General features: G+C 38.5%; 1 protein-coding gene across 1 annotated transcript; it reads right to left on the bottom strand.

Moving 5' to 3' along the window:
* Nucleotides 1-27,504: 27,504 nt before the first annotated feature.
* LOC149267234 (formin-like protein 15) lies at nucleotides 27,505-96,988 on the bottom strand. Its single transcript, XM_089431978.1, has 5 exons — nucleotides 95,906-96,988; nucleotides 95,032-95,827; nucleotides 94,672-94,871; nucleotides 28,881-29,116; nucleotides 27,505-28,742 (listed from the first exon to the last, which is right to left on the bottom strand). The coding sequence occupies exons 1-5, from the start codon at nucleotides 96,546-96,548 to the stop codon at nucleotides 27,903-27,905; spliced, it is 2,715 nt and encodes a 904-aa protein (XP_089288104.1). The 5' UTR covers nucleotides 96,549-96,988; the 3' UTR covers nucleotides 27,505-27,902.
* Nucleotides 96,989-144,179: the final 47,191 nt, after the last annotated feature.

Raw genomic sequence — 144,179 nt, 5'->3', positions numbered from 1 at the left:
ATGCAAAGAGCACAAGTTTTTTCAAATAGATGCCACTGACTCCAGCCAAACCGAGGAAGATCCACCACTTGAGGAACCAGAGGAGACCGACGAAGATAACCAACAGGAGATGGTATCTGATGAACCAATGATTTCGCTACATGCGCTGGCAGGAATTTCTTCACCTCAAACTCTCAAAATCAGGGGTTATCTTAAACATCGGCCACTAATAGTTTTGATTGATAGTGGAAGCACCCATAATTTCATCCACCAAAAGATCGCTGAAGCAGCACATTGTTATGTCCGAGCAGTTTCTAACTTTCAAGTCCAGATTGCAGATGGAGGCACAATGAAATGTGCAGGTCGCTGTGACAATGTCAAAATTCAAATGGGGGATTATCACTTGAAAACCCACCTGTTTGCAATACACATGGGGGGTTGCGACATTGTCCTAGGTGCGGAATGGCTCCGCACTCTTGGGCCAATCACAATGGATTTCAAGGAGTTATATATGAGTTTTAAGCAGAACGACTACACACATACTCTCCGTGGGCTACAAGCGGGAGACCCTTCGATCATAAGCTCACATCGTATGGAAAAATTGTTAAAAAAGGGCCATCATGGAGTAGTAGCTCAATTTAATGCCATCCAGGTGGTAGATACCATGTCTTCACCAATTCATCCGGAGATGCAACAGATTTTGAATAAACATCGGACGGTCTTCGACAAACCTCATGAACTTCCACCCTCGCGAGGGGAACATGACCATAGCATCACATTGGTCCCAGGGGCCCAACCCCCAAATGTGCGGCCATACAGACATCCGTTCACCCAAAAGAATGAAATAGAAAAAATCATCAAGGAATTGCTGGAAGCAGGTGTCATTCGTCCTAGTATTAGTCCTTACTCATCTCCAGTCGTCATGGTCCTCAAGAAAGATGGGGAGTGGCGGATGTGTCCCGACTTCAGGACCCTCAATAAGTTAATAGTCAAAGATAAATTCCCCATTCCAGTGGTTGACGATTTGCTGGACGAACTCAATGGGGCCCAGTTCTTCACCAAATTAGATCTTCGCTCAGGCTACCACCAAATTCGCATGAAGGAAGTTGACATCCCCAAGACAGCTTTCAGAACTCATGAAGGCCATTATGAGTTCTTGGTCATGCCATTTGGTCTCTGTAATGCCCCCTCTACTTTTCATAGCCTTATGAATCACCTCCTCAAACCATATCTCAGAAAATTTGTCCTGGTCTTCTTCGATGACATCCTCATCTATAGTGGCAATTGGGCGGCACATCTTAAGCATGTAGATATCCTCTTGCAACTACTCAGCCAGCATAAACTATTTGTCAAAATGTCTAAGTGTGCGTTTGGCATGGAAGAAGTGGAGTATTTAGGCCACATTGTGGGCCGTGAAGGTGTCAAGGTTGATCCCAAAAAAATCCAGGCAATGCAAGAATGGCCTCAACCTAAGACCTTGAAAAGCTTGAGAGGATTTTTGGGCCTCACAGGCTACTATCGTAAATTTGTCCGCAACTATGGCCGCATAGCGAAGCCCCTGACACAACTTCTCAAGAAAAATTCCTTCTTCTGGAACGAAGAAGCACAACAGGCATTTACCGCTCTCAAAACCGCCATGTGTTCCACTCCGGTCTTAGCACTACCGGACTTCACAAAAACATTTGTCATTGAATCTGATGCTTCGGGAACAGGTATTGGAGCAGTCTTAATGCAGGAAGGGCGACCATTGGCCTTCACCAGCCAACAACTAAGTGGGAAGAACTTGGGCCTATCTACCTATGAGAAGGAAATGATGGCCATCTTACATGCAGTTGAGACCTGGCGACCTTACTTGTTGGGGCGATGCTTCCAAATCTGCACAGATCATCACAGTCTTAAATATTTTTTGGAGCAACGCCTCTCTTTCCCCCAACAAAATAGATGGTTAGCCAAAATGCTGGGTTATGATTATGAGATCATTTACAAGAAAGGGAAAGACAACAGGGTAGCAGATGCCTTGTCACGCCAATTTGAGGAGGAAAGTACTCTGCTTGCAATATCCCTCCCCATTCCAGACTGGATTGAAGAGGCTCGCAGGGAATGGTTTTCACATCCTGAGCTCTCTCAACTCATCTCTCAATTACAGGCAGATCCTAATTCCAGCAAGGGCTATTCATGGCAGAATGATATTCTTCACTACAAGGACAGAGTGGTCATCTCACCAACATCCACCCTAAAAACTCGCATTTTGGCAGAATTGCACTCCTCTCCCATTGCAGGACATTCGGGCTTTCAGAAGACATACGCCCGCACCAGAAGATCATTTTTTTGGACTGGCATGAAACAGGACATCCTTACTTTTGTAGCAGAATGTGACGTCTGTCAACGCCACAAGGGGGAAACAGTCAACACACCAGGTACATTACAACCATTGCCCATTCCGGCGTCAATTTGGATGGAGGTCTCCATGGATTTCATTACAGGTCTTCCAAAATCTGGGAACAAATCCGTCATCATGGTGGTTGTGGACCGACTATCAAAGTATGCTCATTTCTGCGCTCTACCCCAACCATTCACACCTACCTTGGTTGCTCAAACTTTCATGGATCAAATCTTCAAATTGCATGGCATGCCCACTTCGATTGTGTCCAACCGCGACCCAATCTTCACCAGTAATTTTTGGCAGGAGCTCTTCAGAATACAAGGCACTCAACTCAAACTCAGTACTTCATATCATCCGCAAACAGATGGTCAAACCGAAGCCGTCAACAAATGCCTAGAAACTTACCTTAGGTGTTTCACTTCAGAAAAACAACACCTTTGGGCACAGTGGTTACCTCTAGCGGAATGGTGGTATAACACCAACTATCATGCCACCACCAAAATGACTCCCTATGAAGCAGTCTATGGACAACTTCCGTCGTCCCCTACTTCTTATCTCATGGGGTGCTCCAAAGTACAAGCAGTGGATCAACTCTTACAACACCATGCAACCATGCTGGCCCACTTGCGCGAGAATCTTCATCAAGCCCAGAACCGTATGAAGCAACAGGCTGACCAACATCGCTCAGAGCGCCAATTTCAAGAAGGGGATCAGGTCTTTTTGAAGCTGCAACCATATAAGCAAACATCACTCAAAGACAAGGGTTGTCAAAAGCTCTCTCCAAAATTCTACGGACCATATCAAGTACTTCAGCGCATTGGAGAAGTGGCTTACAAGCTGGCTTTACCACCTACAGCAAAAATCCACCCAATTTTCCATGTATCGTGCCTCAAGAAAGTGATTGGGAACAATTGCCGAGTTCAAACCAGTCTACCTGAATTGGATGAAGAAGGATCAATCTGGCTTCAACCTGAACAAGTTCTAGACACACGCGACAAGCACCTGCGTGGCCGCGTGATTAAGGAGGTCCTAGTCAAATGGAAAGACACCTCGCCAGAAGATGCAACTTGGGAACCAGCCGCTATTCTTCAGCAGTTTCCGCAGCTTCAGCCTTGAGGACAAGGCTAGTCTTAAGGGGGAGGGCATGTTAGGGTCCCACCCTAACCCCCTTATTTATGCCATGGGATCACGTCATAGTCAAGAGTCAATAAAGCCCATATTAATAATTGTAAGTGGTTAACCCGCAATTAGTGACGGGACCACAGTTAGTTGCAAATGGGCGGAAGTATTAGTTAGATGGTAAATAGGCGGTAGTATTAGATAGGTGGTATTAATAAAATCCACGATATTGGCTCGTGGTATTGCATGTATGAGTCATATATAAAGGATAGAGACTCCCTGCGAGGAGTATTGTGTCTTGTTTTGTAATAGAGCTCTGCTCTATTGGAGGTTGCCCCCTCGAAGAGGCCTGTGAACATTTCTCTCTGGATAATAAAATCTTTGCTATTCTGTGCTCTGGGTATATTTTCTTCGCATATTTTGTGTCTGGGTATCTTTTCTTCGTTATTTCTATGTCTGGGTCTCGCTTTGCAGGATAAGAAGCATAACAGAGACTTTGTGGCATAGTGCCTGAATTGATGACAGTGAAAGCACTTGATTTTGAACAAGTTTTTTTTCTTTCCCCCTTGACTAAATTCTACTTTAGATTGGGATTTCTTCCCTTTCCCTTTCTAGCCAAGGCACAATTCTCCTCATCCTCACCCTTTGATGAAGTCCCATCTCTGGTATTCTGCCTTATTTCCTCTTGTACCAGGCCATACCATAAGCGCTCCTAACCATTTATTGAATCTTGATAGCTATGTCAGCTCTTGGGAAGGCCCAAAAGGGATAGAGATATAAATTATTCTTCAGGGACATTAACACAGACCCCGCCAAGTTCATTATGACACTGTGTAAACTTGCTCAGATATTGCGAAATTGTGTCATTCTTCTGCATCTTGATACTTTGAAGCTTGTCCTTGATTGTCAACTTCTTGTGGTCAATCCTATTCTTGAACAATTCTGTCAGTGCTTTCCACATTGCGAACAAAGTCTCTTTTCCATGGAGATTCAAGACAATATGATCCTGTAATCCCTCCAATATGATTCTCCTCACCTTGGTCATATCTTTCTTCCACTGAGAAAGATTTTGGGTATCAGATGTGTTGTAGCTCCTAGAGACAACCCTTGGGTTGAGGAGAGGTCAGTGCCTAGGACATCTTTGTCTCTCTTGAAGATGATTCATTATTGCTCAAGAGATAAATGAAAAATGATTTTAAATCAGGTTCACTAACTACCTTTAGCAGAGGTAGATTCAAACATACACATAAATAATACAGATCATCCCAATAATAAATGTCCAGGTATGGTGGCCTACACATAGTAAATTCAACTCAATTTCTCGTTGCAATAAATATGGGAAGAGGCAAAGTAAGGAAGGAATTCAACACAAAGGGTTGGATAGACCCATAATCCTAAGTAATAAATCCCAACAGAGATATGAAAGGATAAGGAAATGAAATGCAGAAATTATGGAGCGCATTTTAAGGTTTCCAATTCATACTTCATAGGTACTTTCTGCTTCAGTATAGCATAACTAAATCCATGATCTGTGAATGAATCCAACAACTACAACTTGCAAAATTTATGAGGAAGAGAAACACATATGAAATGATATACAAAGAAAGAACACATACTACACATTAATCTGCTTGGAATCACGAGATCTTCTTCTTTAATCTTCAAAAATGGAGTCCATATCACAGGTTCAACACAATTAAATTTTGTATAACAATTACCACTTCATGAAAAAGAAATTAAACCAAAAATTGGAACCTCTTTCTTTGCAAACAGAACCCGGAACCTCTAAATAGACATAATTCAGATCCCTGAAAACAGAATTTCGGACCTTTCTAATGAGTTTCTTCCCTCTTTTTATAGGGAAAACCAAAGAAAAAACAACTTACAAATTATCTTCAAATGTTACAATTGTCTGATCGATACATTTGTCTTAGCATGCGAATGTCCTAATGATTATAAAACAAATCAAATTCTCTTCTTGAAAATGCAAGAAATTACAAAATAACAAAACGTGAGAAACGTGAGGTGTCGTGATGGACACAAAAAATTATCTCCACACTGATTCCTCTTATTTCCTTAGGCAGACTCAACCTCCAATGCCTAGATCAGTGGTGGGTTGATGATCTGGCCATACTTCTATTACGATATTCCCCCACAATTTCTAGTCAGTTCGCTTGTCACTTTCTCCCTTCAACAACTTGAAACCTCCCCTCTTGGAGTTGGTCGTGATGAAGTGTGGTAGTGTTGAAGGTGACCCATGACATAACTACCGAGCCATCCATCCATTTATTTCCTCTATGGTACACTATCAAAACCCAATACATCTCTTAACACTTCCATGGTGCAATTTCAGAGTTGAGGTGCATCGTAACTTTAATTAAAATATCGTTACAAAAATCCAATGTTCTAATGCCTCGATCCCTCCTGTGCTTAGCTCCTTATTGTTCATATGCCATATAACCACTGCCTACGACCATCAATATAGTGCTTGGGGGGGCTGCAGTATCCGAACCTTCCTTCATCATAACTTTCTTTTAGAAAATTCTTACAAATTCGAAAAGTTCTGATGACTTCACCCCCTTTTGAGTTTGACCCCATTGTCATTTCTCCCATATAGGACCAGGTGTTGTGACCGTAGGCTCAACACTTGGGTAATAAATTCTTCGGGAGCCCATCTCCCTTTGGTATTCGTGCTTCACCCTTGGTTCTTTGAATTCTTGTGACTAAGTGCCTCTCCCCTTCGGGGCTCCTCTCATCAAAAATTCTTCGAATTGGAAATTAAAACAAAGTTACGATGTCTCCCTCTTCTGATGGGATCCATAACACTTGGGTGGTTGACATTGGTCCATGCCCTTGGTTCTTTGGGCCCTCGAAACCAAACGCCAAAAACACATTAGAAACCCCTCTCATCAAGATCTTTAAAAAAATTCAATTTCAAAAGGGTTCTGAGAATTTTTACCTCTGATATTCAACATAGCACCTGGGTGCTCCACCTTTTCTATGCCCTTTGTCCTCTGAGTCCTCATGACCAATTGATAACAACATCGGGGGGTTATGAAATCTCTTTCCTTCGAACTTCCGACCTCCGAGATGTCGTCACGTTGAGGCCATCATTTACATGTGGCACCTTCTGAGTGGTGACATGTGTCATCTATATTTGCCCCATTAGGCCCCCAAAAATGTCAAAACCGATTGCCACGTGTCCATTGTACGACCACATCATACTGATGTCATCAACCCTATCTACTTCTTAGGCCTAACCCCCAGTTGCCATGTGTCTTCTTCAGAGGAGAGAGAAAAGGCCCTCGAGTGTTCGGATTTTCAACAATCTCCTTTGTATTTCCTTTTCTTGGCAACCTCGGGCTTGTTTGAAGAATTTCAATTTCTAAGGAGTTATGAAACTCCAAGATCTTGATACCATTCTACTTAGAAGTCTTCCCCTTCCTATATCGGGTGTCGATATGAGTCTACTCCGAGTTCCAACCTCCCAATATTTGACTACTCCAATATTCCTCTTTTGATATCGGGTCTCGATAATCGGCTCCCAAATTTCAACTCTCCTTTGGATTTCATACTTAGGCCCTTCCTTTTTGGATTTCCAAGACTGCACTCATATTTTTTTGTAGCAAGGATTAAAATAGGACCGTTTGACATAATCATAAGAGGTTATGACAGGTGACAACATCGGATCTAATTGGGGACAATGTATAACAAGAAATGCATTGATAGCCTACAAAATAGTGTCTTCTATCCATTGGGCATGGAGTCATCTTATTGAAATATATACTAAACAAAAACATAAACAATAAGAACTTAAAGCATTACTGGTATGTACAATGGCTCATCGGTATATACATTGGGTGAAAATGGACCTCTTTAATGCTAGAAATAAATCTTGAGAAATCGTCCATTCACATGCAGTGCAAGCACCTCACCACCGAAATTTTCCAATAGGAAAGTGTTGTTTCCCTTTGCTTCAGATATCTTGAAGGGTCCAAACCACATGGGATCAAACTTCCCATGATTTCCTTTATCTTCTCTCCTAACATCCCACCTAAGTACCAAATCTGCTGGTTGTAAAGATATGTCCCTTACTTTTCTGTCAAAAAGAGATTTCACCATTTCCTGATAATTAATTAAATTCTGATTTACCTACTCTCTATCTTCTTTAAGTTCTACCAACTAATTTATTCTTCTGGTCAGGGGATTCGGTTCCTCCTCCACAACTTGTATGATTTTAGCTACTCACACTGCTAATTGTATAGAGAAAATTGCATCCTTCCCATACACTAATTCAAAAGGAGACTTCCCAATGGACCTCTTAGTAGTAACTCTATTGGCCCATAGAGAGAACTTTAGCTATGAGTCCCAGTTCTTCATATTTTCAGATATTATCTTCTTTAGAATTCTTACTAAGGTTTTTTTAGAGGATTCAATCCATTCCCTTGTGGGTAATAGGTGGTGGAGTGGCCTACTTTAATGTTGTAATTTTGGAAAAAAATAATAAACTTGGTTGACTTAAATACCTGGTCATTACCAGTGACAATTTTCCTTGGGAAACCAAACCTGGCAAGGATGTTCTCCTCCATAAACTTGATAACCACAACATCATTTTCATTTCTACTTGGGATGGTCTCCACCCACTTGGTGAAATAATCAGTGGCTGTGAGTATCCATTTATGTTGACCACTGGATGGTGGGTGTATTTCTCCAATGAAGTCCAACCTCCATTTGTTGGAAGGTTTATTCTATAAACACAAGGATTAAGGGAAGGAGTACCAACGCCTATTTTTCTGAAAACATTTGACATTTCTCATAGGCCCGAACATAGGTATGCACCTCACCAAACAACTTAGGACAATTAAATCATGCTTTAAGAATTTTTTGGGTTGTAGCTCTCCAGCTATAATTTCCTCCATAGACACAATTGTGAAACTCATAAATAAACTTATAGATCTGTTCTTCAACCTGACATAATAGAAAAATCCCCACTGGGCCCTTCCAATACAGCTGGCCATTTGAGATGAAAAATTTCTCGGCTTGTAGCCTCAAAGCCTTGTATTTAACTTTGTCAAAATTTACTAGACACCTTAGAAAGAGTAAATAATGGACAATATGTTTATACTAGTGGGACAAAAGTTATTTCATTTGTATTTTTTGTGTTGAGGCCTTAATTTTTTGTTGTTCCTCTACTTTTCCACTTTCTTCATCCTTCCCCACCATCAAGTTTATACCCAAGGCTTGGAAATTTTCTTCAGACAAAATTTTAGCTAGCCCCTGCCCCTTAATCAACTTGTTGGGCTTAATATCCATGTCATATTCCTGTATCTTTGTAATCCATTTGCCTATTTTACCTTCACTATCACCTTGCACAAGGATATATTTCATAGCATCCATAGGAACATAAGTTGTTATATTTTATTGCAGGACATAAATTCTGAAATCTTTCAAGGCTTTGTGATCTAGGTCCGGGTAGGATGAAGGACCCTTCCAAGACCTTTTACTTTTGTGATGTGTTAGATTTCATTTTTAAAAGAAAATTAATGAATACATCTGCATGCTGTAAAGAAGAGGAACATGTCAATCATCAGCAACATAAAAACAAAAACATTGATAACGGAGTTCGTCCAAGAGGGACTATGCCTCCAGGCCCCAGTGTCAAGATAGTGTAGGCCACTGCATTAAGTGTTGACAATAGTGATGATGTACATAGAGGTGATGTCAATATCATACAAGGAAAAATCCCTCACACAGGAGTGGCTCTAAGATATGTTCCGCTACAGGAACTCTCAATCAAAAGACTCCTATCAGTATGACATAAAACTCATGCATGATGAGCATCCCGCCAACATGGCATAAAAGGGACCTCAATGCAAAACATGCATGATGACAACATGAGTATCCCATCAACATACAACAAGGGATCTCAACACATAACATGACAAATCATGCCAGCAAGTACATCACATAGAAGATTCCACATCACATCAAGCAAGGAATCATGAAAACATGTAATAAACAAGATCTTGCATCAACATCAATCAAGGATCTATGCAGCACATTGCATAAAGAAGAAGTACATGAACACATCATATACCTCACAACCAAGGGCCATATGAAGAAGTGGATGTCAAATTGCTGAAGCTGCTCAGACCATCGATCTCACGGCATCAATCGTATGACTGCTCGCACATGGATGTTGACACCTGCATTCCACTTAGAAAAGTGGTTGAAGAATAGAATGAGAGAATGAGAAATCTAAATGCACCATTAGATTTTTGGCGTCGAATGGTGCAAAATTGACTGTCCAAAATTTGAATTCTGAGAAGTTGAGAATCTGGGGCTCAAGGAATCTTTTAGATTCCGCCAGGATTCCTCAAAGATTCTTCTCCATGGGTGGACTGGAAATCTGCAACTCAGATGACGAATCTAATCTCGCCATTGTGATCTCTGCGGAAAATCGTGAAAAACAAGTATAAACTTGACTCTATTCCGACATGGAAAAACTTTACCTCCTTGGGGAAATTTCAAGGCTCATGGTTCGCCCCCTGTTTTTGCAATGATCATGGTTCCATACTCACACTGAAAATGGTCGAAAAATGAAGAACTCCGATGGAGAAATGGATAGCGCCATTGCATTCGTGGCAACGAGAGGTGTTGAATCCATATAAAATTTGTCAAATTCTGACAAAGTGAAAATTCAGCGCTCCTGCAAAATTCATGGTTCTTGCGTTAAAAATTAATTAATTTGCCTCGATTTGCGTGCCCTCTCCTGGTTCCTCCATCTCCCTCAAACTCCGTGTAAATGAGGGTTAAATAAGTTTTACTAGGCAGATTAATCAAGGAAAATTGTTAGGCGCAATGGTAAATCCGGCGAATTGGTTGAGGAGGGGTCGGGTGGTCAAACCCCGCCCCTCCTATTTTTTTCCACATGATAAAATTTAAAAACCAACGTATATGAGAATGGGGGGGTCGGGTCCACATTGGGTGGCCCACCCCCATAATACCCCCGCGTATGTTTAATGGTCATATGATATTTAGGTTGGTGCATAATGTTTGTGGGGCCGCCCGCTTAGGGGCCAACCATGTGGGTCGGGCTGGTTCGACCCCCGCCGGTCTCGTATCCCATGTGATGGCATCATATTAAGATGGTGGTTGGGGAGTGGGCCGGGTCCACCGGCAGTGGCCCGTGCCCACCCCCGTAATACATGGTTTAAAAATATGTGTGGTTTATGGTATGGCGGGGTGATGGTCGCTGAGCCAAAAATTAAAATGTTTCTTTATCTTGGATAAGGTTGCGGGGCTGGTAGGGGTGATGGCCCATCGACCCAAAAAAATTATAAATTTATTTATTTATTTATTTATTTTTAAATGTGAAAAATTTTGGGGGTAACGGCATATATATATATATATATATATATTGATTTTCTATAAAGAGGGGTTGTTTTTAAACTTTTAGAAAATAAGGGTCATTGGGAAAATTAATGAGGCCACAATTTCGACTGATTTCGGGAGCTAGGTTTATGCCTCGGGGTTGGCCAAATTGTAGGACACTTAAACCTGGCCCACAACCCAACTTTGACCAAAACTTTGACTGACTCGTTCTCCCTCATACAAGCTCGGATTGACGAACTGTTCGCACCTCCGCGATCAGGATGACAAGATCTACACTCTGGTCCTGGGTCGAAATCATTCTAATCACTTTGATTTTCAAGCGTTCATAAGCCCTCTTTGTCTTGTGTGTCTCTGGAGCCACCTGGATCACTTTGACTAAGGCGTAGGCCTATTTCTCCAAAATATTATAGTTTAGCTCAACATCTCATAACACATGGCAGAAATGTAATTGGTTTCTCGTGTCCATTATTTTTCTGCAACAAGACAACAACCACTTCGTAAGGAGAAGCAAAAGAAAAAATTAGAAATGACTTTTGATAATCTAGGCTAACTAGTACTGGGGCCTCTGCAAAAGCCTTTTTTATTATGGAGAATGATTCTTGAGCTTCTACAATATACTTACTTCCTTGTCCTTCTTCAACATCTATGTGATCTCTTTGACAATTTCAGCGTAATTGGGTATAAAACTTCTCAAAAGTTGATTCTCCCCAACAAGACCTGAATTACTTTCATGTTTCTTGGCAATGAAATGTTGTTAATGGATTCTACCCTTTTTGGATCAATATTTTCTCCTTTGCCACAATGTGGCCTAGTAGCTTTCCTTCACTTAGAGCAAACTGAGATTTCTTGGGGTTTAAGGATAGACCATAATGTCTGCACTTCTCAAAAGTGAGTTGCAAATGATTAATGTGCTCTTCATATGTTTTTGAGAATACAATGATGTCATCCAGGTAAATTATTAAAAAATTATCCAGTTCTCCAACAAAAACTATGTCCATAGCTCTTTGAGAAGTGGCTCCATCATTTATGAGTCCAAAAAGCATTATGGCATACATAAATGTTCCCCAGGGTATAGTGAAAGCAATTTTCTTCTGATCTTGGGGATATACAACAACTTGGTTATATCCAGAGAAACCATCCATCATGGACATCTGAGAATTCCCTACCACCTTCTACATAATGTAGTCCATTTTAGGTAGAGGGTAATTATCTTTTAGTGAGGCCTTGTTCAAATTTATGAAATAACCTTATTTCTCCATTCTTCTTCTTCATAGGAACCAAATTTTCTACCCAATTATAGTACCTTAAAGGCACACTTATCTTAGCCTGTAACAATTTCTTCACCTCCTTTTCAATTGATGGGAGCAATAGAGAAATTTGCCTGAGCTTCTGCTTATTTGTCTTCACCCCAATTTTCAAAGGAATTTTGTGTTGAACAATAGTAGTATCAATCATTTTCAAGTCATCATATGAAAAAGAAAACACATCCATATATTGCTTAAAAATGTCTAGATAGTTTTGCTTGTGTTATTTAGGGACTCCTTTAGTTAGCTTAATTATTTCGCGGCCTTGTTCTGTGCTAATATTACAGACCTCCGCCTACTCTTCAAGCTCTTGTTTAGTTGGCTTGGCAGCCACATCATTTGGGTTAAAAAGTATTTCCAATGGGACCAGTCCCATGGGGATGATACTACCCTTTAGTTGTCAAATATTGTGCCCAACAATAGTTTCTTCCCAATTGACTTAGTGTTCATCCACTATCTTCTCATCCTCTTGGTCGGTCACTGGGTTTGAAAACTCTCCAATAACCTCCATGAAGCATTTTATTTGTTCCTCATATTCAAACACCTACTAATATTTCACATTGTCTAGTACTGAAGGTCTGTACCTGACCTCAACTTCATATCTGAGCAAAGGGTTTTGAGGAGGCTTAAAATTTCTAGCAGCAACTTCTAAGGAGTCGGTCATCCAATTTCTTTCTCTGTACAAAAATTGGATATTGAAGGCTAAGAAAAATTTCTCAATCAAATCCCATACTTCATTTCAATAAGCCTTCAATATTGGATGCTTGGTTTGGCACTGATTTTTGATTTATTTTACCACCAGTTTTAAATCCCCAAATACTGCCAAGCATCCAATGTTGAGATTTTTGGCAGCTTGCAGTCCTAACAAAAATGCTTCATATTCAATAATATTATTAGTGGCTTCAAACTCTAGTTTGAAAGAGAGAGGAATCAAGCTACCTTCTAGAGATATCAACAACACACCTGCTCCATTTCCTTCCTTGGAATAAGCACCATCAAAATATAATTTCCATATTTTGTTAGACTCCAATGGTTGTTTGTTCAGCTGGACAGAACATTCCATCCAAGTTTCATCCATGATTAGATCATTTTCTTCTAACAACAAGCAAGAAAAATATGTGTCTGTACCATACACAAGAGCATTATTTGAACAATTAACCCTTGTAATTGTCTTCACAAATCTAGATTCTCTATACAATCGACGTTCTTCTCCACCAAACACAGATGGTAGCATATGTCAAATCCAGTATGATGGACCCTCCGATTTTCGATCCCCGTGACCTGGAAAAAAGCATACCAAACCTTGTAGGGATGTCAACAACTACGATATCCATCACCACACTTTCTACTGGGATTTGAGCTAAATTAACCACTAGGTATTTAATAATCCCTAGGCATTTTACCCTCTTGGAATCAAAGGAGTACAAATCTTTGTATGATTTTTTTATTTGCAGCCCCAACTATTCCATGACAGATCGTGGCACCAGGTTATGAGATGCTCCTGAGTCAAGCATACAATTATGCAATAAGAGATCATGAATTACCAAGGTAAAATATAAAGGGGCAATGGAAGAGTCTTGATCCTCAACATGATGTCCAAATACAACCAAGGGTATTTCCTCTTGAAGATTCAGGCTATCTTAGTGTGTGTGTGTGTGGGTGGGGGGGTGTCGGGGGGGCGCACCACAGTGGGTGAACACATGAATTGGGATACTTGAGATTTATAATTAGGATGCTTCAACAACTCAGTCAAAGGAACAAATATTTTGACCTTTTCCAACTCCTTTTGAAGGTTGAAAGTAGAAGGGTTCCTATCAGTTTTGGAAACATCAACAGGTTCCTTATCCTCATTATAGTCTGGCTTGACTTGTGGTGACAACTACTCTGTTTTGGGGACCTCGGGCTTATGAGGAATAGGATCCGAGGACTCTTTTTTGTTTGGTTGGATTTGGTCAAAAGGTTTATTTCCTTTCTCTATTGAATTAGGAGGATTTGAGTGAGGGGGTTCCTCATTTTGATTGTTCATTCTAGACCTTTTCCTGGAGGACCTGAGATCATATTTTCTGCGCAACTGGGTCTACATGAAGTCAACAAACTTTCTACAATAATTATCAATCTCACCATAATCCAATGAAGCATCCAAGTCATCACCTTCTTCCTTATGTTCTTCTATTTCATGTTCCTCATCAGAGAGAGAAGAGAACTGGTTTTCTTGGACCTTTATAATATCTTCAACATTTTCTTCTGGACAATCTTCTAGATAAAAAGGAGGTTGAATATGGTCTTGTTGATATTTTCTCTCCCTTTGCAAGAGCTGCAAGGGTGGTCGCCTATGTTGAGGGTTAAACATTAGGGGAATTTTGAGGTATAAAATCGACCTCCTAAGGAAATTATAAAATGATAGTGGAAATAATAAAATAATATTAGAATGTATCATCAAATTTTAGAGGGAAAAAAGAAAAAACTATTTTTTCAACTTATTTCCCTATGGGTTTACTCAAATTTCGAGCAGAAACACTCGTCGGATGCAGAATTTGATTCCTCATCCAAGAAGTACCCATGTTACATACCTTCGATGAACCTTGTTACATGAGAAATGAAAAATACATGAAAAACATGATTGCAATCACGTGTTTTCATGTATTTCTCATTTCTCATGTAGCGGGGTCCATCAAAAGTATGAAACATGGGTACTCTTTGGATGAGGAATAAAATTTTGCATCCAATGAGTACTCCCACTCAAAATTTGAATAAAACCTTGGGGAGATAAGTTGAAAATACGAGTTGAAAAAGTAGTTTTATTATTTTATTAATTTTTCAACTTTTTATTTTTTTTACTCCAAAAATGGTGAATCATCCCCCATGGTTGACATCATCATATTTAATCCTATTGGTCCTTATAAAGTTTATTTTGGTTGTACATTTTTCTTAGGAGGGCCATTTTAGACCTCAAAATTCCCCTAATGATTTCGATAGAATTGGTTGACTTTGTCGAGGTGGGTTTTTGTTTTCCAACTCCAGTTTCACCAGCTTGTTAGACAAATTTCTTATCAGTTTGTTCATCTCCTCTATTTTTTCTCTTGGGTTTCCTTTCCATGACCTAGAGAGCTAGTTTCTTCCTTTCCCATTCTCCTATCACCATACTCAATTTTTCCTTTCCACTTCCTAGTGGAGGTGAAGTTTGCTTCAACTTCTAGAGCATCTATCTGAATCTAGTCCAGGATACAAAACTTCCTTTCTCTAAGGGTGAACCCAAATTCTGGTTCAAAGGCTCCAACAAAAACTACTTTGGTAACAGCTTGTGGAGGTTTAAATTCAGCAGGAAGGCTGTTGTATAATTTGTTAAACCTTTTTATAAATTTTGAAACATCTTCATTATGTTTTTTCTTCATTGCATTAAATTCTGTGAGGATGTACCCATGGTCCCTTTTCTCTCCCCACTTCTGCATAAAAGAGTTTTCCATCTCCTCCCAGGTAGTGATTGAAGAATTTGGTAAAGCTTTAAACCATTTCTCGGCCTCCCCATCCAGAGATTGAATAAATAGTCTTAATACTACATCCAAATGTTCTACATTCGTGTTTTCAACAAATGCACAAAATATTTCTATATGCCTATGAGCTGAGATATCATCCTTCCCAGAAAATCTTGGTAGGAGTTTAAGATAATCTTGTGGCATCCCATTCAAGGGTTGTGGAAAGTCAAGTGGAGCATACTTATTTAGGAGAAAACCAGGGACAACCATGTTTTGTAAGGGAGGTGGTAGAAGGTTTATTACAGGGCCTTACTGAGGAACTATATGAATTTGGGCTAGCTGGGGCTGAGGTGGACAACTAGTGATGCTCTGAGTTGGGTTGCTTATGAGGATATCTTTGAATTCTTCAATTTTCGAAAAGGTATGGAATGTGAAGAGAGGAGTACTGACAGAAGCCTCCTTAGCTTTAAACTTTGAGGAAAATGAGATAAATAGTTGGTAGCGTTCTTATGAATACTCCAAGGTTGTGGTAGAGGACCCAGTGCAATTTATTTCAACCTTCTGGTAGCTAGAGGTCGATACTTCAAGAAAGGATATCACAAGGCCTATATTGATAGGATTTCTTTCTGTCCAAACCCTCCTAGATATGATTTTTGCAGGGTCAAAAACTGGGGGAGTTTTCTGTTATGAAGTGTCAAATCAAGTATGGGGTCTCTTGAAATCCAGGGTGCTCGAATAGATATTTAGACAGTGGAATTGCCAAGGTGAGAAATATTCAACCCACACCCTTTCTTACTCACCTAACTGAAGGGTGTACAAATGTCATACCCAGGGATAATATTCTGATTCATCCTCGACAACGGTGCCAAAAGATGTTGTAGCTCCTAGAGACAATCCCTGGGTTGAGGAGAGGTCAGTGCCTAGGACATCTAAGTCTCTCTTGAAGATGATTCATTGTTTCTCAAAAGATAAATGAAAATTGATGTTAAATCTGGTTCAATTTCCTTTCATAGAGGTAGATTCAAGCATACAAATAAACAATATAGATCATCCCAAGAATAAATGTCCAAGTCTGGTGGCCTACACACAATGAATGCAACTCAACTTGTCATTTCAATAAACATGGGAAGAGGGAAAGTAAGGAAGGAACTTAGCACAGAGGGATCGACAAACCTAGAATCCTAAGTAATAAATCCAAGCAAAGATATGAAAGGATAAGGAAATGAAATGCATAAATCATGGAGCACATTTTAAGGTTTCCAATCCATAATTCATAGGTACTTCCTGCTACAGTATAACATAAGTAAATCCATGATCTACGAATGAATCCAACAACTACTACTTACATAATTTCTAAGGAAGGAAACACATATAAAATGATATACAGAGGAAGAACATATACTACACATTATTATGCTTGAAATCAGCAAATCTTCTTCATTAATCTTCAAAAATGGAGTCCATATCAAAGGTTCAACACAGTTGAAATTTGTATAACAATTACCACCTCATGAACAAGCAATTGAACCAAAACTTGGAACCTCTTTCTTTGCAAACAGGACTCAGAACCTTTGAACAAACATAATTTGAACCTCTGAAAACATAATTTCGGAACCTTTCTAATGAGTTTCTTCCCTATTTTTATAGGGAGAACAAAAAAAAACAACTTAAAAAATATCTTCAAATGTTACAATTGTCTGATTGATACAACTGTCTGAGCATGTGAATGTCCTAATTATTACCAAACAGATTTGATTTTCTTCTTGAAAATGCAAAAATTACAAAATAACAAAACATGATAAATGTGAGGTATCATGATGGACACATCAAAATATCTCCATGTCGATTCCTCTGATTTCTTTAGGAAAACTCAGGCTCCAATGTCTAGATCAGTGGTGTGCTGGTGATCTAGCTATACTTATGTTACGATATTCCCCCATGATTTCTGGCCAGTTCACTTGTCACTTTATCCCTTTAACAGCGTGAAACCTCCCCTCTTGGAGCTTGTCATGATTAGGTGTGGTGGCATTGAAGGTACCCCATGACATAGCTGTTGACCCATCCATCCATTTATTTCCTCTGTGGTACACTATCAGAGCCCAATACATTTCTTAACACTTCCATGGTGCAATTTTGGAGTTGAGCCACATCGTAACTTTAATTAAAATTTCGTTATGAAAATCCAAAGTTCTGATGCCTCAAACCCTCATATTCTTATCTTATTATTGTTCATATGCCATAAAACCACCACCTGTGACCATCGGTATAATGCTTAGGGGGGTTGTAGTATCAGAGCCTTCCTTTATCGTAACTTTCTTTTAGAAAAGTCTTACGAATTCGCAGAGTTCCAATGGCTTCACCCCCTTTTGAGTTTGGCCCCCTTACCGTTTATCCCCTATAGGACGAGTGCTATGACCTTAGACTCAATTCTTGGCTGCTAAAGTTTTCGGGCTACTGTCGGGAGCCCATCTCCCTTTGGTATTTGTGCTTTGCCCTTGCTTCTTTGAATTCTTGCGACCAAGTACCTCTCCTCGTTGGGACTCCTCTCAGCGAAACTTCTTCGAATTGGAAATTAAAACAAAGTTATATGTCTCCCTCTTTTGATGGGCTCCATAGCACTTGGGTGCTCGACCTTGGCCTGCGCCCTTGGTTCATTGGGCCCTCGAAACCAAACACCAACAACACATCAGAAACCCCTCTCATCGGGATCTTTTTAAAAATGCAATTTCAAAAGGGTTCCGAGAATTATGACCTTCGATATTCAATATAGCACTTGGATGTTCTACCTTTTGTACGCCCTTGGTCCTCTGAGTCCTCATGACCAAGTTCTAACAACATCAGAGCCCCTCCATTGGATTAGAATTTTTATAAAATAATTTAAACAAGGGTTTACTAAATCTCTTTTCTTCGAACTATCGACCTCCAAGATTTCATCACGCTGAGGGCATCATATCCACATGGCGCCTCATGAGTGGTGACATGTGTCATCCATATTTTCCCCATTAGGCCCCAAAAAATGTCAAAATCAACTGCCATGTGTCCATTGTATGACCACGTCATACTGACGTCGTCAACCCTATCTACTTCTCGAGGCCAACCACTAGCTTTCACATCTCTTCTTCGGAGGAGAGAGAAAAGGCCCTCAAGTCTTTGGATTTTCAACAATCTCCTTTGTATTTCCTTTTCTCGACAACCTTGGGGTTGTTTGAAGAATTTCATTTTTTAAGGAGTTACGAAACTCTGAGATCCTGATACCATTCTGCTCTGAAATCTTCCCCTTCTTATATCGGGTTCCAATATGATCCTACTCTGAGATCCAACCTCCCGACAATTGACTACTCCAATATTCCTCTTTCAATATTGGGTCCCGATAATCGTCTCCCGATAATCAGCGCCCAAATTTCGGCTCTCCTTTGGATTTCGTACTTAGGCCCTTCCTTTTTGGATTTCCAAGACTACACTCATATTTTTCTGTAGCACGGATAAAAATAGGATTTTTTGAAATAGTCACAAGAGGGTATGATAGGTGACAAAAATATGCTTGGGGTTTTGCAACATCTGTCTTGATGTATTCTAGCAACCAATTGTCATCCAATATTGCTTCCATGTAGTCTTTCCATGTAACAAAGTTTGAGGTTCCTTCCAAGCCATCTTCTCAATCCCGACAAAAACCTGCAACATTGATCTTCATATTCAAACCTCCTAGTACAATGACAACTTCAAAATCTCTGCTCTATAGTGATTCTATCTCCAATACTGATCTAGAGTTGAATGTTAGTTTTGTTGTGCTAATTTCAACTTCAGAATTAAAAACACTTGCTTATCTTTTGCTTCATGTGCATATGTTTCCTTATGGTGTATGTGAATGATAATAGGTAAAATTTTCAAGTTCTATGTTAAAATCATGAGTAAAATAACAAGTAAGCCCATCTGAGTGAAATACAGCAATGAGTTTCAATATCAATGATAACAAAAAAAGAAATTACCATTCTTTTACCTCCATGATTCCAAATTCCACATCTGGAAGAATGCATTCGCCATCTCTTTATCTTCTTAGCGTCAACATATCAAATCGCATTGTAGACCATTGGATATTTTACAAGGTTGCAAATTATTTTGGCATTTTTGTCCACTGTTGCTTCTTGATTCCATCATCCTCCAGTATTAACATGTTGCTCATGTTATGATTTGAGAATAAAGGCTAATCATGAACCTCTTTCTCAAGCGCGGACCTTCCAAATTCCTGCGACATCTTGTCACAAGAAACACCATTAACCTTGAAAAACACTCATGCAAGTATATAATTTGACGACCTCTTCCATTTGCTTCTTCAAAGCAACAAATGTCACATCATGTGAACATCGCCACATACTCTTACATCTTTTTATATAAACGATAGACTAAACACAAGTTGACAAAACATGCTTCTTCAAACAACTGACTTTCAAGTCAATCAAAAGCATGTACAACAACTTGACGATTTACAACAAGAATTCCACATTCTCATGACACAATTCGTCACATCTCCCTTTCATCTTTGGAGAGAAAATCAACTCTTCCAAGTCGATATAACATACATGTAACAATCAATCAACCACAAAAGTTGGCACTCATGCATGTGCAAATGATCAACATTCTCAAGTTGAAAACATATATGTTAACAAAGCAATCAACCAACACAAGTCAATCACTCATGCATGGTCAAGCACAATGAAACTATAAAAAAATCCACTGTTCACACACAAACTCTCATGCATGTATAACAATTCTCAACTCTCTCACAAGTACAATCACAAGTACAAGAATGCCATTGGTATGTACGAGTACTTAAAGAGATGAAATGACCAAATTTGCTACAATAAAATAAGTCAACATACTCCACTTTCGAACACCTATGCACATGAAGCAAAAGATAAGCAAGTGTTTTTAATTCTGAAATTGAAATTAGCACAATAAAACTAACATTCAATTACAAGTCAAATTAGTATCAGAACAAAGGTTATTTGCTTGATTGCTTGAGTTTTGTGCCAGTAAGGTTTTAATGGTTACAAAAATTAAATATAAATAGAAAAAATATTAATCATTCTTTCTAATCACTTAAAATAGACACAATTCAGAAAATATATATAGAAAAAAATTCAAATAAGTATTTTCTATTTCTCATTAAGACAGATTATTTCCATACTTAATATAAAGTTAAGAATCAACTTTTTTCCATACGGTTAACAACCAACATTTAAAATTCTATAAATTAATATAAACCACTAAAAATACAAAACAAATTTTTAATACAAAATTTAAATAAATTTACACTAATAAATATATTAGCATATAAATATGAAATCATAATCACTTTGGCGAAAACTTAAAATATAAATATGGAATCATTATCAATTTGGTTAAAACATAGTGTTAATTTTATTGGGCCACTACGCCAATTTCTATGTAGGCTTCACCCCTCGCAATCTGCACTTTCCAAAAGCAGCCCTCGGATTTCCTCTGATTTTCGCAGATGGGAAAGTTCCGCATTTGTAACGCAGTTAAATGATATACATATATTATACTTTATTAGTTAGATATCAAAATTTAAAATTCAATTAGTTCAAATTGGACAAGTAAATGGAGTGGATGTCATTGTCTCTTTTTAATAATGTGCTGTACAATGTGTTTTTTTTTAAGTGTAACACACTATGAATATCACTAATCCCTATGAATATCACTAATCCCTTTGTTACATGTGAGACTAAATCAAATTAGAATTATATATATAATATTTTGATTTCTTTATATTTGTCAAATGAGTTACTATTTTTTGAGCATATGGTGTTGATAATCATAGTATTAACCCGTAGATTGTAACAAAACTTATTTATAGGCTAGAAGTTATCTCTGATAAATGGGGGGAATGTGAGCGAGAAGTGAATTTTGGTAGGCAATGAAAAGTAGGCAATATATGGTAGGCAATGAAAAGTTTCATTTATGACAGGTGGCCTTGAAAGGCAAACAAATCTATTAGAATCAATACACTCCAATGTGTTTTCACCAGTGAATGTTAAGTTTTTAGGAGGAGCCTCATATTTTGTCACATTCATAGATGTTACTTCCAAGAAGGTTTGGGTCTATCCCATGAAAAGCAAAGGTGAGGCGTTTGAGATATTTCAAAATTTCTTATTGTTAAAAAAGAGACTAACAAATTGCTCAAGTATTTGAGGATAAATAGTAGTAGAGTATTGCTCCAATGCATTCAAAGATTGTTGTAATAGGTTTGGCATAAAACATGAGAACACTTCCCTGGTATTCCTCAACATAATGCTACTATATAAAGCATGAACCGCACTATCATGGAGAAGATGAGGAGTATGCTATCAAACTCTGGATTTAGAAAGTACTTTTGCGCAAAAGCAATAAGGACACCTTGTTACCTCATTAATTGATCCCCTACTACAACCTTGGATGGTGGCATTCTTGAAAAAGTTTGGATTGGTAAGAAGGTAAACTATTCACCTAAAAAGTTTTGGATGTGAAGCATCTTTACATATTACTAAAGAACAAAGAACAAAGTTAGATGATAAATCAATGAATGTGTTTTTCTAGGATATGTTAATGGTGAGTTTGGTTACCATCTATGAGATTTAGTGAAACACAAAATTGTTAGTAGGGATGTCATATTTAATGAGTCAGATGTATAAAAGGTCTATAGATGATATGGAGGTCACAAAAATTGTTGATAGGTTTGCAGAACAAGAAGAAAACATCCCACCATTGTAAGAATTGCCCAGTGAATACAAGAACATGATGAACAACAAGTGGAAAATGATGGAACAATAGGAAGAAGAAACCTTGCAACAATTGTTACAAGAGATCCAACCGGAAAACACACCACCACAGTTGGTTTGCAGGTCTACTAGGCCTCATAAGCCATCACACAAGTATCCACCCTCAAATTATATTTTGCTAACTAATGAAGGTGAACCTTATTGTTTTCAAGAGGCTTGTAATGTGATGACTAGCAAAGAATTGTAGAAAGTAACAGAGGAAGAAATGGAATCCTATTGGAAAACAAACTTGGGAGTTACTAAAGTTTCCAAAAGGAAGAAATTCCCTACACAACAAATGGGTCTATATGATTAAACATGAGGGTGAAGGAAAGAAGTAAAGACATAAAGCAATGTTGTTGGTGAAGAAATTTGTCCAAAAAGAAGTTATTGACTTTACTGAATTTTTTCTCCTATTGTTAAGATGTCATCTATTAGAGTTGTTCTTTGTATTGTTGCTTCTTTAAATTTTGAATGTGAACATTTAAATGTAGAGACAACCTTCCTTCATGGAGAATTGAAGGAGGATATTTATATGGAATCACTGAAAGAATTCAAAGTAAAAGGTAAAGAGAACCTAGTTTGCAAGTTGAAGAAGAGCCTCTATAAGCTAAGCACTTTGCCAATTATACAAGAAATTTGATTCATTTATGTTGGAGCATGGTTTTAAAAGCATAGAAGTTCATCATTGTGTTTGCATCAAGGGTATGACCAAGAAAAATATACTATACTACCGTTATATGTGGATGACATACTAATTGTTGGACATGATAAAAACATGATTAGTCGATTGAAGAAGGATTTGGCCATTCAATTTGCAATGAGGAATTTGGGTCTAACACAACAAATTTTGGGCACGAGAATCATGTGTGAGAGACATAACAAAAGGTTGTCGTTATCACAAGAAAAATATATTGAGAAGGTATTGAATAGGGTCAACATGAAGGATGTCAAACCAATTGGCACACCCTAACATTCCACTTCAAACACATTGTTGATTTGTGCTCTTGTGATGACAAGAAGAAAGAGGAAATGAATAAAAAATTCCTTATGTTTGAACAGTTTCCAACTTGATGTATGCCATGGTATATACTCGACCAAATATTGCACATGTACTAGGAGTAGTAAGTAGATTCCTTGCAAATCCAGACAAACAACACTAGGAAGTGGTAAAGTGGATTTTATTATATCTTCAAGGTGCTAGCCATTATTGTTTATGTTTTGGTAGTAATAATAATAACACTATACTTGAAAGTTATATAGATGCAAATGTGATTGGGGATGTGGACACCAAAAAATCCATCACTGATTATTGATATCCTTTTGCAGGTTCAACAATGTCTTTGGCATGTAGACAGTAGAAAGTACTTGCCCTCTTCGCAATAGAGCCAAAATACATAGCTAACATGGAAGTCTACAAAGAGATGTTGTCAATGTACTAACAATTCTTAGGAGACCTAGGACTAAAACAAGAGAAATGTGTATTGCAGTGTGACAATTAGAGTGTCATTCATTTAGTGAAAAACCCAACATATCATTCTAAGACAACACGCATTGATGTGATATATCATTGGATTCGTCAAGTTCTAAACGATTGGCTTCTACAATTGGAGAAAATACACACTAAAAATAATCCAACTGAAATGTTTAACAAATATTTCTCAAAGAGATGAGCAAGAGTTTTACAAAACCTTGGATGAGATGATGCAATTGTGATGAAAGACATCTTAGGAAAGAAATGGTAGCAAGGAACAAAATATTCGGTCTCAAGTGGAAGATTGTCAAATGTGAAACCAAATCAAATTAAATAAAATATATAATATTTTGACTTCGTCGTGCTTCTCTAATGTTACAGACGTTAAATGAGTTACAATTGTTTGGGCATGATATTATAACAAAGCCTATTTATAGGCTATAAATCATCTAAAATAAATGGGTCAAATGTAAACAAGAAGTGAGATGCATATATTTTTATTTGTTGATTAAATAAAGCTCTAATACTTTCCTTGTGGTTTTTCCCATTGTTGAGTTTTCCACGTAAATCTGGTGTATTGTGGTAAATTTTATCTTTGCCACTTCTTTATTTTTTAAATTTATTTTTTGTCCTCTGTTGTTTTATTATTAACACCCTCCTCTCCTGGTTGAAACTAACCTAATACCCAAACTTTGTTTCTTCATCCACTCTCCTCCACTTTCTAGGTCCCCCCCATAGAAAAATTGGAAGCTCTGATTATTTTATTCATTTTGTGTTGTTGCAGAGCTCAGTTCTCATTTAAAGGGTTTATACCCTCTTCTTTGGTAAGATGTTCCTCATGATGGATGTCATCTCTAGTCCCTTTGACCTAATTTGATCCATGGTTGACCTATTACTACCCTTTATCAGCTTTCTCTTATGAGGGGCATAGTAATAACCATACTTACCATATTTAGTTGTATCCGGTTGCATAGTCAACGAATCATTGATCAGTGGTATCAAGTTGTATTTCAAATGTATACTCTTGTATCTCAGCGATATTTGGTTATATTTTAGATGTATACTCCATACATGTTGCAACATTACTGAGTATAAAATTGATCCAACTAAATGTTTTAGGTGAAAGGACCCTATGTCTTATGGTCAAAATCATGTTTTTTTGAAAGCATTATAACTCTCTCCCTCGCTAGAAATGTTCGTCAAATTCTTATTCTTATGATCTCGTGATTGGCCTTCTAAATGCCAATGAAAGGGAGATATGTTAACTTACATTGGTTACATATTTTGTTTTGTAAATGAAGATTATGGTTTTAAAGTTATCCAAAGTCATCGAAAACTTTGAAAGAACATTTATCAAAACCAAAACCACGTTGTACTCTAGCATTATTTATATTTTACTAGAGCATACAACCCTTGTGTTGTATATGCCAGTGTTCCACGAAGACGTGTCCCCTAGGGTTGGGTGCACGCACCCCATGCACTCGTGACGGGGCAACATCTGGGAGTGTGTTTCCCCACGCACCCTTTTTAGGGAGTCATGGGGAGACGCATGGGGTGCGTTTCCTCAGTGTTGGGGGTGAAACTCCTCAAAAGGGGTGCTTCTGGGCATCCTCTTTTGAGGGGGGACGCATCCCCCCTTGAATTTGTCTAGTAGCCCCCTAAAAAAAAAAAAAAATTGAAAATCACGAATTAAAAAACTTGAAAAAAAAAAGATCGAATGAAAACACCTTTGTACATGGTAGCGTATGCACTCAACCCAAAATGGTATATGGCAAGGATTGGTAGAATTCTTCCCATTGAAGATCCAAAGGTCTATAAGGGATTTCGAGTTAACATTACAAAGATGTATAATTCAAAAGAAGGGAGAATAATTAGGAGACAATGGATGTAATTTGCAAGTCTCAATGGTCCCTTCAACAAGCTTGATGCAAGGGAAGATTGCAATGACTTAGGCCAGGATCACCCCATTGTTTGGTGAACCATGCATGGGTGTGATGCTCCTGAGATCCAACAACTTTCTTTTTGCTTATTGTCTCAGATTGATAGTTCCTCTACAACAGAGAAGAATTGGTTCACATATAACTTCATCTACTCTAGCAAGAGGAATAGATTTCCCTCTGGGAGAACAAAGAAGCTAGTTAGAGTGCACAGTTCTTTATGTCTTGCACATAGGGAGACACCGAAGTATCAGAGGGGACCAACAACACAATGGGATGTGGATCCAAAGGATAGTGCACAAATGCATAATGAAGATGGACTAGATGAGTTGTAACATGGTTTGGTTGGAGTTTTGTTGGTTACTCAAGAAGGTGACTTTGACAAAGATAATGCCATTATATTGGTCCCGATGACTTCATGCAACAAATGGTTGTAGAGGACCAATAATTGAGATTGAGTCCTTGATGTTGATTTTATTTTCAATGTTCATTATCCATTTTTACTTTTCAGTTTTAACTTTTGAGTTGTGACACTAGATATTGATGAACTCAAACTGATTCTTGACTCCTCACTCCTAACTATTTTTGAGTTTGAAACTTTGAATTATATAAATTTTGAATTTAGTAATTTACTATTTTTGTGTTCAAACTTTAGTATCTAGTATATAGTATATAGTATACTACTAGTATGTTTTGCTTTCAATTTAGATTCTAGAATGATAAATGATGAATTTAATTGTTAAATCAATCTAGATTGTAGAATGATGAATGATATGGATCAATGTATTTGAATATTTCATTATTGAATCTCATGGTATGGATGAATGATGAGTATGTCCTATAAATGATGTATGTATCAAAATAAATGATGAGGATGGATCAACGTATGTCATTATTTAATTCAATTATAAATTTAAATTTTATGTGTGGATCAAATTTCAATGTATTACTATTAGTCTATTCATGCTTTCATTATTGAATATGAACTTGAATTATATATATATATATATATATATATATATATATATATATCCCGACATCCCCCCAAACCCCCAAAATTTCCCTAAAATTTAAGGGTACTCCCACACATCCCCCTGTGCGTCTCCCCTCCCCTGTGTCTTGGTGGAACATTGGTATATGCCACCTACATGTTCAACATTCAGCTATATATCTATCTCAAGAACAAGTAAATCTATGAGTAGATGAAATGATCATAGCCATTCTCTATCTCTATCTCTGGATTTAAATTGAAAGCTTGATATATGCTTCTAATGATGAAATCATCATAATCATTCTCCATCTCTGGATTCAGATTGAAAGCTTGATATGCAGTGTCCAAAGAATGCAAAGGAAATAAGAAAATATGTATCCCAATATGCTCATCTGGTTCCAATGATATTAATTGCACAAGATTTGGGAAGAGTTCTATTATTTTGCCTTCCAATTAGAAACAATGTAGTAATTGAAAAGTAACAGTTCATAGCCTGTGGAGATCTCCAAAAACATGCATACTTGGATTTCTCTGGAACCTGAATGTCACCCTGGTAATATAATCTTGCTATAATTTCTATAAGCTACTTACATATTTTGAAACTCCATTTTGTCATCTCTGGAACAATCAAATGAAAAAATTGTAAAAGAATCCCTGCATCAGTCTTCAGTCTTTATGAACAACTAAGTCAGATGCATGATTTGATATTATTTTACATGTATGCAGCAAGATGCTACAAAGTTAATACTCAAGGTCAACACTAAAACTACATAAGGCATCGCTCTATTTGACAGGCACTTTCTTTTGGACTTCGCATTGTCCAGTTATTTGGCATCCAGAATAATCAATCTTCCAACCAAAAGGGATAAAGAATACAAGGAACAAGTTCGCATCTATTAACATCGATGCAGTCTTTGGCTTTGTTAAAAGACAATGAACAAAGCCACAGACTGATTGGCCGTGATGCTATAGTGCAGCAGCTGCTTCATGTTACTATCTACTTGAGACAAGCATTCTACATGCATAATAATGTTATGCAGATATGCTTTTATCACTAGAGCTATCAGGCTTTCTTTCCATAGTCTTGGGGAAAATAGAATATGGTGAATAACGGGCTGAAATTGGGTCAAATCCTTTGTTTGAAGAACTTGAAGAATTCTGCTTCCATCTGCCAATTTCTTTGCATACATGGTCTAGGATGCCTAAGAAGTCCCTGACAATTACAAATATGCGAACTGGGTGTGCTTCCTCCTTTGTGGAATCCCCGTGAAAGTACTCGGTGATTTCCTTAACAAGCAAAAAGACTCTCTCTTCTTCTTTCTGTAGTTGACCAATCTTCTCCTCTGCCTGGTGCAGAAATGATGTCATGGACTTGCTAAAGTTTCCTTTCATCTCATCAGTTGTTGATCTTTGGGATTCTATCTGTCGAAACTGACCTAATTTAACAAGTTCCCTAGAAAGTTTTGACAGAGAGCTAATCAATACATCTGAATCAATTCCTGCAGCCTTTTTAACGTTGCACAGTTCAGTGCTCAGCCCTGAAACAAGCTGCAACCCCAGTTTCTTGTACTCATCTTCTTTATCTCCAAGACTTCTAATTCCACTGCCAGCCGGACCAGCTTTATGATTTGTGTTCTTAAATGTCTCTGCTGATTGCATGCCTTCTGACTTGATGATTTCCTGAACGACAAAATGCAGTAATGTTGTCTTCCCATCGATTCCCTTGATATCTGCCAATTTCAGTAAAGCATCAAGCTTAAAAGCTTGAGCCTCACCACGAAAGGTGCCAACATTCATGCGGTTACCAGTCTTGAGTACAGCTTCGAGCAACTTCAGAAATAGTCGACTGCATCTCAGTTCTTTGCATGCCAACTGTACATTAGAGAATGATAGAAATCAACAATCAACAACATTAGAGTCTCATCTGTAAATGACTGATTAATTTCCTGATCTATTGAACTATGCCTTCCCATATATAAAGAAGCATATAAAGAAAAATTGAAATTCTACCTCTAATGTCTCCAGGGACTTTTTCATATCTACAACTTCCTCTTCAAAAGTAGCCCTGAACCGCATCGCATCAATTCGCTTGAATGCAAAAGGTATATCTAGTAATGCCTTAATAAACTGCTCAGCTGGACCAAGTTTGGAAATATCACCCTTATAATCTTTGAGCCTTGCTTCTTCCTCTCTAGTAGGTTCCATCTTCATCAGTGTCTCCAAGAACTCGGTATTTAAACCCTCACCTGTTCCAAACATATCAGAACAATTGAATGAAATGCTCGAGTGTGTATTTTTCATAAGATGGTATTTTGGTTTTTGTTTCTAATTTCCTTAAAAACAAGCTAGAGTCTAAACACTTTCTGCATGTTAGAAAATCTAGAAAAAAAAAAAGCATGGTTATGAAATGAAAAGGAGATTAAAAGGCAATCAAATTTATTCATGCGAAGAATTAACTAGAGCTTCAATATGGAATGTTCAGCAACAAATATGATTATCTCAATCGGTGGCTGTACAAAATGGAATGAGAAACTTGCATTTCCATGATAACATGTTAAAAAAGTACTAGAGCCGAAACGAAGACCATTACTTAAACGCATATTAGAAAAAATATCAAGACGTGAGTCAGAAAAAAGAAAGAGTGGCACTGAAGTTATAAGAAAGAAATTGAGATAGATTCTCTGAATTTTCAGCACTAAGAAACCTCAAATTACTTTCCTTAAATGGTCAGGAATGAGTGCAACAAATATGAATGTAGCTCAACAGATGCCAAAGATGGTAGTCAAAGATAGACAGAACAGTTAGTATGAAACTGTAATTTTAAGTTTTAACGGGACATCGATATGGAGTCTGCATCCATGTGCTTTTGAACAGGTTAACACCTAATATGCCAAGAAGAAAGTGATCCTTGCATGCAGATGAAGCAACTGACAATCAAAACTTACCAACCACGCTTTCCGGCAACGTAAGTCATCTGTCAAAGCAAGTCTATTCATACTGCTAAAGCAATTCAACACCATATTTCTGTACCCCAGCTTAGAGGCTCCAGGAAAATTCCATATGGCCTTTATAAACTAGTACATGGGCAATTTACAAGGTAGATATCTTAAATAAAGTGCTTTTAGTAAGATATTTTATAGGTTCGCTGTTACATCTCTGGTATTTAATTGCTGTTATGGTTGTTGAACTGTGAAAAATCTGTTAGGATGGTTCTCTGAAAGTCAGTTTTACACAAGTGAGCAACCCCTGGATGCACTGCAAAACATTTCCTGGTGCCCCCCACTATGTGAAATGCTGCAAAATGTTTCACCAAGAATGACGGACGTTTCAAATGTGGGGGAATGGCCAGGCATCCCCACAAAAAATGGGATGTCTGGTCAACCCCATGATTTCCTCTAATTTTTTGGAAAAGTAACATTACAAATAAAAATGAGAATAAAACAATAATAATAATACTATAATAACCTAACTCTATTTTCCCAAGTCAATTCTCATTTGAATTTACAATTGGTGTATCAATATTGATGAGCTCCAATGGGCAATTACTCTTTAGATGTATTATTTATCATTTTGTCTTCGTACGTTTCAATTTTTTATTTTTTTGTTATAATAGTTTTAGATATAGGGTTCTGGGACCAACCGTCCCCTCCAACCCTCCTTCCCATGACACTTCCTAATATTTTGGGGTGTCTGCACACATCCCACAAGCGTGTTTCCTTGATCCTGCGTCCCCACATCCTGGAAGCTTGGTGGAACAATGATACAAGTTTGTTATCAAACAATATTGATTATTGGTTAGTTGCAGTTAGTGTTGATTAACTGCTGATACCATCGTTAAAATACTACTGTTTGTGCCCAATTAGTTTCAGATTTATATGACGAGTTTCCTTCCGTTAGAATAGCAGATTGCTGGTTAGGCTCATAACAGTGGTATCAGAGCCACTTGCTTGTCAAAAGCGGAAAATACCGAGCGATAAATGATATTTTTAAAGCTGCGGCAAGTATGTTTGCTCTCATTGATGAATATTTGGGCTTATGGGAATATCTTAAATAATCTCCTAAAGAAAGTTTCTTGGAATATGTTCAATTCATATGAAGAAAAGATCAAAATACACGGGTCTTGGAATCAAGGAACCTGAAGAGAAGACTACTGCTGCTGCTATTATAGTGATGCCCATCAGTTTTGAGAACAATAAGATTATGCAGTGCAATGATGATCGTTATATTGATGGTTCATTATGTGAATCTAATCTAGATATCTGATAAAGTAGTTATTGAGGTAGAAAATTATGGTCTTGATTCTCCATCCAGTCTCAAATTAATAACGTAGAAAATAGCTCAACCACAAGATGCCTTGGCTTCCAAGAGGCGCATAGGAGTTGCTTGAGATATCAAGTGAGACTTCTTACAACCTGAAGACAAAACAACAAAGCATGGGGATCTACTTATATTCAAAGGGCAGATATAATCCTGAATGCAAGTAAGTATTTCTATTACAAGGTCATGTACGTTGCAGAAAGCTTAGCTCTTTGAATGACAAGTATTTTGAATTGCACACGTGAATAGGCAATTGTTAGACTGTTATTCCTTCAAGCAAGCAAGATTCTCACTACCAAATTCTAGAGAACAGCCACTTATTCATGGCAAAATGCCTTCAATCATGCCTCACACATTCCCGTCCGATTATTTGTTGGGTTATCTAAGGTGTTCTAGAATAGCAGGTGTGAGGTAAGCTGTGAATTATATAAGAAGAAAACTATACTTTTCTGCAAATACTGGAATCTCATAGATAGGAATGTTGTTGAAGCATAGCCATTACAGCAATCCAGGCGACTTGGATAATCATTAAAGTGAAGCGACCATTGTAGCTATCAGACATTTGTGGCTAGACAAACCTGAATATGTATTGTCGAGGCATGCTGTTATTTATCAGCGGGTAGAGATTCTCTTGGTATCAGAATAAGCAGTGAGCTCTCTATATAAAGTTGGAGTCCACACCAAATGAAAAGCTGCTGGATCTATTAGATTTGGCCTTGTCAACTGACATAACCTATAGGCTATACAATAAAAAGGGTGAGAAAATTGATAGGTTCTGGCATTGAACCCATGGCCCTGATGTCACAATGGGCAACTCTGATTATGAAGATTCTAGCTAGCAGTTGTAGGGCAAGTGATAACAACCAAAAGGGAAGATTCTTCCATGGACATGCTTTAACAGAGGATGCTTGGAGAGACCTGTTAAAATCTGATGTTCTATGTTGTAACAATCACTTATTACAAAACTTCTTTATGCTGCAATATTAGTTAAGCAATTGTAGATAGAACATAAACCAAATGCACAATGGAAGACAATCAAGAACAGAATAAGACACAGAGAATTTAAGTCCAATGATCAGGGAAAAATCCACAAGGGGAAAACCAACCAGATTCTTCTTCTATTAGATATCAATTGTTCAACAAAGATACAAAGTACGATGAGAGATCAAGAGAATGAGTAAATTCACCCAAATTTGAACAAGTTGTAGTATGAAGATCATTGATAGCAGCTGCTAATGCAAACACTGAATCAACCTTCAAGTTTTGCTCTTACTCTCCAAGTCTCTCTTCCTCACAATCTTCTTCAAGTCTCTCCAACTCTCTCTCAATTTCGAATCCTTCTTTCACAATGCACAAGTAGTGAGGGGAGAAGATATGAGGCACATATATATAGGAGGAGCAACGAATTCATGCCATAAAGGAGGAGCATGCCTTAGAGTAACTCGTATGCCAAATAGGGAAGAGTAACTTAAGCCATTATGGAGAGAGGCAACACATGCCTTCAATGGAGGAATCTCGCATGCCTTGAGGAGTGTAACTCATGCCCTTTTAGGAAGTGTAACTCATGCCATTAAGGAGAGAGGGTAATGAATGCCATTTAAGGAGAGGTACGCATGCCTTTGTAACTTATGCATTTAAGAGAGAGTGTAACATATGCTTTAAAGAGTGCGTAAGAGGAATCTTTTATGACATGCCTTCAATGAGTGTGTAAGAGGAATATGCCAAGTCTTTAATGAGAGTGTAACGTAGAGTCATGTGAGACATTAAGGAGAGAGGGGTGCAAAGTATGAAGGTAAGGTGACTTGAATTTCTTTTTGATAATAATATCATAGTATCATAAGGATAATGATAATAGTAATGATAATATTGATAATTAAGTCAAAATTGAACTATTAGGATTGATTAATGATAAGTTGAGTGATTTTCCATCAACTATACTTGATTACCAATTGATACAAGGTGATTTACTATTTTTGGAAAGACATACTTGAGATGCTAGACATGACTTTCTGTTTTTAGAGAGTCGCTGCAAAATCATCAGAAATGAAATTTTATTTAAGGAACTTCATCCCTGAGCTGCCAATTTTCAACAAGACCAGGAACAGCATTGAGGATACTTTCCAAAGTGAAGAAACAACTAAGAGCTTTGAATGACCAGACAGCATGGATGACAGCAGGTCTTTGAAATTTGGACTATAACCAGTGTTCCACGGGGACGCGTCCCCCAGGGTCGGGTGCACGCACCCCTCGCACCCCACGCACCCGGGACGGGGAGTCTCTTGGGGGTGCGTTTCCCCACGCACCCTTTTTGGGGAGTCTTGGGGAGACGCAAGGGGGTGCGTTTCCCCAGTGTGGGAGTCTAGACTCCCCAAAAAGGGTGCTTCTGGGCGTCCCCCTTCAGTATGGGAGTCTAGACTCCCCAAAAAGGGTGTGCCTGGGCGTCCCCCTTTAAATTTGTCTAATAAGACTTAAAAATTCAAAATTCAAAATCAAAAATTCAAAACTCAAAACCATTAAATTTTATTTTTTTTAAACTAAATAACTAAAACTTAAAAGTCTAAAAGAAAAAATTAAAATTAAAACTAAATAACTAAAACTTAAAAGCCTAAACCTTAAATTTAAAAGCTCATTTCATTTCAACCCAAAGTCATTTCTATTTCACTCTTAACTATTTTTGAGTTTGAACTTTGAAACTTTGAGTTATATAGATTTAGTGTTCAAACTTTGAAAATATATTAGTATGTTTTGCTTTCAATTTAGATTCTAGAATGATGGATGATGAATTTAGTTTTTAAATCAATGTAGATTGTAGAATGATGAACCATTGAATGATGAATGATATCGATCAATGTATTTGAATATTTTATTATTGATTTTTATTTTTGTTTTTTTGAATCTCATGGTATGTATGAATAATAATTAATTCAATAATGAGACTTGTCGCTTGAGTATGTCATATGAATGATGTATGTATCAAAATGAATGATGAGGATGGATCAATGATTCAAATTTCAATTGTCTATTTAATATTTTTATGCTTTCATTATTGAACAGTGAACAATGAATATGAACTTGAATTATATATATATATATATATATACACCTCGACGACTCCCCGCACCCCCGAAATTTCCCTAAAATTTGAGGGTACTCCCACACGTCCCCCCTGTGCGTCTCCCCGCACCCGCGTCTCCCCGCACCGGAGTCTTGGTGGAACATTGACTATAACTTCTCCGGCAAGCTTTTGTTCTATCTATTAATTTAATGGATTATATGATAATTTATAGGTTCTCTGTGCTACATCTCTGCTATTTAGTTGCTGTTATGGTTGTTGAACTCTGAAAAGTTTGTTGTTATGGTTTTCTCAAAATCTGTTGTCCAACTACTGTTAATTAGGGCTGAATCCTCTGTTGTTAATGGTGAAATTGCATCTTTTAGTGATGACCTGCTGTTGTTACCATTGCTCGAATGCTACTGTTTGTGCCAAGTCAGTTTCAGATTTCAGATCTGATCAGGTTTCCAGATTTCTATTAATAGTTTCTTTCCAACATAATCACAGATTGTTGGTTAGGCAGCAGGCTCGTAACAATATTTGGAGAAAAGCCCAGTTTAAAGGGAAAGGTTGGCAAGAAAAAACAAAACATGCTTTGCATATCTCTCTGGCCTAACAGGTAAAGATCAGCAAACATGAAAGGTGGTGAATGCATTTCAAAAAGCTGCCCACTAAATTGAATTGAAAATGAAATTACACATTTACTGATTTGATTAGAAACTTAATGAATATAGGAGCATGAAATCTCAGCAGGATCTAAAATCCAGGAGACATGTCCCATATCAGATCCTAATTGTGTCGGTGTGTAGCATACCTGGCACTTGGATTTGGCAGAGGTAACTAAATTTCATAGTTCTTCTAGTTCCACCACTTAATTTCACTGATTATGTATTGGAAAGATTCACCATTCAAGTTGCCATGCTCATTAACTTAGATATCTCAGAGTCCATGCAAATATATACACTCATTTCTAACTCTTTCCTCTAGAGTGTTGATGAGACAGAAAATGTATATTTTGATTTCACCTTGAAAAATATATAATGTATTTTTTCCCTGGAAAACAAAATATACGTTCATTTCTACAAACTTCAATCTGAACATACCATGCAGAAAACAAGAATTGAATACACATGCAAGAAGAATATCATAAAACTGGAAACAACAACAAAGATTATTCCATTAAGCTAATAAGAACATTATAGAGTGCAAATGTAACACGATATATCTATCATAAAACTGAAATAGATCATGGGAAGAACATTATAGAGTGCAAAAGGAACATGGAATATTTATCATAAAACTGAAATAGATTGTGGGAGCCAGTTGTCAAAGCAGATTTCACCACCCAATCATAGGCAATCTTGGTTGAACACCACCTCTGAACCAAGGCTATGATGTGACGGCAGGCTGTGGGAAAAACAGTAAAACTGCACGTTATCTCACAAATTTCCCAGCAGCTATACACATAACCCTTGGTAGCTTATGCAATAGAACAGGTTGAAGACAAGATAGTTCAACTGATACCACTGCTGGCATACTTGCTAAGTATAGTAAGAGCCATAACAACTCAAGACTTTAACAAGAAGGCAGTACGGCAGCGGTTAGCCAGTATCCTTGCTAGCCTACTCGCTAGGGCAAGGCTTCCTTGCCATCTTACTTGTTGGGGCAAGGGATCCCGATTCCCCACCCTTGCTAGCTGACTTGCTAATATAAGGAGGTGAAATTAAATTGCAATATAACAAGATTTGTTTTAGTTTGTGTTGACACCTAATCCTCATGATTGGGTGAATATAATGTAAATAGATAAATAAGTAATATGAACAGTCACCACGAGATGAAGTGAACAGTCTCTCCCTTATGTATATAATGAAGACCTACTTGAAGGAATAACACACGAATCAATTTTTGGTTGAGGAGTTACTGCCTAGTCTGACATGGTATCAGAGCTAGCACCATTTTTAGTTTCCCTCTGCTTTGTAACTCCCTCCTGCATATTCTGCTTATATTTTGCCCATGTTCTGCAGGCTGACATCTCTGTCATATCCCTGTGAAATCTCATTCATTGTTTAATGTATTCGTTGAAGTGCGTTACCTCTTGAACGAGTCGATTTGTTGTGTGTTTCATTTACTGTGAGTTTCGTTTCGTTGTGTGTTATACACATGTATTTACTGTGAGTTTCAACCCACGACCTGCGCTCTACAATTACTCCGCCTTACCAATGTGCCACAGTTGATTCTTCATCATGGACTCGTGGCTTTGTCCCCTTTCTGCGACAAGGCCACGCTGTGTTTGATAGGAATGCCAATTTGTCCATTTCATAGATGGTGCAAAGTATTCAAGCCAATGTTGGTCACCAAGAGCACTCTTACAGATTAATATGAGCTATGCTGCTTACCTTAGCATGGTTTATACCGCCGATTGTCATGGGAAATCTCAGAGATTCCCTTCGTGTTCCATTTCTTTGACTATTCCCCTACGTCTAACCTGACATTTGCAGTCGAATGGTGGAATCCGCGGTTCAAACCATAAGGCTTTCGATGTTACAGTGGCCACACGTCTGGAATCTTGGTGCCAAATTAATGCAAAGACTATCTCACAATATCAGCCGGAGGACCACTTGAATGCATTCTCCAAGCGATGACAGCTTATTATTAGTTGTGCACGCGGATTGGAAGAACAGAGAAGCAGAGAACTCGTTCTGGCGCTGATTTGGAACAGTTCTAGGCACTCTTGGTTTGGGGGATTATTTGGAAGGAGGTACCATTGTCTTTTTGTTTACATTGGCTAAATGGCTAGAAGCAAGATCGAGTGAAAAGGCGTCTGAGTCTGCTGCGTGAATGATGGTATATATGTTGAAGTTTTTTTGGCATACACGTTGAAGTTTTTTCACATAACGTTGGCATATACTTTGAAAGTTTTTGGTATATACATTGAAGACTTTTTGGCATGTAAAATGTGTTAATAGCCACGCGTTAAATGTACTTTGAACGCTGTTGAATGTACTCTTAACGTTGTTTAACACATGGAATTGTATTGAAGTTTTATGGTATATACGTTGAGATTACATTGGTGAAGACCAATTTCAGATAGCTTTGTTTCCTTTTCATGTAAAACAATTCAAGAACATTGCGAAAAAAATGATGAGGAAGAGATTTGAAATCATTTGAGAATGCATAGCTGATCTATGTTTTACATTTTCACTAAAGACAAAGACAATACAAAGCCCTATATGGAGAGAATGCCCTTTTGAAATGTAATTTGAAAAAAAAAAAAAAAATACCACTAGAAGTACAATTTTACTGTATATTGGCAGAAGTATTTTTCTATCAACAGAAGTAATTTTTTTACAGAATGCATTCAATCATATCCATGGTGGGAATAGTTCTCACTGGCAAGGAGAACTATCCTGAATGGTCTCGAATGATAAAACACACCCTCATTTTCAATGAGTTATGGAAAGGAGTGTGTATCGGAGACAGACAATGAACCAGTACAACCTACCTCAGACAAAGAGCTCATCATTTGGGAAAACAAGAACAGCAAAGCTTATGCATTAATCGCAGCATCTGTAAATGAAGAGGTGAGTCACCATATTTCGTCATTTTCAACTGCCTTTGAAGCCTTACAAAAGCTGAAAGAACTCTATGACTCACATTCTGCACTTGAAGTTGTTCAACTCATGATTAAACTCTTCACTCTTGAACTGCAAAATAATAATCCTCTTACTCTTGCATCTGAAGTAAAGTCTATAACGCATGATATCAAATCCATTAAGGTTGAATTGGATATTCCTCTTATCGCTTTTCTCAAGGCACTTTATCCTACTTACTCCAATTATCTTGAGTCATTGCAAGCAAATGGAAATCTCAAAGATATCACCTTTGACTCTCTTGTGAAAAAGTTTGTTGAAAGAGAGAAAGCTTTTGGAAAGAAGACAGTCCCTGAATCTTCTGAAGAGGCTGTGTGCCTTGCTCATAAAAAAAAGCATCCTACTCAAGATTCTTCAAGAGGAAGAGGTGGTCGAAGAGGAAGAGGAAGATATTTCAGAGGCAGGGGGGCAGACTTTCTCAAGGAGAACAGGCAGATTTGCACTACATTCACTGCAAAAGAAATGGATCACATGATGCCTCTACATGCAAGCTACCATGGGACAAAACTTAGCAGAAAAGAAACCAACAGAAAAGTAAAATTGATGATACAAACAAAGGTAAAGCACCTGAATCCGCTCACTATGTTGTGGCACAATGTAATATTGGAGTAATTTAATGCTTCACTTGCTTCTTGGAAAAATGATTGGTTGCTTGATTCAGGAGCAACCTGCCACATGACTCATAGAAAAGATTTTTTTGAAAAATTTATTGACAATGTTGACGGAGCAGTATACTTTGCAGACCAATCAAAAATCAAGCCATCAGGGCTTGGCACAATCAGACTTAAACTGCCTGGTCTTCCAGACTTTCTTTTGCATCATGTTCTATATCTCCCACAGCTCAAGAGAAATTTGTTATCCTTCGTTCACATCCGCCAGCAAGGTCACTCCATTCATATGTTTGATGGCAAGCTTGAGGTAAGAAAAGCAACTGACCACTCACTTGTCATGAGGGGAATAGAAGAAGAAAGACTTCTCAAGCTGCAAGGAACCTCTGCTCGTGCACAACATTTCTCATACAATTCTCATCATGAAGAAGGTACACTTCCATCAAGTTTATTATGGCATGCTAGATTTGGACATTTGAACTATGACAGCCTCCACTTGTTGAAGAAAAATGGTGTTGCTGGTTTGCCTACAATTCTTAGGAAATTTAAGCAATGTGATGCTTGTATTCTAGGAAAGCATAGCAAACAGTCTTTTCATGATTCACATTCAAGAGCACATAGAAAACTTGAACTCATTCATTCAGATTTATGTGGTCCAATGCATGTTCCTTCTGCAAAGGGAAATAAATATATGATGACATTTATTGATGACTACACTAGAATGTGTTGGGTTTATTTATTGAAGAACAAATCTGATGCTTTTCAAACATTCAAGAATTTTCATCAATGGATTGAAAATGATGCACAATCTCATATTGGGTTTATTCGCACAGATAATGGAAAATAATACACATCAAATGAATTTGAAAACTATCTTCGCCAATGTGGGATCAAACATCAAACAACTGTACCTTATAATCCCCAACAGAATGGTGTAGCTGAAAGAATGAATAGGACAATCTTAAATATGGTACGATCCATGCTCTTCTTCAAAAATGTAAAAATAATGTTTTGGGTTGATGCTGTTCTATGTGTTGCGTATATAAAGAATAGATGTCCATCTAATGTTATTAGAAACAAGACTCCTTAGGAAATGTGGTATGGACATGTTCCTTCGGTAAAGCATCTCAAAGTCTTTGGTTCCACCTATTATGCCTTGATACCAAAGGTACATAGGAACAAACTTGGTGCTAGAAGTCGTAAGTGTATCTTCCTGGGGTATTCAAACACCTCCAAAGCATACCGTCTCTATGATGAAGTAAATAACAAGTTTGTTGTATCTAGAGATGTAATTTTTCTTGAATCGTCCAAAACTGACAATGTTGTTGAGCGGCAACTTGATCGCTTAGATAGATTCGCAAAAGCAAAATCATTTCAAGAATTTGATAATCAGATTCCACATCTTGAATGGGGGATTCCTATATTAGATCAACATGTGGAATCTTCTTCTGAAGAACACTCTCCCCCGCATGAAACTCCAACAACAGATGATGCTTTAAGTGATGTGATTGATAGAATTGGGAGACTCAATCTTGATTCAGTCCCAACTCAATCAACGGAGCAGCCTGGACCATCTAAGAAAGGTCCCCCAAAGTGGCTGACAAAGACACTTGAAAGTGTTCATCCTAATGAGGTTGGAAAGACAGGAACTAGAAATTCAAACCAGCAAAATGGAGGTGATATGGATGACTCTAATTCACCTGTTGATATGGATGTTTCTTATGATTGTGAATTGAACTTGCCTACAGATTTTGAACCAACTTCCTTCAAAGAAACTGCTTCTCATGGTGAATGAAAAGAAGCGATGCAAAAGGAGTATGATGCCCTCATAAAGAACGGCACTTGGAAGCTGGTTGATCCTCCATTAGGAACTAAACCAATAGGCTGCAAGTGGGTCTACAAGAACAAGTATAAAGCTGATGGCTCACTTGACAAGCACAAAGCTAGGCTTGTGGCAAAAGGTTTTGCACAGAAGGAAGGGGTCGATTATGAGGAGACTTTTGCCCCCACAACAAAATGGGCTACCATCCGGACAATCTTTGCACTAGCAGCTCAGAACAATTGGAAAGTCCATTAAATGGATGTAAAAACTGCTTTCTTAAATGGAGATCTAAAAGATAATGTTTTTATGTCTCAGCTTGAAGGATTCGCTGTGGAAGGACATGAACATAAAGTATGCAAACTTGTGAAGTCCTTGTATGGCCTCAAACAAGCAATGCAACCCTGGTATGAAAAACTAACTGAGCATCTTCTAAAACTCAATTTCAAACATTATGATCTTGGTGATGCAACTTTATTTGTCAAGAAAGTTGGCAAAACAATTGTATATCTTGTGGTATATGTAGATGATCTTTTGATGACGGGGAACAATGAAAGTTGCATTGCATCCATAAAGAAGGAATTGGGGAAAAGTTTTGAAATGACTGATTTGGACTATGTTCATTACTATCTTGGCATTGAAGTAACCCAACATCCGAAGTCCATATTTCTTTCTCAAAAGAAATACATTGGAGATCTATTGAACAGGTTTGGCATGACAGAATGCAATCCTCTTACTACTCCAATGGAACAAAACTTAAAGCTCACATCTATTGAAGGAAAAGAATTTGAAGATGCAACAAACTATAGACAACTTGTAGGAAGTCTCAACTACCTAACTACTACCAGACCAGACATTTCGTTTGTTGTTGGAATCCTCTCCAGGTTTATGCAAAAACCTTGTGAGGGACATTGGTCTGCTGCAAAAAGAGTTCTAAGGTACTTGAAGGGAACTCAAGACTTTGGAATCAAGTATACACAGGTGGACGACTTCAGCTTGATTAGATACTCTGATTCAGACTTCGATGGAGACAAAGGAACTAGGGTATCTACTTCAGGATATGCTATGAGTCTTGGATCAGGAGCTGTCTCTTGGAGATCACACAAACAATCAGTTCTAACAGATTCCACAACAGAAGCAGAATACGTGGCAGCAGCTGAAGCAACAAAAGAAATTGTGTGGCTCAGGAAAATTCTCGAGGAATTGCAGGTAAAACAAGTATAATCAACTCCACTCATGATTGACAATACCTCTGCAATAAAGTTGGCCAAGAACCCAAAGTTCTATGATCGAACGAAGCACATCAATACTAAATATCATCTGATTGGACATCATGTTGAGGCCAAAACAATCCATCTCTGTCATTGTTCCACTAATGAGCAAATTGCAGACATCTTCACCAAAGCGCTTGGAAGAGAAAAGCTTGAACAATTCAGAATGATGCTTGGCCTCACCAACATCCCTTCAGATTTAATGGGGGGAAATGTTGACACCTAATCCTCATGATTGGGTGAATATAATGTAAATAGATAAATAAGTATTATGAACAGTCATCGGGAGATGAAGTGAACAGTCTCCCCCTCATGTATATAATGAAGACCTACCTGAAGGAATAACACACGAATCAATTTTTGGTTGAGGAGGTACTGCCTGGTCTGACAGTTTGTAAACGCTATCCCTCACGGCATCAGGGAATCATCCATATACTCTGCACTATGCCCACGACTAACCCCAACTCCAGATTGTAAAAATTCCTAGATCTAACAATCTCAGGAATCCTACTGCAACCAGTTGAATCTACTTCTCCTAGATTGTAAATTATGTTACAAACTTATTTCAAATTTGTTCATGAAATATAGAAGCAAATTACTGAAGCAACCTACACCAATTAAATATGATTCTGAAACATAGAAATTGAGCAAGGAAAATAGAAACACATAAGACAATTATTTTTGGACAAAAGTCCCCGGAAAAACCCAATGCGGGAAAACCGCAGCAGCTTTGAAGCTTTTATATTATTAAGCAGTAGCAAATTCTGAATACATCACTAAATACCTCACAAGGTGATTTAGTGACAGAGAGAAATATTGGCAAAAGCTTTGTGAGTTTACCTCACACAATCACTGAGAAATTCTGGCTGATCCAGCCCCAAACTGACTGCTCCCCAGTGTTTCTGGCTGCATCTGCGCAATGTCTGCGTCAGCCCAACATCAAGCTCTCTCGGTGCTGCGTCACTTCTCTAGCTGGTCGATCTGCTGCCCAGGAGATTTGATTTCTACTTCCCAGTCTCACACTTCGGCTCTCGGCTTCTGAAATTCGAATTCCTCTGTAGATTTTAGACTCCTCTCTCTCCCTTTGCACTGCTTCTGCATGGCCCTTCTGGCCCTGCATCAACCTCCGCGTCAAGGCTTCTAGATCACTCACTGCCTCTCTCTGTTGATGTATCTTTGGCTGAAAATCTCTCTCTTCTTCGGAAGCTCCCATCCTTGCCTCTCAACTACAAGAGATTTCTTCAATCGATTTTCCTCTTGAGAACTCCTAACTTTATAAAATCTATTTCTTCGATCTCTCTGTATGATTTCCAAATGACCCTCAAGCCCCTTCTTATATCTTCATGTTGGACAACCAACAACCTAGATTAAAACATAATCAAAGGCTCAGATTGTTTTGGCTTGATCTATGGCCTTTTTTAGAAGTTTCACCCCTGATTAGATTAATACCCATTAATATTTTAATTTTCCTAAGTTTAGACTTAGAAACCCCATTAAAAATATTAATTATTTTAATAAAATCACTTATGGGTGGAATTTCCCAAAACGCTTTCTAGGTTCTTTGGAATACTTGTGCCCAAGCCTCCCTGCAAAATTTGAGGCTTAGAACACATCCGATGCTACACCAAATCAACACAAATCCCATTCATATATAGAGGTATGGGCTTAGGGTATTAGCGTCTAATTGCAGGTTCTTCGTTGTTCTCATTTGCTTGCTTGGGCTTCACATGAGCATTAAAATTTAGTGTTACAAATATTACGATACTATTAGAATGTTGTGATATATGGTGCGTGATTTTACAAGAGATGATATTATTGTGGAAAAAACTACATGATATTTTTGTATCCAAGATATGATTGTAATAAATTGAAAATATCACAATATTTTAGGAATATGTCATGAGTCAAAGGAAACTATTGCCTTACTGGCATCAATAACACTTTAATTTACAATTTTGGCATTTTTACTCTCATTTTGAAAAAGAGTGATAGGAGATTGAGCTATGAAGAGTTTGTCACCCTGGTAATTAATGGTAATATTAGATTTTACTTATATTTGACGTTCTCCTTTATTTTTCCTTATCTATATTTTACATAACTTTTTAACATTACCATTAATTGTCCTAAATGTTTGATAGTGGTTCCAACCTCGTTGGACTTCATATGGAGAAAATTGAATCTCATATCCCATTCAGATTCAGCGGACTTAACAGTTTTCAGGCTTGGCAGGATTTTCACATTTCCATTGGACACCATCCTGTATAAGGGTATGGGATTGACATTTAATCAAAATCACCAAACCCTTTATGTACCTTGATGTTGGTGGTGCTGATTGTTGAATTCCTTTATCAAGACATTAATAAATATAAAAAATGTACCCATCACTTGCAAAATTACTAATTAGGAAAGCTAAACTTTTTCTACCTTATTTAAACACTTGGATTAGGGAGTTTCATCAAAATTGGAGGGTGTCATGGCTGTACCTGAAATTTGAAGGTAGAGGCAAAGTCTAGAGGGGGCAGAGGGTGCTATTAATGTCGAGGATCCCAATAGAGGCAATGATTTTGACAATATGCAGTTATTTGTTGCAGCGTGATGTTTTCTGGACTCTAGAGGCCATTTACACCATTTTGTTTTGGATGTGTATTGTGATTTGCACTTAGTGCCATTTTTTTATATTCATGCTTAGTACTTACATGCTATATACATGATCAACTTTTGCATATTGGGTGTCTGTTGGTTTGAATATATATATATATATATATATATGTGTGTATGTGTGTTTGTTTTTTAGTAGACTGGTTCAAAAACCAGTGCGGAGACCAGTTCTGATTCTCGTTTTAGACACATTTATTACTTTTAATGTGATTTTCTATCAGCATGTTAACACTTAGGACTCAAGATAGATATCAGATTTTACAATCAATGTGTGATGTATCACTTGACATCTTATATATCTTATGTATCAGTTTCATTTTCATATTTATGTGAATGTATTTGTTTGATGTTGTTGTTTTAAATGTCCAAAATATGAAATAGGAATACTTTTTCCTTTTAAAGCTTGCTGATATTTTCCCTGATACTATGGATGAGTTATATTCCAAATCCTTGACAATATATTTGCCAACATTATAGAAGTAACATTGCATCAGATGTGAATAATAGGAAGATGAAGCGCTTCTTGAACATGGAGCATATGTACTTGGTGGATAGCTGGTAAGCATGTGATGTGCATAGTACTTCGGTGGCATTTTATTCCTGCATAGGCTTAGGATTTTGGCCTCTAATTGCAGGTTACTTTTTACTCTTATTCACTTGCATGAGCTTCACGTGAGCATTAGATGTGTGAACACTGAATAGCATGAAAAGTAATACTTTCCATGTCTGAAATGGAGCATGTATACTTGGAGGATGGTGAGCATTTAATATGCATAGGACTGAGGTTCTCATACGTTCTCGCTTGCGTGAGCTTCACGTGAGCATTAAATGTGTGAATAGCATGAAAACGAATCCTCATAAGTTTTGGATCATATATACTTGGAGGATAGTCAGTGAGCATTTAATGTGCATAGGATTGAGGTGGCGTTTTGTCTTTCAAGATGTTTCTCTCTTAGGGTACTTCTTGTCACTCAAAAATGGAATGATTTAGGTGAAAGGAATTTCTCACATTAGGAGCCCCCTCTCTCTCCTAAGGAAATCAAGTTCCACATGTTATATTTGTTCACAATATGTTTAGTTCATGCACTTTCTTGGGATCTATGGTTGCCTAAACTAGCATCCAAGTGGAAATTCCAACCACCAATGCTACCTTGGGTTAATGGATGGGAATTATGCCACTGTCATCTTAACAAAATTTCCCCTTCACTTTTGGCCAGCTCTCACAGGCCAAGGTGGGTATGCCTTATCCTATTGATAATTAAGTTTGGTAAATCTTAATAGTGATTAAGCAATGATACCAATGATTTACTTCAATGACATGAATCCCACAAAGATATACCAAAGTAAAGTTACTTGTAGGTGATTTGTGCTTTAAGATAATACTTCAAGATAAAGGGCATAAATTACAATCATCCACTTAGATATGTTATTAATTAGGAAATAGAGGATTAGTGCCAAATTTGATTCATAAAGTGTACAATAAAAATAACATTAGATTTGCTATAATTTGATTAACATCCCAAGATAATAACAACTTAGAAGTAAACAACTCCATTTAATGAAACGACAAGAGATGTAACATTTAAACATCAAATGACCTTATGTAATGTACTTTCAGTGCAAATCAATTATGTACTTAGTTGAAGACAAGTCCAAGGTGAAACTTGGGCTGTCCTTAACTTTTCAAATCTGTTTATCAGTGATCTGTTGCAGATTTCCAGATTTGAAACTTTGAAAATATCAACCCAAGAGATAGACTTTCATCCTTAAAACAAGTTGTCTTGGATTGCTAGCTAGGGTTCTAAGATGCACCACAAAATACTAGCCCAAATTGCAACGAATCAAGTTCCTCCAATAATGAAAAAATGTGAGACAACAAGAACTTGAATCAAATGTAAATTCTCCTTAGAATAGATCAAGGTTAACTTAAAATTTACCAAGCAAATATTTAAGTGTGAGATATGCAAGTGATAATAACTTAAAGATGATTTTCACAACTAAAAAAGAAGACGCCACTTGATAAAATCAACTAGTACATGAAATTTATGCTGAGTCTAGTGCTAGATACTCTTTAGCTGAATAAAACCTAGACTTGGGATTTATGTAAATCTGGTTCTTTTATCTTTTTATGCAATTTTCAGGTTTACATAAACAAGTGCAACAGTCCAAAGAATGATAAATGAAATTACAATTAACTTGATGCAAGTCTAGGAAAATAAACCCAAGGATTTTCAATTCTCTTCTTTGACTTATTTGCAAATTAAAAAGGGAAAGAGATTTTGTTATTTTGTAATTTTCATCAGTTGATGGGAGAAGACAAATGCCTTCTCCAATTAGGGGTTATCAGGTTAAGAAGAAAACCCTACTTCAAGTTTGGTCTATTTTATCGAAGGATTAGGATGAAGAGACTAGAACCCAAAGAGTAAGATAATCATTGAAGACCAAGGCCCTACAAGGAGTCTTCACAAGAGCAGCTTCACCGATATAATCAACTATAGCTTGATAATACTCAATATACCCTTGCTAGGGTTCCTAAATGGATAGAAAAAGCAAAGAATCAAATAATTATCAAACTAACAAAGGAAGAAGAAGAGGACTTGCCCCAAAATATCTTCCTTCCAAGTGGTAGTCTTACCTTTCAAATGTGTAATGTCCCCATCCGCTTAGGAGACATAAGGAGAAGATTTTGCTAACCTAGTTAAGTTCCCGTAGCTAGGATGGGGAAAATTAATCAAGCGAACACAATTCGCTTAGGAGAACACTTTATAAAAACTAAAGTGGAGAAAAGGGGACATTGGTCCTAGGCTAACAAAAAATCATTTTTTAATTGTAAAGTGAGAAAACCATTAAAGTGACTTTATTAAAATAAAAGGTCAAAGCGTGATAAAAGGGGTCAAGTGAGTTATAAAAAAGGAAAATGAGAAGTCTTTGCTCATTCTTGCATTTCAATCACTTGAAAAATAGATTTTTGGAGAGCTCTTGAGAAAAGAGTCCAGGGTTTTAGAAACCCTCATTCTAGTTGTTGGTTTCAGTGTTGAAACTATACACCCTAGCGGGTATTGGAGTGGAATCATTCAGGTTTCAACATTGCACTTCATTATTGACAAGGAAGAAGACTTTGGCAAAAATGGAGTAGATATGGAAGTGCTATCAGCTAAGTCACTGACACGAAGACACAATACACAGAGGACGCGCGTAAGTACAAGTATTTGACACGAGACACAACAACCATGAAAACAGGACACGAGGAACATATTATATATATATTTAAAAATACTAAAATATAGTGCCTGATCCATATTTTTTAGAAATTAGAACATCTACATATATGAATCATGATGATATCTATTTAGTATTTAGTAATTTACTAGTTGGTTTATAATTTATTACATCAATGATGCTTACAGTTCAATGTTCATTGTTCATGTTATTAACAATTGTTCAATCACATAAGAAACTACTAACTTGTGAATTGCGCTCTCTATGTGAAGTTGTGAATTGCGCTCTCAATGTTAAGTTGTGAGCAATGCACTCAAATCCGGTGGAATTCTTCACATTGCATAGCCAATTCGAATTCAGCGACGAGCAAACTCGACTTCCGTAGTGAAAAATGACAAAAAAAAACCCAAAAATAAACCATTTCGTGGGACACGTTCCCTAAGAGACAAAAACGTTAGAGCACGTTTTCGCCACGTCCAAAACACGTGCCTCGATTGGAAACATGAAAAAAATTGTTTTCGACACGTATTAGGGCACGTTTTTTATCTGACACGAGACCCTGAGGTATGTGTCCTGCGACTTAGGTTATCAGTGGATTTTATAACTAGACTTGTAGCATTTTTTATTCTCTTTAACAGGCTAAGTTTATTCCCATTATGTGTGGCCATTCATTGGAGGAGATATGGTTATAATAGGGGGCCGATTTCATACCTTTCAAGAGGCGGAGTTCCTTCTCTCATATCAAGCCAACGGCTTATCTTCTTTGCAAACCAAGTTTGATCCAACTCTAGGCCAAGTTCCTTCTCTGGTTAGCAGGTCGAAAGTATTCCATCTAAGAGGGCCGAGAATAGTCTTTATGAAGGGGCATGTTGTCGCTCGGATTGTATAGGCACCGCGACAACGGCGCATGGTGGAGGTTGTCACTCTGATCCCCGCCCACTCTATTCTAGTTGTCTCCCAACAACAGACTATGAGGGATAGTCCCTATGGAAATGAGATGATTGAAAGCAAGTTGGGAACCAACTTTCCCGGGAGACACAGTGGGGTGGCCTAGCTACTCGGTTTAATTTAGCAAGATTAAGGATTCGATTGGATGTAAAATTCAGACCAGTGCCTTATGGAGTCAAAATCTCTTGCTTATTATAAATTATGATCAAGTACCTGGATGGACAATTGTTTCGTATACGATTAACTAACCTATATGAGATGCAACTCCTATGATCTAAGTGTGATGCAAGGATCTTGGTTAATTTTAGATTAAATGCCTAATCTAGATTGAACCTTTCCCTTAACTGTTTTGAGAAACAATCTTCATAGTAGGTTGTGAGATGGAAGCCAGCGGGAAGCAGACAATGGCTTGATTAACGATGCCTCCCCCTGTGTTCCAACCCCCTAGTGCCTCCGGCGCTGCAAAGACTGTGGCTCTGACCATTGCAAGATCACTGTGTTAATCACTAAGAAGGGTCGAATCCTCAAGCTAAATGAGAAATGGTTGTCCTAGGAATCTATCAACCAAGATTATGCTTGTAGATAAGTTGTTAAATGCAACTACTCTTAGAATGAAATGAAGGTGGATGAGTGAAGTTCTGCTTAAAATTGTTTTAAATGTTTAAGTACTTAAGTTATGATTATTCTTTATGACAATAGTACTTAATGATAAAAGAAAAGACAATCTTAACCAAATAAGAATGTGTCAAATATTTAAGTGTGAATTAGATACCCACAAATTTTTCCACTTGGAGAATTTAATTTCTCTAGACTTTTAATTTTGACTCTAATTAATTAAATTTTTGGCTTACGATTTTAATTTAATTTTGCAAGAAACTTTAAATAATTGAAACTTGAGGGGATTAAATATTTTTTTACAACCTCTAATATTTTAGCCATGGTGTCCAAGTATGAGGGACCATGCACTAAAATATTTTTACATAAGATTTTTTACAATTCAACCCTCAAAAGGGAAATACCCTTTCGGCTTAGACCCTCAAATTACATACTCAATTCAATGACACAATATGATCTAGTACACCAAGTGATTTGTAATATAATAATTTATCCAATTAACTTTAATTATTCCCAAATCACTTTTACATAAGAGTCGGCTAGAACACTAGGACTCACCTAAGACTTTGATGACAAATTCCACGCTAGGTTTGGGGTGAGGTTGGAGGGAAAAACTTTGTCGACCATCTATGTTTAGAAACACATAAGTCAATGAGACGAAAAACCTCCTAGGATGAAATTATCGTCAAAAAAATAGGCTTACCTAGGTTGTTACATACATTCATGGTCTTACTAGCATCATTTACATTAAAAAATTGCAAAATGGGTTTACAGTGACTCAATAAAACAATTGATTGATGACCCAATCCTTTGAATTTTTTTTGGCATATTTGCTTCCTTGGAACTTTGACATAACGAGTGCAATAGGGCCCAATACCATTCTTGCTAGCTGAAATTACAATCAAGAATTATCCCTCTTCTGTGGGACCAAGTTTACCTTTTGAGGGTTAAGTTCTATGTCTATGGGAGCTTAATGTTATCGTTGTGTATGGGAGATAAAATTTTGATTTGTGCGTACTGAATTTGAACGTTAACCCTGTACTGTCACAATTATGAAGGTAGCCATTTATTGTTGGTACTTTTCTAAGTTATTTTCATAAGGGAATGTTGTAGCGGCTACAACCACCCTCCAAAATTTTGGCCTGCACGAATTTCGAAGCCTCCCTTGAGAGTTTCACTTGATGATTGCACACACTCGGGTTCACTCGGTGAGCTCATGTGAGTTGTTACATTCGCCTTGCTACTTCATTTCATTTAAGTTTCTGCATGTTGGTGTCTAAGTCATGTTTGCGACCATGTTATGGTTTTGCTCAAAGTCTTTGCTTTGTATGTGCTTGTTGTGTTCGCTATGAAAACATTTGTCACATTCACTATCGTGCAAGCATCGTCTCGATTAATGAACGGTCAATCACAAGTGCCGCGCTTCTCACTTGCACCGTCGGTCAGTCATGTTGAACATGTGTGTCTGGATGGTTTGGGTCGTTTCGTTGTCAAGTCATGTGAGTGTGTGTTCGTATGATCACCTATGCGTCTTTCGATCGTTCACACACTTAGTCATTTTAGCTTAAGTTCTGATGACCAGATTCCTTTTAACAACCAAACCATCACCCCACTTTCGACTCGATCGACTGTCAACCAGAACAACACAGAAGCACCAACCTAGTCTTTTGAAGTTGCGCTTCCCACAAGCATTTCAATCAACCCTCATGCTGACCACCCAGACAGTGGGACCCGACAGTCACCCCGGGACTGACTCCCCTCAAAAATTGTGCAGAGCCCACTGACCTTATTCGCCCAACTGACTAAGGAAATTGCGCAGACAGACACCAAGTGCCCGTCCCTGTCTCCCTCAGAAAATTGCGCAGTTTTCCCAATTAGTCACCCCAACAGTCGACCAAGTGTTCATCTCAGAAATTGCACAATGTTCATGAGCAAGCCTTCCGCTGCCCATCAGTCAGCTTAGCTCAGAAATTGCGCAGAGATGATCAGCAGACCGACCTCTCGGCCTCAGTACAGTTTCCCTTGCCAGCAACCCCTAGCAGCAGACTGCCAGTTCCCTCCAAGAATTGCGCAGTTTCTATTGCCAGTGTCTCCAGCAGCCAACTAGCGGTTCCCTCTATGAATTGCGCAAGTTTGGCTGCTAGTGACCCCAGCAGCCAACTGCCAGTTCCCTTTGGAAATTGCGCAATTTTGGTTTCCAGTCTCCCGGGCAGTTCCCCCAAAAAACTGCGTAATCCCTGCCTACTGACCCTTCATGTAGCCCAGCCCGCTCCTCTGGAAAATTGCACAAATCTCGCTGTCCAGCCCCCGCTACCCGTTCGTTCCGAAAAATGCGCAGAGCATGCCTGCCTTGCCTTCCTACAACGCGGACTATCCCTCCAAAAATTTGCGCAATTTTGTCTCCCAATCGAGACAGACCTCGTAGATAGTCACTGTCGAGTCACGTCATGAGTCATGTCCCCCACATCTCCACTATGGGCTTGTTGTCAATCAATGTGATGTAACGTGGAAGTCCAAGAGACCCACTTGTTGAACAAAGAGTCATGTAAGTTGAAAAGTCATGGAAGTCAAACAGTCATGAGGGTAGTCGAACAACCATAAGGGTCAGTTTCACCCTTGGCTATAAATACCCCCTCATTTGTACATGAAAGGACTTTTCACCTCATCTCTTCCCACATAGCCAAGAGAGTCTGTAATCTTTTCTTTGAGGAGTAAGTAGTGGCTCCAACGCCCCGCACTTGGGGTTAGTGATGTATGGTGTAACGATGTGTCTTGGAACTTTCGCTTAATTCAGAAGCCTACTAACAGGCTAGCACGTTTTCACACGTGTATTGTATCTGTTGTAATACTAATCTTTAACATTTGTAATGCATGTTTTTTAACCTGTGTTCTACATCTGAACTGTTTCATTTTTTATAATACATCATCTATTAATGGAAATGTGTTGTATATGTTGTTAATGTTGTCTAGCCCGTGTAGACTGCTCTCCCAGATCTCAGACAGACCTGTCAAATGAAGCTTGATGTAACAACCATTACACTCGTTCGGATTGATCTGTTGAGTGTTGTACGTGTTATCTTTCCTTGTATTTTGTGACTGCCGCAACCGTGTGGACTGCTCCTCCGGAAGTTGTGCATGTCCTATTGTGTTGTGGGTTCCTAGCAGTGTTGGCACTGCTCCCAATCGACCTAGAACTCACTCTCACTCTCTCCCTCGACAATGAAAGAACCATTGACCCAAGTGACACTTACACTCACTAGGCACGCGGACCTCACTTCTTGAAGACAAAGCAAACCACTCTCCTGTGCTGACAAGCAAGGGTTGAGGCAGATCTTTAAGATAATGGCAACCAGACCATGTACCGGATGGGACTCCTACACCAAATGGTGTGAGGTCTAGTTGGGGCTTCATACTGGGGAGATCCCCTGAATGCTGGCGAGTCCAGCACCATCAACATTTCTAGCACTAGGAGGCTAACCAGTTGTACATGGTTGAAATTTCCTTCACATTGACTCATCAATCATCTGGTCAAGGCAGTAACACACACTCTCTCTCACGCGACTCTACAGTTGGTTACTCCTCACCTCCCAGAATTGAACACGAGATTTCATATCAACACCTTCGCTTCGTCCGTCCTATCACCCGCCAGTTCGCAAAAGCAGTCGGACTGATCCCAGGTGTACAACATCTTCCACACACATCTAGGAAGCCAAAAGCCACTCCCATAGGAGTTGTTGTATCATCGGTGGAAGAAGCAGTCCTTGCCACGCTTGAAGGTCTAGAAGAAGCTATTGAAGACGGAGAGGAACCTCCAATCTTCCTTGAAGACGAACAAGGCACTCTTGTGATCTTGGGATCGAACTCCGGTATAGGAGGCGGAGGGGAAGGCAGCAAAGGAGGTGGAAGCAGAGACGAACCAACAGACTCAGATCAGAACCATTAGACTCCGAAGGAGATGAAGAGGACGAAGAAGACGAAGAGATGGCTGACCCAAATCTTGAATGGATGACTCAGGGACCATTGGCTCTCCCGACTGTTCTACACAATATGCCGAAGTGAGCGGAGAGAATGAACATCAAGTTCAACCTTGACAGCAGGGTGAAGGCAGAAGACCACTTAGACAACTTCTACCTACAACTGCAGACTCGTGAGGTAATTTATAGCAATGTAGCATGTAGACTATTCCCATGTACCTTGGATGGCCGCGCAGCTACTCAATATCACAGCGTTCCACCCAACTCCATACAGAACTGGGTTCTTTCAAACGTATGTTCCTCGAAAAGTTCAATGATGACAAGACCCCAACCATGCTGCTCAAAGAATTGGGAAGCCTCAAGATGGAGGGAAAAGAGAAAGTGAAAGACTTCAATCAGAGGTTTATGCATATTTTGAACAAGTTTGCAGCAGACACTAAACCTCATGACTCCATCATTGTTCCACCATTGCACAGTTTGTTAAGCGAGCTATGAAGCCAACACTTTTAGAAAGTTGCGAAGAGGCTATTGTTGTTGAAAAGGACTTGCGCGCAATTGGAGTCATGAAGGACGACAAATCAACGAAAGACTCCAAAGATGCGAGCAGAAAGCCCCAAGCAGCGACGGGCAAGGGTAAAGACAAGGAAGCAATTGATATTGAGACCCTCACTCGCCTTGTCAAGAACTTGACCACCGAAATGTCCAAACTCAAGCAAAACAGACACATTTGCAAGCAGTCATCCACCCAGACAAAGGCAGACAAATAGTTCATCGACCAGCTCATCAAGCAACAACCGGTTCGCTTCCAAATTTGTGCAGAAGCCTGTGTTCCAACTCAATCAGTGCGCTGATCCTAATTTATGTTCCTTCCACAAAATGTTTCACCCCTAGAACTCTTGTTCAGATTGGAAGCAGGTCATTAGCTCCGTCTACAGTCATACACTCGATGCAGAAAGCGATATGCAGGAGCAGTCGGAAGACATTGATGATAACGAAGAGGTTGCACCTGATGAAACACCAAGTTTTGGGCATGTGGTGAACGCATATCAATGCTCGCAAAGAATCTCGAAGACGAACATCGAGAAACAGCCCCAAAAGCAAAATGATCATTACAATCTTAGGAGTAAAGGGTCCCCCCCTACACATGGGGAAATGCAAAAGAAGATGAGGCAACTGATAAAGAAGGCCTATCCACCAGCTGCCTCAAAGCAATAAACACAAAGCAAGTCCAGGTAGACAGCGGCGGATAAGAATACATCCATGAGCAACAAGATGTAGAACACTCCGCCCGACAACACGAACATCCATTCCACCCCAGACACCTCAGTGAGTCTACCACCTCTGGACTACAACATAGTTGATGACATGAAGAAAACTCGAGCGAACATTAGTTTGTTCGAGTTAGCCAAAGTCCAGAGTCAGCGAGATATCCTGCTGCATGCGTTGGGACAGACAGAAACAAACAACACAGCCTCTACCAGCAAGGGAACGTGCACACCTCCCAGATCACTTTCCACTGTGCTCAATACACTCCGAATGGAAAAAGAAAACTCAGGTTGCCCCCCATCCCTGCTTTCATTTGAAGTTTTCAACTACAATGTTCGGAGCTACTTGGTGGATTCTGGCACGGCAGCCAACGTCATGCCGCTCTCCATTGCTAAGAAGATCAAAGCACGATGGAGCGAAACATCCGTGAGAATCATCCAACTTGATAGAACATCAGTACCAACCATTGGTGAACTGCGAGATGTGATCATCCGACTATCTCATGATAGTAGAGTCCACCAATGCATCAACATAGTTGTTGTGGACATACCAGAAGCATATGGCCTGCTACTCTGCAGAGACTGGTCTAGCAAGCTAGATGGGTATTTTGCTACAAACTGGTCTCACATGTGGCTTTCGTACAGGGGCAAATGTAATTAAATCTGGGTGTTATCCGAGAGGTATATGAAACATAATGTCACTACCCTTAATGGCGAAAACGAACTGTTGGCCTTCGCAGAACTCATGTTTGGCAACTGCCTCCTGGAAACAACATTGGAGTGTTGTCTTGCATGGCCAACTCTAACCTCATCAAACAAGCAGTTGAGACTCCTTCCTCGCCCAATTGATGGTAATGAAACTTGTACATTTTGTTTTTCCGATAGTAGCAGCAACGATAGTAGCAATAGTACTAGCACGCCAAATGGTCCATGTACAGATGAGCTATGGGCCATGAGTCTTGACAAAGCGGGAACACATGATGGCTCAAGGACCGAGTGTATCTCAGTCATCCGAAACAATGGACAATGCATGATTTCAAGCTTTTTGAAGTTCAAATGCACAAACAACAATGTTGAGTATGAAGCTATTGTGTTAAACACACGAAGGACTGCCGCTACGAACGAACAAAGCATCTTGGGAACGTATCATGATCCGAAGATGGCCAATCTCGGTGCAAGCTACACACCGCAGTAGCGACAAATCGTTCATTGCTTGACCAAACAGTACCGGGATGGGTCTACACAGGTAGATGATGACTTGAGTACACATTACACGCGAGCAATCCAACATGAGATTCCAGGTAAAGGAGGAGACAAGCCATTACAGCAAAGACCAGGGAACACATACATGTTGTTTGCACTCATTTTACAAAATAAATTGAATAACATTTTAAGTAAATGGATTACTTGCAAAGTTCGTCATCATACTTGGTTTTCTAATTTAAATCCCGCACATAAGAAATCTGAGAAAATTCGCTTACGCATTGACTTTAGAAACATGAACCCTTCCCGGAATAAAAACAACTACCTCATGCCATCATTCGAGCCCATGTTTCACGCGGTACCTGAAATAGTGGTGTTGTCTTCACTTGAAGGTCTTCTGGAATGCCACCAGGTTCCAGTAGTAGAACCCGATGGACTTGCACTGGTCTACGAGAAGCTTGGCCCACACACGTATCATTCGAAATCACTAGGCAGGAGGATCGACAACCTTCCTGCCAACGACCAAGATCTTAAACATTATTTTCAGTAGGTCGGGTCGTGCTAGTGCCATGTACATAGTCTGCTTGTTGCTTCTTGTTTCATTTGGTTTGTTTTGCTTATTACCTTTATTTTTGCATTGTTTGATTCTACTTACTATTTTCGTTCGCGTGCGTTTTGTTGGTTTTATATATTACTATTTTTGTTTCCAAAAATAAGTGCTACCAACTACTACGTTCTGGCTTTTGAAAAGAGTATGTGGCTGAAATTTGAAGAGACTTGTGACATTGCAACACTTGGCCAGTCTCGTGTCCGTCTTCTCTGTGCTTGGTTATAACCTTCGGGCGATGAAGTCTTGACGGAAAATACGAACCGTCTGTAAGGGAAGTTTTGGTTCAACCATGAACCTGTGTCCATCGGGAAGCCCCCATGCCTGTACTCAACCTTCTGCTCTGTGTATTCAAGATCATCCAGTTAGTAGAAATGGAGAAGGGAAAAATCTAAGCAAGCAAACCTATGTCAGAGGTCTTACATGCTCCTCTGAAGGAACAACCTCTTCTGCTCTCAATAAGTTGGGATCCCTCCTCCGCCCCAAAGTAAATAAGTGCCTATGCACAGTCCTCTTGAAAAATACAAAGGCGAAAGAAGAGAAGGGCTTTCTGCACAGAGAGCTGAAGCATGCAACTCCACAGGGGTACTGAACAGGCTCGCTAGCAGTGGAACAATGTGTGTGTTCCTGGGTGACTTTGTCGGGGTACTGTCCAGGCCTGCTGGCAACGGAGCAACACCAGAGATGAAAACTTATACTTTGAAAATCTTCAACTCATAAGCTAAACCACCCTTCCGGATTCGAAACACTAAGATCTAAGTTGAACTTTTGTTTTTGTTTGACTGAGTTGGCAAAGGGTGAATCATGTATGTCCATGGGGTAAGTGGGGAAACTGAAGTAACCCGCACAGCGATTCAATACTCCCCAAAAGACCAAGGCCTTGTGCTAGCTGTGAACCGAAACAGAAAAGCTAGAGTTCTACGAGTGTGTCGCCAAGTGTTGTAGCGGCTATAACCACCCTCCAAAATTTTGGCCTGCACTAATTTCAGAGCCTCCCTTGAGAGTTTCACTTGATGACTGCACACACTCGGGTTCACTCCGTGAGCTCGTGTGAGTCGTTACATCCGCCTTGCTACTTCATTTCATTCAAGTTTTTGCAAGCTGGTGTCTAAGTCATGTTTGCGACCATATTCTAGTTTTGCTCAAAATCTTCGCTTCGTATGTGCTTGTTGTGTTCGCTATGAGTTGTCGCACTCACACAGAGTCACATTCACTATCGTGCAAGCGTTGTCTCGATCAATGAATGGTCAATCACAAGTGTCACGCTTGTCACTTGCACCGTCTGTCAGTCATGTTGAACATGTGTGCCTGGATGGTTTGGGTCGTTTCGTAATCGAGTCATGTGAGTGTGTGTTCGTATGAATACCTATACGTCTTTCAATCGTTCACACACTTAAACATTTTTGTTGAAGTTCTGACAACCAAACTCCCTCTGGCAGTCGGACCATCACCCCACTTTCGACTTGATCGACTGTCAACCAGAATAGTGCAGAAGCACCAAACTAGTCTTTTCAAGTTGTGCTGCTTGCAAGCATTTAAATCAACCCTCATGCTGGCCACCCAGACAGTCGGACCCGGCAGTCACCCCGGGACTAACTCTCCTCAAAAATTGCGCAGAGGCCACTGACCTTACTCGCTCAGCTAACTAAGGAAATTGTGCAGACAGGCCGGACAAACACCAAGTGCCCGTCCCTGTCTCCTTCAAAAAATTGCGCAGTTTTCCCATTCAATCATCCCGACAGTCGACCAAGTGTTCATCTTAGAAATTGCGTAGTGTTCATGAGCAGGCCTTCCACTACCCATCAGTCAGCTCAGCTCAGAAATTGCATAGAGATGATCAACAAGCCAGCCTCTCGGCCTCAGTGCAGTTTCCCTTGCTAGCAGCCCCTAGCAGCAAACTACCAGTTCCCTCCAGGAATTGCACAGTTTCTGCTGCCAGTGTCTCCAGCAGCCAACTAGAAGTTCCCTCTGGGAATTGCACAGTTTTGGCTGCTAGTGACCCCAGCAGCGAGCTGCTAGTTCCCTCTGGGAATTATACAGTTTTGGTCAGTGTTGCGGGGGAGCGCCCCCCCCCTCGAACCCGCTCCCGAAGCGCGCTCCGGGCGGGAGCGGCTCGGGAGCGGGTCGGGAGCGCGCTCCCAAAATCGCTCCCGGACGAGAGCGATTTTCGGGAGTGCGCTCCCTTAAAAAAATTTACGCTCCCTGCTCTAATAGGGAGCGTTTCAGGGAGGGAGCGTTTCAGGGAGCGATCGCTCCCGAGCTCCCGGAGCGCTTTTTAATGCCCGGGAGCGATCGAGGAGCGATCGCTCCCGGGCATTAAAAAACGCTCCGGGAGCGATTTTTAATCGGCCGGGAGCGGTTCGGCGGAAAAAAATTCCGCCGGACCCGAAAAATTAAAAAAATTTAACTAATTTTTTTTTGTTTATAAGCCCAATGGGCCAAAAAAAACTCATTTCAACTTCATTGAGCTTGAGATTGAGAGCTGAGCAAGAGCAAAGGAGCAAGGAGCAAGAGCTGAGGAGCAAGGAGCCAGAGCTGAGGAGCGAGGAGCAAGTGCCAAGGAGCGAGGAGCAAGCTTGCAGAGGTAAGTAACTTAATCATTTAGTTAGTTTAGCTGGTTAGGTAGTTAATTTGGTTAGTTTCATTTACCTGTTTGAGCTTAAAGATCATTAATTTAAATTAAATTAATAAATTAAATGAATTAATCCCAATAAACTAAATTAATTTGCAGATTCAAGACTCAAACCCTACAAACATCAAACACGATGGACCTGGGGATTTTTATTGGCATTTTCCTCTTCCTGGTCCCCTTTCTGGTTATTATGGTGGTGGAGAGTAGGAAACGGAGGGGGCCTGAAACTGAAGAGGTGGATGAAGAAGCCGGAGGAAGTCAAATTGGTGAAAACCCCAGTGAGGAGGATGTGGAGGAGGGTGAACATGAGGGTCCAAAAACTAAACAAGACCAAACTCCATTGTGGAAATATGTTCACAGGGCTGAAACAGGGAGAGGGGGTGGAACCACTAAATTTCATTTCCCCCATTGCAACACTGATTACACAGGCTCATACACCCGTGCTAGAAGACACCTCTGCGGGAAAAGGCCATGGGACGGAGAGAAACAAATAGGAATCAAAACTTGTAACGCGGTGTCAACAACAGATAGAGCCAAATACATAAAGGAAGAGGAGGACGCCCAATACAGAGCAAAAAGATCAAGGGGTTTCTTTGAACCAAGCTCACAAAGAACTCCTTCAGCATCCTCCCAAGGCAGTGGATATGCACATGGAGGCACAGGGTCATCATCTTTACGCCGTAGAACCATATCAGATTTCCTTGATGAGGGGTGTAGGAATGATGTGGATTCAAAAGTTTACAGGTTCCTCTATGCATGTGGGATACCATTCAATGTTCTACGCTCACCTTATTGGCACGAAATGGTTTCTGCCATAAATGATGCCCCTAAAGGATACAAGAGCCCTGGGTATGACAAGGCAAGAACTATTGGCCTTGATCATGAAAAAGCAAAAATATCACATTCTTTGAATAAAATGACAAGTTCTTGGACTGACAATGGGGTGTCCATTGTATCTGATGGATGGACAAATGTAAAAGGCAAGCCATTGATAAGTGTTCTTGCTGTGTCCCGAAGTGGTCCCATCTTTCTAGTTGCACATGATTACTCAGACAAGTTCAAGACCGCTATCAACATTGCAGAAGCATTGCTTGAAACAATTGAGCGTATTGGCCCATACAATGTCATCCAAGTCATCACTGATAATGCTCCTAATTGTAAGGCAGCGGGAGCAATTATTGAGGATAAATACCCGAACATATTTTGGTCTGGATGTTTGGTTCACACATTGAACCTTTTGTTGCATGATATTGTCAAAAACAAAAATGAACAATACCAATGGATTGGTGATTTGTACAAGAAAGGAAAAAAAATGATAAAATTTATTACAAATCATAGCAATACCCATGGCCTTTTCCGCAGTCACTCGAGATTGGAGTTGCTAAAGATTGCGAGGACTAGATTTGGTAGCTATTACCTCACCTTCAGGCGCCTTTTGAAGGTAAGAGAGGCATTAGCTAGCATGGTATCAAGTCCACATTGGCAGGTGTTAAAGGAAAGGGCTACAAATGTAGCTGACATTGCAGGTTTTGAAACGGTGGAGGAGGCCGCTCTTGATGGGCAGTTTTGGACAACTGTGAGACAGGTATTGGATTTCACCAAGCCAATTTATAACATGATTCGGTTTGCAGATACAGACAAACCAGTGATTGGCGAGGTGTATGAGCAAATGGATACCATGTTGGGGGAAATAAAAGACATTGTTCATAACAGAGATCCCGACTTGTACAAACTGATTCACGATTGTGTGTGTGAACGGTGGAATAGGCTTAACCTTCCACTACATTGCTTGGCGTATATCCTTATGCCAAAATACTACTCAGATTCTTGGTTGGGCAAACCTGCAGCAGGGGGTGGTGTTAGGACCAAACCCCATTTAGATCGAGAGGTAACTAGAGGATATCTGGAAGCATTAGAAAAGTTGGTGCCTGACAGGGAGGAATGTGCAGTTGTGCGCCTTGAAATAGGCAGATACTTCACTGGCAGTGGTTTGTATGGTAACTTCCATGCAATGGATGACAAAGATAAATTTGATTCTCTCACATGGTGGGAAACATATGGCGGCCACGGACTTTTGCGAAAATTGGCAATAAAAGTTCTTTCACAGGTTGTAAATTCTTCTTCTGCAGAGAGGTGTTGGAGCACCTACAGTTATATACATAATGTGAAAAGAAACAGGCTCAACGAAAACCGAGCAGAAAGCTTGGTTTATGTGCACTACAACTTGAGGTTGTTGAGCCATTACTGTGATCGGGCTAATGAAGATCCCACATATAAAATTTGGGACAATCACCCTGAGGACGACAATTTGGAGGATGGCATTGTACATATGGAAGAACTAGAAGAGGAGCTTGTACGGGATGAAGCTGAAGCAGCTGCAGCAGCCATGGCACCTCCACCTCCACCATCCAGTAGCAGTTCTCGGGGCCCGAGTCTTGTTCCATTGCTGTCGCCACCTCCATCGACACCCTCGCGTGGAGGCTCTAGTTCTGGTCGTCGGTCTGGGCGGGAGACTCCTAGAAGACCACCACGACCTACTTATACTCCTGGAGACTCTCGTGGCAAGGGCCACTTGTAGATTTACAGTTTACTTGTCTTTTTTAGTTTCTATTAGACTTGTCACTTTAGTTTTCATAACTGTTCAGTGTTGAGTTTTGAGTCCTTGACTCTTGACTCTTGACTCTTTCATATCATTATGACATTATGATATTTTTTGTAAACATTATATCACTGTGACAATGAAAATTTGAAGTTTGAAGTTGGGCCTTGGCAATTATAACTCATTGGTAATGATTGTGAATTATGAATATGATGCTTTGTGAAAGACTAGTCACTAAAGTTGTTTCATTTCATCTCATTATTCATGTTTCATTTTATAAATTTTTAACATTTCATATCATGTTAACAGTTAGAAGTTAGGAGTCAGGACTTAGAAATATCTTCGATATTACTTCTTGTAATGGTTAAACTTGGCTTACAAGTACAACTTGTTACTTTGGTGATCAATGATGATAAATGTTATTAAATTTTCAATTCTGAAAGCTTGAAGTTGAAACTTTAATATTGAATTTGATGAATCATGATTTATAAGACTCAATATGTTGCAGTTGTAATATGTATTTTAATTTTACTAAGGTTGATGACGATTATAATTTCTAGATGATTGATGTGATATGGTTCAATGATCAATTTATGTTTTTTTATGTTTTTTATGTCTATTTCATCATTCTACATGTTTTTGTTGACATATATGTATCAAAAATTAAAAAATATATATATTTTTTAAAAATCGCTCCGAGATTCGCTCCCAAACCAGGAGCTTCTGAAAATGGTCGCTCCCGCTCCCGCTCCCAAGTAACATTGGAACTTTTGGTTGCCAGTCTCCCAAGCAGTTCCCCCAAAAAACTGCGCAATCCCTACCTGCTGACCCTTCATGCAGCCCAGCCCGCTCCTCTAGAAAATTGCGCAAATTTGGCTGTCCAACCCTCGCTACTCGTTTGTTCCGAAAAATGCGTAGAACATCCCTGCCTTGCCTTCCTGCAGCCCAGACTGTCCCTACAAAAATTTGCACAATTTTGTCTCCCAGCCGAGCCAGACCTCGCAGACAGTTACTGTCGACTCAAATTGCCCATCTTCATCACTCAGTGACTTTTGCGTAGTTTTCATCAAGTGCCCAGAGCCATCATCCTGCTTCACAACCTTACTGCCTCTCCCGGTCACCTGCATCCGAAATGATCACGCGTCATGGTAGACTAGGAGGTTTTGGATTTGATGAAGTCTCGTCATGATTGACTGCAGGTATAGGTACAACAACAAACATTGCAAGACTACAAACGAGATGAACAAGGGGAGCACATGCAAAAGGACAGGTTCACCAATGGACAAACGAATGACGCATGTGAAACGGACGAACGCGATGAACATGCACCTTCGTGAACAGATGAACCTGTCAAGCCTTGCAACATGCAAGCAAGGAACAACATGTTAAAGCTTCATCAAGTGAACTAAGGACCATCGAAGACTCAGCGCACTTTGCCCTGCGGAGGTGAAGCTATGATACAACATGAAGACATCCATCACCCAGCAGCACTGTAGCTTGACATGCACTATAGCAGCAGCATGAATGTACCAGCACTGTCATGTCAAGTCACGTCATGAGTCATGTCACCCACATCTCCACTATGGGCTTGTTGTCAATCAATGTGATGTAACGTGGAAGTCCAAGAGACCCACTTGTTGAACAAAGAGTCATGTAAGTCGAAAAGTCATGGAAGTCAAACAGTCATGAGGGTAGTCGAATAGCCATAAGGGTCAGTTTCACCCTTGGCTATAAATACCCCCTCATTTGTACATGAAAGGACTTTTTACCTCAGCTCCTCCCACCTAGCCAAGAGAGTCTGTAATCTTTTCTTTGAGTAAGTAGTGGCTCCAACGCCCCGCACTCGAGGTTAGTGATGTATGGTGTAACGATGTGTCTTGGAACTTTCGCTTAATTCAAAACCCTGCTAACAGGCCAACACGTTTTCACACATGTATTGTATCTGTTGTAAAACTAATCTTTAACATTTGTAATGCATGTTGCTTTAACCTGTGTTCTACGTCTGAACTGTTTCATTTGTTGTAATGCATAATCTATTAATGGAAATGTGATGTATATGCTATTAACGTTGTCTAGCCCGTGTAGACTACTCTCCCGGAAATTAGATAGACCTTTCACATGAAGCTTGTTGTAACAATCGTTGCACTCGTTTGGACTGATCGTTGAGTGTTGTACGTGTTATCTTTCCTTGTATGTTGTGACTGTCACATCCATGTGGGTTGCTCCTCTGGAAGCTATGCATGTCCTGTTGTGTTGTGGGTTCCTAGCAGTGTTGGGACTGCTCCCAATCGACCTGGAACTCACTCTCACCCTCTCCGTCGACAGTGAAAGAACTACTGACACAAGTGACACTTACACTCACCAAGCACGCGAACCTCACTTCTCGAAGACAAGGCAAAACACTCTCCTATGTTGACAAGCAAGAGTTGAGGCAGATCTTTAAGATAATGGCAACCGAGCCATCGTACCGGATGAGACTCCTACACCAAACGATGTGAGGTCTAGTTGGGACTTCATACTGGGGAGATCCCCTTAATGTTGGCGGGTCCAGCACCGTCAATAGAGAAATAGGAGTTATATTGTTGTTGCAAGTCTATTTCAGTGGTATGTACATTTATGGGTTTAATACAAATTATACACTGTTGTTTTGAAATGTCTTTTGGTATCTATTTGGCACTATATTACTTGTTTTAAAATAAACTATACAAAGCATGCACCTATAGCCATATGCATGCAAATTGTTTAAGGAAACACATTAGTGACAAACTTGAACAAACTCAGAGCTTTTGGTGCGATCTTGTGAAATATTCCAAGGGGGGTATCTTACAAAATGGATTGACCTTGTTCGCTTGTAGAGGACCAGAGGATTCATAATCAATCTTTATGCACCAAATAGAAAGCAAGATAGAAGAGCTTCAAAAATTGACACCAAAATGCCTTAATAGGTAGATATTCAACATGTGCACCCAAGAATTAACCATCGATGAAGTCAATGACCAATATGGTTACCAAAAGAAGTAACCATACAAAGGGAAGTCACTTGCATAGGTATAATTTTTGCAATGAGATGTTTCAAAAAAGCTAGACAAGAGTAGGAGTTCACTTGCTCACTGAAAAAAGGTTTAGAGTTCATTTGAACATTCCTATGCATAGGAACTATGAAGTATTGAGTCTACATGATGAAAAATTGCCTCTTTTATTGCTTTTAATTTGAATGAAATTATGAACTTGACAGATAGATGATAAACTTTGCTTGAAAAGTTTGTTCCTTTTTCCAAAAAAAAAATCTTGTTGTTTCCCCCATTTTTGTGATTTCCTCAAGACTTTACCCCAAGTTTCATATGATTTCTAGATCTTTGTTATTCCCATTACCCCTTATTTTAGCAAGGGTACGTATGAACATTTTTGTAGCATCCACTACCATTGTAATCCCAAGGTCACAAGTCAAAAGCAATGTAAAATCCATGTGAGGCCCTATATTCGGTATCCTAGACCTGTGTCCACTGTCTATTGAGTCTGTATCTTGTTGTCTTGGTCGGACCATGGTTGGTCCCTTTAAGTTTCACTTTAGGTTACTCTCATCCTATACAGAACTAGACGACCTTAGGTGAACTCTCTCGAGAACACATGGTTTTATGGGAGCCTGCATTTGTAGGGGTGATCACCGATGTATGAGCTAGTCCATCCTGCATGAAGGTGCACCTATTTCATTCCACATAGTTATGGCCTATAGAATTTGTAGGTAGCCTTGGCTTTGGCATAGTATTCCTCAAAAAACTCTCAAAACATAGCATCTCATTTGACAACTTTTCACATTTCCTGAGGCTATTCACGATTCCCAATGCAAAGTGGTCCCAGTGGTCAAAAAATCAACTTGGTCTCAAAACATGCAGTTTGAAGAGAGGAATGGACACGATGTTGAATTTTTCCAATTAGAGATGACGGTCACTAGTTACAACTTGGTCAACAAGTCAAAAAAAGTTTCCAAGTGACAAAATAGGAACAACACTGGCTTGTTTGTGACATGTAATATGTCAAAATTGGTCTACAGAACGGGAGGAACAAAACCCATGTTTCATATTTTGCAAACTCCCAAGGGCATTAGAGCTCTAGCACGGGGCATGATAATGTGGTTAGTAGGTGATGAAGTGACAACGTTAGGCAAGATTTGACGATTCCGAGAGATACCCAGTTCAAATCTAGGCAGACTTCAACATGCCCAGGTGCCAAAATTGTTAGAAAGTCAAGGGCATTGGAGATCCATCTTCCATGTGGCTAAGCAAAATTACTAAAAAGAAAAGTCAAGTCAAAAATAGTTATTGGTGAAGTTAACTATCCATTCGAGATTTGGTGGACAAAATAGTTGAGCAATGGACCAAGAAAGTAGTCGTTAGAAGATGGATTTCTCCTCCAACAGACAAACTCAAATTTTTCAAAGGTGACTGTTAACGGTGTTGGATGCTGACAACAGGGAGGGGGTCTCCCTGATATGAAGTCCCAATCAAACCTCGCACCATTTGGAGTAGCAGCACCCACTGGAAAATAAGGTAGGTTGCCATAATTGGTGATCTTAAAGATGTGCCTTGGCTCCAATAAACAACATGAAAAGGCATACACATAACTTTGGGGCAACAAGTGAGCAAACTTTGTGGAATATCAATTCTAACGCATAAAAGGTAGTTTTACATAAGGAGAAAAGAGAGTGAACCTCTAGAAGAAAAGTAATAGTACTATCCTAAAAGAGATGCACACATATATGAAAGAATCATTAGTTAACCTGCAAAATAGTTCACAAGATAATAACGATCATGAAAGCAAATACAACACACATTCAATAAGATAGATACTAAAGCTAATGAAGTAGTTCATTGACCTTAGCATGTATGAAACAATATATACCGTAAACATTTATAATAGTCTTACAACATCCACAATACATGCATGAAAGTGTGTTGGCTTTGAGAGCTTCTGATAATTGAGTGAAAGTTCCAAGTACACAATACAATGATATGACACTAGCTCCAATAGTGGAACATGAAGTTACCACTTGCTTCTCCAAAGAATGATATTCACTCCTATGCTAAGCTAGAGAAGCCAAGGCTACCAATCCTAAGTTCCAAGCCCTTTGCTTGAGTTATGAGGGTTTATTTATAACAATGAGGTGACCTTTCACCTTCTCTTGTGACCTTTGAGCTTCCTCATGACTCTTGAGCTTCTTTTGTCCTTATTCTACCTAATAACTCTTCATATTCCCTATGTGACTCTTGGACTTCCACTTACATTTACATTTCTTATTATTTTCAAAATATAAAATTACATAAGACAAAAATGTGGCTAGAGCCTAATAAGACAAAACTAATACATCATGGTTGAACTTGAGGAAACTGTAGCTCGGCAACTTCTACATGTAGTTCTAATGTGACATATTGGTACCAAGCCTTGTATTACGCTTCTATGTTTTCAAACTTTGATGGAAGATCTGGATTATGTCTGACTCTTCCCTCCATTGCATCTGGATAGATGGTTTTGGAATTGGTTTGAATGTTGTTCCACAATAAGAATAGCTTCATATTCAACTTGGCAGGTCCAATTGCAAATTGTAGAACATTCTCTTTTGTAACTTCTAAATCTTCCTTAGTGGTCACCTGTCTCAGGTTGCTCAAGAATTCTTCTCTCTTTCTTGACAACATTTATTCCCTTTGTTTCCATAAATGTTCCAACGGAAGGTATCTTGTGCACTCTTGAGTCTTACCAAGGAGTCCAACCAATGATACAATCGCGAGTAGGCGGATATGGTGTTGGCCACATAAGTGTTGAGTTGTTTATTCCCCTGTATAAGCATCCTAACCTCAGCTCTATCCAACTCAACATCTTGCCTTGTCTTCCTGACCAACTCTGATGGTATGTTCCTATACTTAGTGCCCCATTCTTGGATCGCATCAATGGTTGCATAAATTATCTTTAAAACTTTCACATTCTCTCGCAACCACTTTTGTATTGTGTGCAAGGGCACTACCGCCTTATGAAGGGTGATCATTTCCTCATATAGTTGCCGCATAATGTCTTCCAATGACTGAATCTCCTCAAATATTGCTGCTTGTAGTTCTTTTTGTTAGAACTAGCAGAAAAAACCTTTGATTCTCAGCAAGGAGATAATTGACCTGTTGCCTTGCAAAAGCCAACTCCTTTGCTAATTTCTCATTCTCTTTCATCAAGAAATCAATATTTACTTTCGTAGCTTCTGCAAAGGCTTCATATGTTGTTGCACCTGTTCTCAAATTCTTCCTGGTGTTTGGCACAATTACCCTCTCTGTGTGAATAGAAATAGGATGAACAAGGTCATTTGGAAAGTACCTTTGCCTCTCCTACACTATTATGTTCTTCAACTAATCAAAGGTAAGATTGGAAATATCCATGACCAATTCATCTTGTGGAGGAGATATTCCCATCTCACTGAATGGGATGTGGCCACCAGTAAGAGGAGGTGGAGGCTAATAGTTGGTCTGTTCTGTAATAGGCACAATGTCTGCCTCTTGGTTGTCCTCCCCCTGTTTGACCTCTATGTCATGGCCCTGTATCTCTTCTTCTATCTCTCTTGCAAGTTCTTCATCCTGCTTCTTCCCACTTTCATCTTCTTCTCACTGCTTCTGGTGTTTTTCTTCTTCAAACTGCCTCTGTCTTTCTTCTTCTTCTCTCTGCTTCTGCCATATTTCTTCCTATTGCTTCTTTCTAATTTCCTCTTCTTCCTTCTTTCTTAACTTTTCATGTCTTTTTGGCATCTCTTCTCTTTCCTCATGTTTCCATTCTTCTTTCTACTTTCACTCCTCTTCTTGTTGTTTCTTCCTTGATTCCTCAAGCTTCTTTCTCCACTTTTTTGCTTCAATGGCCCTTTTAGTGATGATAGTATCTGCTCTAAACTTCTAGCTCCTTTCTCTTTCAAGATCATGCACAACTTTTCTCTTTGGCTTGGCAAATGCTGACTGGAGTGGGCACTTCCTACTCGTTCCCTTCCTGGACAACATCCTATTCATGGGCCATGTTGGAAGGGTCTGCCTCATCACCTGGTGCATGTGCTCTGGAAGCATTGTACCAATTCTTTATCTTTTCTTCCTCTTCTTGGGAATAAGACTCATAAAGCCAGGCAAAATGTAACTTAGCACAACGTCGTTTACACACACCCATGGCATTGTATATGTGAAAAATCATCTCACCAAGCTTAAGGCAGATAAGTTCCTTAGCTTCTGTTTCTACAACCTTCAAGCTCTTGAGCTCATAGGATCCCACTTGCAAAGGAAAGGAAGGCCAAGGTGCCTTCTTCTTCTTTTGCAACAACTGAGATAAGCCTATGCTAAGTTGGTATCTGAGCTCCTACATGACCACTTTATCGGTCACATACCTTGGCATGAGATGTGGGGGCATCTGAGAACCAAACACTCTAAGTTATGTGCCTTGAGGCCAGGCAAACCAATCTGATATCTCTACAATTGTTGTTCTAGCCTCATGAGACATGCAAGGGGCTTACTTCAAAGATCATCTAATATAATACCATGAAGAAGTGCTCAACAAGCTTTTCATAAACTCCTTTGTAGTTGTACTCTGACAATAACCTGCAATGAACATTGATAGGGAGTTCTCTTGGAGTCCACTTCTAGCCTAGACCTAGGAACTCATGGCGGGCATAAATACCATCTAGTAAGTAGGCAAACAAGTAAAACTACGGTTGTCTGCCCTGTGGGGGTTCTTTCGCCTTAGTCATATTAATCTTCAGCCACTTCCCCAACAAATTTGACCAATTGAATACTTTTCCTTCTATGACAAGTGGATAAAGCATGAAGATCCAACCTTCATCACAAAATTTAGTGTTCTTCTGCCCATATATCCTGCAACACATAGCCATCAAGTACTGATAAACTTCCCGAAGAGAACTAATCTTGTAGATACCATCTGGCTTCTAGCGAAACTTAGTTGGTTCCTGCCACCATGAATTAATCACTTCCCTTGTGTCCAAATAACCCCAAGCTACATAAAACTAGGAATTCAAATGTTGAGCGGGCTTGGGCAACTTGTAGTATGAGTGCAAGTCATGTGGTTGGTGAGAGGTAAGTTGTTTCCCATTAACACTATTAAGCACCATGTTCTTTGTGTTTAGACCTTGCAATATCCATTTGATGGCATCGACACAAGGTGACAAAAGATACCTGCAAGCAACTTTGTCAAACCTTGATTTCTTGATATTCTCATAAACTTCCCTATCTTCAAGATCCTTCGAGAAGTCCTTTGCATTGAAGACATCTTTGACGGATAGCCATGTGACAGTGGAAGATTTATCAATGAAGCATTGAGTGTTTGACAAGATCGGCACTCCTGTTAAGGTACTGTCCATGGCATCCTCAATACTGCTTTCTGTGACCTCCTTTGATGGCCCCTTCTTCGTAGTAGGAGGCATGCTGCTGGTGGATGATGAAACACTGATGTGTTCTAGATTCGCAGTACTTGGTGAAACAGATGTACTCATGGAAACAGCAAGTCAGTTTCACAAAAGATCAACTAATCTATCAATCAATCACAAGAAGAAGATAGCCACTTAGAGGGGGATTGCGCAATGCTAGAGCACAAGTGAGGCAAAGTGACTCACTGGTCACAAGAAATGTGCACTGTGTAGTGACCGAGAGGGGATTGTGCAATGCTTGTCAGCAAGAGAGAGAGTTTGTGGACTAACATTGCGCAATGCGCAGTTGCTACTGGAGAGAGGCTTCCCATTTGCACAATTCGTAGTGACAATGTACAGGAAGGGCCTCACTATTCGTTGGGAATGCGCAATGCACAACTAGGGCCTAGGAATTACGTAGTTACAAAGGGCAAGAGGGAACCTCTATTAACTGGGCTTTCACAATGCACAGTTGGAGAGGGAAGGAGGCTCTGGGATTGCGCAATTTTCTCCAACAGAGAGCAAGGATCGAGATATGCTAACTAAGGGGAAGAAGGATGTAGATCAGCTTGAGATTCAACCAAATAGGCATTCACATCAAGCAAAAACGTTAATGAAAGTGAGAAGACAAGCATGCATTAATATGTTCAGCAACAATGATTACTGGTAGGCGAAAATATATGGAATACGAAGCGACACTAGAAAAGAAGCATTAAACATTGAAACAAAACTTGCAAAAGTTAATAATAGTTAAAACAACACTTGTTATGTGAAAAGCAGGGAAAAACAACACTTGTGAAAGCAAAAGAAAAAGTAGCAAAAAGCGACCGTTAAGAAACTTACCCAGAAAAGCGGCGTAAATGAAACCAAAAGCTCCTTGTGCTCACAAGAATAGATAGAGCTACAAAGATGAGTGTGAGAATGAACTCTAGGATGGATTGTTATATAAATGAGCACTCACGAAGTTAGGGTTAGGGTTTTAAGCGTTGATCCAGGAGCATCCGAGCACTCATAATTAAAGGAGGAATCCAAAGCGAAGAACGAGAGGACGTGGACCATCGGAGTTGAACAGGGGACAAATCTATTTAAAACAGAGTAAATTATGAAATGGATAAAGTCTCTTGAAGACTTTATTAAATGTAATCAGCCACATATGTATGCATGTAGAGAGAATTAGGGACCGCTGAGTGATTCATGGAGAGGATTTGATCGGATCCTTTTAGTGATCGGATTCAATATTCCTGTAACGATGAACCTGCGTGTTATATATATATATATATATATATATATATATATATATATATATCGTGTGATAGAAAAGAGAGACAGAGCGATATAGATAGATAATAGACAGAAGAGATATGATACAATGTAGTTGAGAGAGTGATTTGTAACTAAGGTTGGAATGCTTTAGCCTGTAATGAAGTTCTATGTATATAATGGGAATATATGTGTTATTGTAAATCTGCGTATTGTCAAAGTTGTGTCTCTGTGGTTTACATATACGACCTGTACTGTCAGTTATTCTGTGTTGGAGTGTTGATCGACCATCGATCACTGTATGGATCAATGGCGATCTAAAATGTCAATTATGGAGTTATGTCGTGTGTTAAGCAGAGTGTGGCAGAGGAGAACCTGAGAAAGGCATAAATCCATCAAAATAAGAAAGATTAAGTTAAGGAGGAAACGGATGATTATGCACAGGATTCGTTGGATCTCAGAGATCAACGGTCCAGATCAAAACACAGAGGAACCCGAAGGAACCATCAGAACCGTCCGATGGAATAGATCGATGGTCATCGTATGGCGGAAGAGCGCAGAAGTTAATTCGCAAGAGAAGTGGTTTCACAACAGTGTAAGTGGTATTCCGAGCAGAACAAAAGTGGTAAGCAGTATTTCAAGAAAGGCCTTTGATTCCACTCATCAAGCGACACGTAGCAGTGATGAAGAGAGAGGAAACCGCTTTTCGGGCAATTAATCATCATGCTACTTGTCCACCCGAAATCGTTGTGGACCATCGGATCCACTAAGTGCAAATCAATGACGAAGGAGTGTCGTGCAAGTTGGATCGAGCGGGAAAAGACGATAGCCGTTGGATCCGGGAAAGTAATGGACGACGGAGATCGGTGATCGGAGAGCACAACGAAAAGGCAATGGACCAAGAGAGCAGACCCGCTGATAATTATGAACGCGGGTGTAATGTTTTTGAAGTCTGACTAAGTGTTTCGGGTCGGAGTTTTGTGTGTATTTCCCGTGTATCCTATGTATCCCAATAGAGTTGAAGGCCATGGGTTTAAAGGCTTAAGGCCTCAATAACACTTCCGATAGGGTTTGTGGGGCATAACCCACAGGCCTCAGGATCGAATTTTATAAAGAAAGGGGAAATTGACTATACCCTAAAATCTCCTTTCATCAAGCGTCAATACCTAAAATCAAGGAGCTAAACTTAGTAAGTTGATACATGCAAAATAACAACTTGGAAACACATGCCACACTACCATCTAGAAGTACACAATTCCTATTTTCAAGGAACTACGCATTTCACTGGCATAAGAGACTGTACAGTTGGTTGTCTCAGTGGAGTGTGTAGTTCACTGTCACAAGGGAGTGCGTAGTTGACTTCCACAGTTGATTGCACAGTTGCTTGTTGCAAGGGTTTGCGCAATTGCTTGTCAATGAGTTATCCAATTCACTGCCACAAGGAACTGCGCAATCCCTCAGATAAAGGCATGCAATCAATGTCATTAGGGCATGCTTAAGCCTGTCTTCACAAGAAATGCATTGTCTATCTTTAGCAGTTGAACAATTACTATTGACAAGGACTGAGTGTCATCATAAAGTACCTAGTAGTTGTTGAAGGAAATGCACAGTTAAGATATTACAAGATTGGCATGAAGGAGTAAGAGGCTGCGACACTTAGTACTTAAAGAAGAAAACTCGACACTTATAAAATTAAGACCAAGGGTGGCCTTAGTTGGTTAAAACGATAGTTTACATGACCAAAGGGAGGCTCCAAAATTTTGGAGGGGGGTTGTAGAAGCTACAACAATGACCAAGTGGAACATTGAGTTGTTATTGTTTACTATTTGACTATTAACCATCATGGACCATTAGCAAAGGGAATTTGTGGACCAAAATGTGGAATTTAGTCCCAATTCAACCCCATTGTAGGCATATTAAAATTATTTTGTAATATTTGATGAATTAAATAAGTCTCCAACTTGTGGATGACTAGTAAATATTTTATTGAGGAAGAGTCCAACTAGCCATTAGTTGTCGTTATAAACTTTCCTATAAAAGCTACAACAGTGACCAAGTGAAACGTTGAGTTGCTATTGTTTACTATTTGACTATTGACCATCATGGACCATTAGCAAAGGGACTTTGTGGACCAAAATGTGGAATTTAATCCCAATTCAACCCCATTGTAGGCATATTAAAAGTATTTTTGTAATATTTGATGAATTAAGTAAGTCTCCAACTTGTGGATGACTAGTAAATATTTTATTGAGGAAGAGTCCAACTAGCCATTAGTTGTCGTTATAATATTTCCTATAAAAGCTAGCCTCCCCTCATCTATAATGTTGTTGTTGTCAATTGAGATAAGTGCTATGATAATAAAGGGCTCACATTTTGCAAACCCTTGTGTAAATTTTTATTAGTGCATTGTGTGGAATAATTATTGTTTTTATTTCCTTTCTTGATATTTTGTTTGGGACTAATTAAATCTATTTTTTCTTGATGATAAATAAAATTATGACAAGGCTAACAATTCTTGCAATTGACGGGCTACCTAGTCACTTCAAGAGAGACAATTAGGAGGCAACCCCACTTGAATTTTCTTGGTTTTGCGAGTAAATCGATCCAAGCATTTGAACCATCTCTTGAGGGAGCTTCAACTTGCTTCCAGATTTCATATCTTACCGCACACAAAGGTTGAAGGTTGGAGATGTCAGTTTGAGGAGAGGCGGCTCCTAGGCAAATTTGAAAGTTAACAAGAGGGTTAAGCAATGGTGGGGCCAACTTCCATCTTGGACCAAACTCACTCCCTTGGAATAAACCAGTTATATCAACCTAAGGGATATTGACTTTGAGGCATACAACACAGGTATAACACAACAACCACTCTTATTTCAAATATATATATATATATATATATATATATTCTTGCAATTAGTTTAAGTTATTTTGTTCGTTGGTTTTTATTTTTTTATCTTATTAGCAAAGCTTATATGTTGGGGAAAATAGAGTTAATTTCCACATCTAACCAAAAAAAAGGTACAAGGTTTATTTCAAGTTATTTTTACACTTGTATCTATTTGTTTGACACCGCAGATCCAAAGTTTCCAAGGTTGTACCAAGCATGTTCAACAATTTACGGCAAGGTTTTCAGCACTTCCAGTGAGTATATCCACCCACCACAGAACCTTGTTATTTACTCTAGTGCTTAATAATAATTGTTATTTTTCCGTATTTAGAGTAAATTTTCATCATTTTCAGGCATACTTACATGTTAAAATCAAATCTATAAATTTTTCTGTGTGGAAACCAAGAGGGTTTTCATCCAAATTTCTGAAAAGTAATTTCTAACTTACTGGAAATTCACTTTTCAGTCATATTTTGGCTGAGGGGAGGCCCCAAAAGCCTCTATATTTTCCCTCATACCTTATCCACCCCTACAATAATCATCTTGAAGTGTTAAGGCACCTATAGGGTGGATGTCACAACCAAATCAGATTGGTATCCCTGGGTCTTTTGTAGATTTAACAATCTCCTACACAAAACAAGAAGTTTTTTTGAGTCATAACTCAACTAGTGACTCAAATCAAAAAATAATCACATTTCTAGTTAGGATTTTCAGTGTTGATCAAAATCCATAGGTTGCATAACATACTTTCAATGATTTTTGGCTACTAATATTTGTTGTTATAGATTTTAGCTGCTACAATGACACATTTTATAGGTAGACAATTCCTATAAGCAAACACCTCCACTGTATGTGACTCCATATAAGGTATTGATCTTATTGTGAATTTATTTAGAGTTAATTTATGGACTCCTCCCTTGGCCATTTAGGGGGTGTTGGTCCTAAATAGCAAATGCTTGGGCCAAGGTGACAATGGGTCCCTGCCCTATGTGTGCCCATCTAGCAGGTTGTCAAGACCTTAGCAACACTGTTGATTCAATCGGTAACAATACCCGTTTTTTGAAAATATGTTTTCTGTAGTTTCTTGTTTCAATACTTAGGGGCACAAAGAATATAGCAATTTCTTGTATGGATTGTGTTCAACTAAATAGAAGATTTATTCCCACAAAAGGCATAGGTTGTGTTACCCTCCACCAGTGGCTGACCCCTATAGGAGAAAATTTTCTCCTAGATTTGTTTTCAACAGACAACTAGCAGCGCCTTACAACCACCTGATAGCTCGATGTGATACTATTTTCCGCCACCTGAGCCAACCATTGTGTGCCCTCGCTCATGTGTTATGATCGTATGTTTGAAGGTAGGCCATCCAACTCCGAAGGTATGATTTTTCATTATGTAATTGGGTGTTTATGCTTGCTTTTCTTGGGCACATTTGGACATGGATTAGTGGGCGGATTCGGCAGAAGGAACAGGCTTTGACTGTACTCTTGTTCCCTTGCCTCAACTTGGGGGTTAATCCTATATCCTCGTCTCGTGGGGTCTCCTTTATTGGCCATAGGCTTTAGGAGTGGCACTACAGGGGAAACCTTGATTTTGGTTGCGTGGTCCCGCTTCCCAATACCACATATCTCACCCTCCTCCACTCATTACAATCCATTTTCACCTAAGTCCCCTGACACGGGGACATAGGACACGTAGAACACAAAAATTCGAGTGTTTGACAAGGGAACATTGACCCCTTGGAACAGGACACATAGGACACATTATATATTATTTTATTAAATATATATATATATATATTAAAAATTAGATATTTCTTACACAAATTCTCATTCATGATACAAATTCAGACATAGATCTAGATTCTAAATTGTAAATTGTAAATTTGTAAGTTTTACAAAGTAACATTATGCATACAAATACAATTGTGACAAATTCATCAATGATCCAATAGGAGAGACAAGAAACTACAATTTTCTCATTAAGGCATCAAAATCAAAATGTGTTACATAGGTAGTACTAAGTAGCAATGTCAATGGCAAATAGAAACAGCAAATACAAAACAACTACAAGTACAAGGCAGTAAGTAGCTCACCAGTCATCCAGTCATCAATCATCATCATCAAAATCAACATCACTGTCATGCTCACCACTGCTTTCCTCTATTGCATCCTCGTTTGTATCCAATGTCATTTATGCATCTGTTGGGTGTGGAGGATGACCCCTCAACAGTATCACCATCATCAAAAGTGACAGGCTCTAGCATTGGCTCATTAAGATCCAAGTTGGCCAATGCCAGCTCAACACTACTGTCCAAAACCATATCATCAGGAAAGACATTCCACATCTTTGTCTTTCCCTTCAACTACCCATCCCTTTGCCTGTAAATAAGATGAAGGTTGGTGTGCACATACACCATTGTCTCTGCCCTGGACTGCTCAAGCCTACTCTACTCGACACTATACAAATTCCCCTATGTGCTCTAATTCCTCTAGCAACAAGAGGATGAAGTCACTTCAGAGAGGAGCCTCATGGCTAACTGTTGTAGAGGAACATAAGGGGCATCACCAATGGAGACATTCTTCCCCTTCCCTACTTCCCTTGATTGAGCCATGAATGTTGTAAAAAAATAAAGAAAAAATACACAAACTTGTAAAAAAATTCACATGGAAACTGTTGTAATAAAAATGCAAAAAAAAATAGAAGCAAAATGCACTTACCTGTTGCTTGAATCACCTCCAAAATGCTCCCAAACCCTTTTCTACAAGCTCCCACACACTCACAGTAGAAGACACACTCAAGAATGAGTGCCAAATGAGCCCAAATCGAGCTTTATGGGTTGCGCAACACATTTTTTTAGGGGGCACGTATCTCGAAATCGAGACATGCTGTCAGGTTTCGTGTGTCCCTCGAATCCCACCCCCCTGGACACGTCAATCACGCTGAAGTGACACGTGTCCCAACGAATCGTGTCTGATTTGTGAGATTCGGGACATGCCAAGGGTTTTGGATGAATCTGGTTTCTAAGCTTTCCACATTTTCCCCATCTGGGTCCACATTTGTCCATTGAGTCCACAATGTGTTAGCCTCCCCTTCCCCTTGTCTACACCTTGGGTCCAAGGTTGCAGGGGAACGCCCCCCCCTCAAATTGCTCCCAAATGCGCTCCAAGTGGGAAGAAATCAGGAGCAACCTGGGAGCATGCTCTCGAAATTCGCTCATGCTCTCGAAATTTGTTCCCATCGTGCTCCCACAAAAACAAATTCGCTCCCTGGTCTTTTTCCCAAAAAATTGTCACAAAGATGTTCCAAATGCAAAAAAAATCCAAAGAAACAAGATTTTTTGAGCAGGCCAGCCTAATATTCAAGCTTGAGGCCCTAGTATTGATATGCGATTCATGGTAATGTTAAATTCTTAAAGTAAAAGTGACATTATCTTATACTTTTACTTAAATTTTTAACATTACCATGAAATGGCTCAGGATGTTTGGGAGTGGTTCCAACCTCATTCGATTTCATATGGAAAAAGTAGAATTTTAGATCTCACTCAAATTCCAACAAACTTATCGAATTTTCAGGATTTCGAGATTGGGGGGATTGCAATGTTTCTATCAGATTTTGTCATGTACTAGGATATGGGACTCGTATTTAATCAAGAGCACCAAGCCCTCTATGTACCTTCATGTTAGTGACATTGGTTGTCGAACTCCTCTATCATGACCCTACTAAAAATGTACCCATCACTCAAACAAAATCTTGACTTGACATGCTACATTTTTTCTATCTTATGTTAATTGCTTAGAGGGTGATATTAATGACAAAGATCCCAAGATAGGCAATGATTTTGATGATATGTAGCTATTTGTTGTAGCATGATTTTTTTGGATGCTAGAGGCCATCTAGAGCCTATTTGTTGATGTATTTTCAGTTCAAAGATGGATTACACTCGATGCTATTTTGGTTATGTGCACCCTTACATGCTATATAAATGAGAACTTGTAACTTGTGGACGTGGTTGATTAAGATTATAGCTTCTAGATGATTGATGTTATATGGTGTAAGCCATGTTTTTATGCTTTTTATATCTAATCCATCATTCTACATGCTTTTGTTGACATATATGCATCAAAATATATAAAAATTCGCTCCTGATTCACTCCCAAATCGGGAACTTAAAAAAATGTCGTTCCCCGCTCCTGCTCCCAAGTAACCTTGCTTGGGTAGGTCTGGAACGATGCCCCAAAGGTTGATGTGGCTAAAAAGAAAGATAAAAGCATAATATGGCCACATATAAAAAAAAATGTACCACAAAATGCAAAATATGGCCGGGACATAAAAATTTAGCACATGGGCAAAATCTGAACATAAGCTCTACCCCCTGGCACTATGGCCATCACCTTGGTTCCTAGAGCCCTTATGAGTGTTCCTTGCATCATTAAGGAATCCATGATTGTCCCAACCCCTGTTGGGCAATGAACCACCCAACCTTAAGGGGGTAATGACTGCTACATCATATGCATCATGCTCTCATCCCCTAGAGCCCTGAGCAGTAAAAGGAAGAAAAATCAATAAAAGACATATGAAGAAGGGTTGAAAAACCAAAGTTGAGGTAACTCGTGTACCACGATTTCTCCCTCCTACATTCATATACCCAAGGTGTGGTCTTCCCTCATCATAGCTACCCTTGTACCATGGCATGTGGCTTGGAGCATTCCCTCTTACCCCCACTCGATTCCACCATTATTTGACATGACAGTAGCCATTTAATGGATGTACTATGGACCTGTCACTCCCTTAGAGGTTGAAATTGCCTAATAGGGTCCTTCATTAACCTCTCTTGTCGAGAAAGGTAACACTTGTACATTTTAAAGCCCATTTGGAAGGGCAAGCTACTATGAAGTGTCCACTTCTACCCTTGATTAGCAAACTTATTTACTCAATTATACTAATGATTAATTGTACTGGAAAGTGACAAGACACATTGGATCTTATACAAGATTGCAAGTGAGTCTTCATCTTGGACTTAGCCTCCCTACACAGCATTAAAGCCCTCCAAAGGGTCATAATGGCACTTGTAGGGTGAGCGTTAACAGCCATGGGCCTCCGACATTGTAGAGCATTGATTGCCACACCATGGGTTTCTTCAACACCACACATTGTTTGCTCGTGCCCCAGCCATACAAAGATGATGATGCAATTGGACCACGTTGCCCAGCACGCCACACATTTGCACCCGACACTTGGCAGCTGATCCAAGGCCTAGATGAGGTTTTGCCTTTTCTGGAGAGACATGGGAGGGCATGTGCCATCTTCTACCCCTCACAGATGGAGCATCGACTTGTTATTGAGCCACTTGGAGACCCATGAGACTATTTCTTGTGCCCTGTAGCCACTTGGGAGTACCATATGATGTTCTACTTGGAAATCAAGGGGGGGGGGGCCTTGATCATCATTTATGGAGCCCTCCTCTTCGTTTTGGCACTTTGAGGACTCATTCAGGCCTTCCAACGGCCTTTTGCACCATTATTTTATGGAATGCAATTTCATGATCTTTAATGTGCCTTGGTTTCATGCGAATTTATGAGAACATTGAGGTTATTGGAAGGATTGCATGCGTTACTCATAGATAATGATGAATGAATGTTCCTAGAGGTCAATCTTGTATATTGCACCCTTGAAACTCCATCAAACATTGTCAATGAAGTATAGAATTCTATTATAGCCATGAAGTTGCCCCATATAGGGTTAGCAAAGCTGCATTAAGTCTCCTTGAAGAGCAAAATCATCTAATCAAAGTATTTCTTCACTATTTTTCCCAATAGCCAGGCACTGGTCTATAATCCTTGGTGATCATCTTCTTATTGACAAATCAATCTTCCTTCACCTCTTTCTTTCTCTCTTCTTTGTCCCTTTAAGGCTAAGGGAGACATTCTAGGGCTTGGTGTGAAATCCTCTAGGAGAGTGCATTTTTGAATTCCGTCTGAATAGGATTGTTCCTTAGTCTCTCCTCTAGGCATCCTCAAGTTTTGAATGAATTTCGATGGTGGAATCTCATTTATTTGATGTCCAGTCTCTCCTCTAGGCATCCTCAAGTTTTGAACGAATTCCGACGGTGGAATCTCATTTTATTGATGTCCTAGCTCTCGTACCAAGTGGGAACCTTTGAAGCTACCCTTCAACTTAGGGATTTCTTAAAGGTTTGTACTCTAATAGCATATCTTTCAAAATCTTTTCTCTCAGCTATCTTAACCTTGGATGAACTCTTGTCCCGTCAAATATCTCAACCCTAGGTCTCGTATAGTATTTTATCTCAAGGGGTTTTTCGTGGAAAGCCATCCTAGCTTCTCCCAAAGGTCACACCTCAGTTGAGCCTTTCCATTGAATTAGCCATCCTTGCCTCACTTTGAAGCCTAATGTTGACATACTAATCACAAGTGAGTGATATTGGGACTCCTCCCGTCGATAAAAATCCGAAAAGAGAAGGGGACATAGGTTGTGGTGACAATGGGCCTTCGTCCCAAATTGTCGTTGTGCCCCCTAGCTCTAGCCTATATACTAGGTTTGCTAGTTTGTGCAGCAACATTTTTGGTGTCATTTCCAGGGAAACGAGACGTGTGTCTTGTTCCTATACGACATCATTGATATATCCTTTTGGCAACTACATTGGAAGAATGAAACCCTAGTTCTTCATTGAACTTTAAGGTCAATGCTTCTAGGGTGAAGCAAGCATCTCTCTAAGAATCTCTGATTTCACCATGGCGACTCGTACATAACTGATATGTGTAAAACTAATAGGAGGTCTTATTTTGATGAATTCCATGCTCTGGACATCGCTTCCATCCCTAGGCACCCTAATCATGTCACCTGGAATACCATACATGGGATGCCCAAGTTTGATGGTGATCCGCTTTCTGCAATTAATCATGTAGCAAGGTTTGTTGCATATACCTCAAAGGTTGAAGTGGTTCACCATGATGTCCTCATAATGTTATTCATGAGATCCCTCCATGGTCATAATTCATGGCTACATAATTGCAAACCTAGGAGCATCTCATATATTAAAGCATCCTTTGATGACTTTCTTGAACATTTTCAACTATGCCAATCGTTAGAGATTCAAGAGGAATCCTTCATTGAACATCAAGAAGATCTTGGAAAAGATGATCCCACTACCCCTTTGGACATTGATATTAGTGATTACTTACATATTGAAAAGGGGAAATGGGAAATCCATGGGCATCGTTTTGACAAGGACCCTATCTACGACACCGATGATGATGATATCAATAGGACCCTTGTCTTTCCTCACGATCCTGGGAATGTAGTTGAGTCACATGTGGACCATTTCCTCAATTATTCTTGCACTATCACTAATAATAATGAACCTTTTCCTCCTTTTGAGGGTGGTCTTGAGGAGAAAGAATTCATTAGATGTATCACTTCTTCCCAACATAATGAGCACATAGTGGTTTCCTCTCTTACATACAATCATCCTACCGAGCAACCTGCTTGTCGTGTCTCTTCGTGTCATCAATCCCCTTTTCCTTCCCATCGTGACCTTATGGTAACCAAGAAGCATGCCATCATTAAAAAGGACCATGATGGGGATGATTTGCCTAAGATTTCCCTTTATCAGAAATTCATGAGCTTGACCACTAATATCTCTATATTTTGGCCGAAAGAGAAGATCCAATGGAGTAGGTTACATAGCTGGTACAACAAAGCATACATCCTCTTATGGGGGTCCAAGTGGGAAAGGAAGGTGGCCACCAATATCCACTTGGATCAATATGTGTACTAGCCAAGGATGCAAGAAGATGTAGCTAGGTTCATAAGAGGATGTATGCTTTGTTGTACCAACAAAAGCCTAGTAACAAGAAACAAGGTCTATACCATCCTGTATCTGTACTCACTCGTCCTTAGAAAATAATTTCCATGGACTTTGTGGGAGGTTTACCAACAACCACGAAAAGACATGACTACATGTTCCTGGTAGTTAACAAGTTAAGCAAAATGTGCATCTCATGCCCTGTAAAAAGACAATCGACCAACAAGAAGCAACAAACTTGTTCTTTGGATAAGTCTGAGTGCACTTTGGAATCCCAAGGAGCATCATTTCATATAGGGACACAATGTTTTCGTTGCATTTTGGACTACATTGCGGGAAAAGATGGACACGAAGTTGAAGAGGTCTACAACATTCCATCCACAAACAAATGGGCATTCATAAATAGTGAATAGGACTTTGGTGCAACTTTTGAGGGTTTACAAGCAGAAGCATCCAAAGACTCGGGATGAAAATATGGTATATATACAACACACTTATAATAGAGCAATCCACACATCTACTGGTAAGTCCTCATTTGAAACCTGTTTTGAATGTGTTATCACTGAAAAAATTTCAAAGAAAAAGGGTAAGGTAAGGATGAATTGGTCTTGGTCATTTTCGTGTTCCTTTCATGCATAAGAAGCACTTGGCAAGCTCAGGGTCAGCATACATCAGAGTTCTTTGAAGGCTCAAGCGAGGCAATTCTCCATTTCAACTCAAGCAAGACAGTTAGCACTCAAGAAGAAGAATGTAGCTTTGAGGAAGTCAAAAAGAAATTGATGACTGCCAACCTTAAGATTTCCCAACTCAAGGAAAGGGCAAGAAAACATGTAATTGAAAAGGCAAATTTCGAAAGAGTAAAAGCTAGTTGAGAAGATGGGAAAGTTTCAAGATATGAAGTAGTGAGCAGTCATGATCAATACTTCACTTGGACCATTCTTGCAATAAAAGAGGCAAGATATGTCAGAAGGATAAATGGAAAATTAAGAACTAAAATCCAGATGCTGAAAGGACAGGTTGAGGACTTGAAGATTCAATTGAATGAACCAGAGGAACAACCTCAACATAAATGAACCTGACAGTAAGTGATGAAATTTTGACACAATTTTGATGTGAAAATTACGTTTTGAAGATTGAAGGTTATTTTTGGATGAACAATGTCAGTTTTGTTTGGCCCCTTAGCATATAGAGAATTCAATAAAAAATTCCAAGAAGGATAAAAACTGTGCTTTTAACTCACATAGCAGTTTCGTAGCGCGCTACAAATAGCTAAAGGTGACATATAATGCACAGCAGTTTCGTAGCGCGCTACGAAAGTGCCAGTTTTGTTTTTTTGAATCAATTCTGAAATGAAAAAGGGAACCATTATGAAAGTATGTTGCTGCTGAAGACACAAAAGGGCCACCTCAGAAGTTTTGAATATTACGCGAAGGAAAATTCAAAGAATGAGAAGCATATAGTAACTCCAAACTTTGCGCTACTAAAACATCAGTCATTTCGTAGCTTGGACAATTGTCATGTTTCAACCAACACCTAAGGGGTTTTGTCTTAGCACGAGTATTTGAGCAGGGTCTATGGTTAATTTAATGCATGTCATGTGATTAAAAGAGACAACATGGTCAGCAGAAGGATTCGAAGACAAGCATAAGGATGAAACTCTAAAAAGGAGGAACTCTGTCTCCTTGTTTTTAGCAGTTAACTTACAAGAGGGTTCCTAAACAGCTAAGAACTCAATTTTGAAAACTAAAAGAGGCTTTTCTTCCTAACATACTGAACTACAGAAGCCTCTTTCAATTTCTTCAAATTTGTTATAAGGTGGGAGAAATTTATGGTTAAACTTGTGCTACGAAACTGCTGTAGGTGCAGTTTTTCACAGACAGACTTTTCATGTTTTACACGTGTTTTTCAATGACAGATTCTGGACAACTGGAGCAGTGTTTTAAAAAACCAATAGAGGTTTTTGTTTTAAACATCATGGACTAAAAAAACCTCCTTCAGTTTCATAAAATATGTCATGGATGAGAAGATAAAGGCTCTATCCCACGTGCTAATTTTCAAAGATCCTGAACCTAAAAACAGGAAACATGTTCCCTAATTCCTAGGGTTTATCATCAACAGCAAGGTGACAATGTGGGAGGCTTCATCAAATTCGAAGTCATGGAGGTATAGGTGTCAAAAAGAATGTTTAATTCCTAAATAAGGTTGTTGTAATCATAATGAGGAGTTACACTCCTAATTGTTTTAGGTCTCTAGACCTACTAGTTAACAGTCAGTTATATTAAATAGTTGGTTTTAAGTGTCAATAGGTGTCAAGTCAGGTAGAATTCGAATTCTCTTCATCCTAGAGGAAGGAATCTAAGTCATGTAATAAACTCTATATATGGGAGAAGATGTAAGGCGCCAAGGGTTGGAAATTTTCAAAGAAACAAGCACATTGTGTTATTGTATGTGACTGTATGTTTTCAGGTTAATACAAAGAGTTGCTTTCACTACTCAGGATTCAGCAAGGGTTTTAATGTTTGATTTTCCTCATGGCTTCCTTCATATACTTACTTGCAGTGGTATAGACACATGTTACTTAGAATTCATTGATGATGCTCTAACTTCCTTCATGTGTTTGTAGACTGTGTTCTTTACATTATATCTCTGTTTTGCTTTTATGTTAAAACCCTCTATGCCCTGACTTCCATGTGAAATTGATATTGTTGTTGTACTGAAACACACTTTGACTCCATAGCCCAATGGAAGTTTGTTAATTGGTATTTCAACCATTTATACATTGTTGTTCGAATTTTCCATAGAGTTAGCCATCTAATCTTCAAAGTAAAATCTTTAACCCAGTGAGAGAGCCCTCTCAGGTTGAGGAGGCTAAGCCTCAGCCAAAAGTTTGGTTTGAAATAGTTACTCAAAGTCTTCCTGATCAACAGCCTATCAGGGTTGGGTTTTGTGATAACATTTTGGTGCGTCTGTCGGGAGTCTGAAGATTATTCATTCCCGAAATCAAGAAGCTGAACTTCTGAAGGTAGCAGGAGTTTAGAAAATTTTTGAGGCTGCAACTACCTTGGCGACTCCACACATCGAATAACAAATTGGAAGGTGACTCCACTGCTAGAAGATCAGTAGCTTGATGAAGTTTCAAGATGAGTTCCATTGCAAGAATGAATGCCAGGTATGCCCCTATGAATCAGTCTCATATCCCTGGTTTTCCAAATCCTATGCCAAAGGTTGATTAGTTAGAAGATCTTCCAATATTCAAAGATGAAAAGAAAGACAATGCTGCTCTTCATTTGGTTAGGTTCCATATGCATGTACGCAGTCTTAAGGTTCAATTCCCTGAAGATTGTCTCATGAGGATGTTTATGACCACTTTGGAAGGAAAAGCATGGTCTTGGTATAAAAGCTTGGAAAATGGTTCAATATATTCGCTTGCTAATTTTTATGATGAATTCTATGAGATGTATAAAGAATGTCATCCTTCCTTATTGCTGGTAAAAAATTGTTGTAAACATTATTTGAGTCTTATTCAATATTTGGAGGATTGTTATGATGATGATGAATTTATGGATGAAGAAATTTTAGAGGCTCTTCATAACAATACATTTCAACAACTAGAAGAAAGTATAACATCCCATGACATGCAACATAGAAATCAGCAAGAGTATAGCTATGAAAACCATGTTACATCCTCTGAGATTAATGTGAAGATGCAGCAAACTTGCCAGTCTTTTGATCATAAAGAGTATGAAAATGATTACAAACACCAAGAAGAAATACTGGAAGAAATTTTTTATAACCCTCAGGCAGAGGAAAAGGTTGTTCATTTTTGTAATTCCTTGCAACAACTTACATCAAAGAATGATCATAATAATGAGGAAAATTACATTTTTTGTGGGAATCATTCAGAAAAGCAGTTGGATAGCATATCAAAGGAATTTTGTGTGGCTGAGAATCAGTTGTCTGAAGATGTAGAATGTTATGATGATCATCAAAATAACCATGTCCTCTTTGACCCTATAAATGAATACATGGCAAAGCTTTGCACACCAGTATTTCATTTTCATTTGCATTATGAAGATCAGGTACATTATAAGTTGATTTGGTCATCTCACTATCATGGTTATTTTGAGGTCGAATGCAGTCAAGAGCCTCAAATATCAGAAAAGACAATTGATTGGCTTTATTGGAAATATCATGTTTCCTAACCTAAAGTGGAAATTGCCGCTGATAGGGTAGGTAGGAATATGCAAATAAGCTCAGGGTAGGTTGACTGAGCATTTTTTTTAGTAGGTGCAGATTGAGTCCCTCTTGTAGAAATCATTAAAGCTTGGAAAGCAGATTGAGCAACATTTCAAAATTCTATTCTAAAAGATGGATAGCAGCACTGGAACTGCAGGTTCTTAGTGTACCACAAGGGCACACTATCCCAAGTGGAGCCACTGCTATCATTGAAAAAATTTCAAAGAAAAAGGGTAAGGTAAGGATGAATTGGTCTTGGTCATTTTCGTATTCCTTTCATGCATAAGAAGCACTTGACAAGCTCAGGGTCAGCATACATCATAGTTCTTTGAAGGCTCAAGCGAGGCAGTTCTCCATTTCAACTCAAGCAAGACAATTAGCACTCAAGAAGAAGAATGTAGCTTTGAGGAAGTCAAAAAGAAATTGATGACTGCCAATCTTAAGATTTCCCAACTTCAAGAAAGGGCAAGAAAACATGCAATTGAAAAGGCAAATTTCGAAAGAGTAAAAGCTATTTGGGAAGATGGGAAAGTTCCAAGATATGAAGTAGTGAGCAGTCATGATCAATACTTCACTTGGACCATTCTTGCAATAAAAGAGGCAAGATATGTCAGAAGGATAAATGGAAAATTAAGAACTAAAATCCAGACGCTGAAAGGACAGGTTGAGGACTTGAAGATTCAATTGAATGAACCAGAGGAACAACCTCAACATAAATGAACCTGACAGTAAGTGATGAAATTTTGACACAATTTTGATGTGAAAATTACTTTTTGAAGATTGAAGGTTATTTTTGGATGAACAATGTCAGTTTTGTTTGGCCCCTTAGCATATGGAGAATTCATTAAAAAATTCCAAGAAGGATAAAAACTGTGCTTTTAACTCACACAGCAGTTTCGTAGCGCGCTACGAAACTGCTGAAACTGCCAGTTTTGTTTTTTTGAATCAATTCTGAAATGAAAAAGGGAACCATTATGAAAGTATGTTGCTGCTGAAGACACAAAAGGGCCACCTCAGAAGTTTTGAATATTAAGCAAAGGAAAATTCAAAGAATGAGAAGCATATAGTAACTCCAAACTCTGCGCTACTAAAACAGCAGTCATTTCGTAGCTTGGATAGTTGTCATGTTTCAACCAACACCTAAGGGGTTTTGTCTTAGCACGAGTATTTGAGCAGGGTCTATGGTTAATTTAATGCATGTCATGTGATTAAAAGAGACAACATGGTCAGCAGAAGGATTCGAAGACAAGCATAAGGATGAAACTCTGAAAAGGAGGAACTCTGTCTCCTTGTTTTTAGCAGTTAACTTCCAAGAGGGTTCCTGAACAGCTGAGAACTCAATTTTGAAAACTGAAAGAGGCTTTTCTTCCTAACATACTGAACTACAAAAACCTCTTTCAGTTTCTTCAAATTCGTTATAAGGTGGGAGAAATTTATGGTTAAACTTGTGCTACGAAACTGTTGTAGGCGCAGTTTTTCACAAACAGACTTTTCCTGTTTTACACGTGTTTTTCAATGACAGATTCTGGACAGCTGGAGCAGTGTTTTAAAAAACCAAGAGAGGTTTTTGTTCTAGACATCATGGACTAAAAAAAACTCCTTCAGTTTTGTAAAATATGTCATGGATGAAAAAGATAAAGGCTCTGTCCCACGTGCTAATTTTCAAAGATCCTTAACCTAAAAACAGGGAAACATGCAGTGTTCCAAAGGGACTCGCCCGCCCCCCTAGGGGTGTAGTTCCCTCGCTCCCCCGCGCTCTGGGGACTTGGGGATGAGTAGGGGACGTTTCCCCACGCTCCTAAAAATGAGGAAACTCAGGGGGACGTGCCAAGGGGACGTTTCCCTTTCCTGAGGGGGTGTTTCCCTTTGGTGTGTCTTGACGGTTGTTTTTTTTAAGCAACAATGCTATCGTAACTAAACTACAGATGGAGGTTCTGTGTTTTGATATTTTCTTCTAGCCATCAGTTCTTCCATGGAGTCACCATGGTTCCGTGGAGCACCTCTGCTTTGACATTTTGATTTTACTCTTGCGATGAGATCCGAAACATAGAAGTCACGCCAACTAACCTTGTGTCAAAATATTTTAATTTCATTATGAATGCAACTTTCTCGAAAGAAACCAGGTTTCCAAACTTTCACTTATAAATTTAAAATTTAAAATATATTCTGCAGGTTTTCATATGACGGCCTTGTCTCGATTTTAAATATATTCTGCAGGTTTTATCATTGCACAGTACAACAACCCTTTCCGAATCATTGGGCATGTGAATGAAGTTTGGGCAATCATCACAGCGCCTGTCTTAGAGTAGTGTCAACGAAACTTGACTGTGCTGAAGAGTGTGAGTTGAATGCAGCTTCTCAATGTGTATGTATTGTGATGACCCTTTGCAAGTACTATTGTGGAATCCATGAAAAAGAAATTCTCTCGCTCTAGAACTTCACTATAGTAACTTAAAGTTTTGACAATACAAAAGATGGGGACCTGTGTATACTTGCTGGGTTGTTTGTATAATCTCCGACTCCTGTAGATCCTTACGCAATATTGTTATTTAGAACCTATCTAAACTAGTACCAAGGGCATATATTTAAATTAAAACTTTTCATATGACGGCCTTTTGTCGAAAGTTGTTCAATTTCACTGATGAAATGCATTCGTATTAAAAACGCATCTCTATAAACCAAGATTTCAATGGGATGTAACTTACCAGCCAGTCATTATGTTACTAGTTTTAATTTTAAAGCCTTAAAGGAGGTTGAAGGTCTGGATATTTTATTATTTTGGGCATATCACTTACATCTTTAGGATCTGATCTTCAATACAAAACCGTGCAAGAGGAAGTTTGTAATGGTCGAGGTCTTCTATACATCTGAATTCACTTGCTATCAATAGACCTTGTCATGATTCTCGATCTCCCTTTTAGAGCAAAATAGTGGCATCTTCAGAGATCTGAAGCAAAGTTTGTAACTAATTCAGGGCACGTTGACAGAGCTGAGAGATTTATCATTTATGTGCAGACTACAGAACAATTGAGCATAGCTTTAAAATTTTAAATTATATCCTTTTCTTTCCTAAACGCAGAAGGTATTAGAGTCTAGACTATTAGTTGAGTGAATAGATTATAGAAACAATTTTAACTTTAGGAGCAAAGGATTTTTTTTCATTTCTTTTTTTATCATTATGTTTAACCAAATTGTCATAGTGGACTCAATTAATAAATTATATTTTATATTTATAGGTTTTTAAGACCCTGCCGATCCCCCACGTTTCCTTAAAAATGGTGGGGAGCTTTTGCATAGGCCGCTCCCGCGCCCCCTCGCCCCGGAACCTTGGTGGAACATTGGAAACATGTTCCCTAATTCTTAGGTTTTATCATCAGCAGCAAGGTGACAACGTGGGAGGCTTCATCAAATTCGAATTCATGGAGTTATAGGTGTCAAAAGGAATGTTTAATTCCTAGATAAGGTTGTTGTAATCATAATGAGGAGTGCCACTCCTAATTGTTTTAGGTCTCTAGAACTGCTAGTTAACAGTCAGTTATATTAAATAGTTGGTCTTAAGTGTCAATAGGTGTCAAGTCGAGTAGAATTCGAATTCTCCTCATCCTAGAGGAAGGAATCTAAGTCATGTAATAAACTCTATATATGGGAGAAGATGTAAGGCACCAAGGGTTGGAAATTTTCAAAGAAACAAGCACATTGTGTTATTGTATGTGACTGTATGTTTTCAAGTTAATACAAAGAGTTGCTTTCACTACTCAGGATTCAGCAAGGGTTTTAATGTTTGATTTTCCTCATGGCTTCCTTCATATACTTACTTGCAGTGGTATAGGCACACGTTACTTAGAATTCATTGATGATGCTCTAACTTCCTTCATGTGTTTGTAGGTTGTGTTCTTTACATTATATATTTGTTTTCCTTTTATGTTAAAACCCTCTATGCCCTGACTTCCATGTGAAATTGATCTTGCTATTGTACTGAAACACACTTTGACTCCATAGCCCAATGGAAGTTTGTTAATTGGTATTTCAACCATTTATACATTGTTGTTCAAATTTTCCATAGAGTTAGCCATCTAATCTTCAAAGTAAAATCTTTAACCCAGTGAGAGAGCCCTCTCAGGTTGAGGAGGCTAAGCCTCAGCCAAAAGTTTGGTTTGAAATAGTTACTCAAAGTCTTCCTGATCAGCAGCCTATCAAGGTTGGGTTTTGTGATAACAGAATGTTTGCCACCTTCACCTTTGGATATTGCATATGGACAATAAAGAGGAGTGTGGGAGGATCTTACAGGGTATTGCTTAAGGGCAAAAAAAAATTTTGAGATCATACAGATCCATCTACAGGTAGAGGAGGTGCTATCGAAGTCACACAAAAATACAAGGCTAGGCATGATTAGCGCAAAACAAAGAAATAATTCGAAGTGGGAGACAAAATATGGTCACAGTTGAACAAGGAGAGGCTACAAGGTCTTGATAAGAAAATCAAGGTTTTGCAATATGGTCCCTTTGAGATACTGGAAAAGGTGGGAGATAATGCCTATAGACTCAATCTACCCCCATACATGCACATTTACTCAGTGGTGAATGTAGAAGATCTGAAACTCTATGAGCTTTCCATGCTAAATAAGGAAAAGGAACATGTCCTAACTTCTGTAGAGAATTTAGCACCAAATGCCTAGGCAGAGTTGATAAAGGATACAATTTTATAGAAGAGGCCCAAAACTACAAGATAGAGGCAACATGACCTTTGGCAAATTGGGTTGAGAGGACAACTTCCAAGCAAGGTTAAATGGTACTCCAAGGAGAAGGTAGAGGAAAAAATTCCTCACCTCATTCAGTAAAAGCTTTTGGGGACCAAAAGCCTCCCAAAATGGGGAGGCATGCTCCAGATTGGATCATTATATTATTTTTCGTCCACCTTGATGGTTTTAGAGATGAGAATTGGAGGAATCAACTCATAGGACCATTTTTGTTGGTGCATCACAATTTGGTGAATAGGGTTTTCAACCTTCCAAAGGTAGTTTGAGGCATTTCCTGAAGTTTTTTGAGGTCCAAAAACTCTCACTTGTGCTAGAACCCTTGGCATTGTTCTACACTCAAATACCTTTCCAACGATGTAAGAAAGACCTCTAACAGTGTCTGTATGCAAAAGTTATGCCATCCGAACGTTGACCTTTCCGTTTTTACCACCATGATTCGGGAGGATGCCACATCAGCCCCATTACTTATAGAAAAGGAGCTAGCCATGTGAACATGAAGAAAACTCTAGAAGGGTCAATATTGTAACTCTAATTAAGAGTTGAAGGAGTCAAACTTAACCACTAGTAGTCTAACGGGTTGTGTTATAATCAAGCCACTAGGGGGAAAAGGTGGATCCATTCTATTCAAGTGAATTTTGTTCCATAGATATGCAAAGTAACTGCAGGTGGATAGAGAGAGAGCAAACAGAGAGGGTTTGTATTTTGTAGCAGCCCATCGGTCACAAATCTCACTCTTTTGTACTTGCCTCCATTTCCATTTATAGAAAGAGAGAGCAAAGCAGCCTCACTTTCCAAGTGTGTTTTCTCCCATAAGGTTTTCCCAAAGTATATCTTGTGTCATTGTGCTTTGTAAGTGTTTATTTTTTTCACTATTTTCTATTTTCCGTATTTCATATGTTGCATGCATAAACAAAAGCAATAATTTAACAAATCTAGGAATCAAAGGAAAATTAGCCCTCATAGTATAGTATAGATTTCAGATTTTCAATATATTTTATCAGATATGTTGTGATGAACTGTCTAGTGGAATATCCATTGCAGTTTACGGATCACTTAGAGTCCTCCCCTAATCTCCCTACTTTAGGCTAACTAGGAGTTAATCAATTGATAGATGTAGCCATCCTCTTTGAATAATGCCCATTAGATTGTAGTAGATGGCTATTAAATGTAAAAGGGTCCTCTTTATTAAATAAGGCCCACTACGTAGTTGGTATTCATTATTGATGGGACCACAAGTAGTTAGGCCTTTTTTATTGTGAATCTATTTAAAAAGCTAGGAGGCTATGGAATGTTTTGTGAGGTTCATTTAGTGAAAGGTTGCCCCACCTTAAGAGGTAAGTAAACATCACTCTCTTTCTATTGATTGTCTTAATACACGGGTATATTTCACATATTTCATCTTATTCATCTCTTTTATCTGGTTTTCTGCATTTATAATCTCTAAATAACTGGTTTGTGTTTCAATTCTAAGGGTTAAGAAACACTAAGTTCTAAATCAACAGGATTAAGGGGCAGAAGAGAATCTTGTCCAAGGGCAGAGGACACTGTCCTGGAGCCCAAATTGTGCTACACAGGGCTTCAATCTGCAATTGCAGCAAAAGGGTGAAGATATACAAAATCTCTACCAGAGAATGTATTGTTCTTGATTGTAATAATTTCCTGTGAAAGAATATAGAACCAAACAAGCCATTTCTTGTTGGAGTTTCCCCAAACTTGGTTCTCCAAGGTAAATCTCTGTGTTGTTCTTGTATATATGATTGTTATTGCCAACACTGTTTATTGCAAATAAAATATACATCCATTATTATGGGACAGTAAAATAAACACAACAGCATCAATTGTTTTCCACATATTAACAGAGGTCTGTGTTGGTGAATCAACTCAGCCATAGGCTGTGTGATTATGGATCAGTAACCATAAAATAGAATATATTCCTAAAACAAATACAAGAAATCCATGAAAATGCAAAGCGAATAGATGGCAAGAAAACATAGAAGAATTCACTTGAAATGATGAACTAACTTAATAGCTGCAAATGTCCAAGTGGGTATTTAACTCTCCAACCAAGTATTCAATCTGGTAAAATGGTGCTTCTCCAATCAGCAAGGCCTCAACTGTCTCAATTTACATATGGACAAAGAAAGAGGGAAACAACAACTGGGCTGGAAAGTTGAGATTGCAGATATGAGGAGACTAGGGTTCACTTAAGTTGTTAAAAAATGAATGTCCTCCTATCAAAGGACTCAAACATGAGCATACCAAACTCCTTGTCAAGCCTTCAAAAAAAAGAATGGACCTGCATCAGAAATGTTCAAGCTATAGTGAGTAGTAAAAGGTGTAGTAGTCCTGTTCCATTTTCCAAATATTTTGTGCTTTGATTTTATAAAGGTTTTGTTGGAATGGACATGAGCATAACAAAGAATGGGTAATGTGCCAAAACTGGCACTTTGGGGTGCAGGTACACTATTCGAAGCACATAACATTAGCATGATTGTGTGGTCTAGACCATGTAACATGTACTTAAATTATTTGGTTGCCAACTCAGCTAATCCCTAGAGAGCTCACGCTCCACGGTTTATAGTAGGAGAATGTTCTTTTTGAAATGTCACGTGGAAAAGAAAACTTATAAATTTTCCTAATTTAAGTAGAGTTTGGGCTGCCTGATTGACCAAATTAGGTGGAAAAAGGTATGACTGAGCAAGGTTTGTGATTTTAAGATCTAGAGGAAGGAATATTCATAGACCCTGATGAGTGAAAGCATGTGTATTTACTATGAACTTGAAGGATCAAGGTATCCAGATTAATCAGCTTCAAGGATTTCAATATGTAACTTGTAAGTTAATCAACGGGCAAAGACTCAATCCAGGACAAGCAACTTTAAAGAATCCTAAGGGACATCTAAACGGGCATGTCCTAGGCTCATTTGGAGGATATACCATTAAGCATATGTGCGACTCTACAGGATAGATGTAACATACATTGAATAACATTATTGATTAAAGTGTATATAAGCCCAGGTGAGTGCATACCAGAAATTTTGTAGGTGCGAGTCAAGAACCGACATAATGAGGCCAAAAGTCTGTCAGGAGGCTAGAGTGATGAGCATAAGATAAAAAGACCTACATGTGATGCCATGCCTAAGTTTATCATTTAAAGGTCCTTTAGGTGGGGCCAAAGGTGCACATAACATTGGCATACTCTTTGGGGACAACGTTTGCGTTAAAAAAGGTTTCAACAACTTTAACAGATACATCCTATAACAATGGCATACTCTCTGGGGACAGGGTTTGCATTAGTAAATGTCTGAACTACCTTAACAGATATATATGTGTGTGTGTGTATTTCATGGTTTCAACTGCCTCTATACTTGCCTATTTGATGGTGTACTACCTCATTTGTGAAATGGGCACAGGGGAGGAACAGTATGTTTCACTAAGCTCAATGACACAATATCGAAGGACGCTATCTATGCATATCCATAAGGTGGGAAATTACTGTTGAAGGTCAAGTAAGCCAGGTAACAGGCTTATCTCTCCATAAACCGGATCGCTTCAAATCGTCTCTTCAGAGACTCAATCTGAAATAGCATTTTGTTGTTGCCTGCCTTTTTCTTATAGATTTCAGGTATAAGAAATTGAGCACTACATTCTGTAATCGGCAAGCCTATAAAACCAGCACCCAAGCATTTAGGCAGCTTGATACCTCCTAATTCCATTATCATTGACACCAAAGAATCCAATGAGATAGATATCCGGCCCCACTTTTTTAAAATGAGCAGGGTTTTATTTTTTCTCCCATTATGCCAAGGTCTACAACGGACATGCAACAGTGCATTCATATTGTTTGCCAATTTACAAGCAGTGAATGGTAAATAAATAAATATAAACAAATCAAAACAAAAAAAATCATTACATGACTAATATATCGTTCTTATATTTTAAAGAATATAACAAGACTGGTTGAAAATTTCACCTTCCAGTAGTGCATCACAGATCTCCTCTTTTGTAACAGTCAATGCCCTCAGCAATATAGCTATGTTCTGTGATTTTCTAGGGTCAAGAATGTGTTGATGCTGCTTAGGTGGGGGATTAACTGAGCATTTGGCTGCTTCACTTTTCACCGTATTGGAAGTAGGGTAGCTAAATAGAGATTCAATCATTTCCTCATCCAACCTGTTCATCCCACTAACTGGATAAAGTAATACATGCTAAAGCATAGTGATAATGCAGTTTGTAAATCAGGAAAAGCTTAACAAATGAGAATGCATTTCAAATCAAGAAAAGATAATCCTTAGACCAAAGTCAATGCAAACCAATAGAAAGTAATCCTTACTCAAATGAGCCCGATCTCAGCCTGTTCCACACCATCGCACTATCAGCAGGTGCACGGACTTTATCCCAGTACAAAGGCTTCAACTTGGGCAGAGGATCCCCATCTCTCCTAGCAATGTTGAATTGCTCCACAGGTTTTCCAGAATTCGAATGGTTTGGATGCTGAGCTCCTCTTGAGGTACTACATAACGGTGGTGGAGGCCGGGGTGGCAAAGGTGGAAGCGATGACTGAAAGTCTCTTGCAGATGAAATAGGCATAGGTGCTTCTCGTGAATTAGGTACACCCATACTGTTGTGCCTGGGAGAAGGTATAGATCTTGATGTCAGTGGTGGCTGGGGGGGTGGATATCTGGAGGAAGGGCGTGAGGGAGGAGGAGGGCATGGAGATCTTGATGGGCAATGTTTTGTAACAAAATTGCTGGGAATACGGTTAACACTGTCAGTAAGAGGAGAGGTAGAGGGTTTAAGAGGGAAAAGTGGTGGTGATGGCGGTGATGATGATGATGATGATGCAGGCGAAGAAGGTGGCGATGGTGATTGCCAAGATTCTTGTTGAGGATGAGAAAGCGGTAATTTAGGCACTGATGAAGGTGTTTCACAAGTTGAATGAAAAGATTCATCACCAGATGAATATTCCAGGGGATGAAGGCTAGTGGGTTTTTTGGACAAGGGCAGAGTCTGAACTTGACGAGTTTGTGCAGTGCCATTCTTCGACATGTTTGTGGGAAGAATGAAATTCTCAAACTTACCCCGACCAAAGGAACCCGACTCTGTTCTCCCATTGGGTGAGCCTAGTACTGAAAAGAATATCTCTAGTCATATTACTGAAAATTAAATCTAAGAAAAGCACCTCAAACCTACTTTGCTCACATTACCTGAAGCATGTAGGGCCTTCAAACTCTCTGACAGGTCGCTAATCGTTGAAGCTAACAAAGGTCTCTCGGACTTGGGCTCATCGTCCAATGCATGATGCCCAATAAACTTTCTATACAAATACAACAGCATTCCAGCTAGAACAATCATCACTGCTGCAGTAAGTACAACCGAGACAGCAATTTCCTTGTGATTATCCTTCTTTTCCTTCTCCGGATAGGGTGAAGTGAAGTTGAATGCAGGCGTTGAGGACTGATTTGGAGGGCTAGGAGTTGTAATAGATGGGCCGAGTGGATAGAAGGGCATATTGTAATTGTTGTTGTTATGATTATTGTTATCATTGTTGTTATCATAATTCTGAGCTGGTGCTGGTGCTGGTGCAGCTGCATTCAATTCCACACCCAATAGTCTTTTACTATCAGTGTGCATTGAAACACCCAGCAGAGCTCTGAGCCGATCCAAAGGCCATTCAAACTGATTTGTCTTCTCATCTTCTCCTGGGATTCCCCGGATCTCATCCTGTCCATAATTATTGTCATATTCCTGTTCGGCAAGATCCGTAGAAAACTCAAAATTTCCTCGGCAGTGGCAAATGAATAAAGCCATGAAAATAATGACAGACACCAGTTTGATATCAGCATCCATCTCAACACAGTTCTCAACACTTTTCACCACTTATCATAGCCAGCCTCTGCATGATAGTTGTTATCCTTCTTCTTGTTGCCGTTCTCCACCTACTAGTCCTGCATTGCTATCATTACTGTGGAGACCATGAGACTGGCCCATGTTGGTATTCCTTAAAGATTGGAATGCATGCAATTGATTATTTCTCTGGCATTGCACTCTGAGGACACCCAACATGCAGACTTGAATGCCACTCAACTTTATAGCAAAGCAGAGCCCATTTTACTGCCACAACCCAGACACACTGCAAAACCTTTTTTCAAGCCATGCCCTCAACTTCGATTCCTTTCCTCGGACACCATTACTGACTTCTCCCGTGTGTCCATGCTTCTTATGGACGTGACAGTCAGCACTTTTGTGCAAAATGTCCCATCCTAAGAAGTATCAGCCTTTGAATAATTTTTATGGCCTCACGAATTTTTCCTTGATGTAATTGTACCATATATTATCCCTCAGAGGGCCCCTGTGTCCAAAGAAATGTTGGATACTGCTCACCAAAAGGACCAGATTAATTTTTTTAATTGATTCTCTCTGGGCAGCCAATTGGGTCCGGCCAGAGGAATATTTTGGACTATTTGTATTCAATCTCGCCTTAATGTGTATAAAAGTTTTGTCCATATGCTCAGAATTGCTGATGCAACTCTCAGTGCCGTACACCATCACCGACATAAGCCAATCACTTGATATGAGCCTTGTTGTTGACAACTAGAGCTTTGATTACCGCAACTAAATTTTTTAACCATTTCAAGCAAGGACCGTATTAGCTATTCGCCGCACCAATAATGTTGGATTTATTGAAATATGATTTGATAGGAACAGCACAATTCTCTATAAATTGAGCAGGATGACACTAAGCCTATCTGGATAGCCTTTTTTACTTTATTGTTTTACTAAATGGAGCAATCCCTATACCCATTATAAATGAAAGACCTGTAATCCATTAACCAGAGCTCTATTGGCTGACTTCACTACGGACAAAAACTGAATACACAAGAATCTCTCCGTGCTCACCTGGTTCCCTCACGGTTCATCCTCTTGCCACCTATATGGAAGCAAGGCGTGTTAGCCACTCAACCAAAGCTTATCACAGTTCTGCACAATTTTGTTTAAAAACAACTAAATGAGAAAGATAAATCTTTTAAAATTTTATTTAACTAAGAGATGGTTCAAATTAGATGAGCAATAAAGGACAAGTATTAAAGAATTCCCTTATAGCTTGAAGTTTGATTGTAGTGTATCCACCAACATTTATGAAGAGATTTAGTGTTGTGTCACATTTAATTTTGTGGGACTCTTTTTTGGCTCTGACTTGAGAGTGATGACAATTTTCATCAATCAAGTGGTCTTTTTATGGACTCCGCCAATTCACCTGGGTAAATATGGAAAATTGAATTATGATGATGGACATAACAAATTAATTCTCCATGTTTTTTTTATTTTAGATTAAAGAGTTTATGGAATATTTATTATAATAGTTATTAAAATATAATAATAGTTAGGGGAATTTATTTTTGCGATTAGGAATCAAGTGGGTTCTTAAATGTATCAATGAGATTTTAATATATTTATTTTGTTAAGTATAGAGTGGTGTATGGTCAATTGGGTTTATGTTGGGTGGTTGAGATGAATTATTATTATCCTCCTCACTCAAGTTCAATTCCCGAGTGACATGTTGAGCTTATATTGAGTATATTGTTGTATGGCTTTGAGTCTTGTTGTTGAATGACCTTGAACGCCGAAGAATATCTTACCCTTATTTGTCAAATTAAATCAATTTCCTATCAAAAGATGGGGATCAAAATAATGTAAACAAGCATCGTGACTCATGTTATGAGAATGATTATGAGTTGTTGTTGAGGTAGCAAGTTGAATCAAATGATAGTTTGGAGATTAAATTAGCAGATGAGAATCAAAGTAACATGAAGGAGCATTGTGATTCATGTTATGAGAATGATTATGAGTTGTTGTTGAGGTAGCTTGTTGAATCAAATGATAATTTGGTGATTAAATTGGCATATGTTTAAGTCTAGTTTAATGAGTATAGTCATCACGCGGTGCGAATTAATGTGATTGTGTTTATTATCCATGAATATATCATTGTGTTTAATAATTTGGGTGAGAGTTTTGTATTTACTTCTTTGTATTTGCATTATAATTGTTAATGATATTTATTTTCTTTTTAGTCCTCAAATTCATATTATTTTTCAAATCTTTATAGTTAAATTTATATATCATTACTTTCACTTGTAGCATAGTTCATGCATAATTCTTAAGGAATTTGTTTTAAGCATTATGAGGTTCTAGTATAAGTCCATGATTGAATGCTTGATTAAGTTTATGTGCATGTTCTTGTTATGTTTCACACCATTTTGTTATTATCAATTTAGGTGAATATGCATGAGCATAAAGCATCTAATGTAAATTTTGTTGCCAAATAATTTGTTTTCATATGATCCATTAAATGGGTCCTATGTCTCCTTAATGCGGTAAAACAACAACTATTGTAATCCTAGTCATGTATCTCCTCCTTTAACCCCTAAGCTATATATAAAATGCTTCCACCATTGGGAGGAAGACTAAAATATTCACATGGAGCATTTTTTTTTGTGTATTCACTAGTTTTGCATTTAAACCCAAAGGATGCTCACCATGGGGATGCATCCTTAATGGTTTCTGTCATGGTATACAATTTTAATTTGGTATATTTTATCTAGCCAAGGGATTAGTTTTTGAGGAGGATGTGGTGGTGGTTCCTTTGGTTACTTATTCTATTGATGTCGTAGATTTCCAGGAAAACAAAGTTGCCTCTAAACAAAGTTCTCCTCTTTCTTTAGTCCCAACATGCACTTAGGTAACCCCTCGCACCTATAAAATAAGAATAAATTGTACACTTGTACAATTTTCCATGTAACCCATTATCACCAATTCCTACACAACTACATTGGTGACCATGGCCCAATCCAATCCTACCATCACAAATATCTCACATTTTCAAGTTTTGTTAAACCATAACTTATGAATGGAAAATTGAATGTGCTTGTGGTAAAAGAAGAAGAAGAACTTTTCCAGTCTCATTTTCCACCACAACAATTGTATTTCTTTAAAAAAAAAAAATCCATTTATAATGTTTGCAACTTAACATGGAATTGTTGTGCTTGTTAATATGTAAAGTAAATTTTGATAAAATAAAGATTTAGGGTATTTTTTGGCATTGATTGCTTGATATACTATATATCTCTTCAAGATGTCAGCTTGATGTCTCTATATAAAGCATTCTATACGGAAATAGGTTTCCAAAAATGTGCCATCATCATTTGAATTTGTTCATCACAATGAGAGAAAAGAGGTGCATTATATAACCTAGTATGAGCGAAATGTGTAACATTTATGCCCAAAACAAATGTGGCATATGGCATAAGTTGATCGAATATAATATTTTAAAAGAATTGATCTAGATTGGATCATATATTATTTTTCATCTATCTCAATGCCTTTAGACTAGAAAAAGTTGGAGGAAGTAGCTTATACGATCATTTTTACCAGCAAGTCCTAATTTAGAGAATTGTGGTATGAAAACTTCTTAAGTCATTTTAAGGCATTAAATGACATGTTTGGGGTCATACCTCTCATGCTCTTATGCAAGATGGTTAGACAACATTCTACACTTAGATACATGTACAACTGTGCAAGAATCACAATAATCAGAGTTTGTATGCAAGAGTTACACCTCCCACAAATTGCCCTACCATGTTGATCTCCATGTACAAGTAGATGTGACATCAACCCTTGTTACTCATGCATATAGGGCTAGAAATGTGTGGGCCTTCAAGAAGACTCTATAAGTTTCAAACTTGCAACATTAGTTGAAGGTTGATGGAATAAAACTTTACCCTTAGTTGGCTCTTAGGCTATTTGAAATACCAGGTCACTGGGAGGAAGGAGTTAGAGAGCAAAACAAAGGGTATTAAGATTTTGTAGCAGCCATACAAACCACGGGTCTTAGGTAACTCCATAGAGAATACATCTTTCTTTGTACTTGTACATTTTCCATACTAGAGAAAATATGTAGTATACTAAGGGGGGATAATATGGGGTACAAAGGGAGGTACCCAAGGGAATAATGTAATAATGGGATGGGCCATAGTAATAAATAAGGTGGTTAACCCGTATCATGTAAGGGACCACAAGCAGTTAACAATAATGTAATAAGCCCATGGTATTAGATAGATGGTTTTGAGGGAACCATGATCATGACCCATGGTATTGTATGTATGAGGCCTATATAGAGGCTAGAGACTCCCCATTGAGAGATGTCAAGGATTATTGTATGAACAGGCATATGGGTTGTAGAGTGTTCTCCTTCCTTAAGGAGTGAATGTATAGTGTTGCCCTACCTTAAAGGTTTGATATCAATAAAGTGAATCATTTCTATCTATTTCGATCTTGTTATTCTTGGGTTTATTTCTATTCTCATATATTTTCTGGGTTAGATCTATAACAAGTGGTATCGGAGCACTTTCTTGGGCAAAGCGGAGAATTTTTTTTAAAGTTTTTTTAGGATTTTTTTTTGGGCGGCGAGTTTGCAGATCAGATCTATATGTTTTGGAGCAAAATTTGCAAAATCTAATTGCAGATTTGGATTGTTTGTGAAAAAATACCCAAGTTCAAAAAAAAAATCAAACGAATCGGAGTCCGGATGAGGGAAATATTGATGATTTAAAAATTAGTTGGGTTGCAGACATCTTTTTTCGGGGCGACGAGTTTGCAGTGCAGATATGTATGTTTTGGTGCAAAATCTGTAGAATCTAATTGCAGATCTGGATTGTTTGTGAAAAAATACCCAAGTTAAAAAAAAAAACAGTCAAATCGGGGTCCAGATGAGGGAGATATCGCTGATTTAAAATCAACTATTTTTTAGCAATTTTTTTGTGACGGCGGGACAGTTGCAGCACGGAGCTGCAATTCCAGTGCCTAGATCGGGATTTCTACCACATGGGAAGATGCAGAATGGTCATTCCATTTCCGAAAACAGGTCATAATAAAGATTCTGAGCAATATTGACTAAACTGCGACCACTTTAAATTTTCGCCAAGTAAGTGATTTTTTTTTCAGTGTCGTCTAGCAAGATGTTTTTTACAGGAAAAGATGATAGCCCAACTATTGAAGAATTCATACAGAATCGAAAGTTCACATATGGGGAACTTTGGAAGGTTTCAGTGTGGCTTGGTTTCAAAGATGAGGTTGTCAAATGGTGGTTCTCACTTGACAACAAGCAGTGGTTCAAACTTTCAGATGCAGAATTTGAAAGAGTCATTTTAGACAAATGGTCTCGTGCTAGAAAAAAGGAGAATGAGACACGTAAGGGGTTATTTTCTACTGGTGTCTCCTTATTGCAGGTTCATGGATTGATTCAGAAGGAGAAGATGATTGTGTCTATAAATCCTAGCTGCAAGCATAATTTTATCAATGTTAATTTGACAAAAAAATTGCAAGTTCCAGCCAAACACATTGAAAACACACAGGTTGATAATGAGGACGTTCAAGTTTATAAGGATTTGAAGCTTTCTATGGATAAGTATGTGTTGCATGGTGATTTTTATACTTCAGATATGTATAACATGGATGTTGTTTTGGGATATCCTTGGATGGAATCCATGGGTACTATCAATATTAATGTGCAGAAAAAATTCATAAAGCTCTGGTATAAAAAGAAGAAAATTACATTGCAGGATATTTCCATTAAGCCATAAACAAAGACTAAGGAGGCAGTAACACAAAGCTCTAATGAAACTTACACATCAGATGATGAGCCTTTAATGATCGACAATCAAACACAAATAGAAAAACAGGTAGAGGCCAAGGAGGTTGAAGTAGAAAATGTTACATCGGATGAGGACTCAGTGGTTGAAGTAATATTGGAAGAAAAGAAACACCAGCAGGCACCACAACATGTACCAGCTACCAATCAGGCTCCATTCAGTGGTGAACTAAAGAAAAAGACACCGTGGGTTAAAACTTCAGCATATCACCACCCACATCACCCCGCAAGAAAACAACCAACAAGATGGCAACAAATTAGCCACAAAGACAACAACCTCGACATGACAGATAGAGAGGAGCGACGATCCACCTACTACACATCAACACAAAAGAGCCGCGAGGGTCAGCTTCCATCTCAAGCGAGCGAGGCACCAACGAGATCGAGGGTTCACCTTTCTCTTGGATGGCTAGATGCACGTGCATGGTACCAGTGGACTACTCTTTTGAGTAGATCTTATTATTTGTGTTCTTCCCATGTTTCGGGGACGAAACATGTTAAGGGGGGTGGAATGTAGTATACTTAGGGGAGATAATATGGGGTACAAAGGGAGGTACCCAAGGGAATAATGTAATAATGGGATGGGCCATAGTAATAAATAAAGTGGTTAACCCGTATCAGTAAGGGACCATAAGTAGTTAACTATAATGTAATAAGTCCATGGTATTAGATAGATGGTATTGAGGGAACCATGGTAATGACCGTTGGTATTGTATGTATGAGGCCTATATAGAGGCTAGAGACTCCCCATTGAGAGATCTCAAGGATTATTGTATGAACAGACATATGGCTTGTAGAGTGTTCTCCTTCCTTAAGGAGTGAATATATGGTGTTGCCCTACCTTAAGGGTTTGATATCAATAAAGTGAATCATTTCTATCTATTTCGATCTTATTATTCTTGGGTTTATTTATATTCTCATATATTTTCTGGGTTAGATCTATAACAAAATACAACATAGCAACCTCACTTTCTAGTTGGGTATTTTCTCATAAGGGTTTCCTAAGGCAAATCTCTGTGTTTTATTGAGGATGGTATTTGTATGTATTTATATTTCCTATTTCTCACATTTTAGCTAGTTTAATTAATTAAGCAAAAAATTAGCTAACTAAAGAATATGAAATCTAAGAAAAAATTAACATTAAAGATTTCAATAATTTTATCATATGTGTTGTGATGATTTTTTCCAATGGAATATCCATGACAATTTATAGATCAAGAATTAAAAATATAACAACCCAATATGGATGAGATGTGTAACATATACTTATAAATAAATAAATAAATTCAATAATATAAAAAAGGAAAATTTAAGAAAGAATATCAAAATCTAATTAACATGCACACATACAAACACTAACATAAGTCAATATTAACTTGAGATATTTTAAGTAACAAAATATTTGTTTCTCAATTTTTTTTTATCCCTCTCATTATTAAATATATTTGAATTTAAAATGAATATTTAATAAATTTGAATTTAAAATAAATCTACATTAATTTTATGAGAATTATATGGCAAACATATTTATTATATTCCTACTTAAAGAAGCAATATTGGGAAAAACAATGTTATACCATTCCAATTACATCCCTGATCAAAACATATTATTTTAATGGAAAAGATTAATTACATGTGTTATACATGATGGCACACAAATTCGTAATTGTTTTTTAAATTTTATTAATATTAATAATATTATTATTATTATTATTTTATAAAACTACGTTTATAAATCATAAAGCATATACATTAGTTTGCGCCCCAAATATGCCAAGTTATAACCTATTTGTTTTCTGTAAACTTTAGTTTTTCATATAGAAATAATGGCATATAATGTGCACAGTTCTTTTAATAAAAAGTTGTCAATTGGGTGTAGTTCTAATGGTTGTGATGTTGTACATCTGAGATAATAGTGGTTAGCTATCAATGCTAGAGCATCTAAGATAAATGTTTTTGGGGTTCTTGTTTTGATATGGGAGACCAATGAATAAAACAAATATAGAACTGATATACCTAACCCTTTGAATAATATCAATATCTTAGTAAAGGGCTGCTATAAAATTTCACACTGTGATAAAGCTTGAATAGTGGTGAGCAGAAAACGAAAAATAATATGATTATCACAATTCTCAGATAGATAATTACATAATCATAAGTATGAAAACCTCTAACCGATGTTCAGAAGGTTCAAGAGAATATGCTTATGCTTACAACAAGATGCTGATGATTTATTGATTCAGAGGGAATTAATTAAACAGACAATCCATTAATCCATTCTCTTTAATGATTATCACTTCAGAAAGCTTATAGGAATAGATTGAAACACAATTATTCCTACCTAGTTATCTCTGTAAAGTCATAAGAATATGAAGAAAAACATAATGAGTAATACTGGAAAAACTTACATGAAACACAAACTGTGAAAAACACAATTCAGAATCCTTTTCTTTGTTTTGAGGCTCCAAAAAAGTCACGTACATCAAATATCTAGAAATGCTTCATCAAGGGTGCAACCAGGTTCAAAGTTGAATAATGAGTAATGACCAATGAACAATGAACCCTTTGATAACTCGAGAAGAGAGTTATTTATAGAAAAATAAGAACATATCCTAAACTGTTTAAGGATTTATTTTAGGAAAAGGAAGAATCTTCATGCAAGAAGACATAGACAGCTATTGAACTGCTTCTTGATGTCCCTGTTATTTAGGTTCTGATGACTTTGGTTTTTGATATTTTTCCTTTTAAGCTACTCGTTTGTTTGATCTTTACGTTGGACATGATGTTCACTTATGATATTTCATTTGATACACTTTGACCTTTGTGAATATCCTTTACTTTGTCCGTTTACCTTTACTGTACATTTCAAGTTTTTACTGTATATTTCAACAGTAAATCATTTAACTTTTATGTCTCAGCATTAGGTAATTTGGATTTTGATCGTCTCGTTTGTCCTTAACTGTATGCAGTATTTTGAATTCATTTTCTTGTAAACCTGGAACAACAGGTTTCATATGATCACCTGCAAAACACAACAAATGTTAAGAAAAACACAGGTTGGCAGGGAGGGCCGAAATGGCTTCATTTTGAGTTGAAAGGTCTATGGAAGGAGTCTAGAGTGTTATCGGAAGGTAAACAATGGTTATATGGGTTGTAGAGGCTTAGGGTGGTGCAGGAGGGTTTATACAGGTTTTTATGTGTAAATGGGCGAAAAGAGCGAAGGTGAGGGTTTAACGTTTAAACAGGTAAACGTTCAACTTTTCAAAATTTTGGCACAAAGCAGAGTGAATAAGGAATACCGCATTCGGGAGTACGGTGGAGTGGTAAGCGGAGCCATCGCACCGCTTTTGTGGCAAAGGTGGTTTTTAGAGGGGGTCACCCGATCTACTCCATTGGCTGACACGTAGCACTGGGGGGTTGGCGCAAAACCACCTTATCGGGCGGGTAAGGTTTGGTCATCGAGCCAACCCGATATGGATGTGGTGCATTGGGTGAGAGTGCCTTTGATCTAACGGTGGCCGAGCAATAAAGTAGTGCGGAGGAAAAAGGGAAGAGAAATGGAGGGGCCCGGTGGGTTAATTACGACGGTATCAGGGTTAATTACATGTTTAAACTCAGATTAGGCGATTCGGATGATTAACGGAGGTTTAATTAACTTTATTGTGAATTGATAAGTTAATGGGTTTTGTCGAGTTTCAGGTGAAAATACATAGTTTTATAGTTAAAACCAAGGTTTGGGGATATTACGTAAAAGGACTTAATAATATACGGGAATGGGTATTTTAGGGATTTAATATATCAAATTAAAAGTTAATACGAATATGAGCGGAAAGGAGATATGCTAAGTATAATGTAAATTTGGAATTATATGCTCGTCATCCACATACATTAGTACTTAGGATAAAACTCATTTTGTGGGTTTTTGGGGTATTTGTGAGTGAAAGGGGAATTAACATGGGATTTCCATTTTTCCTAGGCAAATGGTGTTTAGCCTTAGGAAAAGGGGTTTTTTAGGGAAATGAAGAAAAATGACTTTTGTGAAGGGAATTCCAATATTTAATACCTATAAGTCATTAAGCCGAGGGTCCGGTCCCACCAGAAGTCAGAGAAATGCTCTGAGCCTTTATGACTGAAGGTTTTAGTATTGGAGAACATTTGGGAAGGGGAAATTAATAAGTATGTAGTGGAAGATGAGATGAAATGAGGGGGAAGTTAACTAATCAATTGTGAACTTCAGCAAGCTTTCTTCTACTTACCCTTTGCTTATCCTAACATTTTTCTTCACTTAATGGGTGCATTTAAGCTAGCAAACTCTTTTCTTTTTCCTTTTTCTTTTGAAAAGCAAACTATCTAATTCTAACCTTATAACATCCAAGGGCTCAGATTAAACTAATGAGCTCCTTATTATTCTCTACCTAACTACTGATCTACCAAGATTAAACAGTTTGGCTAGATCTTTATTCTCTAATTATAAACATGAAATTTAAAACATGAAGCAATCAAGATTAAACTATTTGACTGTCATGGGTTGTGGCATTTATGACAAGCTACACACAACCATTATTTTGTAGAAAAAGGTAAAATAGTAGTGGCATTTGAACTTGCGCACATTTAGAGTTTATTTCTTATTCTTTTCTCTCTAACTTAACATTTTGTTTTTGCCTTGATTTTTTAGGCCATCTAACCTAACATTTTCTTTGATATGGACATATTTATTCAAAAAATTTCCTAACATTTTTTATTCAATATTCTTTTTGTCCATATCCTATATTAACATTTTGTATATACATTTTCATTTTTTGCTTAATTTATTCTAACTTATCAGAATCAAAAAATGCTACAACATTGAGAAAACATGTTACCCTCCCCATATTGATTTAAATCCCATTTTTTGATGTTGTTTTTAGTGACTTGTGTTTTTGACTTGGTATTGTGCCTTGAAGAATCTAGGATTTACCCAAGTACCATCCTCAAAATGAGGAGAAGTATTTGGGAGGTTTACCCTGAGATATATTACCCGAAGAAGAAAAAAAGGAATACAAAATGTTAATTGTGATTTTTTTGTATAATGTGTTTATAAACAATCACAATATTAATATTATTTTAATGAAAAATGAATGACACTTTTGTAAGATTATTCACACCACCATGTAGATAACTACAATTAAATTTTGATGGGGAAGTCCTATGATTTGTCGGGGGTTCAACCATCCACAAATTTGACCATGATTTAACAAAGTGAAATTGGCATTAAAATGTGCATAGCTTAAATGCCAAGCCTCTTTCCAAGTCAAAGGAGACACAATATTAGGTACAATATAAATTTTAGGCCCCATGTGCCTGGTCATTTTCCATCTGCTACTAAAATATAGTTACCAAGCCATAATATTGTTAAATGTTCACCTCCAAATAATTAGATTATCTAGATGCCAAGAAAACTATCAACAAATAAATTTCTTTTATTATAGTAATATATATTCATCAATTTTTTCCATAGAAAAATACACCAATCATTATAAAGACATGTTGATCATAATGTGTAGATTATAACATGCTTATTATATTATATCAGGCATAATATTTTGATTGATATAATAATATGTTTAGATTACCATCAATCAACATAATATCATATTAATCAACATAATATCATATTGATCATAGTATGTCAAATAAACTATACCATATACTCAACCAATACCTACAAAGTTAGCCTTATTATAATGTTCGAAATGTGCTAAGAAATCAATTGATATTACAATATTGATCATAATAATTCAGTTTATGTAAGAAAACAATCATTAAAATTCATCTATATAATTGGAATAAAACAATATAAATAATAATATGCTCCCATGTTGATTCATCTCACCACCTTTCATCATAATATTATCATAAATGATATTAATTGCATTTACTAAACCTAATATATGTGAATTGAAACCATGTAATGCACTAAAATCATCATTATGTGTATACATATTGGTTCACATCATAAACTCTAATCCATTTGTTACATCAATTAATTAATATAGATATTTATACCAATTAATAACAGTAATACCCTGTGTTGATTCTCCTCGATGGGCAGTTCACATTGTACAAGAGGGGGCCTTGGGGGTCAAGTTTGCCACCCTGTGACATGATGGGCATTTATGAACAGGGGGTACAACTCATCTCCAACATGCATCTGCATGCATCCCACTAGATGGCCATTTATGGCTATTTATACATGCAACTAGCCTTGTCTTGGGTATTTTGGGTGGAAGCTCGGAGCAGAGAAGAGGTCAAGGATTCGACCCCCCTGGTGGTGGTGGTGGTGGTGGTTCGAATTTCCTTGGATGGAAAAAGGTCGCTTGTATGGGATTCTGATTCTTATGCATTGAGGTTTGTGATTTATATGGTGTTGAAGAAGTGGAGGTGGGATGGCTATGTCCTTCTACGAGTGGAGCTTTTGTTGTGGCTTCTGGAATTTGTTTGTGAAGGTCAGTGGAGAGAATTCACTATCTATTTTGGTGAGGCGATTCATGTTACTTTCCTCCTGTTCTTGATTCGTTGTTTGTATGTTTTCCTTGGTGTTAGGGTCCTATAATAATAGGATTCATCATTTTGAATTGGCAATGATTAGTCTTGTAATATTGTACATTCTTTTTCTTTTTGAAAAATGTTTTCCCATATTAAAAATAAAAATTTAAAGAGGGTAAGTCCTAAAAGAAAAATCAAAGGACTAAAAGAAAAGGATCAAAAAAGAAAATAAAATATGAACCCCACGAAAAAGAGATAAAAAATAGATTCTGAAAGTGATGCAAATTCAAATGTCACTACTTTTTACTTTTCCTTGCAAAATAAGATTGTGTGCAACTTGTCAAAAATGCCACAATCCATGATGGTCAAAAAGTTTAATCTTGATTCATTCATGCTGATAGATAGAGAAGAAATATCTAGCCAAACTGTTTAATCTTGGCAGATCAATAGTTAGGTAGAGAATAATAATGAGCTCATCAATTTAATCTGAGCTATTGGAAGTTATAAGATTAGAATTAGACAGTTTTCTTATCAAAGAAAAAGAAATAAAGGGTCGGCAAGCTTAAATGCACCCAATAAATGAAGAGAAACTGCTAGGGTAAGTAAAGGGTAGGTAAAAGAGGTTTTGGAATGCACAAGGTTGCTAGTTCAAATGCACCTTCATGTGCAGGAAAAATTATCAAAGAAAGAGGACATTCACAAAAGTCATATATTACTTTGGGGTATTTACCCTAAAAAAGTTCGATATAATATTAGGCCTGAATACTAAAGCTCATTCACTAATTTCCCCTCATTTGACTAAACCCCTACATGTCTAGTTTATTAATTTCCCTTCATTTCCCCTTCATTACTTTTCATTCCCTAGTATTTTTCACCTTCTTGATTCCAAATGACCCTTCCCTTTTCATTTCCCCTTATTGTAACACATTTCCATTGTAAAAACCCTTTCCCTTCATTTTAACCATTTTCCCCTTTATTTCACACATTTCCCTAGACATTTCCATTTAAAAATCATTCCCCCCTTATCAATTTCCCTTTTCTATTTAAACCCACTAAAACCCCTTTATCCTAAGTTTAAATAATGTATCGAGCCCCATTGAAAAACCTCCCTGATACCCTTTTAACTTATATCCCTAGTATATTTTTTCCCGGGTCCCACATTTTATTAATACCCATCGCATATATTACTTCCCTCTACATTTTAATTAAAAACCCAACCCCACACCCCAACTCATCCCTCGCAACCCTGCCACACGATAATCCTCCAATCACCCACCTCCAGATCCAATGGTTCGCATCCCATATCGCGTGCTCCCAAATCCGATCCTTAACATCCCAAAAGCACGCGAGATTCACAGTTTTTCCCGATCGCCCTTTTGCTACGTGGCAACCCCACGTTTTATTGCATCCTCTGAAAAAATACCACCCACCACTCAAAAGCAGTGCAATGAACCATAATATCGCCTCCCCACATAAGGTTGAAACCGCCAACTATTCAAACATTAACCCCGCGTCCAAAGGTTAACCACTGTTGGTTAAAAACCAAAAATCCGCCCTTTCCATTCTTTTCACTGATATTTTGTTGCAAAGAACCTCTGTCGACCAATTCCAAAGCGCTAGAATACCTCCTGAACCATTTTGAGCCATTTTTCAACCACAATTCAAACATGATTACCAGAAGATGCTGCAGACTCCAATTTAAAGCAACATAAAGACTATTGAAGCCTCAAAAAGCCTCCGTTGCCCCCAGAGAACCTGTCTGCATACCAAATCTTCATTTTCTAGGTATTCCTGAAAGTACCAGAAAGGCCCTGTACTTAAAGCTCTGCACAATATTTATAATAGGAAGCTAAGATGGATGGCGTGGAAGCTAAGATGGATGGTTTAAAGAAAGGCGTGGAAGCTAAGATGGATGGTTTAAAGAAAGATGTAGAAGCTAAGATGAATTACGTGGAAATTAAGATGAATGGCGTGGAAGCTAAGATGGATGGCATGGAAGATAGGATGGATGGTTTAAATAAAGGCGTGGAATCTAATATGGATGATTTAGAAGAAAAACTTAAAGGAAACATGGAAGATTTGAAGACAGATTTGACAAAGTTTCTACAAGAAATTCTTACTAATGGCGAAAGGGTAGTAAAGGAAACTCATGACGTGAACAAAATAAATGTTAATCATGATTTCATAGACTCTAACATTGGATCTAAGACCCACCATTTTCCAAAGATCGATATGAGGAAGTTTGATGGCAAGGATCTTGTAACGTGGATACTACATATGGAGCAATATTTCGATCTCCATAATGTGAAAAACACACAAAAGGTAAGCATTGCAACTTTATATTTGGAACAAAATCAATTTGTATGGTATTAATGGCTTTGCTCTCATAAACAAATTGTCACTTGAGATATTTTATGAATGAAATGATAGCACATTATGAGGATACAAAAAGCACCACTTTTTTGAGCCAATTGATAAATCTCAAACAAAAGGGTCCAATGGTGGAGCACATTGAGGACTTCCAAAAATTGAATATAAGGTAAAAGATATTCTAGAGGAGCATAGGATTGATGTGTTCATAGGGACTTTAAGGGATAACATCTAACATGAGGTTCGCCTTTGGGAACATGATTCGTTGGAGAAGGCATTCAGGTTGGCAAGAAAAATGGAAAGCAAAATTATGGCAACAATGTTACAAATCAATTTGGGCACATCATTCCCATCATCCAAATCAGTGCTTTAGGGCTCATCAAACCCTAATTTCAGTTACTACATGCCCTAAACAAGTCAACCTTTTGAATGCCTCCTTCCCAAATAATTTCATGGCCTGAAGACATCCTGAAATGACCTCTAGAGGGACCAGCGCAGTTAGGCCCATGCAAGGGTGCAATATAGAGAAGTTGAGTCCATGCTAGGGTGCTTTGCAGAGCACTTAGGCCCTCTTTGACCTACGCTGGGAGAGTTTGAGCGAAATTCACATAGGGTTTGTGGAATATTCTTATCTTCTGGAGCCTTCTAGATGATTCCCACACTTATCATCTCCTATGAGCTCGAAAATGGACGAGGAATGAGTTAAGATACATCCTATCCTCTCATCCTTTCCTCCATGGAAACTAATTCTAAGTATGGAAGACCATTCAATACCCTCATTAATGACAAAACCTCCTCCATCTTCCTCTAAATTGAGCACTCATTGAAGTGATCAAGGGTTGGCCTTTGATTATTGTAAGGAGATATTGTTAGTTTGAGAATTGAGACTATTGTAAGTGACTTCGAATCAGGCTTCATGGTTGTAATTCTTCCTTCTATTCAATAAAGTATTTGCACCTTTTTCCATATGCTTATCTTGATATGTGATGCTTATATGTGTGAATGTATTTGATTCCATTTACTTGTAATCAATAGATCTTTTGCTTTGATTGGTTCTTTGTCTTCTGTTGATATTTACAGGTACTTCTCAAGCGTGTTAAGTACGGGAAGGAGCGACAGTATCGATACAAAGGAGACAAGAGGAAAGCAAAAGTGCAAGTAGGTCCTCTCATTCTCTTTGTCTTAACTATTGTTTATAGAGAAAGGTTAAAGTGTTTTAAATTGTTGTTCTAGATATAGCTACTGTCTAGGGAATTAACAAACAAGGAAGCCTACCACTCACAATTATAAACATGGAAGTGTTGTTGCCCCTAGCCTTCCATAACCTACAAGGTTGACACCACAACAAATGGAAGAAAATAGAGGAAAATGGCTTTGTTACAGTTGTGATAGAAAATACACTAAAGGTCATAAGTGTGTTGAGAATAAATTATTTAACATAGATTGTGAAGAGGAGGAAGAAAAGGAACAAGAAACATCAAAAGAAGAGGATATACACCAGGAACAAACCCTAGAGAAATAATAAATGAATCTGACCATATCTTGTAATGCATTGGCTGGAATTATCACTCCTCAAACTATCAATATAGAAGGACATATCAAGAAGAAAAAGGTAATAACGTTTATTGATTCAGGTAATACCCATAATTTTATTCATTGTAAGATATCCAAGTAATTGAATTGCTTCCTATATCCAGCACTAGAGTGTCAAGTGATGGTTGCAAGTGGAGGAACCATAAATTGCTTTGGAAAGTGCCATAATATCAAGTTATCCATGGGAGAATATGTATTGAATATCCCAATTCTTTCCATTCCAATGGGTGGTGCTGATGTTGTACTAGGAGTCCAATGGCTACAATCCTTGGGTACAATAGCTTTTAATTTTCAAGAACTTTTCATGAAATTTTCTTCAGACGGAAAGGAAGTTAAATTTATGGGTGTCGCAGGGAAACTGGGAAAGATAATCAGCTCTAACGGAATGACAAAGATTCTAAATAAAGAACAACAAGGTGTAATTGCACAATTATGTTCGCTAGAGGTACCCACATTGAAATCATCTATTTCTCCAGATCTCCAAAAAGTCTTGGAAAATCATGCCAAGGTATTTGAGACTCCCAAAGGCCTCCCACATATTCATGATCATGATCATGCTATTCATTTGATTCTAGGAAGTGTTCCTCCAAACATCAGGCCTTACAGATATCCCTATGCCAAAAAGAGTGAAATTGAACGTGTGGTTGCATAAATGTTAGAGGCTGGTATAATTCAAAATAGTCAAAGTTCTTTCTATGCTCCAATAGTATTGGTTCACAAGAAGGATGGATCATGGTGCATGTGTCCGGGTTATAGGGAGCTCAAAAATCTCATTATTAAAAATAAATTTCCCATTCATGTCATTGATGAATTATTGGATGAATTGCATGGATCAATTTACTTCACCAAGTTGGATCTTCATTCAAGATATCATCAAATTATAATGAACATTGAAGACATTACGAAAACAACATTTAGAACTCATGAGGGTCATTATGAATTTTTGGTCATGCCTTTTGGCCTTACCAATGCACCTTCTACATTTCAAGGTTTAATGAATTCCATTTTCAAACCTGTCCTTAGAAAAATTGTTTTAGTATTTTTTGATGATATAATAATCTACAACAAGTCTTGGAAGGATCATGTTCAACATTTTGACAAGGTGCTCAAAATATTTTAGGAGAAACAATTATATGCAAAAATCTCCAAATGTTTATTTGGAGTACAAGAGGTGGAATATTTGGGTCATATTGTATCTCATGAAGGTGTTAAGGTAGACCCTAGAAAAATTAAAACCATTAAGGAATGGAAAATCCCCACATCCATAAAGCATCTGCGAGGATTTCTCGGGTTGATAGGGTATTATCGCAAGTTTGTTAAGAATTATTGGAGAATATCAGCACCTCTAACAACATTATTGAAGAAAGATGCATTTTCATGGAATCCAGAAGCAACTAAGGCCTTTGAACAGCTTAAAGAGGCAATGTGCCAAGCACTGGTATTAGCTACGCCGGACTTCACAAAAAACTTTTATTGTGGAATGTGATGCCTGGGGAAATGGAATTGGTGTTGTTTTAATGCAAGACGAAAAACCCATTTCTTTCTAAAGTCGTCCAATCAAAGGAAAGTATTTACACAAAGATATTTATGAGAAGGAAATGTTGGCAATACTACATGCACTTAAGAAATGGTGGCCCTACCTAATGGGAAGACACTTCAATGTAAAAATGAATCATGATAGTCTTAAATACTTTTTAGAACAAATATTATCTTCAAAAGAGCAACAAAAATGGGTCACAAAGATGTTGGGTTATGAATATGAAATCATCTAAAAAAAAGGAAGCAAAATGTTGTGGCAGATGCACTCTCAAGAAAAGATGAGGATGTGGAAGCATTTCTTTGTGCCATTTCTATTATCCAACCATATTGGATAAACGAGGCAAGGGATGAATGGAAGAATGAAAAAGAAGTGTGGGCACACATTCAAAAGTTACAACAAGATCCCAGTACATCTGATACATTTAGCTGGAAAAATGATTCGTTATGGTACAAAGATCGCTTATACCTATGTAAGAATTCCCAACTCAAACAAAAGATTCTTATGGAATTACACACCTCTCCCTTAGGAGGGCACTCAAGATTTTTAAGAACTTACCACAAGGTTAAGAATGATTTTTTTTGGGATGGCCTTAAATCAGATATTCAAAAGTTTGTGGTGGAATGTTTGGTTTGCCAACAAAATAAAGTTGAAACAATTGAGACCCCATGTATATTACAACCTTTATCCATTCCAAGCGAACGTTGGGAGGAGGTTTCAATGGATTTTATCACAGGTTTATCGAAGTCCGAAGGAAAGAGTGTTATCATGGTGGTAGTTGACAGACTTACCAAGTATGCACACTTTTGTGCATTATCTCATCCATTTATTGTAAGCGACAAAGATCCCATTTTCACTGGAAATTTTTCGACATAATTATTTTCTTGTCTTAGTACTCATTTAGCTCATAACTCATCTTATCATCCTCAATCTGATGGACAAACTAAGATATTAAACAAATGTTTGGAAGGATATATTCATTGCTTTGTATCTGATGAATAGACACAATGGGTCAAATGGTTTCCTCTCGGTGAATGGTGGTATAACACTTCCTTCCATACTGCGGAAAACTGACCCCATTTATGGCACTTTATGGATATCATCCACCGTCCATCACATCATATTTAAGAGAAAATTATAAGGTTCAAGCAGTGGAAGATCACATCGAGTATCAACAACAAGTTCTCCAACTCTTAAAGGATAACCTCACTTTGGTGCATAATAGAATTAAACAACAAGCATATCAACATCGCAACGAAAGAAGTTTTGATGTAGGTGATTGGGTATTCATACGGCTACAACCATATAAAAAAATGTCCCTCAAGAAAGCTAAGAAGGATAATAAATTATCACCAAAGTATTATGGTCCATACAAGGTGTTGCAAAAGATAGGTACTATGGCATAAAAATTGGAGTTTCCTGCAGCTTCCTGAGTGCACCCAGTTTCCCATGTTTCATGATTAAAGAAGGTTATAGGTGGCAAGCTCCGAGTTCAAAAAATATTGCCAGAACTTGATGAGGAAGGAAAAATCATATTGGAACCTAAATAATTCACAGAAACAAGAACTCGACAACTACGAAATCGATCAATTTCAGAGTATCTCATCAAGTGGAAGAACTTACCCGCTGAAGATTCCACATGGGAGGATTAGAATTTTATACAAAAGTATCCAGAACTACGCAAGCGTTGAGGTCAACACTTTTTTGAAGGAGAGGGGCATATTAGGTCCCTATAATACCAGTGATTCCCCCATTACTATTGTCATTGTAGCCCTTATTGTTATGGTTGTTACCCTATTGTCCCCATATTGTTATTATTGTGCCCCATAGAATCCCACTATTGTTATCTTTGTGTCCTTGTATTATTATTGTTACGTTGGCTTTGATTATATTGTGACCCCTTAGACTCCTATATATAGAAAGGAGGTTTTGTCATTTGTATCATCCAAGAATTGTTCATTTGTGTAATGTAAAGGAGCTTCCCCACTCGAAGAGGCTAATTTCTAAGTCATTGATCTATCTTTTCTATCTTTTTGTGAGTTGGTTTCATAACACAGAGTCACTGCTGCTAGCAGGCATCCATAGCCTCTATAAGGTTTCCTTTTAACCCTTACATGAGCCAATATCATTGACTTATATTTATAACATTTTTTTCATCAAAAAGGTCATTGTTCTAACATGATGACCAGATAATAACAATGCCACTCACCAGATCATAACAAAGTGAACAAGCTGACTCATAATGAGACCTCCTGCCCTTTGAAATTTAGTGTCAAAAAGGCCATTACCCTAGTGTGGTAGCCATAATGGGAATGTCACTTATGTTAATCTCCTATGATCGAGGTAGGCTGGCTCGTGATGAGACCCCCTATCCCTTTGAGAAAAAATAGGTTGGCATATTTCCACAATTGTTTTTGTTATTAAGGGAGGCTCATCAACTCCTTAAGAGTTAGGGATGGTGTAATAAGTAAGAAAAATACCAATGAAAATATACCTTAGTTCCTTTATTATGTTTTTGAAGGGAACCACCATTTGAGTGTGTAGGAAAAGGAAAACCGGTATGGTGGTGATAAATCATGAACAATTTATAATATGTCTAAAAAACCAGGCATAGAGCATATATATACATGGATGAGACATGTCAAATTAAAAAGTAAATATATTCACCAAAGGGTAAAAAAATCATGATAATCTAAAGATTAATGCTTTTTAAAGGTTTAAATCGAAATTCATAACCAACAGAATGACTAACTTGTACAGAACAACAATTGGCTGAAGGGAACAACAACACTTCTTTGGAAGTGAAAAAAAACATTCTTTTGAAAGGGAACAACAATTGTTTCTTTGGAAGGGAACAACAAGCCTTCTTTGGAAAGGGAACAACAACTGTTTCTTTGGAAGGGAGCAATAAGCGTTTCTTCGGAAGGGAACAACAACTGTTTCTTTGGAAGGGAACAACAAGCGTTCTTTTGAAAGGGAACAACAACTGTTTCTTTGGAAGGGAACATCAAGCACTTCTTCGAGAAGGAACATCAACTGTAATGAAGGGGAGAGTAGCCGTGACTTCGAAGAAACAACAAATGTACCTTAGAAAAACATCTGATTAATAAGAAACAATGTCTGTACCAAAATTTCAACATGATGAAAGGAAACAAAGAAAGAAAAAAAAAGAAAAGAAATTTTTTAACCTAATTTCAAGAAAAATATATACATTATTCATAAAATAGGGAAAAACAATTTTCATGGAAATGAAGCCACTGGGTTACCATCCCCTACAGCTACGACTTGAAGAGTAGGATCATTACTTACCTACTGATAAAAAGAATCCCTTGTGAGTGACTGATGATAGAGGCATATATGATGTCCATTCAACAAAAAAGGAGCACTAGACTCGTCGATGGTGATTAAAGTCATGGTGCCATTGTCATGCACTTCATAAGGTCCGAGCCACCTTGTCTGCAATTTCTCGTGAAAGTCATGGAATCTGGAGTCATACAGGAGCGCCCAATCACCTTTCTAAAATGATTTCCTTTTAATAAGCCTATCGTGCCACTTAACCCTTTTCTGTTGAATAATAGCTGTGCGTTGGAGAGCAAGTAAGTGTGCTTCATCTAGTTCATTTAATTGTTGTAGGGGTTGTGTTTGGGCCTCTGTAAGATCCATTCCAACCTCCTGGGTTGTCTTAAGAGTCTTTATCTCGAATTCTATGGGGAAAATAAGTTCTTTACCGAAAACAAGTTGGTAAGGGGAGTAACTAGTAGTATTGTGCCATGTCATGCGATAGGCCCACAGGGCTTATGGAAGCTTAGAATCCCAATTTTGTCAATTTGTTGAGACTGTTTTCGTTAGGATTGCTTCCAAGACCTTGTTGGTGCTCTCTACTTGCCCATTTTCCTGTGGGTGGTATGGAGAGGTAACTTTGTGTTTGATATGATGATTTCACAGAGTGGTTGAGATTTTATGTCCTGTAAACTGTGGTCCTCTGTCTGTTATTACCTCCCTTGGTAATCCATATCGTACAAATAGTTCAAAGAGAAATTTGATCACTGTTTCTTTCATGGCCTATGGCAAAGCTACTGTTTCTACCCATTTAGTCACATACTCTGTGGTGACCAGTATATAGACCTTTTGATTTGATGGTGGATTAAATGGATCAACAAAGTCTAGTTCCCATCTTTCAAAGGGTTCCACCACCAACTGAGGCTGCAATGGAATTTCATCAATTTAGTCAGGACGACCCATCCTCTGGAAGCTGTCACAAGCATGAACATATTTCTTTGCATCTTTAAATATGGTGGGGTAATAATATCCCATCTGTAGGACTTTACGTCCAGTTCTGCGATCTACAAAGTGTCTGCCACAGGGTTTTTCTTGGAAATCTTGCAGGACATCATAAACCTCATCTTCTCAAATGCACCTTCAAATTTGTAGGTCGAAACCGGTGTGGAAAAGGTACCCGCCAATCCAGGAGAATCGGGCGTTGCATTGGATAATTTGATTCCTTTCCTTTGGTGATAGGTGTTATGGTAATTTTATGACTGCTAAATAATTTTCTACATCTTCATACTAGGGTGCTTTGATCGTTACAGTGAACAAGTGTTCATCCAGGAATTGGTCATCTACTGATAGAGGATTATTTGTCTTAGGCACTTGAGACAAGAAGTCTGCAACAAGGTTTTCTTTTCCTAGCCGATCCTTAATAGTGATATCGAACTCCTGTAGTAACAGTAGCCATCGAGTTACTCGTCCATTGGTGATTGGTTTATTGGCCAAATACCTGATAGCAAAGTGGTTAGTATACAAAAAAACTGGATAGCCTGTTATATAATGTCTAAATTTATTGATAGCATATATAACAACTAGAAATTCTTTTTTTGTTACTGTATAGTTTAGCTCAGCTGTGGTAAGATTTTTGCTAATGTAATATATGGCATAAGGCTTCCTGTCCTCTTCTTATCCAAGAATAATGCCTATAGATGTATTTGATGCATCTGAGGAGATGTGGAAAGGTAACTCCTAGTTCGGTTCTCGCAATACTGCTGCTTTCGAAACCAATTTCTTCAGTTCTGCGAAAGCAATATCACATTTTTCAGACCAGTCAAATTCAAAATTACCCGTCAGAGTATATAAGGGTGTATCTATTTTTGAAATTTTTTCTATAAATCTGCGGTAATACCCTGCATACCCAAGGAAACTGCGTACCTCAGTCTGTGTGCAGGGTGTAGGCAGTGTAAGGATTACCTCTATTTTCACTGGGTCTACCTGGATTCCACCTGCAGAGATATATTATCCCAAAACCACACCTTCGGTCATCATAATGTGGCACTTTTCATGGCTTAAACGTAACCTGGTAGAAATACATCGTTCAAGGACTTTCTCTAGATTCTGTAAAGCCTAATCAAAATCATCTTCGTAAGGGGTAAAATCGTCCATATATACTTCAAGTCCTTCATTAATCAAATTAGAGAAAATACTTAATATCGCCCTCTGAAATGTGGCTGGGATGTTGCATAATCCGAAGGGTAAAAATCTATATGTGGATGTACCCCAAGGGCACGTGAATGTAGTTTTATCCTGGTCTTCTAGGGCAATCTGAATTTGGTTGTAGCCGCTGAAGCCATCAAGGAAGGAGAAAAACTGCTTCCCTGCAGGTGTCAAGGACTTGATCAATAAAAGGAAGAGGGAAATGGTCCTTTTGGGTCGCTTATTAAGCTCTTTGTAGTCAACACAAATTCATCACTTCCCATTTTTCTTGGGAACGACTACCAACGGGGAGACCCACTAACTATCTGAGATGGGATAAATAAAATTTACATCCAACATTTTTTGTAGTTCCTGTTTCACAATTTCTCTGAGGTGCGGATTTAACCTCCTCTGAGGATGTCGGATGGTACAAGCATCTTTCTCAGTATAGATATGATGAGTACATAGCTGAGGGTCAATACCTTTCATATATGAGTATTCCTAGGAAAAAGATTCTTTATATTTCCTAAGAATTTGGATTAGTCTTTGTTCATGATGACTGTCTAGACTATCATTAATGTTAAGAGTTTCTCCTAGTTCAATCTCAACTGTCCTACTATTACGAAGAACAATTGTTGGTATATACTGATCATCAAAGTCCTTCAAGGGGTCTCCTTGTGCCTCATTATCAGGGATGACTTTTAGCATTTTTCATGTTGGATTATTCATAGAAACTGGTATATTAATGAAGCTGCTAATTACATCATCTTCTATTTGATTCTTAAATCCAAGAGCTTCTTCCATTGTGAGAGGAGAGCATATATTTTCTTCCAGATTTCTAGGTGGGTGTAACTGAGGATTTATAATAGAAAGACTTGGTTTGGCTAGAGGATACAAAATAAGATTTTTCACAACATTTCCTTTAGTGGTTGTCATGCCGCCTACGCGACATCCTATGTAAGTGTGTGTTGTTGCTAACCAAGGTTGGCCTAATATCAAAGGATTTCTATCTAGCATACTCATTGGTTAATGACTAGGAAGTCCACAGGATACTCTCAGGAATCAACGAAGACAATTAAATCTTGTAAAGTACCTTCAGGCTTAACTAATGATATGTCGACAAGTTCCAATAAAGTTGAGGTTGGTTCTAAAGATGTAATACCCAAAACATTACAAGTTTCAACAGTCAGAATATTGATGGTTGCTCCAAGATCTACTAGTGTGTTTGGAAAAGTTCAACCTTGTATATGAACAGTCACTACAGGATTTCCTGGGTCTTCATACTTAATCGGTAATTGTTTGACCAAGATCAGGTCATATAGAGTTCCTACTACGTGAACAGTTGATGTATTTTTCAATTTCCTTCCAGGTTTCTTCCCACATAATTCTTTAATTGTTTTGGCATAAATTGGGATGTCTTGTATGGCCTAGAGGAGCGAGATATTTATACACAAGTTTTTCAATTCCCCTACAATGTCAAAATTAGGATAGACAGTTGGTTTAGCTATCGCAAGTATTTTAGGGAATGGGGGAGAAGAAATTATAATTTTATCAGGATTTTGTTGTTTGACTGTGTCTCCTCCCTGCTCTGTTTCTGTAGTAACCACAGTCGAAGGATTTATTGCAGTTTATTTTTCTTGTCATTTTCTTGTTTTTGATCTCTACTTTCTTGTGGAGTAATGATGCACCCTAACCTTAACAGGAGCTCATTGCATTCTACAGGTTCTGTTTCATAGTCCGAATTCTCAATGATTTGTACATATTGAACTAGTCTATTGTTAGGATTCGGATTTGGTTGAGCCGACAATTGGGGGTGTATTCGAGGTTGAGGGTTATGAGGTAACTGAAATAGAGATGGCAAGGTGGGCTGAGATTTAGAAGCCGTTCCCATGGGTGGATTAGTCAATCCATAGGGCCTTGCCAATTTTGGGACCAATTTGGATTTTGAGCAATGGAATTAGCCCACTATGAAGGGTAGGGATTATTCACTGGATTTTGCCAAAAGGGGGTAGAGTATTGTGAATTTGGCCAACACAAGTCCTGCAAAGGGTTGGTTTGGCCAGGGTGACATGGGATATGATTGGGGTTACCAGGTAGAGAAGGATGGTTTCCCTTTCCATGTGGTTCCAGGATTTTGTTGTTGATTATATTTCCCACAAAAGAATAAAGAAGGGTCTTGCAACGTACCTGTGGGTTAGGCTTGCCATTATCAATGTTGAGCCATCAAGTATGTTGGCTCTACCTCCTCCTCGAGTTCTTTAAACACCGCTTTTAGCTCTGGAAGCGATGGACATTGATCTCTTGCATGATCCTTGGTACATATAGCACATGTCTGAATCATGTCCAGGGAACATTCCCTTTGACTGTGTTTCTTTCGGCAATGTCGGCAAAATATGGCTAGTGATTGTTCTGCTTCAACCTGCCTTTGCCTGGCCTACAAAATGTCTAAATGTGTAGTCAGCATGCCCAAGATGTCATTTTTGAAATCTTCTAGGAGGTTTCCTATCTCTGTTTGAGTTACGCTCCCACCAGGAGCTCTGCTGCTTCTAGTGATAGGATCTCGTCCTCCTGTTGGTTCGTGTGCTGCCCTGCGAACACTTGATACAAAATTGAATAATGCCATCATATCCTTCTTGATAAATATCACCTTTTCCCATTAAATTTAATGTTTCCACCCATTCATCTTTCATCCCTTTTATCATAGTAGATTTTAATACTTCTTTTGGCAACATAGCATAGGGTGACCTCTGTAAATTATACTGAAACCTTTCTACATATTCTTCTAAGGTTTCATTATCTTTTGCAGTCATTTTAAAGATTTCATCCTTCAAATCCCTAGTCCTACAGTAGTCTTGGTACTTAGTAAGAAAAGTGTTTTTCATTTCATCCCAAGAATTGATGGTACCCCCACCTAAACCCATAAACCATCTTAAGGCTGCTCCCTTTAAGGTGGAAGGGAACAACTTCAATTTCTGAGGGTTGGTGGTGTAGTCATATCCTCTACACAGAACATCGAACTCAAATAGGAAAGCATTCGGATCCTCTGAGGTCATCCCGTGAAAAGTAGGAATGCTTTGTAAGGGGATGGCCTTCATTGGGGCATTGGCTACCAGATCGACTATAGGATACTCTAAAGTCAAGGTCTGGCCTTGAGGTGGTTGATTCGCCATATGATCAAAGATGTGCCATTAATCTTCAGGGATCTCTTGGTTAGGAGGTGTTATTTGGGTAGAAGGAATACTCAAAATTTGAAGAGGCCTTACCACACTACTTAAGTCTGAGATGTCAGGTACTTATTTTCCAACCAGGATCATAGGAGACCCAAATTCAGATGGTTGTGGATTTGCTTCAACAACTCCACCAATTTCTCCCTCTCCTTCCTTTAAATTACAATAATTTCCCTCTTGTGAAGGACCAGAGTGTGGATCATTTGTGTTTTGAAAACTCTGCTCAGATCCTTTAGTTTTACTATGGATCTCGGTGTAAGCTGCAGTTGGTGACTCTACCGCTTGAGGGATCAAGGTAGAGCCCTTCCTAGATACTATTTGGGGTCCTACTGTCACCTAAGATCCAACTCTTCAAATGATTTCATCTATAAAAGTAGTTCTCCCAAGGGTCGCCAATCCCTAGGCTTTTGTGGTTTTTGGTAATGGATTCTGATCTATAGGTGTCTTTCTTCTCCTAGTCATGCATACCTACACAACCTCTATGTATCAACTAAAAGCAGGCACTAGGCACAAGATTTTTACTTGTTGAATGTGTAGATTCTTACCTCCTACCTTCAATACCCAGTTCTCTTCAGAGATACAATCCTATTATTATCCTAACAATCTCCCCAACAATGATGCCAAAATGTTGAGAAACTAAGATGACCTCAGAAATTGATCTTAATTCTACATTAATGTATCAACATGGGATTCATTTTTCTATTTCAAGGTTGTTGGCACTGTCTGTGCGATAAAATATCAAAGGTTGAAATGTAAGTAACTAATCCTAAATCTTGACCAATCATTGCAGAAATAACTTAATCACTTAGCAACCATTGACTTGTAAATTCAAATGCAGAAAGGAAATTAATCTATGATTCACACTTGGAGAAATAGATTAATCTAAAATTGAATTCAGACAAGAATATTAATCTAGGATTCAAATGCGGAAAGGGAATTAAGCTAAGTTCAATAATCAAATTCACACAACTTTTGCTAGATCACACATATCAAAGGAAACTGCTTAAACCATGCCAATAATTGAAAGCATTCCAAAACTGGAAATAATTAAATGTGCAAAACCTATAATCGCAGGAAGTAAATTCAGAAAGGGAACAACAATTGAAATATAATACTTAATCTACCTAATATTATAAAGAGAACAACAAATCAAATATCAATAGAGAAAGTAAATAAAATGATATAGTCAAGCAGTGAATCTTCCAGCGACTGGGCCCAGAGTCTCCAGAAGGGACTGCCGTAAAAACTCAATGCACAGGTTTAATGTAAAATCTTCACTTCTTCATTAACTGTCAAAATAGATTATAGAGTTGTTTGCAACCTTTAAGGCTGAATTATGGCTCACAGTCTTACTGTAGGAAAAACAATGAAAAGTAAAGTCTCCTTTCTTCTCTATTTACTAGTGTTATATATTGCCTAAGGAATGCTTAGTAAATTAGAGCTTATCCTGAGGATTGAAATATCCTCAAGGTTTCTCGGCCTAGTTATCAGATCTTCAATAACAATTCCACATCTCGCTGCCTATTCTTAGCTTGGCCTGCACAATTGAAATAATGACTTTTTCTTTTCTTGGCGTTGTTTTCTTATTTGAAGGAACAACATTTGTATGATTTAGTCATCTTGCACATGAATTATCAAAATTTAAGACTTATAGCGCTAAAAGTATGTAAATCATTTGATAATGATTTTTAATTATTTTTTCCTCCAAAACAACCTTAAGATAAAAGCAAAATTATTGAAATTATGTTATTAACCAAGTAAATAAGGAGGAAAATCATACCTTTGCCTCGACCAAACAGAGGTTGACACATGGCAGGGGTGACATCACCTCGGAGGGATCAACCCCCAAGATTCAATTCTCTACATTTGGCTGTGGTGTTGGGTTGTAGGGTACCGAGACACGATGGTAGTAGACATAGCGAGAGCCAATGAACAGACGGTCGGGTGACCCTATCGTCCAACTAATCCTGGTGGATGGAGCCCCAAAAGTTCAATAGTGAGGCATAAGGGGATGCGTTGGGTTAAAGGGGGATTCATCCTTAGTGCTGGAAACAGATTCCATGTAGCAGTGGAGGACCAGGTGCACAACAACAATAGAAAGTGGGGTCGACCCTGGATCCTGGGATCTCATAACTTTTAAAGAATTGAATTAAATAGAAGATTCGAGATCGAGAGCTATGGGCTAAGTGCCCGCACTAGGCCTTACGCCACAAGGAGTGACCATGGATGCAGTAGTTTAAAAGAGTTGTAAAGGCTCTTAGAAGAAGCTAAGAATTGTTCTTTGGTCACCTCGCGTAGAGGTGTGACCAATGGCCCAAAGTCATTAGCAAATGAAATTGTCCTGCGTAGGGTTCAAATAGGGCTTAGTGCTCAGAAACTTAACTGATGGTCATGGAGACCAAGTCTGGTGGTGGAAAAATGTAAGGTGCTGAGAAAAGTGGCCTAAAGGCCAATTTGTAAATTTGAAAACAATTCTGTAACAAAATAAAAAGGGCGACAAAGGCTCTTTTCCTACAACAAAGTGTTTTGCATGGGTAAATAAATTTGGCATATCTAGTGAGTGACAGATAAGAGGAAGATCTGGTAGTTAAATCCAAAAGCATGAATGAGTCAGCAACTCAATTTGGTGGCAACAGTAAGTAAGAATTAAGTGGCTGTAAATTTGGTAGTTAAGCCAATGTTAGCATCAACTAAAAATAGCATGCACATTGCTAAATTCTGTAAAACTCCATATCAACTGAAATAAGCAGATAAATAACAGATTGACTTGGAGATCAAGTTCAAAGCTGAAAATCAAGATTAAACACCATCATAGGACTAATCTGAACAGGGCAAATGCCATCTCTCTCTCTCTCTCTCTCTCTCTCTCTCTCTCTCTCTCTCTCTCTCTCTCTCTCTCTCTCTCTCTCTCTCTCTCTCTCTCTCTCTCTCTCTCTCTCTCTCTCTCTCTCTCTCTCTCTCTCTCTCTCTCTCTCTCTCTATATATATAGATATTCATGCAACTGATTTGAAGAGAAAGATAAAAATAGTCAAATTCAAAATAAACAATACTAAAATCTATAAAATCAGAATTCAAGTAGTAGCTTGGGGTGTTGTAGGAATTGTGAAGGGTAGTAGATTGTGTAAGAGCTGCTGGTTGTTGCATAGGTGTGCGCATCAGAGAGTTGCTCAATCTTCTGGTGGATGTATGGGGTTGCATGAGAGAGCGACAGATTGTATGAGGCAGAGTTGTTGATGTTGTGGTAGCTGTTGGTAAACAAAGCATGGAGTTTTGTATCCATAATTATAAATTTCTGAAGGTGATGGAGATTGTTTCAACAGCCAGAGGTTTCTGAAGGTGTCAGTAATCAGAGGTTGCTAAAGGTGTTGGTGATTGAAGAATTCAATTATTTTGAACGCAGAGAAGGCCTAGTGAACTGAGTTTGAAAATAGATGAAATATGGATCAACAAGGCTGGCAAGTGGTAGCTTGCAAATCACGGGAAACAACTCCTTCTAGTCTGTGCTATAGAATATTTGGGGGCAAGAGTCTCTTTCAACAGAGACTGATAAATGAATTGGGGAAAGATTCTCTTTTAGTAGAGATTGATAAATGAGTAGGTGTAAGAGTCCTTTCCAATGGCTACTGGTAAATGAGTAGGGGCAACAATCCCTGTCAGTGGTAGCTGATAAATGATCAAGGATTGAAGTTCCTTTCAGTAGAATCTCATAAACCTACAAGTGGTAGCTTGTGGGGCCATGATGTAATCAAGTTGAAGATTGTAATAAAAGGAAGATTGGTGCCTTATGTATATGTTTATCATGTTCTTGATGTTTATGATGTTATACATGATTGAGTTGTGTTGTTGATTCATGAATAATTGTAAAAGAGATTAAAAGGTGAAAATTATATAATTTGATCAAACTACCGATTCACCCCCCCAGTAGTATCCTAGTTTCCATTGTTTCTAATAATTGGTATCAGAGCTAGTTTCCTCCAGGATCAATTTAACTGCTAGAAGGAATATCAGGGATAATGGAGAACTAGGATTGCATTACCTCAGATGGATTTCCATTTTTGAATGGCTCAAATTATACAACTTGGAAGTTAAGGATGAGAATCTGCTTGGAAGCTCTAGTTTTGGATGTGTGTTTATATATGGAGAATGGAGTAATAAATAATAAGTTTGATAAATTATCCAGGAAGGAAATTATGAGAAGGTTGTCTAAGGTAGACATTGAGAAACTAATATGTTTTAAAGCTGCAAAGGATATATGGTATAAATTGCATTCCATCTATGAAGTAGACATGTAAGTTGCACGTGATGTCAAGAGGCTTCCCATGAAGGATGAAGTAGTCAAAGATTCAAAGAGCACTGAATAACATGAATTAGATGATGATTCTTCTGTATCAACATGCCAAGTCAATGATAAACACCAGAGGAGATGCAAACTCAAAGTAAGTTGTTATTATGTTGTTATTGTAGAACAATAGGCCATTTATTTTCAAATTTCTCAGTTGTAAGTACTGGTGAAAGTGAGAGTTGTTCATCAAGTTCTAGTGGAGAAAGGACTACCTTAGTAGCAATAACAAATCTAGAAGAAAATGGGTCCACCTCTGGTGAAGAAGAGGAATCCCTAGAGTCATCAAGGGAACAAACTCTTGAACAAGATGTGAGTGAAATAAACACTTGTTGTGAATCTAGTTGCTCCTCTAGTGACTTGGAAGATCTTGATGAAAAAATATATTTGAAGAAAGGATCTCATATCAGCTCTTGAGGAGATCAAGAAAATCAAATCCAACAATATGGATATAGAAAAAAGAACATGACATTAAAAGAGTAGTTGTTGAATTTTCAGGAGCATGCAAATAATTTTGAAATGTTTAAAGACAAACAAACAAGCTATTATTCTTTCCAGGCCGAGACATTATTTGGAAATGACAGTAACCCAACAACATCGCTAATGGTATCCACCAACATTGTCAAATAAAGACCCAACAACATTGAAGTGGAAAAGAAAATTTCTTTTGTTACCCTAGCAAAAGAAGGGCCCATGCAACAACCAAAAGAAAACAAGTAGTCTTGGAAGCATCAATAGCAACAACAAAAGGAACAAGTTGTCCATGAAAATAGAACTGCACAAAATTCTGCTCAGCATAGAAGGAAGCCCCTCATATGCTTTTGTTGCAATAACGTAGGGAAATTTGCTTCCAAGTGTCCAGAGAAGAACAAGAAGGTGCAACAACAAAAGATGAACAAGCTAGTTCAGCCACAACCACAAATTGTTGAGAGAAATTCAAATAGGAAAGTAAAAAGAGTCTTTTCCACTCAAAGGAAATATTTTCAACTGTCCAAGAGTAGCAAGAGAGTGAATAAAAAATCCAAGAAATTGGATAGGCTTAAGATTTGGTAAGAATATTGGTTCTTTTGGACCCTTTTTGAACAATGTTGAATGCTACAGGTGTAAGAATTTTGGGCATAAAGCAACTGCATGAAAATCTAGCAAGAAAATATTTTTCCATAATGTTGCAAATAGAGTTGAGAGCCAACAAAAAGAACCACACATGAGCTATTTCAACACCCAGAAAAAATGCAGATAGAATAATGAATGGAGGCAGTGTAGAAGAAATCTTGACGAAGAAGATTCAGAGTCTAAAATTCCAGTGATCGAGACTCCAACTAGTTAAAAGAAGCAACATCAGTCATGATAGATCTCCGAAGGAAGATAGTAAGAAAGAAGAATAATAGAGGTATGTATGCTCTGAAAATGGCAAGAAATCACCGAGTCAGGCAAACCAACACAACAAAATTCAAAATGTGCAGGTGGGGAAGACAAAAGAAGATACTCTACTCAGGGGGAGTAGATCTATTGTTCCTCTTCATTAAAAAGAAGGGGTTGGCTTCAAGGGAAGAAAAAATAGTCAGATGCAAGGAGCATAAAGGAACAATTTGTTGTGGTATTCAACAACCCCCCATTTATTAATTATAGTAGTTAATATTACGTTAATAAATGAGTACCCTTTAAAAATCTATCCAAAAAATAAAACTTATCATTTAGGCATTTCTTTTATTTTTGGAATAAAGCAAAGATAACAATCAAAACCCACCAATTGTGGCGGTTTTGCTTGTCGAACAATTGTTTCACTTGGTTCATGCACTGACACCTTGTCTTTAAGGCGCTGCTTTGGATGGAGCCTCCAACATGTGGCTCTTTGATGGCCACTTCTGTCGCAATGACTGCAATAGGTTTTCTTCTTCCATATATGTTTAACTTGTTTCTTTACTTGTTGTTGAGAGGGTATTTCAAACCTCATCCTATTGTGTGCTGTCATTCTTTTCCAACACTTAGAAAATGTATGGTTATGTATTCCACAAAAGGTACATGTTTTTCGATTCCATATTTTACGTTCATCTCTAACAACATGATTATAACTGAAATGAACATTCGAATATCGAGAGTGGTTGTACCTTTCCTTACCGTCTCTGGTGTAATTGTGGCGATGAGAGCTTATCTCAGCTCTTTCCCTGCAATGAATACTACCATGGGATGATGGGGATGTGTTCCCATCATTCTCTTTCCTCGACAATTTCGACGATGCCTCGGAAGAATTTGACACCTTCAATCATTCTCCCTCAGTGTATCTCAAGCCTGCAAATCGATTTTTATGCACAACCTCCAAAGGTTGAGTTATGCCTTGGTCATTAACACCAAGTTATTCTTCCTCCTCGTGCCTCGTCCTGGTAAGGAGCCTCATGTTTGTCCCTGTAATTGGGATCTCAACATCTCCAACATAAATCATACTATGTGACGACGAAACCGAAAGGAAATCAACATCTTTTACCTCCTCTGTCGATTTGGAAAGCACCGATGAGGGCTTCTCATCATCTATTGTTGGTGGTTCGCTAGTTGTCTCGGCGCATTCCCCAAATTCCTTTCTCACATACCCAAGTCCTGTTCGACAGAGTAATTCTTCTACTTTGATGGGGTTGACAATGCCTTAGCCATTAATGCCAAAGCCTTTCCCTTCATACCCCATTTTCATCAATAGTTTGGAGCCAATTCTTGTGGTATGATTTTCAAAAACAACGAAATCGTCATCTGGACACATATATGAATTTAGAGAACTACTTTTTACCTCACATGGGTCACGCTGCAACTTTTCCAAGGCCTTGTCCTTTGTTTGTAGCTGTCATTGCAAACTATGTTTCTCCTCTTTCTCTTAATGTAGTCGCATCTTCAATTCAACGCTCTCTGTTTGAAGGTTTTGGTTGTTGTGCTTCAGTTATTCCAGGACCTCTTCTGTTTCTTGTAACTGAAGCTACAACCGCTTCTTTTCCTCTGTCTCTTTCTGTAGAGTTTCATACATTATTTCACCATTCTGGAAATTTTGAGCATGGTCTCGTACATCGCTTTTTCATCCTCTGTCGCTGCACATTCCATTTTTCACACTTTCAATTCACATCCATGTAAAGACCGCTCTGATACCACTTGATCTAGGTCTGGGTGTGACAAAGGACCCTTCCAAGACCTTTTACTTTCGTGATGTGTTAAATTTCATTTTTAAAAGAACATAAATGAATACATATGCATGCTGTAAAGAAGAGGAACATGATAATCATCAACAACATAAAACTCAAGACATTGATAACAAAGTTTGTTTAGGAGGGACTACGTCTCCAGGACTCGGTGTCGAGATGGTGTAGGCTGCTGCATTAAGTTATGTCAATAGTGATGACGTACATAAGAGGTGACATTGCTATCATACAAGGAAAATTCCCTCATGCAAGAGTGGTGCCAAGAGATGTTCTGCTACGGGAACTCTCAGTCAAAAAGGACTCCTATTAGTATGACACAATCTCATGCGTGATGATAATGAGCATCCTGCCAACATGGCATAAAAGGGGTCTCAATGCAAACATGCATGGCGACATATGAGTATCCCATCAACATACAACAAAGGTATCTCAAACAAAACATGATGAATCATGACAACAAGTACATCACACAGCTAATCCCACATCACATCAAGCAGGAATCATGAGACAAGTAAGAAACATGATCCCATATCAAACATCAAATAGGGATCTATGCAGCACAATGCATAGCAAAATGAATTACGTGAACATACTGCATATACCTCACATCCAGGGGCCATTTGAAGAAAAATATGTCAAACTACTGAAGCTGGTTGTACCATCAATCTTGCGGCGTCGAATCTCATGGAAGTGACTACTCGCACATGAATGCTGACACCTGCACTCCACTTAGAAAAGTGACCGAAAAATGAAATGAGCAAATGGAAAATCTAAACAAACCATCATATTTGTGGCGTCGAATAGTGAAAAATTGACTGTCAAATTTCTGAATTCTGAGAAAGTGAAAATCTGGGGCTCAATGAATCTTTTAGATTCCCCCTAGATTCTTTAAAGATTCCCTCCTTCGGGTCCTCTGCAAATCTGCTGCTCAGATCAGGAAACTAACTGCGCCATCGGGTTCGTGTCGCCAAGAGGTGTAAGATCGACAAAAATTTGTGCAATTTGTACACTGCAAAAATTTCACCCTCCTGAGAATTTTGCTCCATCATGGTCCCGCCTACAAATAAATTAATTAAAAATTTGCCTCAATTTCCGTGCCTACTCCTGGTTTCTCCATGCTGCTTAGGTGCACTGATGAAATGATGGGTTAATATAAAATTTTCGGGCGGAGGTATTAATGAATAGGCCATTGGCATAATGGTAAAAATTAGAAATAAAAAGCATGGGGTCGGGGGATCAAATCCTGCCTGCGCTAAACGTGGCGCATTAACTGTAAATAGGGGCGTGGTTACATTAACCATTTTAATTTTAAATATGGCGCATTGTATTTTTGGAGGCGCATTAATTTGGTGTTGGTACGATGGTTCATGGTACCGTTTTATGAGGTTAACGTGGGGTCGCCACATGGGCGGGCCGACACTCCCACCAACCAAGGGTTCAACTCCCACTGGCCTCATTTAATATGGCATGTAATATGGTGGGTTGTTAGGGGGGTGGGGTTGATGGCCCGCCATCCAAAGCATATATATATTTTTTTAAATTTTTAAATTTTATAAAATAATGAGGCTTTTTGAAAATTCAGATTTTTGACTGAAGGAGTCATTTTAATGAGGCGACAATTTTGCTCGGAATCTGGGTGGAGTTGGCCGGATTCTATTCACCAGAAAAAGTCCAAATTGTGTCTCCATTAACCTGCCCAGTAAGCAAAAGTCAACCAAAACTTTGATTTCCTCTATCTTCCTCATCCGGACTCGAATTAACGAACCGTTCACACCACCACGATCACGACGATGAGATATTTAATATGTAATTGGTTCGAGCTTTCATAAGCCCTCTTTGTCATGTGTGTCTCTGGAGCCACCTGGATCAATCCTCCCCACTGAGGAGATTTTGGTCCTACAAAAGCATGAAAAATAATTTGCAACTTCTCTATACCTTGTCCGCATCACAAGCGTTTTGAAAGGTCTCGCTTCCTTCTCCTTCACCCTTGTTCCTCGGAGCCTTAAGCGATGAGTCGACACCTGCAATCTCTGCAACCTATAGTACATTGTTTTTCAAATTACATGCTTTGACTTTCGTGACCAACTAATGACCCAAGCATCCCATACTTGCCACGAGTTTATAACACATACTTGGTGGTCAAGTTTACATTGAAATGGACACAATACCCCGGCTACGAAAACAAGGCTAACATATCATTGTTTCTTCAACAAGTGATGGAAAACACATCATCACTGCAACACATGATTTACAACAATAAGGCCAAACAATATTTTGCTTTGACAAGTGATGGAAACACGACACCACTTTCACAGTTTATCATCCTACTCAAAATAATACTAGACATCATTGTTGCTGAACAAGTGATGGGAAACACATCATCACTTTTACATTTTAAAATGAAACAAATGATTTACAAAAGTACGACCATGAAATGCTAACATATCTAGAAACCATTTTTCACTTATCAAGGTGAATGGGTCGCCTCCTTGTGGCGGTTTTTCTTGTCGAACAATTGTTTCACCTGGTTCATGCACCGATACCTTGTCTTTAAGGCGCTGCTATGGATGGAGCCTCCAACATGTGGCTCTTTGATGGCCACTTCTGTCACAATGACTGCAATAGGTTTTCTTATTCCAGATCTGTTTAACCTGTTTCTTTACTTGCTATTGAGAGGGTCTTTCATGCCTTATCCTTTTGTGTGCTATCATTCTTTTCCAACACTTAGAAAATGTATGGTTATGTAATCCACAAAAGGTACATGTTTTTCAATTCCATGTTTTATGTTCATCTCTAACAACATGATTATAACCGAAATGAACATTCGAATATCGAAAGTGGTTATACCTTTTCTTGCCATCTCTAGTGTAATTGTGGTGATGAGAGCTTGTCTCAACTCTTTCCCTGCAATGAATACTTCCATGGGATGATGGGGATGTGTTCCCATCGTTTTCTTTCCTCGATGATTTCAACGATGCGTCGGAAGAATCTGACACCTTCGAACATTCTCCCTCGGTGTATCTCAAGCTTGCAAATCGATGTTTATGCACAACCTCCAAAGGTTGAGTTATGCCTTGGTTATTAACGCCAAGTTCTTCTTCCTCCTTGTGCCTCGTCCTGGTAAGCAGCCTCATGCTTGTCCCTATAATTGGGATCTCCACATCTCCAACAGAAATCATACTATGTGACGATGAAACCAAAAGGAAATCAATATCTTTTACCTCCTCTATTGATTTGGAAAGAACTGATGAGGGCTTCTCATCATCTATTGTTGGTGGTTCGCTAGCTATCTCGGCACATTCCCCAACTTCCTTTCTCACGTACCCAAGTCCTGTTCGACAAGGTAATTCTTCTACTTTGATGGGGTTGACAATGCCTTGGCAATTAACACCCAAGCCTTTCCCTTCATACCCCATTCTCTTCAATAGTTTGGAGCCAATTCTTGTGGTATGATTTTAAAAAATAACGAAATCATCATTAGGACACATACATGAATTCAGAGAACTACTTTTTACCTCACATGGGTCACGCTGCAACTTTTCCAAGGCCTCATCCTTTGCTTGCAGCTGTCGTAGCAAACTATGTTTCTCCTATTTCTCTTCATGTAGTCACATCTTCAATTCAACATTCTCTGTTTGAAGGTTTTGGTTGTTGTGCTTCAGTTCTTCCAGGGCCTCTTCCGTGGCTCGCAACTGAAGCTGCAATTGCTCCTTTTCCTCTGTCTCTTCCTGTAGAGTTTCATACATTATTTCCACCCTTTTGGAAATTTTGAGCATGGTCTCTTACATCGCTTTTTCATTCTCTGTCACTGCACGTTCCATTGTTCACGTTTGCAATTCACATCCATGCAAAGACCGCTCTGTTACCACTTGATCCAAGTCTCAGTGTGACAAAGGACCCTTTCGAGACCTTTTACTTTTGTGATGTGTTAAATTGCATTTTTAAAAGAACATAAATGAATATATCAGCATGTAGTAAAGAAGAGGAACATGATAATCATCAACAACATAAAACTCAAGACGTTGATAACAGAGTTTGTCTAGGAGGGACTACGTCTCCAGGCCCTGGTGTCAAGATGGTGTAGGCCACTGCATTAAGTGCTGTCAATAGTGATGATGAACATAAGAGGTGACATCACTATCACTATCATACAAGGAAAATTACCTCACGCAGGAGTGGCGCCAAGAGATGTTTCGCTACTAGGACTCTCAGTCAAAAAGGACTCCTATTAGTATGACACAAACTCATGCATGATGAGAATGAGCATCCTGCCAACATGGCATAAAAGGGGTCTCAATGCAAACATGCATGATGACACATGAGTATCCCATTAACATACAACAAAGGGATCTCAAAAAAAACATGATGAATCATGACAACAAGTACATCACACCACTGATTCCGCATCAGATCAAGTAGGAATCATGAGACAAGTAAGAAACAAGATCCCATATCAAACATCAAATAGGGATCTGTGCAGCACAATGCATAGAAAAATGAAGTACATGAACATACTGCATATACCTCACATCCAGGGGCCATCTGAAGAAAAGGATGTCAAACTGTTGAAGCTGGTCGTACCATCAATCTCACGGCTTCGAATCTCATGGAAGTGACTGCTCACACATGAATGCACACACCTGCACTCCACTTAGAAAAGTGACCGAAAAATGAAATGAGCAAATGGAAAATATGAAAAAACAATCATATTTGTGGCGTCGAATAGTACAAAATTGATTGTGAAATTTCTGAATTATGAGAAAGTTAAAATATGGGGCTCAATGAATCTTTTAAATTCGCCCTAGATTCCTTAAAGATTCCCTCCTCCAGGTCCTCTGCAAATATGTTGCTCGGATCAGGAAACTGACTGCACCATCGGGTTCGTGTCGCTGAGAGGTGTAAGATAGACATAAAATTTGTCCAATTTGGACACTACAAAAATTTCACCCTCCTGAGAATTTTGCTCCATCATGGTCCTGCCTACAAATAAATTAATTAAAAATTCACCTCGATTTCTGTGCCTACTCCTAGTTCCTCCATGCTGCCTAGGTGCACTGATGAAATGAAGAGTTAATATAAAATTTTTGGGCGGAGGTATCAATGAATAGGCCATTGGCCTAATGGTAAAAATTAAAAATAAAAAGCATGGGGTTGGGGGATCAAATCTTGCCCATGCTAACCCTGGCGCGTTAATTGTAAATAGGGGTGCGGTTACATTAACCATTTTAATTTTAAATATTTCGCGTTGTATTTTGGGAGGCACATTAATTTTTGTTGGTACGATTGTTCATTGTACTGTTATATGAGGTTAACCTGGGGTCGCAACGTGGGCGGGGCCAGCCCTCCTGCCTGCCGTGGGTTCAACTCCCACCAGCGTCATTTAACATGGCATGTAATATGGTTGGTTGTTGGGGAGGTGGCGGTATTGGTGTCCTGCCACCCAAAACATATATATATATATATATATATATATATATATATTAATTTTTATATTTTATAAAATAATGAGGTTTTTTGAAAATTCAGATTTTTGACCGAAGGAGTCATTTTAATGAGGCGAAAATTTCGCCTGGAATCTGGCCGGAGTTGGCCGGATTCCGTCCGCCGGAAAAAGTCCAAATTGTGTCTCCATTAACCTGCTGAGTCAACAAAAGTCAACCAAAACTTTGACTGCCTCTATCTTCCTCATCCAGACTCAGATTGACGAACCATTTGCACCACCGCGATCAAGACGACGAGATATTTAATATAAACCTAGTTCAAGCATAATCCAAACACTTTGATTTTTGAGCTTTCATAAGCCCTCTTTGTCCCATGTGTGTCTCTGGAGCCACCTGGATCACGGATACTACATGAAACAGAGAGGGAGGAACCTCTACATGGGAGGCTATGTATAACATACTGAAGGAAGAGCAGCCGATGATTATGGAAACAAAAATTACAGTTGACGGACGTGATTCCTCGGACACTTCCATGCTAAAGACAACATGCTTATTTTTGCACCGCATAACCGCGCGATCGAAGATAATCCCTTCTACCGACATGGTTAAATGGGTTATTGATGAAGTCGACATCTCAGACAGAGAATTTAGGACAAGAAGCCAAGGGGTTATGGGATCTTTTACCCCAGACAACCTACGGCTTATTGATCCAAATGGAAAATGGCATCAACCCATGGTATTCATCCACCCATGGAATTTACCCATGGTATTGTAAGTGGAATCCACCCATGGTATTTATCCACCCATGGTATTCATTCACCCATGGTATTTTCCCATAGTATTGTGACATCCACCCATGGTATTTTCCCATAGTATTGTGACATCCACCCATGGTATTCATTCACCCATGGAATTGACCCGTGGTATTGTGACATCCACCCATGGTATTCATTAACCCATGGAATTGACCCATGGTATTGTGACATCCACCCATGGTATTCATTCACCCATGGAATTGATCCGTGGTATTGTAACTAAAAAATACTATAAGTAACAAGTTGCATTTCATAAAAAGACAATTTGTCCACCACAATGTAGTCCTTACAGTTATTATCTGTTTTAATACAAAGTTTCTTTGTGGTTTGTTTTATTTGGCATTCTCCTCTTTTTCTTTTGGCATTTCCATTTTTCAGATCTTGGGGGGAGGCCCCCAAGATCTAAAATATGGAAATGGATCTTGTAGGGGAGGCCCTGAAGATCTGAGGAATTGCAATGCTAGAAAGAAAATGACAAAACACAGTAAATAAAACCACAAAGAAACTTTTTATTAAAACCGATAATAACTATAAAGGCTACATTGTGGCGGACCATCTGTCCTTTTACAAAATGCGACTTGTTACTTATAGTATTTTTCAGTTACAATACCACGGGTCAATTCCATGGGTGAATGAATACCATGGGTGGATGTCACAATACCACAGGTCGATTCCATGGGTGAATGAATACCATGGGTGGATGTCACAATACCACGGGTCAATTCCATGGGTGAATGAATACCATGGGTGGATAAATACCATTGGTGGATGCCACTTACAATACCATGGGTAAATTCCATGGATGGATGAATACCATGGGTTGATGCAATTTTCCATTCCGATCATTCCTCCCTCCTTAAGAAGCTATGGTCCCCATTACGTGAAGTTCCCTCCTGCAAAGCCTTTGTTGAATATGAATACCGCTGAAGAGAAGGGTTTTATGTGGTTAACTCATAACCATGATGAGAGAAGATCCGATGATAGAGATACCTTGTAATGCTTGTGACCAACTGTGATACTGACAATGTGTGGCCTAGCAAATGGATTTCGATGAAGTGTGGGTTTGTGGATGACCCATAACCATGATGAATGAAGATCTGAGGATAGAGATACCTTGTAATGCTTGTGACCAACTGTGATACTAACAGTGTGTGGCCTAACAAATGGGCTTCGATGAAGTGTGGGTTTGTGGATGATCCATAACCATGAAAAACGAAGATCTGAGGATAGAGATACCCTGTAATGCTTGTGACCAACTGTGATACTAATAGTGTGCGGCCTAGCAAATGGACTTCGATGACAAGGATTTAGTGCAGTTGACCCATAACCATGATGTTGGTTGTTGATGAAGTAGCAAGTGCCTACATAGCATGGGGTGGAAGGGCACATCTCCCAATAACCCAATCTGAATGCTTCTATGCTGAAACTAATGAATGTGAGGCAAGTGCCAACTAAAGTGGGGTGGGAGGGCATGTCTCCAACAGGAACTTGCTCCGAATGTTGCTCCAGAATTAAAATGGACATAACTCGGTCAATATAACTCAGAATATTTATTATAACCTATTTTTGGAAGCAAAAGGACCATTTTGCATCTTCCCATGTGTTGGAAATCCTTATCTGGACACCCTAGAATCTTCGATTCACGCTGCAATTGTTTTTCCGCTGTCACAAAAGTTCTGAAAAAATAGTTGATTTTAAATGAGCGATATCTCCCACATCCGAACTCCAATTAGACCCATTTTTTTTGAAATTGGGTGATTTTTCAAGAGGAGATTAGATCTACAATCCTTTTTCTGAAATTCTGCACAAAAACTTCAAAAAATGATAGGATAGTTGCCATCCACTAGTTGTCGTAAAAAAAATTAAAAAATTCTACAACATAGTTGATTTTAAATCATCAATATCTCCCTCATCCAGACTCTGATTTGGCCATTTTTTTTTGTAAATATTGTACCATATGTTTTAGATCTGATCTTCAAACTCACTGCCCAAAAAAAATTCCTGCAAAAAAATGAAAAAAGAAAAATTCTTCCTACTTGGCCTAAGAAAGTTCTCTATGGAGGTTGCAGCACGTGCCTGATGTTTGTTTAATATTGCTGCAAAAATTTGAAACTGAAATATGCATGAAACCCTCATTCCCATGGAATCATAACCTACTCTGATACCACTGATCCAGATCTTGGGGGGAGGCCCCCAAGATCTAAAAGATTGAAATGGATCTTGTGGGGGAGGCCCTCAAGATCTGAAGAATTGCAATGCTAGAAAGAAAATGACAGAACACACAGTAAATAAAACCACAAAGAAACTTTTTATTAAAACCGATAATAACTATAAAGGCTACATTATGGCGGACCATCTGTCCTTTTACAAAATGCGACTTGTTACTTATAGTATTTTTCAGTTACAATACCACAGGTCAATTCCATGGGTGAATGAATACCATGGGTGGATGTCACAATACCACGGGTCAATTCCATGGGTTAATGAATACCATGGGTGGATGTCACAATACCACGGGTCAATTCCATGGGTGAATGAATACCATGGGTGGATGTCACAATACTATGGGAAAATACCATGGGTGAACGAATACCATGGGTGGATGCCACTTACAATACCATGGGTAGATGAATAATATGGGTGGATGAATACCATGGGTTGATGCCATTTTCCATTCGGATCACTTATGTACCACCTGCCAGAGCCACAAGTCATCTACAATAGGCAGTTCATGGAGAAGTTTGCCAAAGAAATGACGACCCAACAGACTGCACCCGGACCTGGTCCAATAATGAGGAAGAAATCAAGAAAGACAAAAACAGTATGTACACTAATTCCTCTGTTTGTCCCCCTCATAGTTTTGCAGCGGCTATGTTATTTAGACTATTTGGCAGACTCAATAGTACTAAGTTCTCCCCATAATGGTTGTCATTAATAGATGCAGCTGTTAATGCAACTTTAATGAATTGGGCAAAAATTTTGTCTGACAATTTAGCAAAACAATTATCGAGTATATAAGGAAAATAGTTCGAAATTCCCTATCATGGGATGGAAATGGATTGTTCGAAATCCACTTCCCATCCACATATACCACAAGGACATGTGGGAATCCAATTTTCAACCACATTTTTTTAAGATTTGTCATGCAGTTATGCTCCCTATTCACAAGCGGCTTTATAATCGAGACGCCCCCAGGTTTTCCCAAGAAGCTGAAGTTGACATCCTCCCGGTGGCCAGATGGTTCGGAGAGGAAACATTTACATATATCAGGGTTTTTGGCAACATCACCTCCCCCATGTCCTCCCATACTATGTTCTGGATAAGTTGATGGCTAGAGATATAGCTTATCAAACAGCTAGTGAGGGAGGAATAAGCAAGACATTGAAGGATTCAAAGAAGGCCATCTGGCCTACATTCCTTGTACAATGTGGAGCATTTGCATTACACAACCTAGGGCATGCATTCAAAGAAGCAGAGAACATGCTATCTTTGCGATTACTTAAATTCCCTGGAAGGCAATACGACTTGTTTGGCACTGTAAAAAATTTCGCCACTCTAGTGAAAATAAAAGTATTCAGCAACGAGGCAGATGCCTTTGATGATATCTTTTTGCAGAAAAACACCTTCACAGAAGTGAAACATATGGCACAAATACTTTTTGACCGTGAAGATCTGGAAAATTTTTACAGTTACAGAGAAAGGAGGTTAGCAAAGGTCCCATTGGACCAATTATTGATTGAACCTATAAGGGAGCCTATTCCCAATGTGACTATAGAAGGTGACTCCAAAGAAAATTCTAAGACCAATTCTGGAGCGGAATATTAAGAGAAATCTACCAGGGAATTGCAACAATCTTCACAAAATGGGAAAAGCAAAAGCATGGAGTCAGTAAAGGATACAACCCAATCTACGCAGAAGATAGCTGAAGAAACTTTAGCTAACAGGGAGGCTGAAATCCCTACTACCTCTGCACAACCAATAAAACCCATGGTAATTGACTTAGAGGAAGAGTGGCACAATTTTAATAAAAGCCTCAACACAAAGGAACAGGCACTAGAGTTGCAAACTCCACAACAGAAAACAACTTTGGAAATTACAGTGGAAGAGACTGCAAATATGCAAGAAATAGAGCACATCCCTGCTACCCCCACTTCCGAAATAATTTTGAGAATTGAAGAAATTGCCCCTCTAGATGTATTCTATAGCCCACAGCATAAGGCCGTGGTGAAAAGACAAAGAACGAAAAGGAAATTGGACTCTACAGCTGCTATTACTCTCTGAAAATGAACCAATGGATGTTCTATGGAAAGACTCACCCATTGACCCATCCGCCAACCTTACTAGACTCTCGCAGTTTGCAGGTGCTTACACTACAACGACCATGGACAAAGCAATAGAAATACAAATGTTGCTTAGAGAAAAGGAAGATAAAATAATGTCGCTTGAGCAACAATTACAACAAGTAAAATCCAACCAGCAGGTAGAGATACAGTTGGCCAAGCTTCAACAGGTATTTGAACATATGCAAATAGAACATCGAACTAGCTTAGTTGAGAAGGAAGCACAAACGCAGGCAATAACTGATCTACACAAAGACGATCCAAAAATTGATCAGTTTTTTACTGAAGCACTTGGTCTTAACTCCTAGTTGATGCACCAGAAAGAATTATTCTGCCAGAAGATTTCATAGTGGAAATATTATTGCGAAACAAGCGATAAACTGACAAGTCAAGTCGTGGAAATGAGACTTGAATACAATGATATATTTAAAAAGGTCTCTAATTTTATCTCTTGGAAAAATACAGAAGATGGGAGAAAGGCCGACTTGCCCAAGCTAGAAGAATCACATAAGGAAATCGTATTTGCGAGCTGGGATTCTCGGCTTAAAGAAGCAAAAAAGGCAACAGTAGAAGCGGCAACAACAACAAACAATGTCATAGAAAAAATCAATGAGAATTCACATCGTGCCAACCTTGTGCCAGAGTCCATTCTGGGTTTCCTTCCTAATTCGAAACAACTTGAACAACAATGGAAACAGGTAGCGGCAGAAAAAGCAGAAGTGATAATTCAAATGACCAGGTTAAACTGAGAGGCATATTGGCAACATTTGGTAAAGCCTCATAGCCAATGGATGACCCTACGATGCCTAACCACTTCCACGGAGAAAATGGCACCAACACTGACTGATGCCGTATTCGCTGGACAATTGAAAGCTGAAGTCGGCCAACCAACACAACTCAAGCCTATGATGGATATTTACGATCTAAAGGATCAAATGAAGGATAGTTAGTCACCTTGTTTATTTCCATTTTGATTTTATTTTTTCACAAATTGAGGTAGGTCGTTTAAACCTCCTCAACTATTTTTGTAATAATCTATTTTTAGTTTTATAGTTTTAGTATTTAAACCCCTCTCATGCATTTAGAGAGGGGTCCATAATTTTATCAGAAACAGTCTTCGAAACATGCACTTTTGTCCCTTTGAGGAAGTTCTGGTGAAATTAATGGAACAAGATTTATTTTCTATCTGATTTAGCATCTTCTACTGAAATTGCACTTTTGTACTCTTAGATGGTGTTGAATGGACTAAAGATAGATCAATATTGCTGAAACACATGAGTAGGACGTATTATAAATGGTACTTTTATCTCGTAATCCTTTTTACTTATGTATTAAGCAATGATTTCTTCTCGAATTGTTTATGTATGAAAGTATGAATCTTGATTACCATTATTGCACTTCTGTATGATGATGATCTTTACTTTATGCTGAATATATGAATGATTCCTTATGCGATATATCTTTCACAATCGTTTCGACTAAATTTTTAAACAAAACGATTATTGTTAAAACAGATTCACTTTTCATCGCAATTGAATAATCTTTATTACTAATTGATTTCAGATATTATTGTATATCACATATACCAATTTAAATCCCGGGTATATTTATAGTTAGATAGTGCTTAAATTATGATGAAATGCATGTGATTGTTAGTTAAGATTAGATTAATTTTAGCTTAGACATTACTTTAAAACCTCAAATATCACCCAATTAGCATAAGCATTAAATATATTGGGAAACTGGTCCCATTATCGCTAGTTGGATCCACTACTCCAAACAGAAAAGGAGCTGCCAACCAAGGTTCGGACCGAGTGGTTTCCCCATGTTGAGGCAACGATTTTTGAGGCTTCAACATTTTGGTGCTAGAAGGAGGGCATGGCTGTGAATGGAAAGTAAATATAAATTAACAGGCCATTCTAAGAGTAAAACTCCCTCACCCTCACCTTCAACTTCTCGAAAGTCTTCCAAATCCCTTGATCCTAAGCGAGAAGTTGCACAAAATATTATACAACCCGTTGCTGAAATCCCAAACCAGCCAGATCATTCTTCTTTTACCGAAACCCCTAAAGTTCAATCTTTGATTCACTAATTACAGGGTATTTCACTATATCAAGAAGAATCTAAGTTATCCTAGGATAGTGCTACCTCTCAGTTCACTCCATCTCAATGGTTAACTAGAGCACAGAGCGAAAAGTTCTAAATTCCTTTGTTCGAATTTCCTCTGCCAAGCCAAAAGAGATCTAAGAAAACACCATCTGAATCTCATAGCGCGGTTCTATCATTGTCTTCATTCATTCCATCTATACCATCACAAGATCAATCATCCACCTCACCACTCTAGATCGTGATTCACACAGGTACATAAGCTACATCTTCTTCTACCCAATCACCTTCGAGCACTACTGCTACACCTTCCCCTACCCACATACCAGCAATGGCACAGAATCCTCCAAGGCCATGGACAAATCCAGGGGTTGTTAGGATGGCTGGACCTTTACATCAATTACCAGCACACCTAGAGAAATGGTTGCCCAAATTCAATCCTGATAATGACCTATTAGCTAAGGAACATATAAACAATTTTATGTTGTCCATTAACTTGAATGAAGTAGAAGAAGAAGACGTAGTTGTAAGATTATTTCCATATACTTTACAGGGAGCAGTGGGATCATGGTACTTTTCATTACCATCAAGTTCTATTAACAGTTGGGATGCTTTTCAAGAGAAATTTTTAACTAAATTTGGAGATGATATATCTATGGCTACTTTGATCAATGATCTCTCCAATTTGAAAGCTGAACCGAAAGAACCAACGACATCTAAGCCTAGCGATGAGGTCCAAAATGAGTGGTACATATCTGCTCTACCATCAAACACAACTATCTTCGTTGATAGAGCTGCCAAACCAACTTTGGCAGAAAATATGAAAGAGGCAATAGCTGTG

The sequence above is a fragment of the Pinus tabuliformis genome, chromosome 6, assembly GCF_031772625.1.
Source record: "Pinus tabuliformis cultivar Carrire ecotype Pingquan chromosome 6, CPIR1, whole genome shotgun sequence".
Taxonomy (NCBI): Eukaryota; Viridiplantae; Streptophyta; class Pinopsida; order Pinales; family Pinaceae; genus Pinus; species Pinus tabuliformis.
This window is presented reverse-complemented; position numbering and strand designations above follow the sequence as displayed.

Bases quoted from the DNA above. Each gene is read 5' to 3' on its own strand.
- LOC149267234 (XM_089431978.1), bottom strand. From the start codon at position 96,548: ATGGATGCTGATATCAAACTGGTGTCTGTCATTATTTTCATGGCTTTA. The intron at 29,117-94,671 runs GTGAAATTTTCA...TGTTTGGAACAG, and splicing joins CTGTGATGCACTACTGGAAG to GTGAGGGTTTAAATACCGAG. The intron at 28,743-28,880 runs GTAGAATTTCAA...TCTAATGTACAG, and splicing joins AGTCCCTGGAGACATTAGAG to TTGGCATGCAAAGAACTGAG.